General features: G+C 33.8%; 11 protein-coding genes, 1 long non-coding RNA gene and 2 pseudogenes across 15 annotated transcripts in view; 8 read left to right on the forward strand and 6 right to left on the reverse strand.

Annotated features, from left to right (window-relative positions):
* The window catches only part of LOC145638375 (aspartate--tRNA ligase, chloroplastic/mitochondrial-like), a 12120-nt gene extending 281 nt beyond the window's left edge, over positions 1-11839 (forward strand). Inside the window, exons 1-15 of the mRNA XM_081689342.1 lie at positions 1-184; positions 4412-4555; positions 4945-5054; positions 6030-6141; positions 6228-6299; positions 6788-6879; positions 7145-7265; positions 8075-8197; positions 8311-8506; positions 8605-8792; positions 8883-8954; positions 9964-10062; positions 10139-10219; positions 10995-11052; positions 11204-11839. The exon at positions 1-184 is cut by the window's left edge and continues 281 nt beyond it. Coding sequence (XP_081545468.1) covers positions 1-184; positions 4412-4555; positions 4945-5054; positions 6030-6141; positions 6228-6299; positions 6788-6879; positions 7145-7265; positions 8075-8197; positions 8311-8506; positions 8605-8792; positions 8883-8954; positions 9964-10062; positions 10139-10219; positions 10995-11052; positions 11204-11370 — 1819 coding nt within the window. The 3' untranslated portion in view covers positions 11371-11839. The remainder of the gene's footprint in view (positions 185-4411; positions 4556-4944; positions 5055-6029; positions 6142-6227; positions 6300-6787; positions 6880-7144; positions 7266-8074; positions 8198-8310; positions 8507-8604; positions 8793-8882; positions 8955-9963; positions 10063-10138; positions 10220-10994; positions 11053-11203) is intronic.
* Positions 11840-12042: 203 nt separating this feature from the next.
* LOC145639424 (ribose-phosphate pyrophosphokinase 1-like) lies at positions 12043-17324 on the reverse strand. Its single transcript, XM_081690665.1, has 9 exons — positions 17098-17324; positions 16809-17003; positions 15469-15717; positions 14852-14995; positions 14153-14320; positions 13480-13549; positions 13192-13273; positions 12812-12971; positions 12043-12460 (listed from the first exon to the last, which is right to left on the reverse strand). The coding sequence occupies exons 1-9, from the start codon at positions 17218-17220 to the stop codon at positions 12422-12424; spliced, it is 1230 nt and encodes a 409-aa protein (XP_081546791.1). The 5' UTR covers positions 17221-17324; the 3' UTR covers positions 12043-12421.
* A 780-nt stretch (positions 17325-18104) lies between these two features.
* Positions 18105-20478, reverse strand: LOC145639425 (uncharacterized). 2 transcript variants are annotated; one of them, XM_081690667.1, is made up of 4 exons: positions 20253-20478; positions 19758-19854; positions 18513-18567; positions 18105-18406 (listed from the first exon to the last, which is right to left on the reverse strand). In XM_081690667.1, exons 1-4 carry the CDS (start codon positions 20424-20426, stop codon positions 18208-18210), a joined length of 525 nt encoding a protein of 174 aa, XP_081546793.1. In that variant the 5' UTR covers positions 20427-20478; the 3' UTR covers positions 18105-18207. The 2 variants fall into 2 exon arrangements, with proteins under 2 accessions (XP_081546793.1, XP_081546792.1); XM_081690666.1 differs by having other exon boundaries at positions 18105-18412.
* A 2252-nt stretch (positions 20479-22730) lies between these two features.
* Positions 22731-29584, reverse strand: LOC145640627 (putative ABC transporter C family member 15; annotated as a pseudogene). The gene is made up of 9 exons (XR_014114960.1): positions 26469-29584; positions 26297-26383; positions 25585-26220; positions 25090-25254; positions 24686-25002; positions 24171-24390; positions 23446-23751; positions 23293-23356; positions 22731-23215 (listed from the first exon to the last, which is right to left on the reverse strand). The product of XR_014114960.1 is annotated as a putative ABC transporter C family member 15 (transcript).
* Positions 29585-34265: 4681 nt separating this feature from the next.
* LOC145639426 (putative ABC transporter C family member 15) lies at positions 34266-42524 on the reverse strand. The gene is made up of 11 exons (XM_081690668.1): positions 42207-42524; positions 38503-40856; positions 38323-38409; positions 37601-38239; positions 36996-37160; positions 36607-36901; positions 36157-36371; positions 35431-35736; positions 35278-35341; positions 34957-35196; positions 34266-34821 (listed from the first exon to the last, which is right to left on the reverse strand). The coding sequence occupies exons 1-11, from the start codon at positions 42229-42231 to the stop codon at positions 34694-34696; spliced, it is 4518 nt and encodes a 1505-aa protein (XP_081546794.1). The 5' UTR covers positions 42232-42524; the 3' UTR covers positions 34266-34693.
* On the forward strand, positions 37034-41962 carry LOC145639427 (uncharacterized). Of its 2 annotated transcripts, none has more exons than XR_014114882.1 (4): positions 37034-37171; positions 40030-40150; positions 40306-40674; positions 41751-41962. It is a non-coding gene; the product is annotated as an uncharacterized LOC145639427 (long non-coding RNA). The 2 variants fall into 2 exon arrangements; XR_014114883.1 differs by lacking the exon at positions 37034-37171 and adding an exon at positions 38352-38450.
* A 13082-nt stretch (positions 42525-55606) lies between the features above and the next one.
* LOC145638376 (DNA replication ATP-dependent helicase/nuclease JHS1-like) lies at positions 55607-69196 on the reverse strand. The gene is made up of 34 exons (XM_081689343.1): positions 68297-69196; positions 67727-67891; positions 67410-67643; positions 67260-67325; positions 66895-67104; positions 66708-66758; positions 66564-66625; positions 65872-66004; positions 65612-65722; positions 65408-65504; positions 65181-65263; positions 64812-64877; positions 64310-64465; positions 64144-64199; positions 64002-64059; positions 63804-63914; positions 63656-63712; positions 62353-62487; positions 62025-62264; positions 61240-61314; positions 60981-61102; positions 60820-60892; positions 60637-60741; positions 60349-60516; positions 59286-59355; positions 59054-59205; positions 58452-58529; positions 58281-58373; positions 58039-58176; positions 57906-57945; positions 57743-57816; positions 57461-57598; positions 56672-56791; positions 55607-56022 (listed from the first exon to the last, which is right to left on the reverse strand). The coding sequence occupies exons 1-34, from the start codon at positions 68864-68866 to the stop codon at positions 55864-55866; spliced, it is 4266 nt and encodes a 1421-aa protein (XP_081545469.1). The 5' UTR covers positions 68867-69196; the 3' UTR covers positions 55607-55863.
* Positions 69197-73330: 4134 nt separating this feature from the next.
* Positions 73331-79135, forward strand: LOC145638377 (very-long-chain aldehyde decarbonylase CER1-like). Its single transcript, XM_081689344.1, has 10 exons — positions 73331-73390; positions 75659-75879; positions 76114-76346; positions 76442-76664; positions 76889-77264; positions 77376-77483; positions 77641-77841; positions 77938-78039; positions 78217-78390; positions 78495-79135. Exons 1-10 carry the CDS (start codon positions 73331-73333, stop codon positions 78660-78662), a joined length of 1866 nt encoding a protein of 621 aa, XP_081545470.1. The 3' UTR covers positions 78663-79135.
* A 243-nt stretch (positions 79136-79378) lies between these two features.
* On the forward strand, positions 79379-80551 carry LOC145640628 (very-long-chain aldehyde decarbonylase CER1-like; annotated as a pseudogene).
* A 4650-nt stretch (positions 80552-85201) lies between these two features.
* LOC145638378 (very-long-chain aldehyde decarbonylase CER1-like) lies at positions 85202-90424 on the forward strand. Its single transcript, XM_081689345.1, has 10 exons — positions 85202-85340; positions 85964-86184; positions 86571-86803; positions 86959-87178; positions 87309-87684; positions 87842-87949; positions 88031-88231; positions 88307-88420; positions 89401-89574; positions 89914-90424. Exons 1-10 carry the CDS (start codon positions 85281-85283, stop codon positions 90076-90078), a joined length of 1872 nt encoding a protein of 623 aa, XP_081545471.1. The 5' UTR covers positions 85202-85280; the 3' UTR covers positions 90079-90424.
* Positions 90425-104913: 14489 nt separating this feature from the next.
* Positions 104914-110560, forward strand: LOC145638379 (very-long-chain aldehyde decarbonylase CER1-like). Its single transcript, XM_081689346.1, has 10 exons — positions 104914-105052; positions 106322-106542; positions 107961-108193; positions 108343-108562; positions 108662-109037; positions 109166-109273; positions 109378-109578; positions 109708-109809; positions 109932-110105; positions 110194-110560. Exons 1-10 carry the CDS (start codon positions 104993-104995, stop codon positions 110365-110367), a joined length of 1869 nt encoding a protein of 622 aa, XP_081545472.1. The 5' UTR covers positions 104914-104992; the 3' UTR covers positions 110368-110560.
* A 1178-nt stretch (positions 110561-111738) lies between these two features.
* Positions 111739-120039, forward strand: LOC145638380 (transcription initiation factor TFIID subunit 5-like). Its single transcript, XM_081689347.1, has 19 exons — positions 111739-112090; positions 113834-113915; positions 114500-114578; positions 114705-114802; positions 114910-114966; positions 115790-115877; positions 115999-116108; positions 116898-117005; positions 117093-117238; positions 117413-117523; positions 117632-117701; positions 117787-117826; positions 117932-118096; positions 118262-118338; positions 118521-118637; positions 118827-119092; positions 119202-119297; positions 119402-119474; positions 119580-120039. Exons 1-19 carry the CDS (start codon positions 111912-111914, stop codon positions 119631-119633), a joined length of 2016 nt encoding a protein of 671 aa, XP_081545473.1. The 5' UTR covers positions 111739-111911; the 3' UTR covers positions 119634-120039.
* Positions 120040-127230: 7191 nt separating this feature from the next.
* LOC145640629 (uncharacterized) lies at positions 127231-128109 on the reverse strand. Its single transcript, XM_081691873.1, has one exon. The coding sequence runs from the start codon at positions 128107-128109 to the stop codon at positions 127231-127233; it is 879 nt and encodes a 292-aa protein (XP_081547999.1).
* A 3242-nt stretch (positions 128110-131351) lies between these two features.
* Positions 131352-142639, forward strand: part of LOC145639429 (NAD-dependent malic enzyme, mitochondrial) — a 13247-nt gene continuing 1959 nt past the window's right edge. The window contains exons 1-14 of the mRNA XM_081690669.1: positions 131352-131664; positions 132742-132838; positions 133364-133482; positions 134240-134407; positions 134913-135041; positions 135677-135737; positions 136969-137072; positions 137501-137584; positions 138998-139104; positions 140172-140283; positions 140811-140924; positions 141350-141415; positions 142031-142103; positions 142205-142291. Of these exons, the coding sequence (XP_081546795.1) occupies positions 131494-131664; positions 132742-132838; positions 133364-133482; positions 134240-134407; positions 134913-135041; positions 135677-135737; positions 136969-137072; positions 137501-137584; positions 138998-139104; positions 140172-140283; positions 140811-140924; positions 141350-141415; positions 142031-142103; positions 142205-142291 (1492 nt within the window). The 5' untranslated portion in view covers positions 131352-131493. The remainder of the gene's footprint in view (positions 131665-132741; positions 132839-133363; positions 133483-134239; positions 134408-134912; positions 135042-135676; positions 135738-136968; positions 137073-137500; positions 137585-138997; positions 139105-140171; positions 140284-140810; positions 140925-141349; positions 141416-142030; positions 142104-142204; positions 142292-142639) is intronic.

The following is a 142639-nucleotide window of genomic DNA, read 5'->3' on the forward strand; positions in this document are numbered from 1 at the left end:
ACCCGACCCGTTTCAACCATCAAAAGATACAAACTTGGAGTGGGTTAATCGGACTGCTTTATGTGGGCATTTGGGTGAGGATGATGTGGGTAAACGGGTCACTCTTTGTGGGTGGGTCGCTCTTCATCGGGTTCATGGTGGAGTCACTTTTGTTAATCTTAGAGATCATTCTGGCATTGTTCAGGTATAATTTATCAAATTTTTATATATTTAATTATAAATTTGGTATAATTATGTGATATTATATGATATGTTGATCATGTATATTACCTTGTTATACAAAGAATCATGTTCATTTTTGGAGTATATTTTGTTGTTGTGTTGTATAATTTTGTTGGGTGGTGTGAGGAGTGAATCCCATTTAAGAGAATTATGGTGAATTGCTCTAGTATGTAACTTTAATTGTTGACTGAATACTATGTCTTCACCAATTTGAAGTGTGATGCAAGAATTCTCACTTTGAAGGATTTTAATTACATTCTTGTGTTATTAATGCTCCTTATTTATCTCTTTTCAAAGAGTTATTTGTTCAGCTTAGGCAGTGGCGGATCTTGAAATCTTTTCTTTCGGGGGCCAATAATATCTAGCATAAGTATACGTCTAAAACAATAATAACAAGGAGTATAAGAATACTAAATATAATAAATATTACCAAACAATTAAAAAAAAATGCAAGTGTCACAATCTAATTATTTCTCATACAAATGTCACAATCTATTTCTTCAGCACACTATTAAAGTAAGGCTCGTCTTTCTTTTAATAATTTGAAATCATCAATTATTGACTTAGTACTAAATGACTTAGAAATCTTCCTTTCAATGGAAATAACTAAACTATCTGCCAAAAACTCATCCTCCATCTTGTTACGTAGTCTTGTTTTCATGATCTTCATTGCTGAAAATGCTCTTTCAGTGGTAGCTGTGGAGACAAGAAGGGTCAAAACTAGACGTATTAGTCTATCAAATAAAAAGTATACATTTGATTTTCCTGTTTGTGCCAAGTGTTCGCAAAATTCCTCCAAGGTAGAATGATGAGTCAAACTAGGCTCAGTTTTTGCTTCACAAAAAAAGTGTTGCAATTGATACCTCAAATTGTACCTTTCTTGCTCCGTAAAATCCTTGGGGTAAAACTTTTCTGCAATCAATCAAACCTTCTCAAGATCAAAATTTTTAAATCCGTCTTTGGGCTCTAACAAAGATGATAAAGTTAAGAGCTCTAAAGCGTCATCATTAAATCTGCGATTTAGCTCTTGTAATTGTTTGTCAATTGCACCTAAAAATATTTCAACTCGATAATTGTAACTCGATCTTGTTGATGACGAGCTCGACCCCTACGAGCTATATAAGGAGAATTCATATCAAGTATTAAAATATCATGTCGGTGACAAAATAATACCACCGACTCTAAAAAACTTTCCCATCCATTTTCTCTTATTTCCTGAATTAGTGCATGATTTGTAGACACTAATTTCACAGCACTGACAATATCTTGGGACTTTTGTTGTAACGCTTGACATAGAACATTAGCAATTCCCAAAATTTCTTCCATTAAACGGGCAATGAACACAAAATCAAAGGAAATCATTAGATCTAAAGCAGCATCAGCATCCCCACGTTGAGAAGAATTACAAGACTTATCATTCGAGATGTGTTCAAGTACTAACACTGTTGCATCAAACATTTTCATCAAGCTACGAATAGAGTAAAGATGTGAACCCCAACGTGTATCTCCAGCTCTTTTTAAAGTACTAGCCTGATTAGCTCCTCTACCACTGTCTATTTCACCAATAGATAATAGCCTTTTTATTTCATCAGATTTGATGGATTGCAATTGGTCAACACGTTTAGGAGATGAAACAATGACATTGATAATGAAAGTCAAATTTGAAAAAAACTGATGTATTACTCTAACATCTCTAGATGCGGCAACCAATGCTAATTGTAAACGATGAGCAAAACAATGGACATAATAAGCATATGGACAATCAGAAAGAAATAATGCTTGCAAACCATTCCATATCCTTGCCCTCGAATATTTTCAACAGATAAATTATGTCGAGCAAGAACTGAACACAATTCTCTTTTAAGTGTTGCTGCCGTGGTATCGGAAACTCGTATAAGGTCAAAAAATCGCTCCCTAATTGTTCCATATTTGTCAACAAACCTTAAAACAAGACCCATTTGCTCTCTTTTAGATTCATCTCGAGCCTCATCAACTATAATACAAAATTTAGAGTTACCAATTTCTTCTCTAATATAGTTGCGAACCTTATTTGAAATAATATGGAGAATCTCTTTTTGAATCGAGGGAGCAATATATTTGGCATTATAAGGAGCTTGTCGTATAGCTTTGGAAACATCTTTATTATATGCAGCCAACACCTTTCTGAATTCAAGATAGTTTCCTTGATTCTCAGAATTATTTGTTTCATTGTGACCTCTTAAAGGACAAGATTGTGTATAGTCAACAAGCGGAGGACATCGATAGAGGCCTTTAAACGCAATCGATTTTTCTTGATTTGCATTTCACTTTGTTTGTAAAAAACATTACGAATCTTTGCCTTTTGCTTTGGAAGAGTCCTGTATAATTGAACCGCATTTCGATGAGTTGTACATGGACTTTCTCCAATATGAGCAAGGAACCCACAACGTTTCCCGTCATTGACTTTTTTCCAATTTTTGAATCCGGTCAAAGTAAACGATTTTACCCGAGAATTTGGTGTTTCAGTAAACAGATAACAAGGTAGACAAAATGCAGCATCTTTAGAAGGTGAATATTCCAACCAATCTGGGAACTTAGCAAACCAAGTAGATTGAAATCGGCGACGATGCTTTGTAGGCCCTGAAAATGGATATTCTGCCAATTGAGGTTGATAAGGCCCCAATTTAATATAAGCACGTCTTATTTCATTTCGTTTTCCAATTGGATAAGCCCATATTGGAGGACGTAACCCTAGATCACGTTCTAAAGAATTAATATCCACATTGTCAATATCAATAATCGATGGACCTTCTTCATGATTATGTGTCCGGGTAGGGGTATCTTCATTCACTGGATTATTTTCGTCGGGTGTTGTGTCATTTTTTGGCTCTTTTCGTTTGAAAAAGGAGGTAATAGATTTTTGTTTGTTCATATTTGTTTACCTGAAATTAATTATATGTTAAATTTATTTTAGAAATGTCAACAATTACGTTTTAATTAATTATTTAATTCTAACAAGTAGCAACCAATCAAAGAAAACAATATGAAAGAAAACAAGAAACTAACTTTAAGCAATCAAGCTTACATTCATAAGCGACTAATTTGTTAATCATCAATGCATTACAATTCACAAATCACAAGTATAAATCAAAAGTTAAAAATAACTTATCAATCGATAAATATTAATAGAGAAATAAAGAACGACGTACCGAAGGCAAAACGTGCTCTATACTTTGAACTAAGTAATTAATTAACTTTGATAACGTCTTGTCACCTAAAATTATCAATTTGTTTATTAATGCTCAAATTAATCATTAGTACATAGTATAATAACATAAAAAAAATAATTAATTGCAAAAAGTAAAAAAAAATTAATTGAAAACAAAAACTTAAAAACAAAAAATTGAGAAAGTAGTCGAGTATATACCTGATATAGTGATATTGTAAATTTGTAATTTGTTCTTGGAATCTTGGAAGTTGTAATTGAATTGGAACAAAAAAGTAAATTGTTTAATGGAATATTTACTATGTAATACGGAGGAGTTAAAGGAGGGGAAAGACCAATGGTTTGTCAATTGTTGGGAATTGGGAATTGGGAAGGAATCTTCCTTTTCTTTGATTTAACTGCCGCCTAGAAGATAGAAAGCATCAGTTTTGTTTTTTTTTTTTTTTCTTTTTTTTTTTTAATTTTTAAATGGGCTTTAAAAAATTTTCTTCAAAAGTTATTAGGGGCCAGGCCCCGTTTCGCCCCTATTAAGGTCCGCCATTGAGCTTAGGCACGCCTAGTTGAAAGACAATGTTGGTTGTTTAGGCTCGGTTTTCGGTGTTTCAGCCCCTTGTTGGTGGACTTCTTGCCATTTTGGATTTATTGGTAGTTATCTAGAACATTGGTAGTAAGCCTTAGTTAACTTTGTAATAAGATATGTTGTGATAAGTTTTTTGTTGAATAATGAGTTTGACTGTGTGAGTCATCACACCAAAGCCCATCATCAATTAGTTTGGGGCTCAAATTGCACTGTTTACTATATGCTTTTGTTTGTGCAAGAAACTTTCTTTTAATTTTCAGCTGGTTTTTGTGCTTCAATGAACCAAGGAGGGATTAGGTTTTTTTTCTAAATTCGAGAATTGGTATGCATGCAAATTGATGCTGTTTTCCTTATTTTAAACGAGACTTATCTTGAAAGGAATGCTATTGATGCTTTTTGAGCAGATTACAACACTTCCCAATGATTTCCCTGAGGCACATTCTTTGGTGAACAACGTGAGGCTCGAATATGTGATTTCTGTTGAAGGAGTAGTGCGTTTAAGACCGGGCGAAGCTGCTAATAAAAAGATGAAAACTGGAATGGTGGAGGTATGTTTATGCTGTTTGTGACTTTGTTAATAAACTCGTGCCTGGAGCTGTGATCCTCTTAAAACGAATGGTGTAATGAAAATTGCAACCCTCGAAAAAAAAAAAAAAAATAAAACCCTCACTCCTCACTCGCCAGTTTGTGTGTTTCCTGAAAGGCTTTAACTTTGGTTAACATTTGAATGGGAATGACGTCTAGCAGATATTGGAACATTGTTGACTATGGAAAGTGATCAATGGGTACTTGTGCTCTCATATGTACACGTACAACACAATGCACTATTTTGGTTCTATTTACTTTTTATATTCTTGATTTGAATGTCACAAGTTGTTTATCTTGCCAACTTCAACATGCCAATTCATGTCCTCAATGGCACTATTGTTATTTGCAGGTTTCTGCAGAGCATGTCAAAGTTTTAAATTCTGTAAAGGCCAAATTGCCCTTTTTGGTTACTACTTCAGATGATGTGAAAGACTCTGTGAAGGAGGATATACGTTTAAGGTAGCTCTTTATGATTTGATATTACTTTGATAGGATATTGTGGTGGATGTAAAGGTCTTAATAGAGTCGTGATCTGTGATTTTACCAAGCTACTTTATTTTAGTTGGCTGTTTGCTTTGGCAATTTTAATGCCGGAGAAGTGAACATTGATTCTTGCTGAATGTCAATTTTGAATGTCTTCTTGCTTTTTTTATTTTTTATTTTTTATTATTTTTATATTCCTATGAGTTTACGGCTCATACCTATTTGGACCTTGTATTGCAAGGTTAAGTTTGTTATACCAAAACAGATACGAAGTATGTAGTTATATACCATAATGTAGTTGTGCTAGTGAAGGTGAAATTATTTATCGCTCATTGCACATTTCACTCCCCTTCTGTATGCATGACAATAATTAAATAATGTACAATTTGAATATGGTTATCTTGTTCAGAAATACTGGGCAGAGCCTGTGGAAATCGAATGCTGAGATGTTGTGAACCCAACGATGTGTCTGCTGTACAGGACCTACCCCAGTCATCCCATTCTCCTAACCAATAGGAAAAGTAAACCACAGATCACTGAAATTTGACTTAAAGATAGTGTTGGTATTGTAACCTCCTTAGGATATATGTCAAAGGAAGCTGCATGTGGTTTGATAGCAGTTTTTTCCAGGGTGCGTCAATAGAGGGAAAAAAAATAGGAAAGAGGGAAGAGATAATTATTATGGTCTCTAGGGTCCTCTGGTACTGAAGGATGATTAAAAAAAAATATTTTAATGAGTGATGTTGGATGGCTCAGATGTCTTTCTATTCAAGTATACAGATGTGTGGGATCCCTAGAAGTTATTTTAGGGTGGTATGAGCTCACTCGTGATTCAAGACATCCCTTGATTTTTGAAGATGAGAAATCCAGACATAATAATATTTAGCCTCTTCCTTTGTTTTCTGTTATAATCAAGATGATCAATTCACTGATATACTTATGTTTTTTTAGATACCGGTGCTTAGATTTGCGTCGACATCAAATGAATTCAAACATACTTTTGCGGCATAGAGTGATGAAACTCATACGAAGATACCTGGAAGATGCACTTGGCTTCGTGGAGGTTGCATGCTTGCTGTCATTATTCATATCATTGGCTGCATTTTGCATTGTTAATTATCACTGATGTTTACCTTATTTATCGGGCAGATTGAGACTCCAATGCTTTCTAGGTCTACCCCAGAGGGTGCTCGAGATTATTTAGTGCCTTCAAGAGTTCAGGTATTGGCCTGTTGTTTTTCTACTCTTTTTTTCACTTTTTTGTTATCAGATATATTCTCTTGGACTAGGTTTAAGACTATGATGTATTAACTACTTGTCAACTGTGACCTAGAACTGTTTGATAACATGCAATGTATTTGTAGAATTCTTGGCGCATCTGAAGTCAAAATTTGAGATGATGAGATCCTATGAATTTTTGTAACATTTCTCATTGTAGATGTTCTGCACCCCTTTATTATAATTTGGTATGTGATACATTGATAGGTAGCTTTGTCCTCCCCTACCCCCTCCCCCCCAAATCCCTCGAGTAACTTAGTAATATTAGTATGAACATGTGTATGCTCTTGCGATATGTCCAATGGGAGAATACAAAATTATCTGATATGAAAGTATTATATATATATATCTAGTTGAGCAATTTATATCCTGTCCTTCAGTTACACATTATATCTGGTACCGCTTATACTCACCCATATGCGTATATGAAGCCAGGAATGTTTTATGCCTTGCCTCAAAGTCCTCAGTTATTCAAGCAAATGCTAATGGTTTCAGGCTTTGACAGATATTATCAAGTAGCAAGGTAATACAGTTCTTGACTGCAGATCTTTACTTGTGTTGTTGTGATTGTGTTGAACAGTAGACTTTGTGTCTCTGGTTGATGTTTTTAACTGTTTCCATCTGTTACAAATTCTAGTCTTTTCCAAATTTTGCATATCCTTTCCTCCTAAATAAGTAAAAGAAACATATATTGCAAAGAGAGGACATACTGAACTTGAAAGTAGAATTTTACTGAATAAGACATAATTTGAACTAATTTAGGAGATTCTTTCTGGATTCTCTTGCAGATGCTTTCGGGATGAGGATCTGAGAGCTGACAGGCAGCCTGAGTTCACCCAACTAGATATGGAACTGGCATTTACTCCTTTGGAAGAGATGCTAAAGCTAAATGAAGATTTGATTAGGAAGGTCTGTATGTTGATAGAAAGATTAATAGTTCTAATGGCTAATATCTGAAGCAAGTATTAAGAAATTGAAGACGAAGTAATACAATTAATGTGCACAATTCCATGCTTTCATTGTAAATGAATTACAGTATCATCTTAATCTGTTCAAACCAATAAACTGCTCTCTCTCTCTTTCCTCACTTTCTACTAAACAGTCATAATGTCGTCTGCTCATGCTAAACTCTCATATCTTAGATTCGGAATGCTGTAATTGTCAAGTAGTTTAGGAGTTATTTTTAGGAATATAGGAAAATTGATTTGTGCTAGAAATGCTGGGTGTATTGTCTTTCAAACTCTCTGTTCATAGGCAGAGTGGAATATTTCATGTTCTCTTCATGTCTAATTTGGTTTATGCTCCAAATGTTTAACTCTCAAATTTTCTCAAGGTGCCATGTGGCAAGTACAAAGCTTGTAAAGTTGTAAATCTTCTTGAAATTGGAAGATGGTGCTTTTGCCTTTTGTTAACGTGTAGCATTTGTTTGCGCGAAACCTTTTTGCAATTGCATTTAAGATATTTCTTTGTTGCTTCTTTTGTTTTACTAGATTGCTTTAATTTTTTATTTCATTTGGGGGGTTGGGGGTGGAGGTGGGGGGTTTAGGGGAGATAGTGGATTTTGATCCCTTGGATGTGAATTATAGTAGGCCATGTCTTGCAAATTGTGCTCATAAACAATAATTGAAGATTTCATTTCTAATGTTTTATTATGATCTGATTGTTTCTTGAAGGTGAAAGCTTCCTAGGACATTTGACTGAGCTATTGTTGTCTTCAGGTTTTCCGGGAGATCCAAGGTATTGAGCTTCCCAACCCTTTCCCCAGGCTTACTTATGCTGAAGCAATGAACCGATATGGAACAGACAGACCAGATCTTCGTTTTGGTCTTGAGCTAAGAGATGTAAGATTTTCTTCTCCATTAGAATTATAGTGTTGGTCATCCACAGATATACCGTTCACTTTACTGTAAGTTAATTGCAACAATTGATTAAGTTGAAGTTTTTCTTAATGTAGGTCTCTGATGTATTTTCTGGGTCTACATTCAAAGTTTTCGAAGATGCATTGGCTAGTGGAGGTGTGATAAAGGCGTTATGTGTACCCGCAGCTGCAAGTGTTTATTCTAATACAGCACTGAAGAAGGGTGATATCTATAAGGAAGCATTCAAATCTGGGGCTAAAGGTTTGCCTTTCCTGAAGGTCACAAGTGATGGTATGTTCATGTATGTTTTTATCATTAGTTTACATATTAAAACGTTAAGGATTCAGAATATCTTCACTCTTCAGACTTAAATTTTTGTGGTTCTTCAGGGGAGCTTGAAGGAATTCCTGCTTTAGCGTCAAGTTTGAATCAACAAAATAAAGAAAAACTATTGAGCCTCTGCTCTGCTCAATCTGGTGACCTTATCTTGTTTGCTGTGGGTATGGAGAAGTCTGTGAACAAAACTCTTGATCGACTAAGGTTACATGTGGCACATGAACTGGGTATGGCTGACCATGTAAGTTTTGCGTGTTATTTTACTCGTTATGATTGAGTTTGTGACGTCCATCTATATCAGTTTGTCACTTGCCTTTTCTCTCCTCCTCAGTCCAAGCATTCAATTCTTTGGGTGACTGATTTCCCAATGTTTGAGTGGAACGATGATGAACAGAGGCTTGAGGTTTGTTGCAGTATCATATTTATCTCTCTTCTATTCTGCTCTTAATAATGACGGTCTTTCTTTGTAATGATACAAATTGCACTACGGTCATACACAATTACATACTTTTTTTTGACAAGTTCCTGATATTTTGGCGAGGGCTTCCATTCCATGTTCTTCATTTGGCATTTGATTAACTTTTTTCATTTCTGGCAGTTACATTTAAAAGCTTCAACAGTTGTCACATTGTTGATATGATCATTATACATTTAGTAAGAAGGTTCTTGGTATAGTTGCATTATTTTTGCAGAGTATTTCATAACTGCTATCCTGTGTCCTGGATTCTAGCTGTTTCCTGTAAAAAATTTATATTCATAATTGAACTGTATGGGTAATGCTAAACATTGGGAGGGTTATGGGGTATGTTCCCAAAGAATAATGAAGTGTGACAACTAGCATCAATTCAAGGGGTCCTGCACTCCTGCTGAGTGAAATTCCTACTATTCCATTATCATGGTTCACTCACTTACTCGCCACCTTTTTCCTTCTAATCTCTGTTGTAATTTAGAATTAAAAAAATAAATAAAAAATCATCATACCTAAGGACCTATTCACATTTACTGAGCTGACTGAACTGAATTGAACTGATTGGAGCTGAACTGAACTGAAGTGAACTGAAATGAACTGAAATGAACTGAAATGAATATTTTATGAGAGAGGGAAATTAGGAGCTGAATTGAACTGATTGGAGCTGAACTGAAGTGAACTGATTGGAGCTGAACTGAAATGAACTGAAATTAAATAAATGTGAATAAGCCCTAAGTTATCACAAAAAAAAGGGGGGGGGGGTATTCTTCTATCCAGTTTGAGTAAACTGGGTACAACTTCAATACCATTTCACTCTGGTAGCACCTTTGCTGTTGATTGTCTGGTATGAGAGGAGAGGAAAGAACCACCTACTATCTTCCTAGTCTTTTTGTGCTCCATGGTATTTCAGATGCATATGTTCTCATGAATGTACTGTTTGCAGGCTTTGCATCATCCATTTACTGCTCCAAACCCTGAAGACATGGAGGATTTATCCTCTGCCCGAGCTTTGGCATATGACATGGTTTACAATGGAGTAGAGGTGCACTTTCTATTCTATCAATACATACTTTCTGATATCTTTACCATTGATAGGATTTTTTTCTCCAATTTTTCAGATTGGTGGAGGAAGTTTAAGAATATACAAGCGGGAGGTGCAAGAAAAGGTTCTGGAAATTGTAGGCATCTCATCAGAACAAGTAAGCAGCATCGCTATTAAATTGGATTTAACTATCTTTAAAGGACATCCAGCGGTGAATCTATTTTTATTTTTTTCCCAATACTTTGTGGATGCTCCTTTTGTTCTGGGATTCGATCATGATAATAATATAAATAAATCTGTTTAAAAGACTTCCTTTAGGTTTTGATACTATTGTCACAGAAGCCTTTAGAAGTATATAATAGTTTCATCATCATTATCTTTCTGTTCTACAATGATAAGATTAATCCTTTAAAGTTGTTCCATTGTGAACTGTGCTTGTGGTCTGCTTCCTTTATAGAAATAGTTCTGCAACACCCATACTTATAATGTAAACTGGGAATAACATCACAAAATATAAATATGGAAGTATGTAACCAATTAGCAACTCTTCCTGGTTTACAAGGAGTGTTGTTATTATCAGATTCTTTCGAAAGGAAAGATTCGAAATCAACAATTGAAAAAGTACTTGAATGTGGTCAATTAAATTATGACTACACTATTCTGATGTTTCTAAGTCAGTAGATATTATATGGACAACTCAGCATGAATTTGTTTATATACCTAGTTTGTTGATACATCCAACTAAATCTTTATATACCTAGTTTTTCCTTTGTAAATGGGCTAGTCTCTTTTACTAGAAAAGGGAAAACATTTCACTTTTATTTGATTCCAAAATTCTGTATGCAAGTAAAATTTCTTCAGTAACAGTCATATTTTCTTGTGATTTAAAGTAATAATATCAAGGTCTGTATCAAATTTCTCATGATCCACAGGCTGAAGCAAAATTTGGCTATCTTTTGGAGGCTTTTGACATGGGCGCTCCTCCACATGGTGTGTATAATTTCCTTAAAATTATGTAGATTCAACTCTTGTTTTAACAGTACAAAGGCTAAATTCTGTGTTTTCCCTCCTATGAATGGTGTCTTGCTGGTTATTTGTTTTCTTCAAAGTACTTTATGAATATCTTGTTTTAAAAATGCAGGAGGCATAGCCTATGGCCTGGATAGGCTAGTGATGCTGTTGGCTGGAGCAAATTCTATCAGAGATGTGATAGCTTTTCCTAAGACCTCCACTGCTCAGTGTGCCCTTACGCGAGCGCCTTCTGAAGTAGATCCTCAGCAGCTCAAAGACCTTGTCATTTCAACATAGTGCTATAGTAACTAGTGCCCTGTTCAATTTTGTTCGTGATGAGAGAGCACATACATTTTATAGTATGCAAACCAATGCGGTAGCTGGATCTCGTATGGTGGTGCAATAGCAAATTCTTTACCAAGGTTTATACAATTATACCTGGTTATAGAGAGATAGAGAAAGTATCCTGGCCTAGAATTATTTTTCAAAAATTTTACTGTTTAATTTATTCTGTTTTATTTCTCTTTCCCCATTTCCTTTTGTGGCAGAGAAATGCTGGCCTTAAAACCAGTTTGGACAACAAGTATTTGTGATCAATCGGTGTTAGAAGAATATTTGAGGTCAAACGTACGGTGAAGGTTTTTCGAAATTTCAATATAATTTACTTGTATATGTTCAAAGATTTAGGTCGGGTTGTTAAGACTTTGCAGCAGTCATGTCGATTTTTTATGTACATTAACATTCAAGCATATTTTACTTTTTTTTTTAATAACCTAGAATGGCTGGTAAAGTTGGCATGTAATATTGGTTAAGTATTGTTGGTGTCATACACTCATACTAAATGATGCTAAAACACTCCACACTGTGACACACTAAGGTACTAGTCAGTCTTTAGAACTATACTGATACGCGGTACAATGCCACGACAATATGCAGCAAATTGAATTAAAACACATATACATTGCCTCATAATAAAAATAATTGCTTTAGTTGTACAAAATTCAAAGATATAATCTGTAGATACAAAACTCCAAGGAGCACCTGGAAGCGGGAAAAACGCAAACACAATACCAAGTACTAACCAAGCAATTGCCTTACAAATATACGTGTGGGTGAGCTCCCAAAAAAACAGGGAGATAAGGTAAATTCTATAAAGTTCCTGTTGACAATCTTACTAATTCTAGCATCACATGGATAATGAGTACTCACAAATCGTATTACAAACTTTACAACTGGACATGGAAGGGAGAGCACGAGAGAGGAGCCCTAAAATGCTTGATCAATACAGTAGGCATATGACATTAGCTTCGAGTTGCAAGATGATGAGAACTATTAATCCGAGAACACATTAATCAATCCCCAAGCTTGAGTAAGGTTCAAATCCAACCTGAAAACCAAGGCCAGTGAGCAAAGGCAGAGAATATCTTTTTCACAAACTATACCAAAATTAAACAAAAAATAGAAAAAATAAAAATAAAAATATAGAAAGATTGTTTTTTGTATTAATCATTGCAGCATGTACAGGCAACAGAAAAATTTACAAACAATTAGCAATCTTCATGGTGGATTCATAAATTGTCCAAGACAGTACATCAGTACCAGCCTTGAGGTATACTTAATACAAGACACCATAGAGATAGTTGATCACAAAAAAATAAGTGAATATATTGTGCTACTGCTGCTATAATGAGACATATACAACAATTTACACAGTAATTTACTGAAATATACTACTCACTGAACAGTCATCATGTACGCGCCAAATGGTCTCGCCCAAAAGGTTTGCAACTGACAATATCGTAAGCTGAGGGAAGTAATTTTTCTCCAAGACAGGAATTGTATTTGTGATTATTACTTCTTGAAACAAACCACTGGATAACCTCTCGATTGCAGGGGGGCTGCACACGTGGAATCAACAAAGATTTATAAGGCCTCAATCAAGAACTCAAAACCTGGATCGTTGGTCACCGGAGGCAGTACTCATTTCAAATAAAATAAAATATATAAATACATAAATACCACATATAAGTAACATAGATTAATCCATCAAAAACAAGTTGTAATTCCTGTCAAAGGTTTTACATATAAAGTAAATAAGCTATGTGCCAATGCATTTACCTGAAGACAGCATGTGTACTACATGCATAGACTTCCCTTGCTCCTTCTTGGTGCAAGAGGGCTGCTCCTTTGGAAATCGTACCTATAAGCACATCAAGAGGAAAATATCAATTCCAAACTCTAATGCAATATCTATCATTGACGTGGCAGAGATCTAAGAAAATTTGAGTAGGCGAGGTCAGTCTACATAAGACTCAATAAGAGAGTGCCAACAGAAAAACAAATAATGCAACATCTTCACTTACCAAGATCTAAGAAATTAGGATTACAAGAAACAGAAGAACTAACCAGCTGTGTCTATCATATCATCCACCATAACAGCCACTTTTCCCTTAACATCACCGATCAAATTCATTACCTGCAAATCTTTCAGAATATTACGAGGGGCAATAGTAGATGCATTATACAGAGTCAACAGAACTACAGAAGTAGAACGTGACTGCATTGTTACTATTCATTATTCCATTAAAGTAATTAAGCTACTACTCTCTCCGTTTTTAAATACTTGCTCCATTTCTCCATACGCGGAGTTTAAGGAGGAATTGGAGAAAGTAATAAAATATAGAAGTAGTGGGGTGGTTGAGAAAATAAAAAATTGTAAAAAGCGAAAGTAGTGGAAGAATGGGAGGAGAGAGAGTATTATGTTGGGTCCACTAAGTGTGAGAAATGAATTAAATATTGTAAAAGCTTTCCAAAAAAGGAAATGGAGCAAGTATTTAAAAACGGCCAGAAAAGGAAAGTGGAGCAAGTATTTAAAAACGGAGGGAGTAGTTATTATCATAACTCCAACTGCAAATTGATCACAGGCTTTCTAGTTGTACCAATAAAGCAAATCAATCAACTTAGCCCAAGACCAACAATATGGAAGTACTGAAATTTCCACCTCTTAATTCCCCTTTCACAAAAACAGATATTTTTTTCCCACGGTTCAGATGGAGAAATAATTGCCACAAAGATTTACCTCGGCAACATTGTGCCCATGGCGCCTCTTATCCACTATGGCAAGTGGTGCATCAGATAACTTCTTTGCAAAAGCACGAGCTCTGGCGACTCCACCAACATCTGGTGAAACGACAACTAAATCATCCGAGCATATGGTCTTGCTTGCCAGGTAATCAAGAATCACAGGCTGGTAGAGCACAAATAGAGAGGCAATTAGTGTTTATAATGTTTTCTTGACAAATTTTCTATTGGAATTGGTTTCTCCCTAATTTTTTAGAGCATTAAATCTGTGATTCATTCATTTATTGTAAATCTTATATCCCTACATCCTATTATTAACTTCCCAATGTCATTTAGGGCAACCCAACCACCCCCCTTCGCGCGCACACACACACATAGGGAAAAAAAATAAATAAAAACAACAACAGCACCTTTCCCTCTCTCAATTCCAATATAACTATTTTATCAAGATCCATTACAAAGTTTTTCATTCTACTTGTAACAAATTTTCTTAAGCTACATCGCCCTCGGGTGGAAAGTTAAAATTAAGATGAATTATTATCTTTCAAATAATTAATAAAGTAATTTGGTATCCGCCATTTTACTAAACAGCTGATCTCTAACAAACTATTAGACCAATTTACATACACCACACTTCACTCCTATAGCACAGAAAGGGAAAAAGAAGAAAATACTCAAAGATGCACACACATCTTACCTGACCATATACATGATCTACCGGTATATCAAAATAGCCCATTGACTGCCCAGAATGAAGATCACAAGCAAGAACTCGATTGGCACCTGCTTCTGTTATCAGGTTGGCGACAAGTTTGGCTGCTATTGATTCACGTCCTTGAGTCTGAATTAGAGAAATATAGAAATGTAATGTAATGCAAGCAGAAATAAAGAATTGTAGACATGTAATGTAATGCAACAGTATCATGGGAAGTCATTCTTGAACATCTAATAGCTTGGATTAGATCGAGGCTCAAGAAAGCAGTTTTTTCCTAAAAATGTTAATCATGTCAAATAGGACTGAAATTTGATGTATCATGATTAGCAGTACTTCGATAATAATCCAATAAGAACAAGAATTGTAGCATAGATCAGGAGCTCATTGTGAGAACAGTAATTTTGAGATGAGCAGGACATAGACCACAGTTACAAATATCTAATCTTAACATTACAGGGAAAAAATGGACCCTTCTTTTCTTTGTCAAATATATGAAATGATGATAAGAACTGCCCTTTTTTTCCAGAAGGTTAACTAGGTTTATGAACCTCTAAGTCCAATAAACAAGGATGTATTTCTAACCAGAGTAGGCAACTTACCTTTCGATCAGCTCTAGCATACCCAAAATAAGGTATAACTGCAGTGATATTCTTGGCTGATGCTCTTCGGCAAGCATCAATCATTATCAAAAGTTCCATAAGATTCTCATTAGCAGGTGGACATGTGGGTTGAACAAGAAAGACATCACAACCTCTGACACTCTCTTGCAACTGAACATAAATCTCACCATCAGCAAAACGTTTAATTTTTATTTTCCCAAGCTGGAGACCCATGTAACATGCAATTTCCTGTTGAGCACAACAGTCTGTCATCAAGATTTTGCTTCAAAATCATAAAATATGGAAACAAAATGATATATAGAAGGCAGCTAAGTACACATATATAAAACAAAAGGAAGAAAAGGGCATTCTGTTCATAACAGTGTAGGTTCTGTTAGACCTACTGAGACTAATTTGGTAAAGAAAAACACAAATCCTAGAATAGATCGGGAGAGGGGTTTATATGTATGCAGCCTAACCCTCGAGCAATCCTGACTAGTAGACTAGCCCTTTACTGTTAAGGGAATCAAAACATAAGTTTTTCTTGGAAACGAATACCTATATCATTCTCCTTGGTAGACCAGTGTAGATTAGTGTGTTTTGCTTTACATTACAAAATTTCATTAAACACATGTTAGCGTAATTTTTTGAATAACATCTTGACAAAGAACTTTCAGTCAACCAAAACAAAGCCAAATAATCCAAAGTTCTATAAAATATTTATTCATTATTAACCACATGTATCCTTAAATCAGATTTTCACCATACACAAGCCTGCTACCCTAGCCTTTAAACTCCCCAACTTGAACTAATGAGAGCGAAAATCTAAAACTAAAGCATACTCAATCCATTTGGTTATAAAGATTGGCACAGCTATATTCGATCCAACACACACTTACAAATCAAGAAATCAAACAAATTGACCCCCTCAATTGGAAGATCAAAATCTATAGACTTGATCAATAGCAATCGGTGAAAATCTAAGTTCGACTAAGCAATTATACTCGCTCAGTTCAACTTTATGAGTAACTTTTTGAATAAATGCTTTTAATCGTATCAACTACCATTAAACTATATAAGCTATGAATAATCAAACATTGATCCTAATCATCTTATAGACCACAGAAATTTTAATAGGAAAAGGGAGTATTACATACAATCAATCAACCAAAGCCTTAATCCCATAAGTGGGGAGTATTGCATACACAAACCAAATATTCATTCAACATCATTAGCAGTCTAATTTAAGAAAGAAACCCAAAACCAATTCATAAAACCCAAATATTAATTCAGCATCATCATTCTTGAATTAAGCTATAAGGGAAATGTAACCAAATTACCTGAGCAAGAGCAGGATTCGCGGTACCGGAGAAAATCCGAAGCCGGGTATCATTCCGATTGAAAGCACTGTCCAAATTGGTCGAAGCCAAAAAAGAAGGGTATGATTGCTGCTCCACTCCAGAAGTACGGGAATAGAGGGAAGAAGAGGGTTTTCCATTCTCCACCACTCTCAATTGCTCAGCCAAATCACATTTCTGCAAACAACAATCAAAACCCAGAAATTAAATTACAGATAAATTCAAGAAAGTACAAGAAATGATTCAAAAATGGAAAGAAAAGAAGAATTACAATGGGGTTTCGAGCTGGGAATTTGGGAGAAGATGAAGTGAAGAAGGGTATTGAAGGGGTTTGTGGGAGAGGGAGGAAAGAAGAGGAAGTTGTAGGACATGGGCACCTTAGTAAAGACGCCATTGTTGTGTTTAGAGAGAGAAAGAAGAGAGAGAGAGGAGAGAGGAGAGAGGAGAGAGGAGAGAGGAGTAGGGTTTAACGTGGGAAAAAATGAAGTAAATTTTTTTCGGATTGGGAGGTGTACTAAAAAAAATGGTAAGAGGCAAATCTTTGATTGTTATCCTAATTGAAATTATCCTAAAGTGGATAGAACAAAGTTGTTATCCTTGATTGGTTTAGGAGAGAAATTTCAATATTTTTGTCTTGATCAAATTGACAATTTTTATCGAGTGACAATTTTGTAATGAAAATAATTTTATAAGTGTGTTAGAGTCAAAAAAATTATTATTAATTTTCGCTCAATGGAAAGATATTCATTAAATGACGATGATATATTTAGGGTCAATTAACTCAATTTACAACATCAATGTTGATATATTCAAAGAGGTGTCCTATTTTCTTCCTGTTTCAAACTTTCAAAGTCTTTAAACCACTGCTTTCAAAAGGCAAATTAGGCAACAGATTTTTATGGTGAATCTTGGCATGAGTTATTTGTTCAATTCTTGTAAAAGTGTTCTCCTCTTTCATCCAAAAGGATGACCTTCGTAGTTCGTACTAAGATAACCTTGTAAGAAAATGTGGCTGTTGAGTATGAAAAAATGTCCCAGCCCAGAACCAACCAGGTTCTATTGATCATGTCCTCTTCCCAACAGTTGTACTTTCTCTTGAAGGTATAAGATCACAAAGGTTCGAGAACGACTTGCACAAGGTGCACAATTGCAATTGTTGTGTATAATGCTTAAATTACCCTCAGTATGTTTACAAGGACTGTTGGTGTCTATGGAGTAATGCTTAAATTACTCTGAATGAGAACAAAAAATACACAAGATGTATATATTGCTCTTAGATGACAAGCATTAAGAAAGTTTTTGATTTAAAACAATGTGCTCCGTATATATATGTACAGCTGAGATTACAACCCGAACAAATAGAGCGATTTACACTATATTACTATTCTGCTTCTGAGGGTGTTTTTGAAAAATGCAAATCTGCAGCAGTTAGATGCTCAGCGTTTCCATCAGTCTGATGCTTTGTAGGCTTCGGAGGGTGGTTGGATTCCCTTTTCAAGAAATGAAACCCCATAACATCCCTGTATTCTCCCGTTCCAAGGCAGCGAGAGCAGTATCCAAGCCCACTGCCACCACATGTCCTGCACCTAAAAATTGACACTCTTTGTTCTTCAAATCAATCATTGCAAGGAAAAGTCAAGGAGATGATCTGATCTACAGGAATGCGGGAAGAGTAAGATAACTCACCAATTTGGCCATTCCCCTTTTGGAAGCATGATTAAATCAGTGTAGTTTGTCCTGCCTGTACTTCAAACGAAAATTAGTTCATTAGCCAACAACCATTGTTCTGGCAATATACCTACAAAATAAATGAAGTAATGGCCTTAGCAGCTTTTATTAATGCTCATACCAAATTTTAGCCTCAATCCATCATACAAAATTGATACCCGGCATATTATCTCATTTAACAATAATCTCCAAGAAGCTTAATCTTCTAGCTAATTGACAACAAGTCTAAGCTACTGCTCAAAAATATAAGATAATATAATGATTCTTAAGGTGGAGTTCTATGGAGCAATTTGGGTTATCACAACAACGAATTGGAGTAGTTACTGAGATTTGTACCCAACTTAATAACCTAAGATCTAAAATTTTATCAATCACAATCACAAACATGTTGCTCAGATTGCTAGACCGACAGCAAATTGCCGCACAATGAGTTTTTTTTGGCTTTGTATTATTCACCTCACAAAATACATAATTGAAATTATCTAAGCTATAAATTTACTTGGGTAGCCTTGAAATGGACTAATTTTTTCTAGCTAACAAGAACAAAGTCTCATCACCTGAGATTTTTCTAAATATCAATAAGAATCAGTCTATTTCCTACCACGAAACAGCAAAAGAAGTAAAATCCGACTATTCTAAGCAGGCACTGTCTGTATAGACACAGCTCTATCAATGGCCCAGAAATTTCCTCCCAATATTACATATTCAGCAAAGTATGTCCAGCGCTACATATATATAATCAGGAAACATGACGTCCCATGGAGATATGGATCTGCTCCAGTGTGCTTACCACTTATCAATAACAGCAAGTGAGGCAAAAAGCTACTGAGTATAATTGCTTCTATATTGCTATTGAGTGATAGTTTATTCTGGTGTTTACCAAATAAGAATTCCCGTCAGCTGTTATAATAATCCGTGTTATAATCTTTCTATCTACATCAAGTAGCCCAAAATTTCTGTTACTCAGATTCTAGCTACTGACAGTGCTCAACAATTCAATGCTTATTCAGCACAAGATGATATCCTCTGATAAAGTGATATTATTGACTGAAACTCAGTGTTTTTTGCATCTTCTGACTTGTTCTCTATCTATAACAATCATAATAATGTACTACATCCATTCAAATATACTAGTAGTTGCAAATCAATGATTCAAACACTTTCAAAAGGAGCATGCTATAATCATGAGAGAAATCGCGGTACCTCTTCCATGACATTGATTACAATCAACTCTTCCACTTCCACCACAAACAACACACGCCGGCTCCGGTTTTCTTTTTTTCTCTATCCGAACATTCGACTGCGAAACAACAACAGGGGTTTTCTCTATTAATTCCATGACTAATATATCTATCTACAGCCAATTTACTAATTCAATTCATTCAATGTCAAAATCAAAATCAACAAGTATAGTCTAAGTTAGTCTCATCAATTGCATTAAAAAGAACATTTCAACTGGGTATATTAATATGGTACAATTTTCATTTACTTTTAATGGAAAAATCTAAGGGTCCAAAACCAAAACCCAGAAATTGAATATAAATTCTATTTAAGATTATTAATTAACAACATCATGTTGATTCAGAAAGTATTGCATGAAACAAGAAACTTCAAATCTAAAATCGAGTACTGAAAATTGCATAAAAATACAAACTGAATTGAACCCAGAAAACAGAAAGAGAGTGAAAAGCGGTAGACCTGGGTGCGGACGATGAGGGAAGGTTTGGGGATGGAAAGAAGATGGGAGGTTGCAGAGTTAGGTTGTGATTTTCGAGGAAGAAAATCGTCTGAGTTTCGAGATGTTGAACTTGAAGAAGAAGAAGCTGATAATGCTACAAGTGTTATTCTTGGCATTTGAAATGCACCCACCATTCTTTCTCACTCCACTCGTCAACTGCTATTGCTCATTTTGTTTTGTTTTTGGTTATAGTAGAGCCGTAAAGGGTTACTTGCACTCATATGGATGGTCGAGTCGGTTTCCGCATATTGCCCGGGCAAAGACGCCCTCTCGAGGCTGGAGTACTTCCCTGGTACCTCCGAACACTTACGTTTCGAAGGGACCCCCCAGACCCCACTCAAGCGCCAAATTTTAATCATAGTTTCCGCCCTCAATCCGCCGTCAGCTGTCGTGGGTTAGCCTTCCTCCATTAGTACTTCCACACCCAACTGACTCAGCCAAGAGAGAGCCCATGGCAACCATGCCCATGGTATGATTCCACAATCGCATCGGCCCAAAAGTATCTAGATTTTACGTCTATTGTCCAAGCAAAACTTAACTCACTTGTAAAAATTTTACCTTAAATTCTAGTGTTCTACAGTTTTGTGTTTCGAAAGCTAGAATACTGGGAGGGAGGGTTCCTCTAATCTCAACCTCACCATATTTTCAAGTATTTGACTCGCAAATATCAAATCATGAGGGTTGAAGTATGGTGAGTGGCGAGAAACTACAAACTTAACTAGGGCATTCTTGTCAAGGTCATAGATTTTACGATCCCATGTTCAAAAATTGTCTTAAAGGGTCACAATACATACAATTTATGGTACTCCGTAGTCTTTCTCACACCCTTGTGAAGAATTACATGAAAGTTTATTCAATTAGGCATAGGGAGAGTTGTGCGTTGCCACAACCGAATTAAAATTAGGTTTTCATACTGCTCTCTTATTTCAAAGTTAGGCTGATTCGACTTGTTTTTCGTGTAAAGGGAGTTAAGGAAAACTTTATTTTTCTTTCCTATTCTTTTTTGTGACACATTTTTTCTTTCCTATTCAAAAGTCAAATAAATCATATACTAAGGGGGTATTTGGCAAGTGGGAATTGAGGGTGGGATTGGGAATTTTAATCCCAATTGAAAAAATAAGCCTTGTTTGTTTGGTGGGAATGAGAATAAAAAAGGGTTTGAGAATGAGATTATTTAGGGGTGAATTCCCACCATTTTATTACCTAGGGAGGGTAGGTAAATAAATGGATGGGATTAAAATAGGGAGAAAATGACATTTTTGCCATTAATGAAAAGAATGAAATAATAATCTTAGTAAGGGTATTTTGGTAAAATTGTTATTTATTCCCTATATATTCCCACCCACTATCCGATTGACATATTTTCATGTATTCCCATCAAAAAATTCCCAATCTCATTCCCACCTTTTGATCCCCAAACTCCAATTCCCACGATCCAAACGCCTCGTAAACATGTTCCTTTCTCATTGCCATTTGCCATCACAACGACTCGTCTTCCTCTCTAAGTCACGACCCCAAACCCCAGAAGCCCGCTGGTTTTCTCAGTAAACTGAAGTGATGCTGAATTATTTGAAGGTAAAAGTTACCAATTTCGTTACAATTAAACAAATTCAATTCATACTTTCATGATTCCATTCATATAATTATTCTGAGTGCATTCCATTTTTCTTGTATTTTGTATGTCCACTGATGTTATCCAAATTATGACCCCTGCTTTTTCACTGAATTATCAGTTCTTCAATATAATTTTGGTTAATGGTTGCTGTATATATGTTCTCTGGTTTAAATTTGAATTACAGATTCATGAAAATGCATAAAAAGAGGTTTAGGAGGGCACTTAGCAGCTAATTGCTTCAGAGCATTGCCCCCATTAACCCCCTTCCCATATTTGGTGCTATTATAAGGGGTAGAGCCTATCTTAAATTTAGTTTGTTAGTTTCAATGTTAAGGAAGAAAACCCAGAATTTTCATGCTAATTGATGATTTCAATGTTTGCTAAAATGGCTCACTGTTTTAAATCTAAGATGCAACTTGCTTGATTATATACTATGCTAGTATTTTATGAAGTTTTTAACAGTGTGACCCTACATAGTTAAGTGACCGGAAAGTTGAGTCGAAAGCGTGAGCTCTTACAATAGGGGCTCTTAGAGTGTATCTTAGTACAAATTTGTAGGAATGCTATATAAGGGCTAGTAAGCACGGCTAGGGAGGTACTACATAGGATGATGCATAACTTTTCTTGCTGCCACCATACTATGGATGAACCCGTTAGTGCACATAGATGCAAGGATGGGGAAACTTGAGAGATTGTTGTATTGCATATTTGCATAATTGCCTTAGCAGTCTTGTTTTCCTTAGATTGCCCTTTGGTCTCGTTACCTTGCTAGATATGTCGCTAACTTTGTTGCCTAAAAATAATGGTGATTTACTTCATAGTTTCAACCTTCAAGTTTTGCTGAGTTGTTGAAAGTCTGTGATCTTGTAGAGTACTCCCTAACCAAGCGCGAGAAAAATGAATCTTCTCTCTCTAGGAGCTTTGATGGGGAATCATATTCTGCAATCCTTCCTGTTTTTGCCAAAACAAACTTTCTAATAATTATTTTGGTATTTTTTTAGCCTCAAAGAATTTCAAAAAATCTGATGTCAAAAAATAAATTTTTAAAAAAGGGGCCTTGAAAAATACCATCACTGAGGACGAGAACTAAATCACTATCAACAACTGTGTGTATTCTGTGAGCTATTGTGACAATTGTTTGTTCTCTGAATTCTTGGGTGATAATTTTCTGAATTACACCATCAGTAGCAGAATCGACTGATGCAGTTGCTTCGTCTAAAACCAAGACACTACTGTGCTTTAGTAGTGCCCTTCCTAAGCAGAACAATTGTCTCTGTCCAACACTCCAATTTTCACCATTTTCAACCACTGAATACAATAAATTCGATTTTTTTAGCAAAAACAATCTTTAACTCCTTTTTTCTGAAAAAGTTTGATTTATTCACCTGTGGATTCCAATCTTCCTTCCTTAGCCCGTACAAGGTCTCCTAGTTGGCATTTGTCTAGTGCCTAAGAATTGTAGAACGGGGTTTTACTGATTAATTTTCATATCTACCTATGAAAACAAAACAATAAAGCAATTTATTAAATTATATTACCTCCCATATATCATTGTCGGAATGCTGTTGGAGTGGGTCAAGGTTTATTCGAACTGTACCATGAAACATTGTTGGATCCTGCGGAATGATGCTGAGCCTTGATCTCAAGTCATGAAGACCTATCTTACAGATATCTACATCATCAATTATAATGCTCCCCTCCGTTGGCTCCACAATGCGGAACAAAGCTTGTATAAGTGTTGATTTTCCACTGCCTGTTCTTCCTACCACACCAGTCTTCTTCTTCCCTGGTAATGTACATGTTATGTTTTTCAGGACGGAGGGAAGATGTTCAGCATAACGTATCTGCAGCATCATGATATTGGGACTGATTATTATCACTTTATCAGAGTTATGAATTTTCTGCAAATTATTATTCATAATGATTTCACTAAACTGCTGTTGTTGCTCCTTATATCTCACAAATCTAGCATGGTTGCTTTTGACTTGGAGATTAACATTGAATATTAAGAGTGGGTAGAAACAAACAGAAGTATTCTACAGTGTTTGCTGAAAGCTAAAGATGGTGGGTAGAGAAAAAAAAAAGTAAGAGATAATGACTTGAGAAATAAATAGTACTCGTACTAAGAACAAGCAGGTAGAGAGAAAATGCCATAGATAGAAAGTGCAATGTGTATTCTGGGACATTCAAGTAGAAACCATACAAGTTTTTGTGGGGCAGAGGAAGTTGGACTTTTAGCTCAATTAAACCTGCAGCAGCTTACCTTTAAATTCTGGAAAGTGATTGTTCCAGTAGTTGGCCAGTTTTTTGGTGGTCTGCAATTGTCAATGATCAGGGGTGCTTCACTATTAAGCTCTGTGTACTGAAGAACCCTTTCCACTGAAATCATCTTATTTTCCACATTGCATATATTCCATATGAGTGAAGCTTGCATAACATTCAAATTTATTCCATATGTCACTGCCAGACCTGCAATGCCTGCAAAAAATTCCAAAACACATTAGCTTTTCTTAAATTATAATTTGGTGTACCTCATGTAGTTAGCTTTATGGGATGATGATATTTTCAACAATCAGTTAAAGTAGATCTTATTTGTCAATTCACAATTTCTAATTAGTTTGGTAAAGAGGAAGCACACAGGTAAGTTGAACGAGTTTCAGATCAATTTCTCAGGTAAAGTCTCCTAGAGGCTTTTCTAGTATGGTTTTTTTCCATGCATATAAAAAAGTCTTAATTACTAGACAATTCAAATTTTGTATTCATTCTAGATTTGCTTATCAGATTGATCAAGAATGCTTACTTGGATTTATAATTCCATCTGGAAGAGACACTAGCAGAACCAATGAAAATGCAAACACTAAATTAGATAATTGATTGAGTCTGAATGAAAGCCACTCCATTGCTGATACATTGTGAAACCATGCTCTTGAATATCCATCTACTAATATAAGGTTTGCATTGATAAATCGCTCCTTATGGTCAAATGCACGTATTGTTGCTGCCCCTGAAAGTGATTCTCCAAAATGATGTAGGATTGGTGACTTCTGTATTTCAGATAATCGTGCTAGTTCCCTTGCAGTTGGTATGTAGTATTGCTGCAAGAAATATCACTACATTCATGATTGTAATAATCTTCTTAAGATCATCTTTGTAAAAATTCTGTATTATTAAGCACTGCTTACCTTATACCATATGCAGATTGCTGTTACTGGAATGAAGATGAGAAAGACCTCCCATGCGACCTGTGACATGACTGCAATGGTGCCCAGAAGCTGGATCATTGAGAAAGCTGCCGAAAACAATCTTTGTGCCATTTCCAAGTCCAATACACTTTGGTCAGATGATGCCTGCATAAGAAAGTAAGTGTTAAATTTAACATATAATTGCGATTTTTCTTTTTGATATATTATTGCCCTTGATTTTTTTGAACATAAATCTCTTAGTTGAATTACATAACTCAGAAGGTGGAAATGGGTTAAGTAAATGCTTATTTAATTTAAAAAGGTGGAAATCTCTTAGTAAATGAACACAAGCAAAAGGTGATTAAGCATACCAAATTAGGAAATGGTGCAATAATATGCAAATTCCCAAAAAGGAAAATGGTGCACTTAAAAAAAATGCAGGAAGTGATTCTCAAATGATTTGAGTGCCTATTCAGTACGTTGACTAATTCTTACCCTATTCAGTATTCTTCCTGTTGGAGTTGAATCAAAAAATGACATTGGAGCTCGGAATACACTGCGTAGCATATTCTCAAAGAGTTTTTGTGCAGTAGAAAGGCCTGCGTATGCTGATACTGATGCCCGTACTAAGACAAAAAGCGAGCTTACAATAGAAAGAAGGGCATACACAAGTAAGACATAGTCCATTTCAGCTATTGGTGTAGCATCACCTGTAGTTGGACAAGCCCATGCCATCCAGTAATTACTTGCTATTTGCAACACTTGAAAAGATGACTGGGCTAAAAGTATCACCGGAATCAAAATACCATGTTTCACCGTGGTAAAATAAGCCCAATAAACTTCCTTCCCTATACTTCCTATCTTTCTTTCTTCATCCTGTATCAACCTCCCTTCCTTCTCTTTCATTTCTGGAGAAAGGTTATCCTCTTCTTCATCCCTTGTTTGAATTTGTTCAGCACTTGAATGTCCATCTTGTGGTAAAGGGCTTTGAGTTCTATCAAAAGCACCTTCAACAGTAAGAACAGATTCTAGAGCTTGACTATGAGCTCCAACCAGAACTTCAAACCCGATATTCTGTCTCAAGAGTTCCTTAAAACTTCCTGCTTCTGCAATTCTTCCATCTTGCATCACCTGTTCATAAGAAATTCCCTCATGAATTGGCATATCTAGCTGAGATAGTGCATAAAACATTGCTGTGATAGCGTACCAGAATGAGGTCTGCTGCTGGTAGAAATTCTACTTGGTGGGTGACATAAAAGATGGTCTTGTCTCTTAGAACCTCCATCAAACATTCCTGTTTATTGGGAATCAGAACACTTGTAAGAGAATGAAGTAATCACTATGTAAGACTCAAAGAGTTAAACAGTATATGTGCTTACCTGAAAAAGATGTGTGCCTGTATGTGCGTCCACTGCACTAAAAGGGTCGTCAAACAAATATATATCTGCATCCTGGTATACTGCACGAGCAATTTGTATCCTTTGTTTCTGGCCTCCGCTCATATTAATACCTCTTTCTCCGATATCTGTTAAGTCACCTTGTGGGAAAAGCTCAAAATCTTTTAATAAAGCACACGCTTTGATTGTTCTGTCATACTTGGCTGCATCATAATGATTCCCAAAGAGTATGTTCTCTTTAATATTTCCTGACAGTATCCACGGGGTTTGAGGAACATAAGCCTTAGAACCGCTAATCTTCACCGTCCCGGAAATCTTAGGAATTTCTCCAATTAAGCCAGATAGCAAACTGGATTTTCCTGATCCTACAGTTCCACATATTGCTACTTTCATTCCCCTTGTGACCTGCAAGTTTATTTTATCTAGGGTGGAAGTTCCTGAAGTAGGATCCCAGCTGAATTTCCCCCCTTCTAAGTCTATGGCGTAGGGTGTATTATCTTTTGAAACAAACTCGATTGCAGCTTGCTGAATTTCTTCTCCTTGGAGGTAAGAAGAAACCCTGTCTGCTGATACTTTAGCTTGTGCTACAACAATGAGCAAGTCTGGCAGACTATATATGGGATCTTGCAACATACGAAAGGTTGCCAATGCTGATAATACGCTACCTGCTGTGAGTGGAATTCCCATTAGAAGACAAGCTCCAAAAGTTATTATAGAAATAAAGGTAGGTGAACCCCAGAAAATGAAGGCTCCAACCGCCCCTAGTCGCAATGACTTCCATATACAAGAAGACTCTATGTTTCGTAAACTTTCTAGCTTATGAAGAAATTGATTGTCCCATGCTTGAAGTTTTATTGATTTTATGTTAAACAGGATTTCTGAAGTGGCTTTCATCCTAGCATCTTTAGCATCCATGATCTTTAACTGGTATTTTTTCTGTGTTTTTGTTAGAGGTATGTTGCAAGACATAACAACTAAAGTCGCTGCTAATCCTGCAAATGACCCCAACCCTAGACTTGTATGCAGAACATAGATGGCTAACGATACTTGTACTGGTAACATCCATATTGTGTTTACATGCCATGCAAAATCTGCGATTCTTTGTACGTCAACACTCATGTAGTTGATTATCTCTCCACTGGTGTGACTCTGTTTAGCTTGACATGACAAGACTAAGCCCTTTTGATATATCTGAGTTATCAAAGCATTTCTAAGTTGAAGCCCTAGTTGACGAGCTCCAAAGATCCATTGCCTTTGTGATATTGTCTCCACCACTTTGGCCCCTAGAAAGCCTAGAGCAAGGAGATAGCCAGTTTTTAGGCTGCTGTGTTTCTTGTCACTGAGGAAAACCACAAAATCGTTGATTAGGTATGGACCAACATATGAAGAAAAGGCACTTATTACCGCAAATAAGGCATTTACTGCTGCTCTTTTCCATGCTAATTGGAAAATTGCTTTATACACGGATGTGCTATTGGTGATTCCTTCTTCTTCTTTGGCTTGTTTTAGGTTTTCATTGAAGCAATGAGAGAGAAAAGCAGCAGAGTCTTTCACATCAACATCTGGGATCTCATCGTGCTCAAGTGGATTCTCTTTCCCGATGACAAACAATGGGTTGAGCCATGAGAAGGTAACAAGATCAAGAAGAGTTGCTTTGCTGTAAAGTGACTCGCGTTTTCCTTTAAATTTATATCCAGTTTCTCCATTGAGAAGGGGTTCTGTCAAATTGCTTCTTGCGTTGTCATGCGCTATTCTCATCTTCCCTTGAATGGAAATTACCAACAGGCTGACTGATGCAAAAAGGCCGAGAAAATCTGCATACTCTTGAATTCTAAGCTGACCATGATTGTATATTATAACATTGATATCAATGGCAATATGACAAGCTGAGATCAAGAAACTGCAAACCCACCAGAATCTTAGAATTCCGGGAAAAATGAGGTAATTCTTGATTAAATACCTGCACAATACAATTATTGCGATCATCCATGATATAACCTGCATAATTTCAGCTGAGAGAGTAGGAAGATGGTGACTGCACAGAGTCTTGTTTCCTTTTACCAACAAGATTAAAGAAGCCAAGTGCAAAACCAAGAGCAAAGTGGAAGAAACAATGCTAGCTTTCGAGCAAAGGCTTAATCTTGCATTATCAGGGTATGTTTCTGCATCCTTTTCTGTTTCCTTTGTAGTGTTCATGTGTACTGCATTTCCCTTTTTTCTGATGACGTATAACAGTAGAATCCCATAGAAACCCAGCAGCAAATATATGCTGATCTCTTCCCTCATGCAGGGAGACTTCAGCTGTTCCCATGCTGTTGGTTTCAAGAGCTTTAAATCTGCCATACGAAACAATATCAATTCGTTGATTATGCTTGAAAATTATAAACTGAAAACCAGTTTAAATGCCTTTGAGTTGGTAACTTTTTGCTCCCCTTGTTAATGTAGGACATTTTAGGCTGTGACACGAGTTCTTCAATGTTGAAAATGAGAAGGTCAATTGATTACTATATAGTATATACTGTCTATACCTACACATTAAGGTATTGGATTTGAATTTGTATTATGCCTTAATACTCCCTTCATTTCATATTATCGCATGCATGACTTAACATTTATTATTAGGCCTTATCAATCATTCAACTTGTCCATACACTATTGTAAGCCATATCCAGAACTAGTTGTTAATTAAGTTGTAGTTCACCTTATACACTATCAGACACACTATCAATGTGACAAATACTTGCAGAATGAGGGAATTATTTTATCATTCTTCTGATATCTTTTTTCAAAGTTTTGCCATGTTCCTATATGTAAGCTATTAACTACTGCGCAAGCAGTGGTCAAAGAGTTCATACAAGATAGTACTCCATAATAATGATGCAAAAGTTGCTTATTTGTATATGACTTGATAAGTGATAATAAACTTTACTGACGCCATTTTATACTTGTACATTGTAGAGCTACTGTCAGTAGGAAAACTTACCAACATTTTTAATGTGCCACTAGAATTAGTTTTGACAAGTATTGCTTTTGTTCCTCTTAGTTATGTTTGTTCCTTCTTTTCCATTTCATTTACCCAATTACTCCTAGATTACCATATAGAGATCATTTTTTCTTTATTTCAGGCTATCAAAAATACATGTATCCATTCGCATTAAGGTGTTTCAGGTGAAGGGAGTTACTCCATCAGATAGCGTGAATCCAATTATATGTAGAGCAGTACTCCCAACTTCAAACATTGTAGCTTGAGATGAAGTTTAACATTTTATATGGATATTAATAAAAATTGTTAACCATTATATACACATCATCATATGGTTTTTTTGGCCATAAGATCAATCGAGCACGATGTTCATGTTGATTCATTATCTATATATATTCAGTGTTTGGCTTCTTAATCAGTGCTTTAAAGCTTACTTAAAGACCCTTTACCATTTGAGGGAAAGCAGTAATTCTAAAGCAACTGTTCTACAATTATTTTGAACATAACTTGGTATAAAGTATTGTCTACATCTATAAACGTAACGGAGTATGAATTTTTTTTTTTTTTTCTATTATTAAACTGTGAAAAAACATTAAAACATGAACTTTTGGAGATGAAGGGAGCATACTTTAATACAAGCGTTTGGCCTTGCTGTAGTAAAATCATAAAAGGAAGCAATACAATGCATTTGGCAAAACAACTCAGTTTGATCACCACAAAATAACACAACTTAAAAGAGCAAGCAATATAATCAAAGAGAACTTACTTGCTGCAAGAAAAGAGTAGGGCATGATTATCCTCTAATTATCAGGCCTTTTTTCCTTTCTTTTTTTTTTTTTTTTTTTTTTTTTTTTTTTATAAAAATGTTTGATGAAAATGTTAGAATGAACTATAAATAGTTGTAAACTCCTAATTCAAAGGACTAGGGAGAAGCTCAAGAGCATAGTATTGTAAGCAATATATAGTGGAAATTGGAAAGAAAAAGAAAGAAATTTTATATGATCAAGTGGAATCCATGTGGTATATTTATTCAATAAATGGTGTGTGTTAGTGTGTAATTAACTATGACTCCATTGTTTGTTCGTTTCATTTAGAATCAATTCAAATGAAAATGTAATCAGGTATAATACTTTGAAGTCTCCTATAAGGTACTATAATTCAAATGAAAATGTTCGTTTCATCTTGATTTTGGGTTTCTAAAATTGCAATTTATATAATATGGTTTTATTACTCGTAAGTTGAATAATTATAATGTTTTATTGGTAAACATGAAGAGACCAAATGAAATAACAAATAAGCATTTGGAGATCATAGTAATAAAGATAAAATCATATACTTAGTCAACTTGTGTGATTACGTTAATATTCTTAGGTGATATTTTTTATGTTCTTTATTTATCATGCTAATATTCCTAGCTTTCTTTATTTTATCATGTTAATATTCTTAGGTAATTATGTTTTTTTTAATAGGGATTAAATTAGTTAATCAATATTCTTAATTAATATTTTGTTGCCTTCTATAAAAATAGAATCATATCAAGAATATGATTAGGTTGATAAAAGCATCGCTAATGTATAATTTTACCGATAGATTTTAGTGTTCATGAGTATTTTCCATCAGTATATACATTTATTCTATTAGTGTATACTTGTAATATTTTAATACAAAAATATTTTCCTTCATTCTAACTTTCATCACGATGGCGTTGTATTAAACTGTTAAATAATAATTAGTGCATAATTGACCAATTGTAGTCTTATTTTATTCAAATAAATGGTGTGTAATACACTAGTACGAGCACTACGTAATGGGTCATTAGAGAACAAAAACTGGGTTTTGGTGGAGTTCACATGATGTAAGTAACTGTTTGTGTTTGGGGTTATATTCTTTTGTGCTTGTGTGTTGGGGTTATATGAAAACAAAATTGAACATGATTTGGTTATAAAACTATCCTATATTAATTTAAAATATAACCACTTACATTTTTTTTTTTTTTGGTTTTATGTGTTTTCATTATTCTTATTAAAATTTATTTTAAAGTGCATTAGAGACCGTGTAAAATACAAGTGAGAATAATTACAGACGTATTTGGTTTATGTATATCAACAATACTCCGCTTTATGATTACTCAAGATTTTTTTAATGACATGTCAACAATAATTCTAGGAAAGGACATTGTTAACTTTAACATTGAGGTAATTTTCTTTTGTAATACTTTTTTTTTTCCTCCAACTCCATATGCTCTGTAGACAAATTCTTTTATTTTCACACTTGTTAATGCATAACTTTAATTAAGCACTAGGTTAGGCTTGTGCGATGCACGATTTTTTATAATTATTTTTTTATCTTATTTGTCTGTAATATGTAATCGTAGTACAAATAATTTAAGCGAGATATAATTAATTGATTAGTTAATTATAAGTGAAAACCCCAAATTCATACAATCTATATAAAACACATTGAGTAGGAGGAAAGATAATGTTTATACATAAATTAAAAAGCACACAATTAGGTACTCAATTCTTTAAAATTTCACCTTTTAGGTACTCAATTATTTTTACTTTGCTTTTGGGTACTGAGTTAAGAATTCAGGCCAAAAAAATTAAATCAGCCAAAGAATTGAGTACCTTGGGTTAAAGAATTTAGTACCCTTGGTTAAGTATGTGGGCCCCACCTGATTAAAAAATTAATATTTATTAAAAAAAATTGTATTAAATTAGACTAAGAAACTAGCCGTTGGTTTCTCTATTTAAAGAGGCATGAACCTGGCAGAAAATTCATCAAAAAATTTTCTTAGTGTAAACCTGCAGGCATTCGATTAAAAGAAACAGATGGGCAGTCCTCCATCCACAGCTGCTCCTCAATCAAATTGAGGGAAAGTTTTGCTTAGAATATCATCCACAGCTACCTTATTACAAGTTCTAGACTGAAAAGAAAAGCAACAAACATCAAACAAACTAGCCATGCTTAGAACATCAAACAGACAGCAGCAAGTTGATTAGATGAAGGCAATCCGAAGAGGCCTTCAATCTCCTAAGCCCAGCATCATACGCATATTTGAGGCCAAAAAACATGGCATGATCTTCTGCATTACAAGCACCAATTGAAGGGGCAAAAAAATCCAAAATTTATATCAAATTCACACATAAATGATGAGAAATTGAGCTTACCTTAAAAAAAATGGCGGCTTTTGGTGTCGTTTTCACCAGATTCGAGCACAAAGAAAGCTTCTGGCCTGGTGTCGTTGTTCTTCGACAGTGGAGTGCGCAGCAAATTTCCAGAAAAGGGAAAAGATTAACTCGCAAAAAGGGGAATAAAGAAATAGAAAGGGAAAAAAAATGGGTTGACCCGCGAATTTTTTAATCGGGTGGGGCCCACATACTTAACCAAGGGTACTAAATTCTTTAACCCAAGGTACTCAATTCTTTGGTTGATTTAATTTTTTTCACCTGAATTCTTAACTCAGTACCCAAAAGCAAAATAAAAATAATTGAGTACCTTAAAGGTGAAAATTTTAAGAATTGAGTACCTATTTGTGTGCTTAACTCCAATTTTTTTACTCCATTAGAAACTGTGCGGTCAATCAATTTAATATAAAAAAAATCTTTTAGAAAAAGGAATAATTAATTTACCATTTTCAAACTTTTATTTATCTTTCCTTAAAAAAAAACCTCTGTTTATCTTGAAAAAAAAATAATGATGTCACTAATAGTTTTGGCGGGAATTTTTTTTATGAGAGGTTGACACTTGTACAGTGATGATGTCCGCGGTCATTTCTTTAATTATATTTACAGATTACAGATTACAGATTACTCTGCATTAGCTTAGTGTTAATATTTTTACTTTGTAATAGTAAATATTAATATTTTGAAAATATAATTGCAGAAAAGGTAACAAGGTCTGACATGATTATGAATTATACTCCGCATTAACTTAGTGTAAAAATTAAAGTGTTTTATTTAAAAAATTAAAGTAACGTCATAGCAAGTTTGCACAGAGTAAAACCTTTACTTCAGCTTATTTTTGTTGAATTAAAAATATTTTTATTAAACTGAAGTTATTTTTGTTAAACTTAAATTATCTAAATTAAACTGAAATTATTGTTACTAAATTAAATTTAAATTATTTTTACGGATTTTTAATTGTGTTTCAAAAAAACAAACAAGTCAAATGAATCAAAACCTAATAGTAGTAATACTGTTCTACGAAATTCATTGCCATTTGCCAAACATAACATTTTGTCTCACATTGCCATTTGGCATCACAAATTCTCAAGAACTCATCTTCCTCCAAATTTCCCACATTGTTCAGACCAATTTTTTGAGGTAGGTTACTAATTCCTTTACAATTAACCAAATTCGTTTCTTACTTTCATGATTTCATTCATATAATTCTATAATTAGCATGCTGTAATCTTGTATTATGTCCACTTAAAGTAACTAATTTGACAATTATTATCCAAAATTACGATATCCCAGCTTTTTTTCCAATGAATTATTGCTATCAATTATATGTTTGGATTGATTTTGATGTATACATATGTTCTCTGAATTTTTAGTTTGATTATGTTTGTATAAATTAAAATTATTGTATAGGATGAGATTGGGAAGAGTACTGAGCAGCTAATGAGTTACAGTATTGTCCTTTGATCCCTCAGTCTCGGGTTCGAGTTTGGTAACCCCACTTCCCCCTCTTGCATTTGATGCTAATATAAGGAGGGAGAGCCCAAATCATAATTTATTTTGTTAATTTCAATGTTAAGCATATTTTTTCATACAAATTTGATTATTTCAATGTTTGCCAAAAATGGCTCATTGAGTCATTATTATCTAAGATGCAAGTTGCTTGATTAGTTGATTATATGCTATGGTAGTAATATAACCCTACATAGTTATTAGTTAAGTGACCGGAAGAGCTGAGTCGAAAGCGTGAGCTCTTACAATAAAGGCTCATATAGTGTATCTTAGTACAATTTTCTAGGAATGCTATATAAGGGTAGTTAAACACGGCGAGGGAGGCACATATGATGCATCACTTCTCTTGTTGCCGTCATAATATGGATGGACACGCTAGTGCCTAGAGATGCAAGGATGGAGAACCTTGAGAGATTGTTGTATTGCATGATCGTTATAGTAGTCTTGTTTTCCTTAGGTTGCTCTTTGGTTTAAACATCTTGCTAGATGTGTCGTCGTCTCCATTGCTTATGCTTATTTACTTCATGTTTTCAACCTTCAAGTTTTGCTGTGTTGTTGAAAGTCTGTGATCTTGTAGAGTACTCCCTAACCAAGCGTGAGAAAAATGAATCTTCTCTCTCTAGGAGCTTTGATGGTGAATCATATTCTGCAATCCTTCCTGTTTTTGCCAAAACAAACTTTCGTATTAATTATCTTGGTATTTTTAGCCTCAAAGAATTCAACATAGTCTGATGTCAAATAAATAGAAAAAAAAAATACTACGTATATAAAAGAAAGGGAACTTGAATAATACCATCATTGAGAACAAGGACTAGATCACTATCAACAACTGTGTGTATTCTGTGAGCTATTGTGACAATTGTTCGTTCTTGAAATTCCTGGTTAATAATCTTCTGAATTACTCCATCAGTAGCAGAATCGACTGATGCAGTTGCTTCATCTAAAACCAAGACACTACTGTGCTTTAGTAGTGCCCTTCCTAAGCAGAACAATTGTCTTTGTCCAACACTCCAATTTTCACCATTTTCAACCACTATATATCATATACAACAAGTTAGATTATCTAGTAAGAACAATCTTATTCCATATTTCTGAAAAAGTTTGATTTATTCACCTGTGGATTCCAATCTTCCTTCCTTGGCCCGTACAAGGTCTCCTAGTTGGCATTTGTCTAATGCCTAATAGTTGCAAAGCATTGTATTACTGATTTGTTTTCATTTATACCTAAGAAAAAAAAAATGGTAAAGCAATTGATTAAATTACTTACCTCCCATATATCATTGTCAGAATGCTGTTGGAGTGGATCAAGGTTTATTCGAACTGTACCATCAAACATTGTTGGATCCTGTGGAATGATGCTGAGCCTTGATCTCAAGTCATGAAGACCTATCTTGCAGATATCTACATCATCAATTATAATGCTCCCCTCCCTTGGTTCCACAATGCGGAATAGAGCTTGTATAAGTGTTGATTTTCCACTGCCTGTCCTTCCTACCACACCAATCTTCTTCTTTCCAGGTAATGTGCATGTTATGTTTTTCAGGACGGAGGGAAGATGTTCAGCATAGCGTATCTGCAGCATCATGAATTTGGGACTGACATTATTATCAGAGTAATTTGTTTTCTGCTTATTATTGTCATAAGAATTTCTGAACTGCAATAGTTGCTCCTTTTGTCTTACAAAGCTTGCATGATTGCTTTTGACTCACATATTAAGATTTGAGTATTGAAAATGGGGTAGAAACAAACAGAAGTATTTGAAAGTGTTGGCTTAAAGTTAGGGTGGGGAGAGAAAATAAAAAGTAAGATCAAGTGGATTGAGATATAAGTAGTACTCGCCTACTCATAGTAAGAAAAAGCAGATAGAGAGAAAATGCCATAGATGGAAAATGCAATGCGTATTTTGGGACATCCAATTTGAAACCATTTAAGTTTTGGTGGGGCAGAAGAAATTTAGAATTTCTGCTTCTTAATTAAACCTTCAGCAGCTTACCTGTAAATTCTGGAAAGTGATTGTTCCAGTAGTTGGCCAGTTGTTTGGTGGTCTGCAGTCGTCAATGATCATAGGTGCCTCACTATTAAGCTCTGTGTACTGAAGAACTCTTTCCACTGATATCATCTTATTTTCTGCATTGCATATATTCCATATGACTGAAGCTTGCAAAACATTCAAATTAATTCCATATGTCACTGCCAGACCTGCAATGCCTGCAAAAGATTCGAAAAACGTTAGGTTTCTTCAATAATAATTGCAATTCATCCTATTATTCCTATAGTAAGCTGTATAGGATGATAATATTTCCAACGAGCGATTGAAGTAGACCTTATTACTTATTAAACTTCTGATATGTTATATTGCCATGCATTTTAAACAGTCTTAGCCACTAGACAATACAAATATTTTATTCATTCTAGTTTTACTCATCAGATCTAGAGAGCTTACTTGGATTTATAATTCCATCTGGAAGAGATACTAACAGAACCAATGAAAATGCAAACACAAAGTTAGATAATTGATTGAGTCTGAATGAAAGCCACTCCATTGCTGATACATTGTGAAACCATGGTCTTGAAAATCCATCTACTAATACAAGATTTGCATTGATAAATCGATCCTTTTGGTCAAATGCACGTATTGTTGCTGCCCCTGAAAGTGATTCTCCAAAATGATGTAGGATGGGAGCCTTCTGTATTTCAGATAATCGTGCTAGCTCCCTTGCAGTTGGTATGTAGTATTGCTGCACGGAATATCATTATATTCACGATTGTAATATTTTTGTCTTATCATCTTTGCAATGATCCTTAAGTAGGTTTCAAGTACAATTTGCTTACCTTATACCATATGCAGATTGCTGTTACTGGAATGAAGATGAGAAAGACCTCCCATGCGACCTGTGACATGACTGCAATGGTGCCGAGAAGCTGGATCATTGAGAAAGCTGCCCAGCCCAATCTTTGTGCCATTTCCAAGTCCAATACACTTTGGTCAGATGATGCCTGTATATGTAGTAAGTGTTAAATTTAACATATGATTGCCTTTTTTTTTTTTTTTTTTAATATACAAATTCCCTTGATTGTTTTTATTATGTAAAAGCTGGAAAATTCTTTCCCTGAAACATAAATCCTTCTTACTTGCATTTCATACCACAAGGTGGAAATGGATCAAGTAAATTGCTTAATGCATTTATAATTTAGAAAGTCTTTAATGCAGACATGAGTACTCTGATTAATATTCTTGATCTGACCGATAAATTAACATAAATCTCAGATGATTTGAGTGCCTTCTGTATTTCTGTTTGACAAAAGTGGGAGGTATGTTTCTGTTATGTAGATAGGGTTCATCCTTAGATATGTTTATGAAATTATGAATTATATTTAGATGATTGTATTGCACATATAAAATTACTGCAATTTAAAGTATTTAGACTGACTCTTACCCGATTCAGTATTCTTCCAGTTGGAGTTGAATCAAAAAATGACATTGGAGCTCGTAATACACTGTGTAACATATTCTCAAAGAGTTTTTGTGCAGTAGAAAGGCCGGCGTATGCTAATACTGATGCCCTTACTAAGACACAAAATGAGCTTATGATAGAAAGAATGGCATATACAAGTAAGACATAGTCCATCTCAGCTACAGGTGCTGCATCACCTGAAGTTGGACAAGCCCATGCCATCCAGTAATTACTTGCTATTTGTAACACTTGAAATGATGACTGGGCTAAAACTATCACCGGAACCAAAATACCACGTTTCACTATGGTAAGATAAGCCCAATATACTTCCTTCCCTATACTTCCTTTCTCTCTTTCTTCATCTTGTATCAACCTCCCTTCCTTCTCTTTCATTTCAGGAGAAAGTTTTTCCTCTTCTTCATCCCTTGTTTGAATCTGTTCAGCACTTGGTTGGACATTTTGTGGTAAAGAACTTTTAGAAGTTCTACCAGAAGCACCTTCAACTTTAAGAACAGAATCTAGAGCTTGACTATGAGCTCCAACCAGAACTTCAAACCCAATATTCTGCTTCAAAAGTTCCTTAAAAGTCCCTGCTTCTGATATTTTTCCATCTTGCATAACCTGTTTATAAGAAGTTCCCTCATGAATTGATATATCTAGCTAGATAGTGCATAAAACATTGCTATGAATTTGTGATTACATACCAGAATGAGGTCTGCTGCTGGTAGAAATTCGACTTGGTGGGTCACATAAAAGATTGTCTTGTCACCGAGAACCTCCATCAGACATTCCTGTTTATTGGAAATCAGAACATTGTAAGAGAATGAACTATGTAAGACTCAGTTTAATTTGACATATATGTCTTACAAGTTACAAGTGCTTACTTGAAATAGTTGTGTGCCTGTATGTGCGTCAACTGCACTAAAAGGATCATCAAGCAGATATATATCTGCATCCTGGTATACTGCACGAGCAATTTGTATCCTTTGTTTCTGGCCTCCACTCATATTAATACCTCTTTCTCCAATCTCTGTTAAGTCACCTTGTGGGAAAAGTTCAAAATCTTTCAATAAAGCACATGCTTTAACTGTTCTATCATACTTTGCTGCATCATAAGAGCTCCCAAAGAGTATGTTCTCTTTAATATTTCCTGTCAGTATCCACGGGGTTTGAGGAACATAAGCTTTAGACCCGCTAATCTTCACAGTCCCGGAGATCTTAGGAATTTCTCCTATTAAGCCAGAAAGCAAACTGGATTTTCCTGATCCCACAGTTCCACATATTGCCACTTTCATTCCCCTTGTGACCTGCAAGTTTATTTTATCTAAGGTGGGAGTTCCTGAATTAGGATCCCAGCTGAATTTCCCCCCTTCTATGTCTATGGCATAGGGTGTCTTATCTTTTGAAACAAACTCGACTGCATCTTGCTGAATTTCTTCTCCTTGGAGGTAAGAAGAAACCCTATCAGCCGATACTTTAGCTTGTGCTACAACGTTGAGTAAGTCTGGCAGACTAAATATGGGATCCTGCAACATACGGAAGGTTGCTAACGCAGATAATACACTACCTGCTGTGAGCGGAATTCCCATTAGAAGACAAGCTCCAAATGTTATTATAGAAATAAAGGTAGGTGAGCCCCAGAAAATGAAGGCCCCAACAGCCCCTAGTCTCAGTGACTTCCATATCCAAGAAGACTCTATATTTCTTAAACTTTCTAACTTGTGTCGAAACTGATTGTCCCATGCTTGAAGTTTTATCGACTTCATGTTACGCAGGATTTCTGAGGTGGCTTTCATCCGAGCATCTTTAGCATCCATGATCTTTGACTGGTATTTTTTCTGCGTTCTTGTTAGAGGTATATTGCAAGACATAACAACTAAAGTGGCAGCTAATCCTGCAAGTGACCCCAAACCTAGACTCGTATGCAGAACATAGATTGCTAATGATATTTGTACCGGTAACATCCATAGTGTATTTACATACCATACAAAATCAGAGATTCTTTGAACATCTACACTCATGTAGTTCATTATCTCTCCACTGGTGTGACTCTGTCTTGCTTGACATGACAACATTAAGCCCTTTTGATATATCTGAGATATCATAGCAGCTCTGAGGCGGAGCCCTAATTGACGAGCCCCAAAGATCCATTGCCTTTGTGCAATTGTTTCAACCACTTTGGCCCCTAGAAATCCAAGAGCAAGGAGGTAGCCAGTTTTTAGGCTGCTGTGTTTCTTTTCACTGAGGAAAACCACAAAATCGTTGATTAGATACGGACCAACATATGAAGCAAATGCACTTATTACTGCAAACAAGGCATTTACAGCTGCTTTTTTCCATGCTAATCGGAAAATTGCCTTATACACTGATGTGCTATTCGTGATTCCTTCTTCCTCTTTGGCTTGTTTTAGGTTTTCATCGAAGCAATGAGAGAGAAAGGCAGCAGAGTCTTTCACATCAACCTCTGGGATCTCATCCTGCTCAAGTGGCTTCTTTTTTCCAATGACAAACAGTGGATTCAGCCATGAGAAGGTAACAAGATCCAGAAGAGTAGCTTTGCTGTAAAGTGACTCGACTTTTCCTTTAAATTTTTTTCCAGTTTCTCCATTGAGAAGTGGTTCAGTCAAATTGCTTCTTGCATTGTCATGCTCTATTTTCATCTTCCCTTGAATGGAAATTACCAACAGGCTGACTGATGCGAAAAAACCAAGAAAATCTGCATACTCTTGAATCCTAAGCTGCCCATGATTGTCCATTACAAAATTACAAGCAAGGGCAACATGACAAGCTGTGATCAAGAAGCTGCAAACCCACCAGAATCTTAGAATTCCGGGGAAAATGAGGTAATTCTTGGTTAAAGTCTTGCACAATACAATTATCGTGATTATCCATGATATAACCTGCAAAATTTCAGCTGCGAGAGCAGGAACATAGTGATCGCACGAAATCTTGTTTCCTTTTACCAGCAGGCATAAAGAAGTCAAGTGCACACTCAAAAGCAAACTGGAAGAAACAATGCTAACTTTCGAGCAAAGGCTTAATCTTGCATTATCAGGGTACATATCTGCATCTTTTTCTGTTGCTTTTGTAGTGAACATGTGTACTGCATATGCCATTTTTCTGATGAAGTATAGCAGTAGAATCCCATAGAACCCCAGCAGCAAAAATGTGCTGATCTCTTCCCACAAGCAGGGGGACTTTAGCTGTTCCCATGCTGTTGGTTTCAATAGCTTTATATCTGCCATACGAAACAAAAAACGATTCAATGATTATACTTGAAAAATATAGTTTAAGCTATATCAATAGACTGATCATGAGTTCTCAAATTGACTACTATATACAGAGCACATTATGGCATCGACTTTTTGTACAATGCCATAATACTCCCTCAATTCCATACTATATTTTTTTATTCAACCTTGTCTGTCATTTAACAAATTTGTACACTATTATTTGTTAATTTCGATGCCAATTTAATTGTATGGATGAAAATAGTTTCCAGGCCGAACATTAATCTGCAAGTCCTAACTCAACAACACTTTCAACCCCGATGAAACCACAAGCTTAGCATCTATTGTGTATAAGATGAATTTATCACCTCATCTCCAAGAAATTTTCTGTTTCAACTGTTAATTAAACAGGCAATATAGCCATAACTTTGTCACCAACAACAAAGCCTTGGAATGACTACCTCTGTCCAGAATTAGTAGTCGATATGGTTAGTAGTTCAGTTAACACTATCAACATGACAATTGATTGTAGATCGAAGGAATTGTAAGACATCTTTTTCGGAGTTTTGCCATGTTGAAAATTGTAAGATATAGCCTACGGCACAAGTAGTGATTAAAGTGTTCATAAAAGATAGTAATAAAGATGGCAAGATATGCTTTTTTGTATGCAACTTGATTACTGATAATAGAATAATCTGCTACTACTTTATATTGTCCTATTGTAGAGCCACTTTTAGTAGGAAAGCTTATCAATTTTTTATAGTGCGTCATAAATTATCAATTAATGTTGATAAAAAGTATTGCTTTTGTTCTTCTTAGTTATGTTTGTCCCTTCTTTTCCATAATATTTACCCGAAATACTCCTAGATTACTACAAAATGATCAACTTTTGTTTATTTCAGGCTACCAAAACATGTTACTTATTGCTGTTTTAGATGAATGATCTTACTCCATGACTCCCATCACATAGCGCGAAGTCAAGAATATGAAGAGCAATACTCCCAAGTTTCAACTTCTAACAATGTAGCAAGAGATGAAGTTTCAACCTAACTGTATATCCATCCATATACATATCATAATGCAGTTTTCAGGCCTTATTCATGGTCTTTATTTCTATTTTAGCTTCATAATCGGCGTGTTAAACCTTACTTAAAACCATTAAACACGAAACAAATAGCATTAACCCAGCTAAGGTAATGTAAAGTACAACAACGCAATCTTCGAGGGTGCTTAAATACAACCTCCCGGCCTTGCCATAACATAATCATAGGAAACAATATAACAATATAATGCATTTAGCAAAAACTACCAAAAACACAACATAAAAGAACAATCAACATAATTAAAGAGGAACTTACTTGCTACAAGAAAAGAATAGGGCATGATTATCCCCCTCCAATTTTCAGCCCTTTTTTTGTATGTTTGTTGAAAATACTTGTATGTGAAAAAATAGTCCTAATACAAAGGACTACAAAGAAGCTCAAAAGCATAGTATTGTAGGCAATATATAATAGTGGAGAAAAACAGAGAAATCTATCTGATCAAGTGGGACCCACATATCATATAATAAAGTAATTGATGGGTGTTAAACTGGTAATTGATAATTAGTGAGTAATCAACTTTTTGTTGGGTTTAATTAGAGAACCAAAACTGGGTTTTGAAGAAATTCACGTGATGCAAGTAAGGTTAAGATTGCAGGGGATTGATTCTTTTTTGGATTTTAGGGCATTTGTTTGTGTTTGTGGTTTAAAGAAAATCTAAAATGTTTATGAAATTATTATTATTATTATTATTATTATTATTATTATTATTATTATTATTATTATTATTATTATTATTATTATTATTATTATTTTTTCCCCTTCTTAGAGATTATAATTGAGAGAGAAAAGGTTAGAAATTGTGAATTTAGGGTAAGCCTCAACAACCCCTAGTATTTTGGCTGTGTTGTTGATTTTTTGGGGGTTTTGACGAGTTCTAAATGATGGGGCTTTAAAAAGAAGAGAAAATTACAAATTGCAATGGGATTATGTCAATTGTATAAAAGTGAAAGAAAAAAAAATGTATAAAAGTGTGAATAAATAATTAAGCCCTTGTTTGGTTCATGTGAGAAGTACTCCCTTTCCATGGAAATTTATATTTTTTCCATTATCATTTTCCTAGGAAATTCAACTCATTAAGGAGGAAGTTGGTAAGTAAATTCCCATAATTATTGGGGATTTGCATTTCCTTTATAATTGTTAAATCCCATGCTTATCTGATTTCCCTTCAATCAAACACAACTCCATATTAATACAGAGTACTCCGTACTTCCCAGGAAATTTTATTTCAAAGGAAATTGACTTCCAATCAAACAACATGAGAATATGCAAATGGTATTCCAACGGCCATAAAATTAGCGATTATATTGGCTTCCTAAAGTGGTGAGATATTGAAAAACCACTGAACCTTCTTTCTAAAAAAAAAAAGAAAAAAGAAATGGTTGAACCTTTAATGATCTAACACACGACAATATATGATTTTTTAATTTTCCTTGAGACAATTCACTACGTTTGAATTAAGGAGTATATTTGTGCTAACAACATAAAAATAGCTAGATTACCCCAATATCATTCAGGAATTTATTTTTTGCATCAAAATAAATTAATTAAGGAATTTATCTTCGAACTTTCAAACTTTTCCAAAGTTTTGGTCATAAATTTACTTGTTTTTCTAAATGCTCTAAGCATTTACCTTTAGCATGTATCACGACTTGCCCTCTTAAGCTCTTTAAAAAAAATCGAGGTTGTCCTTTTGGAATATCAAGAACCATTGATTTTTTAAAAGGTTAATGACTTGTAAAAAACTTGAACTTGCATTTTGGTTTGTTATCAAATTCGGGAAGTAGGGTATATTTTTAAGAGTTATGGCTTTACCATTATGGGTGTCTATTTAGATTGCGTGATACAAATTTTAACTATAAACCATTCTAATCACTTTATGTTCGCTAATTTTAGAAAAAAATAAACTACAATGTAAAGTAATAAAATAAGTTTAATTTACAACTTAAATAAATTTGAACAAATTATATGACTTCACATGTACCAGTAGTTATTTAAGTGAAAATTTAAAAAAAAAACGAAGGTGCATTATTTTCTAAAGCTGTCAAAAGTTGATCCGATCCGAAATACCGACTCAAATCCGAATATTAGCTAAACCATCTGAACCCGAAAAAATGGTGACCCAAACCCAACCTAACCCGACCTGAAACCAAACTTAGACCCGAGTTGACCCGAGTATGTGAGACTCAAACCCGAACATGAACTAACCTGGAGATGACCCGACCCGAATGTAACCCATAAATTATTGACCTGAACCGAACCCGACTTGAACCGAAATTGACCCAAACTGTTTTAACCCGTCAAAACCCGAATTTAACCCGACTTGTTACTAACCTGACCTGAATTCAACCCGACTCGTTCCTAACCCGACCCGAATTTAACCCAACCTGTTACAAACCCCACCCAAAATCAACCCGACTTGAAATTAACCTGACCCAAATTCAACCCGACTTGTTATTGACCCGACCCGAATTTTACCAGACCTATTGCTAACCTGACCCAAAAAATTAAACCCGATCTATTACTAACTCGACTCGAAATCAACATGACTTGTTATTGACCCGGCCTAAATTCAACCCAAATTGTTCCTGACCCGATTTCAAATCACCTTAAATGCAATTTAGACCACCTTATTATTGTTGATCAAATCATTTTGTTTAGGGAGACCAAGTCGGTCCAGGCCAGCAAAAGAAAGGAGCATCATCCTCAAATTTAAGAATTAAATATAGTAATATATTTGTTGTATAGTCAAAGGAGATAATTATCTTCCTAAATTATAGACTATAGACCATAGTTCCCTAGTATATTGTCACATATATTATAGTCAAAGGAAATAATTAGCTTGACAAAAATGATAATTATCTATTTATAGTTAGTTGAACCCGAATATGATCTGACTTGGAAATGACCCGACCTGATTGTAACCTGCAAATTATTGACTTGAACATAACCCGACTTGAATCCGAGAATGACCCAACTTGGAAATGACCCAACCTGATTATAACCCGCAAATTATTGATTTGAACTGAACCCGACTTGAACCCGAGACTAACCCGACTTGAAAATGACCCGATTGACCCGAGAATTACCCTAACCCGTTTTAACCCGTGAAAACCCGAATTAAACCCGACCTATTGTTCACCCAACCCGAATGTAACTCGACCCAAACCCGATAAGAAGCGTGACCCGACTTAAGCATGACCCAACCCAAACCCGACCCGCATAGTTTATGGAATTAATCCGAATTGACCCGACCCACTCTTACCGACCTAAACCCGACCCGTTTACCCGAATTAAAAGCTATACCCGAAACCTCCGAAATTTCTCAAAAAGTGTGGATATTAGCCTTTAATTTTGGAATTTTTTGACTTTTTTTCACCCAAAAATAAAAATTGCCAAAATGTTTACCATGGTCCCTAATACCCTCCGTGAGTCCAATTGGTTGGGTGGAACCATCCAATTTGTCTTTAAACGACCAGTTTACAACTTGGACCGGTTTCATTAATTCAAGCCTACCACGAACATTTATGATAACATATAATGATCATTTATGGTTCCAAACGGCATTATATGACCCCGAGATGTATCCCCTAAAATCTCAATGCTTTTTGATACCGGCCTCGAAACAATCGAAATTTCTCAAAAAGCGTGGATATTAGCCTTCAATTTTGGAATTTTTTTACTTTTTTTTCGCCCGGATATAAAAATTGCCGAAATGTTTACCATGGTCCCTAATATCCTCCGGGAGTTCAATTGGATGGGTGAAACCATCCAATTTGCCTTTAAACGACCAATTTATCGGTTTACAACTTGCATCGATTTCATTAATTCAAGCCTACCACGAACATTTATGACAACAAATAATAATCATATATGGTTCCAAACGACATTATATGACCCAGAGATGTATTCTCTAGAATTTCAAGACTTTTCGAATCCGGGTCCCGAAGACTCCAAATATTTTCAAAAAGCGTGGATAATAGCCTTCAATTTTTGAATTTTTTGACTTTTTTCGCCCGTATATAAAAATTGTCGAAATTTTTACCATGGTCTTCCATATCCTCCGGGGGTCCAATTGGGTGGGTGGAATCATCCAATTTGCCTTTAAACAACCAATTTACCGGTTTACATCTTGCACCGATTTAATTAACTCAAGCTTACCACGAACATTTATGACAACATATAATGATCATATATGGTTCCAAATGGCATAATATTACCCCGGGATTTATCCCCTAATATCTCAACCCTTTTCGACATCGCGCCTCGAAACCTTCAAAAATTTTCAAAAAGCGTAAATATTAGCCTTCAATTTTGGAATTTTTTGACTTTTTTTCGATCGTAAATAAAAATTGTCAAAAGGTTTACCCTGGTCCCTAATACCCTCCGTGAGTTCAATTGGCTGGGTGGAACCATCCAATTTGCCTTTAAACAACCAATTTACCGTTTTACAACTTGTACTGATTTCATTAACTCAAACCTAACTATGACAACATATAATGATCATATATGGTTCCAAACGACATTATATGATCCTGAGATGTATTCCCTAAAATCTCAAGTATTTTCGACACCGGGCCTCGAAACCTCCAAAATTTCTCAAAAAACGTGTACATTAGCCTTAAATTTTGGAATTTTTTGACTTTTTTTTCATTTGTAATTAAAAATTGTCGAAATATTTACCATGGTCCCTAATACTCTCCGGGAGTCCAATTAGGTGGATAGAACCATCCAATTTGCCTTTAAATGGCGAATTTACCAGTTTACAACTTGCACCGATTGCATTAACTCAAGCCTACCATGAACATTTATGACAACATATAATGATCATTTATGGTTTAAAACAGTATAATATGAGCCCGAGATGTATCCCCTATAATCTCAAAGCTTTTCAGCACCGGGTCCCGAAACCTCAAAAAATTCTCAAAAAGCGTGGATATTAGCCTTCAATTTTGGAATTTTTGACTTTTTTTTGCCGAATATAAAAATTACCGAATTGTTTACCATTATCCTTAATATCCTTCGATAGTCCAATTGGGTGGGTGGAACCATCCAATTTGCCTTTAAACGGCCAATTTACCGGTTAACGACTTGCACTGATTTCATTAACTCTAGCCTACCACGAACATTTATGACAAAAATAATGATCACATATGGTTCCAAACGACATTATATGACCCCGAGATGTATTCCCTAGAATTTCGAGACTTCTATACACCGGGCCTCGAAAACTCCCAAATTTCTCAAAAAGATGGATATTACGATCCGAGTAGCGTTCAATTTTTTAATTTTATGACTTTTTTTCGCCAGAAAATAAAAATTGCCGAAATGTTTATCATGATCTCTAATAGCCTCCGGGAGTCTAATTGGGTTGGTGGAACCATCCAATTTGACTTTAAAAGGCCAATTTACCGGTTTACAACTTGCACCGACTTCATTAACTCAAGTCTACCACGAACATTTATGACAACAAATAATTAGCATATATGGTTCCAAACGAAATTATATGACCCGGAGATGTATTCCCTAATATCTCAAATCTTTTTGACACTGGGCCCCGAAACCTTCGAAATTTCACAAAAAGCGTGGATATTAGGTTTGAATTTTCGAAATTTATGACTTTTTTCGCCCGGAAATAAAAATTGCCGAAATGTTTAACATAGTCCCTAATACCCTCCAGGAGTCCAATTGAGTGGGTGAAACCATCTAATTCGTCTTTAAACAGCCAGTTTACCGGTTTACAATTTGCACCGATTTTATTAACTCAAGCCTACCACGAACATTTAAGACAATATATAATGATCACATATGGTTCCAAACGACATTATATGACCCCGAGATGTATCTCCTAAAATCTCAAGGCTTTTTGACGCCGGGCCCCGAAACCTCCAAAATTTCTCAAAAAGCGTGGATATTAGCCTTTAATTTTGGAATTTTTAGACTTATTTTAGCCCAGAAATAAAAATTGCCGAAATGTTTACCGTGGTCCCTAATACCCTCCGAGAGTCCAATTCGATGGGTTGAACTGTACAATTTGCCTTTAAACGACCAATTTACGAGTTTACAACTTGCACCGATTTCATTAACTCAAGCTTACCACTAACACTTATGACAACAAATAATGATCATATATGGTTCCAAATAACATTATATGGCCCCGAGATGTATTCCCTAAAATTTCAATACTTTTCAACACCGGGTCCCGAAACCTCCAAAATTACTTAAAAATGGTGAATATTAGACTTCAATTTTGGAATTTTTTTTACTTTTTTTCCGCCCGAAAATAAAAATTGCCGAAATGTTTACCATGGTCCCTAATACCCTCCGGGAATCCAATTAGGTGGGTTGAACCATCCAATTTGCCTTAAACGAACAACCAATTTACCGATTTATAACTTGCACTGATTTCATTAACTCAAGCCTACCACGAACATTCATGACAAGATATAATGATCATATATGGTTCCAAACGACATTAATGCATTATATGACCCTGAGATTTATCCCCTAGAATTATCTTCCTAAATTATAGACTATAATTCCCTAGTATATTTCCATATATATTATAGTTAAAGGAAATAATTAGCTTGATAAAAATGATAGTTATCTATTTATAGTTAGTTGAACCCGAATATGACCTGACTTGGAAATGACCCGACCTGATTGTAACCTGCAAATTATTGACTTGAACATAATCCGACTTGAATCCGAGAATGACCCGACTTGGAAATGATCCAACCTGATTATAACCCGCAAATTATTGACTTGAACCGAACCCGACTTGAACCTGAGACTGACTCGACTTGAAAATGACCCGACCTGATTATAACACCCAAATTATTGACTTGAACCAAACCCGACTCAAACCCAAGAATGACCCGACCTGATTCTAACCCGCAAATTATTGAATTGAACCGAACCCGACTCGAACCCGAGAATTACCCTAACCCGTTTTAACCCGTGAAAACCCGAATTAAACCCGACCTATTGTTCACCTGACCCGAATGTAACCCGACCTATTATTAACCCGACCTAAACCTGACCCAAACCCGATAAGAAGTATGACCCGACTCAAGCATGACCCAACCCAAACCCGACCCGCATAGGTTATGGAATTAATCCTAATTGACTCGACCCGAGTTAACCCGACTCACTCTTACTTGACCAAAACCCGACCTGTTTACCCGAATTGACAACTCTATTATTTTCCGCAATAAAATCCACCAAAGTAAAACGATCCCCCTATTCCCTAAATGGACCATATACCAAAAAGAAAGAAAAATGGAGGAAAAAAGAAAGTGAGCAATTTGATTTTGTTAGTTTAGAATGCAAGCAAAAGTCCCTTTCAAGTTTTGAGGCTTTCCAGGCCATTAAACAAAGATCTTGCCAAAGTTGAAGTGATCCCATATGGCATTTGCCCACCCATTTCAGTAAGGTGTTTCCCACTCTAGGGATAGCAACATACATCATACATACTAGTGGTGTCAACATTCAATATATATCATAATAATGCTTGATTGTTTTTTTTTTTCTTCTTTCAATTGTTACAATATGCTTGGAGTATGTTTGCTCCACACAAATAAAGTGATAACACACCTATGATTCTACATTCGAGCCTATTTTTAAGGCTTTTTCCGATTATGTTTTAGAAGTATTATGTCAACCGCTTAGATTTTCTCTCTTTGTTTGTAGACGTAACTAACATATTGTAATTAAACCACGAAAATCTGTTTGTTTTGATTTGATGTCCATAAATCTTTCTTGTATTTATTAAACCACCAATATAAGGAAAATCTTTCCATTTAATAAATAATTTACATGATATTGTTCACTAATAAGTTCAAATTAAAAGACAAAAAATTGCTAGCCAAACTATTAGCTTTATAAGCGGCTATGAACAAAAGTACCCTTATAAAATGGTATAGATTATCATCAACTTATAAGCGGCTATGTTGGTAAAGTTGTCAATAAAGTTAGTGGCTCTACTAGAGTGTAAGTTGCGGATCGAGTGTCCTTTTGTTGTTGAGGCTATTGTATTTGTAAAGTGTTTTGTCGATCATTTTATTAATAATTGATTACCTAAAAGAAAATTTTAGTGGCCGATAAATATATAATAATTAGATGGACTTGCGCCACAGCTATTATTAATAAAAAGTGAAATAACGATAAGAATTAAAATATATACAAACGTAAAATAGATTTCATCTTAAAACTAATTGGTAACAAAATAACCTATTTAAATAGGCGGTTTTATCCTATCTTATGTTCCTAATTATTCTTCCTTGGGTCTCGAGTGTTCTTAATTATGAAAGCAAATGATTACTCTTTTTAATTTCCAGTTTCTTACTCTGTTGATGAATTTGTTATTTTTGTCTTTTGTTCTTGTAAAAGTCATGCACATTAGTGGTACTCTATTTTTTCAATTCACTATTTTGGGTGAAAATGTTGATTGGATATAATTAAATATGAAGTATATTCAGTGGCGGATCTTGACTGAAAACATTAGAGGGGCCGGAATTTAAATATTTAACCTCTTCCTCAGAAGTATCACTATGTCCAAAAAATTTATAAGTAAATATAGGTTATTTTAGTTTATCAACTAATTAATTACAATAATTTACGGGGAGCCAGGCCCCGATGGCAGGTCCCCCTCTGAGTATATCATTGATCAATGTCTCGCATTTGACATAAATGTTAATCAAAATAGAGCACTTAAAAAAATAAAGTAAAAATGGAGTTTTATTTAAGCATGTTAAATAGGCTAGGTTAGGTTGATATGAACCTGAATTAAAAAGTTTGACGAACTAAATGGATTAACTCCAAGTTGAGATTTCTAATATTAGCCTAACTCTTTTATGTTTCAGGTCGGGTTTGAGTATCTCATTATTTAAGCATGTTGAAAATTACAACCAATTTCGTTTGTTTTGAGTTAAATTCAAGTTATATTATTGAGTCTAGTTAGGCTTTTTTTGAAAGTGGAAAACCTAAATTGTTCGAGTTAAGAACCAGCCATAACCATTATCTCGTCATATACATGTCGTAAAGATTCCATTGTACATTCAAGGTGAATCTTGAGATGATTTGGTAAAAAACCTAAGGCAACTAGCTACTACTTTTAATAATGGTCATTTACGCTTTTGGGAAAATCATATTGGAGCGGCTTTCCAATTGAACAAAAAGTAGCACTAAAACTTACCCTTGCTAGCTTCAAGTTTATAGTGGAAATCTAATGTAAGGAGCACGAACACCCGAGTATATAAAAGAATTTGGTTGACAATGAAATATCAATAATGCTTTTCTTTATAAATGGGCAAGACATTGCTAACTTTTTTTAGTGTTTGGCAAAGTAAAGTAAAGGGAAACATTAGGTATTAATCTTAATTTTGAGGTACTTTTCTTATTGTTACAAAGCTACTAAAATTAGCTTTAGTAATTGTAAAAACTAAACATGTACGGCCATTTTCATGCTGATTAATGCATATTTTCGGCTATATAAATCTTTAATAATTGTTATTAAATATAATAAATTGATACAGTTTAAATGTTTCATCTCTACAAAAATGGAATTAAATTATAACGAGGTTTTTTTTTGTTACTGTAGTATTTATATGTAGACTTAATAATTATAAGGAAGGTGTTTTAATATTTCAAAAAAAAAAAAAGGAAGGTGTTTTAAGATTAAAAATAAGGTTAAACACTCAAAATCACGATAATGATAGGACCACATACAAAAAGCTAAGGATTTGATTATTGATTCTTAAAATTGATAGCAAGAGTTTTTATGATCACCACATGTTTTAATTTGGTTGATTAGTATGATTACATATAAAATCGAAATTGTTTTGATTTTGACAACAATTTGTTGGTGACATGCATTTCAAGAAATAATTGCCCTTTTATTTTGTTGATTGTTCCATTGATACAATTACTTTCAAGCTTTTTGTCCCACTTATATATCGTTTTCTATGGCATGACGACCATCTTTTTAATCATTAAGTACTAGTCTTTGAAATAAATAGATCATTCATTACTATATAATAGAAATAATTAATTAGGACTAGATAGTTATTGATTGAGATTACACATCTTTTACTTGTTTGTTCTTTGTGATAAGAATCATTGTCATTTTTAGTAAGCTAGTTTATCGAGGCTACATAACTAGAGGGGAAAAATTACCCAATAACAAAAATGGACACAAAAAAACTGGCAAAGGCTACATAAAACTATACTAGAGGTCTACAAATTACTCAATAATAATAATAATAATAATAATAATAATAATAGACACGAAAAATTGGACATGGTGGTGTGAAAAAAAATTGTTGTGTAAGATAATATTTGTATGGCATCCTTTTTTGTTTTCAGTTTCATTTTTTTTTTAAAACTAAAAACCAAAAACAGGAAATAAGAAAAAGATGTTTCCACTTTTCTGTTATCAGTTTTCAATATTATTATGATTTTAATAAGTTTGAATAATTTTTGACTCATTATGTGACATATATTATATGGTTTTAAAAAACAAAAAACCAAAAAACAGAAAACCACAGTGATGCCAAACGAACACGACTAGTAAGTATATATATATATTACGAAGTATAACAATGTATTATAGTAGTAGTTATAGTATAATATGTTGAACTTTCTAAGACGCCCTAGATGAACAGGTGAAACAAAAAATGTTAAGAAAAGAAGAAGTATATATATAAGTAATGAACATCTTTTTAAGATATTTGATTAACCATTAGTAAAAGGAGACTAGAACAAGAATCAAGCACATCTTTACTAATGAGAGTGATGATGATCATGTGATCTCGCTCCGCCAAGCGCATTAAATGTAGAGTAACAAAACGTTACTAAGTACTTAAGGGTTGCCATACACTTCGAGAGTTCAAGCTAAGAGACATAAAAGAATGTTAATCCAAAAAAAAAATTAAAAAAAAAAAATAAAAAAAATAAAATAAAATTGTATGGAGTACTATACCTATTTACAAGTTTGAAGTCATACTAATTTTTTGTGTGGATCAAAGTCGTTCTCCATTAGAATATAAAGTATAATTTGTCAGCATTGGCAAATCATACATACATGATATAGAATTATTACACTATCAATATGACTATAACTCGACTCGTGATGATAGAAAGGATCCGAGTAATTTCTATAAGAAATTCTATCTTAATTAGTGAACCATTTTGATGTAACTTATTATGTGATGGGTAGGGACATGAGGGACTCCTATTTTTAACATTTTCTGCCATAACGTCAACATTTTTTGCTTGGTGCTCAAGGACAACTCTAAAAGTGACAAGCTAATCTTTCAATGACATCCCCTCACTTTCATAGTAGCATGCGATGTATACATCTAGGCCTGTCAATTGCATGTTGGAAAATTGTATCATCAACTTACGTACACTATTTATGTCATTTTCATATGACAATAATATGCCAAAAAAAAAAAAAAAAGTTCATCTTATAAGTTGTGATTAATACTTGTATTATGAATTACCTTTGTGACCAATAGATGAAGTTCAATGGAAACTTCTCAACCTCTAGACTTGTTACCAAAAGGTGTGAGGAGTTGTTATATTGGACCATGTATAGCATTATATTATATAATTAATGACTTTTCATTGATTTTATTTAGAATTGATTTACTGGTAATTGGTAATTTAAGAATGGTTATTACGTTAATAAGAGAGAGTTTAATTTACAAAACTTAGGAATTATATCACAATATATATATGAAGATAGATTGTGCAACTATAAATTGAGTCATAGATGTTTTGGTAATCAGAGATAGATTAATCAATCAATCATTTCAAGCCTTATTCCCATAAAGTGGAAATTTGATATCATGTTATTATATTAGTACCATCAATCAATAACAATCAACAATCGAAATCGACAACAAAGGCACATATGCAAAGACTATAGACTATAGACATTACACGCACTGTTTGTCTATTGTATGTCCATGCATAGTGGTTGGAAGAGGACTTGTCAAGCATGCCTAAGTAAGATACCAAACGGTCCAAAACAGCTCCCACAATGCTTATCGCTTAAAGTCATAAATTGATCGTCTCCAAACAAAAAAAAAAAAAAAATAACACAAAGATTGATCTCAGAAAATACAGCTAACTATGACTCAATCCAACGTTTTTAAGACTAATTTTCAAAATTCCACGTTGATTGGATGAAAGGTGTCAGTCTTAGTCAGCAAGATCAACTATCAAGTCAATTGCTAATCAACTGTTAAGTAAACTTAAGCTAATGGTGTTTTATACTCTATCACTCCCCCTCACATGAAAGGCCCTTTGGGCTTGAAATGTGGATGCAACACAGGCCCACCCATACCTGGTGCGAATTAATTCCACTTTGAAGGAGGGGCGGATAAGATTTGAACTCGTGACCTTTGTGTCACGCTGGCTCCGATACCATGTTAGAAGACCATCTCAGCCAAAAACTTAAACTGATGGTTGAGGCCCAGGAATATGTTTTATACTCTATCATAAACATCTCAAGGCTAATTATATACTCTCTTCATTTCTTCAAAAAACATATGCGAGGTATATTGTATATACATACGAGTACATGAGATATTGTTTGTTACGTCTCATGGAATAGGTAGTTTTTAAACACTATGCAAGAATTTCAACCATTCGGGAGCCCTGCCAACAAGTACTCTGCAGCAATATAATTAGATTAATTGATTAAAGTATTGAATAGTGGTGTTTGATTCTTGTGGTGTTTGATTGATTATAGTAATAATGTAAAAAAAACAAGTAAAAAGGACAAAGACATAAACTTATTTTTTTTGGACAGAATACTAACATAAAATTGGAATAAACCAAAGGCATCAAAATGTAATTCCAAGAGTGGGTAGTAAAAGGGAACTTTGGTTTTCCATATTCCCAAGAAGAATCCACTATCTTACTGCACTCTCTTGGATCTCATCCCATATTATTAAATCAAAGAGGAATGTAATAATGTATAGGTCGGATGAACAAGACATGCTAACTTTGCAGCAATCTTTATGTAAAATCAAATTTAATAGTATGCATAAATCAATGAAGATGACATTTTTAATACAAGTAGGTAAATTGTTCATAGTAGTCCAGGTCTCCAGGATTATAGTCGTGTACATGTGTATTTTCTAATGAGGAATAAATAATTGAAGTTTATGCAATGGTAAAAGATTAATGATGTTCCGTTAAGTTATGTCGTTACTTACTAGAGGTTTAGGCCATGTGTCGTTCCAGCTTTATCAGATACCTTTATAGAGACAAGCTCGAAGTATGACTACATTAAGGATGAGTAACTTGTAAACACAAGTCACTTACTCTGATTGAGCATCACTCAGAACCTCAGAAGTTTACCACTGTTATGTTTGTACATAAAATGTGAGCCATTTGAGTATGGGGGATCTTAAAATGAGGTGAAACACAATGACATTTGAATGATTAGATCTTAAACTAGCAATGTTTAAAAAAGCTACTGTCATTTCTGAAATCTGGCATCTTGATCTTTTGATTTTTGTCACCATGAAGTTTAAGATCCTGAAAAAAAGGATTATGTTGCAGCAGATTTTGTTCTTCCTGTCTTTATGAAGTTTACTTTGGTAAAAATGCAAACGAAGTTTAAAGTAGGAAGTTCATAGCCAAAAAAAAATGCATTTTCTTATATTTCCCTTCCAAAAATTAACAGTTGTGTTTCAACTTGACTGTCATTTCCTAATTACTATACAAATTTTTTTTGTTACAAAACACCGCTCCTCTTCCCAATTCCTTATATGATACAAAATCTGGGACTGGAGGGTCTCTATACAGAATTCCAAAATTCATATAAAAAAATTGGAAATTTCAATAACCTGTCAAAATTGATACATGCATGATTGCGTGTGTGCTTAAATATGTACACTCATCTAATGTGAGAGCATCGCTTCAACTCTGTCTTGGGCTCGAAATCCTTCCTGGTGATACAAAAAATCCCTGACTGTTCCTCAACTTTCTCAATGAGAAGCTTTAGAAGTGGAACTGTTGAAAGAGTTTTGCACGAACCCACCATTATTAGCTTCTTCTGCACAAACACAAACATTGATAATTTCAGGATATGAGTTCTATGAATATGATGGCACATCACGAGCTTGAAGGTAGACAGGGAGGCTGGCATTGCCAAAGGCTTAGGTTTTGAAGTCTGTATGAACCAGAAACCCCTGTATAATGTAGTATAAGCACAAAATTGTGTTGAAATCAGATATTTGACCATGTACTTGAGGTTAAAGTCCAGGTAAGATAAGTTCACCTGCCAAATGCCTACGCAATATCTTTCACTGTTAAGTGTATTTTCTAACATTGTTTACCTGCATATCAGGGTACATTTTAATGTAGTTTAGAGCATTTATGACGGCCTTTGCATCTATCTTGATTCTTTAATGGGCAGTGCTACTCCCTTAGGTTGTATTGGTGTTTTCGATGCAATAGCTAGTCACTTGGATGCCCAAGGAATAAGTTTCGTTATCTTCTACTGATCTCATTATGTCCATTTAAAAACAAACTACTGTTATTCACTCACTTAATGGCAGTACCCTCGTTAGATACTGGTGAACAAAACAAGAGTGATATAAATGTATAATTACCAGATATTCAATGGATGTTTCTCAACAATCTCAGATGAAATCAACAGGTCATACAACAGGATATCAAGGATTAGACCACAGAAGACAAACCTTAGCACGTGTCAAAGCCACGTTGATTCTATGCCAATCATCAAGTAGTGTAGATGAGCAGTTCCTTGGATTTTGAGATGACCGAACAAAGGACAATATTATGCAATCCTTATCTCTTCCCTAACAAACGAATAAGAAAGTATAAGAAATCAAATTTTAATGTGGCTTACTAATAGCTAATCATTAAACTCCTTGATGAAATTGACAAGCCAGAATAATTCAAGAAGCTGCCAATCAACTGATAAAATACATTAAAATAACGGTTAACAGCCTTGCAAGTTTTCATTAAGTATTGTTCATGCAACAAATCTTAGAATGAACAAAAGCACTTTAGTAATAAGTTTTAAAGAAGGCCTAGACTGGAGCAGCAACCCAAGAACACGATAAAGTCCTTTTCTTAAACAGAAATTCATCTATATGATTAAAAGTTCTTATGAACTGCGGACATATAGGAGAAGAACATGCAACTCAAACTTGACTACTTGCGTTAAAGACAGGTGCAAGTTTAAGTGTTGGACTGAGCTATTTTTAAGTATAACTGTGATTTTGGTTCAAATACTTGAGGTTCAATAAAAAATCTGAGTAACAAGGCCTAAGATGAGACTTCTTCAACTTCATAACTATCTATTACACATAATTGATGGCTGTTGCTTCATCTTCTGCTACTTGGCGATGCACATTCAATTATTCTTTGCCCAAACTCAAAAAAAGTAAGCAACTTAAGACAATTGAAGGCATTTCAATAAGTCATAATTATATAGATATCCAAAAGCATATAGGATTTGTAACCTGGTATTTGTCAATTGTGTGGACCTCAACAGCTTCCATATTTAGAACATGACGGATTAGAGTTGCTTGGGAGTTGTAAGGTGTAATGATCCCAATTTCCTCCTTTTCAACTCCACGATTAGTTAATACCTCTGTGATCTATAATAAATACTTGAAAATTAGAAAATTAAGAATCCCTAACTTGCAAAAACGGAAATTTGCCGCTGAAGACAGCCAGACAACTAACAAAATTTTGATTGTTTAACAAATGATTGGGTAGGAAGATACCCTAAAACTCCTTACCTCTGCTACAAGATAAGCTTCAATTGGGTTATTTACAGTCTTCTTATCCTTTGTCTCCAAAGCAGGTAAAATATCTATCAAATGAAAGCTCATTTTGTAAGATATAGGACACATCATCAGTATAAAACTGAAACTAGAATATATATTCAGCAGAGTAGCAGACCTGTGTTAATAAATATTACTGGTTTGTCTGCATCTAAAACCTGTTATTATCAGCAAAAGCCGCAATTGCAGTGAGAATGTTAATGATTAATAATAATATGTAGATAACCCACAAAAATATTACAAATCAATACCTCTTTCAACCATGGGGACATGGGACCTTTATTTGATAACTTAAGCTTTGCATTTTCCACATCTGGAGAACCACAACGCAGTTTTTCGCCATATATAAGGGCATTTGACAGTTTCATGACACCTGCACACATACGATACTATACACGGGAACATGTACAAATTCAGTATTGTTGGTGATACACTGATACGTCAGGAATCTACAGACATGTGAGCACATTTCACTCAAAATTCAAAGATTGACCTGACTTTGCAATGCTGATATTGCTTGAGGATGTCCTTCTGATAGCCTACGAAACAAACTTACTGACATTCCATTTTCTCGAGCCTCTGCACTCTATAAACATTCAAAGTAATTCAGGCCTTCTGACAGGGAAAACTGAAACAGCTGAATTGAGAGTCAAATAGTGCATACCTTCACTAATGGTGGCAACTGATAATGATCCCCAACAAGGACAAACTTGGATGAAAACATCAATGGCCCTAATGATACCTAATATCATAAAAAAGTTAGTGAAAACAGCTTTTGTTCTGCATTACCAGTTTATTTTACTCAAAATGCAACCCAAGGACAGAGATCCTCTTCTTTCCATGATTAAAAATTCCAGAAAACTCTAAGTGGCAATTTATGCATAGAAATGTGCTAATCTACCCTGAGCCTCAGCAAGGCATCAAAAGCAGTTGATTTTACGAATTTTAACCTTCAGTTTCCTATTCCCTACCCCCTTTGGCCCTTTCCCACTAAAGAGGGAAAAAAAAAAAAAAAAAAAAAAAAAAAAAAAAAAAAAAAAAACCTCCCATACTGCCTTCTTCTGCATACTTCATATTAAATATGAAATTTATAATAAAGGTAACATTTGATTTATATTCTCATAAACAGCAGCATAAGTATCATGGTTTAGAGTTTTGGTTCAAAGTAGAATTTATATAACATATTAATAAAAAATACTTAATAAAAATCAATTTAGTCTTCTTTAAGAGCAAGCTATGATACATGGTAAAACCAGCAGCACATACCGGCAAGCTAGTCTGTCCAGCTTCATCGATTATGCAGACATCAAATTTTTTATTTGCAAGCAAGGGACTGGTTATTCCTAAACAGGTAACCGCAACAACTTTGACTCGATCCAGCTTCAATTTGATTTCATCCACACTGTGAATGTCCATGTCTGTCAGAAAATAGATTCAGAAATTATCCTCCTGAAATTGAAGTCATCTTTACAAAATAATTTAGGACTAAAGCAAAAACCTGACAGACAATGCCCTTGAACTTCTTTGTGCACAGCTTCACTTCGCCCAATACGTAAAAAGTCTATTTCCTGATAAATCCACCTTCAGTTAGGGTTAAAAAATAATTTTTAAAAAAATAAAAAATAAACTGCGGAGTATACTAGAAGCATGGCCACATAATGGAGACTTTTTAATATGGAGCTGTACTTCCAGTAATAGCTGATTTTGATTGTACATAAAAGATAAGTGCTTAAGGTGATCATATAACTAGTAAAGACCATATAACTAGTTACATTATGAATATGCTATGTATCAGACAAGACCCAGCAAAAACAAGCAATAAACTGCTGCAGAATTTATAGGAGTTCAAACAGTGTGACTCATGAGATCCCGCATTATACCACAGAAAATATCTTCAGAGACCTTGATGACATCAAAATCCAACCAAAGTTGATAAGCAAGATGTGCAAGAACCAAGCCATTCCTAAACAATTTGAGCTTGGTTCATCTCATATATATTATAGCTGCGTATATAATGACATCTAGCTCGAAATCCATGTGGGTCACCTATATAAAGGTTTTGTGTATGATTTAAAGGATCCTTATACTGGGAAAAGGCTTAAATTCAATCCAACATATGCCAAGCTTAATTTTTGTGGCTCAAACTGTGATCATAACTCAAGACTTAAAAGGACAAAACTTCATATCTGATCCAAAACTCTGCCAAAGTGCCAATATGTAAATTCATAATAACAAGAAATGACGGGGGAAACAAAAAATATCTACAGCTTAAATGGAGTTTTCTCAATAGCTGGACATACATAACAAGGTGAAAACGTGAAATTATCATTAAGTTCAAGACCCAAGGGCAACTCCCTCATTATGATACAGAAGAAATGTGATGCAACCTTTAAAATGGAACATAGTCCAGCTCCCAAATATACACACACACACACACACACACTAGCATAATCCAATATGATTTAGTGAATACACACACAATGCACACAGAAGCACGAAACTGAGGCAAATAATTCCACTCTTTCCCTTCCCTTACAAGATGTAGTTACAACAGAAATAACCTGAGCTTTGAGTTTGATAAGCAAATTATCAACAGCTGAATTAGTGTATGATGTAAGCAAAATAGATGATCCTCTCATCAACAAAGCCTTGACAGCATATACCATAGTGGATGTTTTTCCAGTCCCAGGCATTCCCAGAATAAGAGCGTAATCTTTTGCTGTAAGTATCTGCATAAGAAACTAGGTTAATTACACTTACCAGAGAACACCAACCAGAAGCACATTTAATAGTCCAGTATGCCGGAAAACAAAGAAGGGGGGAGGGGGGGTCATAAAATAAAGTTTTACCTTGATGATTGCTCTGCGTTGATCAGCATTTAAATTTTTCTCAGACCAAATGTAGGATATAGCAGGATCTTGGCTAAGTATAGACCCACTGTCAAATCTAGGAGCCTAGGGACCAGCATTTTAGAATTAAAACATAGAATATCTATATCAAACTGAAAAGCTGTAAATGGAAGTAAGACCTACCTCAAGATCCACAATTAGCTTCCTCAAACGATCACTTTGTGCACTGAACAGAAAAAGCTGTACCAGATTGAACCTTAAGGGAAAAAGAAGCACACATTTAGTGTAATTGTACAACCAGGTTTTTAACACAGCTTAAGAATGCGTCAGCATTTCAGAGTCACCTCATGGTAGCAAAGGATGTAGCAAACTCATCTTTCTCTATCCGCCAGACCTCCTGACAAAGATCCTGTGACATTGAAGATATAGTACTTCTTGGAAGCCGCAAGCGCTTAGAACATGAAACCTAATTTTAAAGTGAAGAAAACAAATGAGTACATTTAACATGGGGCACAATAAGAAACATTTAGACCATGCCTCATAACAAAATAATAATAGAAATTATGAAAAACAGGAGATAAAATATGCAGAGTCAGTCCTTACTGAAACACAAGAGCGACTGATATCTGTGATAATACCACTTGCAACAGCAAGATTGTTGGACTCAGTGCTCAAAATCTGTACAAGGATACAAAGTAATATTAGTTAACAAGCAACTACTGGAGAAATATAAGTGATGATTTGTGTCTAAAAAAGGTCAGACTATGCAAGCTCTGCAGAAAAGGGTAAGAATTCAAACAGGACAGTACTTTCTGTGGTCCTTGACAAATTATCTTCCCTTCTCTTATAAATAGCCAAGCAAAACAAGGTGCAGAGATTAAAATGCAGATCCCACTAATATAAGAAATAACTTGAGATTGAATTATGTAGTCACAGAAGACAAGAATTGTATCATACAGCTAAACAATATACACTTTGCTTGGTATAGGAAGAGCCATTAAACCAGACAAGTGAGGAGAAAAAAAATTCACAGATTGATCAATGGTGAGAAATTTAGCAATCTGGCTTAAACCAGGCTTTAACACATTACTACTTTCAACAGATGCAATGATAAACTTTTCCAGACTCATTTGCTATGGAGTTAAAATGAATTTAACTTATAGTAAGCTAGGTACTCCCTCGGTCCTGTCCCTAAATCTTCAGTACACTTTGGAAATGGAAAATTCTAGGAAATGCATATATTGAATTGTATCAACCCCATGGATATTTTTTATGTGGATGATTCCAGAGCAAGTTCAGCCATATTTTTTAAATATTAACTATGTTTTGGGGCAGCAAAATTTTGTTAATTCTTATCTTTGTGAAATAATACAAATGAAGGGACATACCACACGATCACCACTACGGAGACTGGAATGTAAGTCATTCTCTGCCAAATTAGAATCTTGGTTATCTTTCCTATTAGAAAAGAGATTATCCTTGTGCACAAATCGATAAACAAAGCGTTCATCTTTGGTACATGTTCGTAGATGAAGCTCATCAGAGGCATCAAGAACAATCGAAGACAGGCAGCTAGAGAAGTTTTCACTCTTCGAGTCATATGATCTTCCTCTCTCAAATTTGGGAAGCTGAAAAATATAAAAATCACATAAATTAATTCTGGAATTATAAATAGTGACTCACCAACTAATAATACTATGGATAAGCAACACATACCTGCAACTCTTTAGCTTCTAGGTCAATTAACCGATCCCATTGTTTGAAGAAAACTTTGTGAGTGGTTGTTAAATGATCAGTAAGTGACTCAAAAAGTTCTCCCAACCCACTGCTCTCAGCACTTCCACCATGCACCTAAGGCATCCAGCATTAGAGTTAGCATAGATGTTGCTGACAGGTTTGGATGTTATATCTGCAAAGGTGACTTATTTACTTTGTAAAGCTAAATGAACCAAACATTACCTTCCAAATAAATATATAGACTCCTATAATCAGACTAAATTCTAGAGGCAATGAGACAAAAATCCAAACATTACATTGGGTTCCATCTAGCATATCTAATCTCTTAGCGACTCAGATTCTTTGCTTGGCCTTGTTTTTACTCAGATTACCCAAACGAGTACCAGATACTTTGACATGATTCTGACCTTAAGAAACTTTGATATAAGTTACAAACTAAAGAAGGATAATGTTCCAACACCTGTATACCATACAAAAGATACATACTTGTACCATGGTCCATATAAAAGATATAGCCCCAGGAAAAATAAATAAATAAATAAATCAACAAGTGGATAATGAAAGCAGTGATACACTAATTTATACTTCGTAGATAACAAGGATTGACAGAGAGAAAAGAATTGTGCAGAAAGTATATGTAACCCTGGATACATGGTTTACATACTTTACTATTATAACTCTACAAGTTCTGAAAAATGAGATCATTGTGATATTGCTTCATATATGTATGTTCAACATTTTAATAATGTCAATAGCATCAAATGTATGCACAATAAGTGACTTGATCTTAGTGTCTGACAAGAGTATCTTACAAGAAAGACAGCAAGGAGTAAATAAATGCTAATTAGACAAGGTTTTCCTGATTCAGAATAGCTTGGCTTCAAAGATACTAAATCTGTATCTAATGTCAATAGTCAAAACCTGCATGTGAAATGACTAAAAATAAAAGGCATTGAAAACATAATCACCATATAGTAATTTCTACTCAGATTGGAAGAAAGAACGTGAAACAGCTCTATGTTGAGCAAAATCAAAACTCGATCATCAGGAGCTAAGAGGTCACAATCGTATCTAAACACCCAAGTGAACAAAGTATTGACCACAGAAAACTAAATACTCAAAAAATTTGTCCATAAGTAATATCTGAGAACACTCCACTCCAGTATGTATATTTAACACACAAAAATAATTTCCGGAGGTTTAAGTGAAGAAATGATGAAGTCATCAAATACAATTGATTAAGGAATTAATTGTCTACAGGCTGAAAAGGTCAGAAATTTACCTTGTGATAGATGGAACAAGCATTGAGGTGGCGACAATTTCTACACATGTTTGGACTCTACAAGATTAAAATTCAAAGTAATGGATTACCAAATTAAGGAAAGTCAAATGAACTAGCAAAGTTCTTTCCACAGTAGTAGCTGCAATACCTGGAGCATTGGTGGCAGTTGTTGCACCTTCGAAGCCTTAATGATGCTATGTGCTAGTTCATTGCGACGCATGATTAGTCCAATCAAGTCTGATCTCCGAACATTGGCTCCCTTTGCAAAATTTAAAGCATTTGCAAATTAGATTGTAAATACTACGTATAGAATTTATATTTACTGAAAGAAATTTCCAAAGCTTACCAATGTCTGATCAGTCGACAGGTAATATAGAAGACCAGAATCAATCTTCTGCATATATCTTACAAATACAGGATATATCAGCATATTTATTCTCACGTACCAAAACTCTTTTTAAACAAATAAAGAAAAGCAAAATACCCACCTCTCGGACAAGAGAAGAGTGTATAGAATTAGCTGTGCAGAGTGTTCTGTCAGGGACTGTAAAAAATCATTCAGCCAAGAAAAAAATAAATAAATAAAGGAAATACATTTTGATTGAAATTAGTTTTAAATCTCCAAGAATTATAATTCGTCAGAAGGTAACTTGCCTGGCCACTAGTTGCTTTACCAGTTTTAAACTCCAGGGGTATTATCTTTTCATTAGTTTTTCTGGGATTTGAGAGAATTTGTACTCGGAGGGAAGCATCAATCACTCCTTTCAAGCCATATTTTGGTGCCCATGCCATTTCCTCAATATCAACTACCTGCTCACAAAATATTAAGTTTCTAAAGTAAGGATCAATATACAGCATGTATCATATCAGGTGCATTGTAAATCTGCAAATATCAGAACTCGAGCATCAAGATTATAAAAAAGAAAAAAATAATAATAACTGCAATGGCGCATGTTCCATAGTTGATTCAACAGTTGTAAAGAAAATAAACACCTGCCAGTCTGCCACAAACTGATCAAGCAATTTTGACAACATATTCTACTGACGACAGCTTAAAAAATAAATTTACCCAGGTTTCATAACTACACAGGTTGCAGAGAAGATGTAAAGTAGAAAACTGATGAAACAGTGAGAACATTCAACAAAGATGTCTTACATCACATATGATCATCCTTATCGGTCCATCATTGGGTCCAAAATCAACTGCAGGTGCACCGGATATCTGCAACACAGCAACAATTTTAAAACTAGATCAGGGATTTTCTGCCAAACACCAAAACAGATATTCAAATAAACATGGACCATACAAGGTCTGAGCACAGTGGCAAGATGAAAACAACTCCAGATTTTTTTTTCAGCACGAGCTCATTACACATGGAGAACCCTATATATTCCGAAAGCAGCTGATGCATTTTGAGATAGCATTACAAAAAAGGATTTCTGACTACAGTTTACAGATTAGGAACTTCCCCAAGAGTTAAAGAGCTAACAATTCAATATTCTTAGTGATGGGGGAATGCTCAACCTGTGAATCTCTAAAGAGTGCTATCCAATTGCATATCCTTGGAATTGCATCATTTAAGGTTTCGCGCATATCTTTTTCATGTACTGCAAGTCCACCCAATAGATTGTATTATTAAGTATGAGCAAAAGCTATGAAATATACTCTTCAAGATGTTCAAAATGAAGAAAAATATGGTCAATGCTTTGAAAAAAGAGTAGGGAGGGACCTCAAAATTTTAAAGATCTCACCTCCACATGCATACAAGCCTTCGATATTCTTTTGAAGAACAATCTTTGCAAATTCCTGAAGCGATTCTATTGTGGGACTCTCCATCAGAAGCCCAGCCTAAAAATTGCAGAGTTTCCTTGAATCACAAGTGCATAAAGAACCTACTCCTAAATTTTGCTTAGTATAGAAAGACTAAACACAGAAACTGATATTAGGAGCAAGACCTGAAAGATTTGATGCAGCAAGGTGCCAGTTAATGCTGCAGTTGAAGATTCACCACATTTTAACCTCTCATCCAAAACTGCTCGCCTAGGACAGCTGAAACTACCCGCAACCTAAAAGAAAGTCAGTTACTTTACAGCTAATATAAAATCCTTTTCAAAGAATATATTGAATAAATATAAAGCTTGAGACTACTATTCAAACCAAAGAGAAGTTTGGCCCAAGATAATGCATGGGTTTGAAATAAAAAGAAGAAAATTACCCGAGTTCCTGAAAGTAGTAGATTTGGATGAATTACGAGAAGATTATTGTCATGATTTACGTTGCAATTCCCCTGGTTATCAAATTCTCCAACAACTCTTATGGAGTCTCCAGGCTCAATCACACTGTAGAACCTGCATAAGTAACAACAAAATAACATCTAACTATTTTAGGCACAATACTTGCATTTTTTTCCATCTTATAGGATCAAGAATTCAACTATTTAACTATATATCATCATCGAATCGCTAATGGCCACATACAGTAGCTCTGTGCTGACTTGGATAAGTGCAAAGGATATCAATTATAGAGTGATCAGTACATTGGAGACAAAAGGAAATTCAAGTCACAAACAATCACACAATATCAGCAACTGATACACGGCTTTGAATCTTCAGATGGACATATATAAGTCAACCTTTGTCAACTACAAATGTCAACTTATAGCAGAGAAATAAATTGATCAATAAAAATTCAGAAGAACATAAGTAAGAATATCAGTTGGCACTAACATATGTATAAATAATAAACTACAAAGAAAGGTGGAATCAGATTTTAATTACATACAACTTAATGGCAAGTATCAACTCGTCACTTCGTCAGGCATCAGACAGATACAAACATGATTAAAAATAAGGCAAGCGACTAAATGTCTGCAGAGTTGTAACCCAAAGGCGAAAATTATTTGCTTACCAGTCATCCCACAGATTTACACATTGTTCTTCCCCACTTCGCTCATTAAGCACACGAAGAACCTAAAGAAAGAACATTGATTGTGATGTATTACAGTTTGATATTTAGTAGAAAACATAAAAGCATATTAAATCATGAAAATACCTTCAGTGAACACTGAGCTCCTTCTGACGTAGTAGCACGTTTCTCATTGACCTACCAAAAACAAACAATGCAAAAGACCAACTAAATTCTCAAACAATGGCTTTAATGGAAACAACAAAGATAGGGGAAGGGTGAAGAAATGCAGTTCCCTTAATACTTAATAGAGCACTTGATGTTAGACTCATACCTCTAAAACAAGAAAATATGGATCAGAAGTTTGCAAATTAGCCTCCTCTTGTGCTTTTATTGCCACTTTATTCACAGTAAAATTATCCTTTGCAGGTCTCTCATCACTAATTTTATTGCAAACACCGGAAGCTTGTACTTGGTGTTCAACCAAAACTGACCCTTCAACTGAAATTGCATTCTCTACTTGATCTAGAAGTTCAAGAAGGGCCTGAAAAAAGCCATGTATAGATAATCCTGAGTTTGTCTAACTATACTTTTCAATAAATTATGCAAATTTCTCCAAGACCACGTGCATTTCTACATCAGATAAAAAAAAAAAGAACCATAATTTTAGGCACAATAGATATACTTCAAGAAAATCACCTTTTTGTGATGCCTTAGTCCCGCCCATTCTCTTAAACTGTCTTTATTTGCAGCATTTTCATTTGGCTGCGCTAGAAATATGAACCATCATAAAGATAGTCTCATGAAAAACATTCAGGGTAAACATAAATGCCATGGAAAGCTTGTTACCTTATCATGTCGATATGACAAGGAAGGCGGAGTTCTAAAAGGGCTCTGAGAACAAATAGCATCTGAATTATTCAAATCTGCCGCATTGCCATGTTGGCCATTCATGTTTGTAGCATGACCATTACTTGCCTTGTTACACACAGTAACATTTGATACAGAGGTTGATTTTCCAAGTGTCTCACTTCTAGGCATGACATGTTCTTCATAAACCTTTCCCTCCTTAGAGTGCCGATTCTGAAATTTCCAACTTTAAATGCATTGACTAATGTTTAAAAAATGGATGAGAGGGTGTTAACTATTAAAATCAATATTCTTACATCATTATCAGACAATTGCTGGAAGGAGCAAGAATTGAGCCTTGAAGCCTCAGCTAAAGCTTTCACCACATCAGGAGCAAGCTTAGAAATGGCTTGAAGGCGCTCATTCACAGGGGAAATCTTCCATGTTACCTCCTCCCTATCATCCTGACTTTGCTTTATTAACTACAACATCAATACACCACCCCATATCAATTGAATTCTAGAATCTACAACTTTTCATAGGACTCTCAACAACAAAAAAATTACAACTTCCGTTCCAAAAGTACATTTTATTCAAGGTACCACCGCCATACTAAGGAGTGCTTAGTTGTTACTACAATGGTAATTTGGTATACAAAGAGAAAATTCTGGCAATCCCCTCACGAAAATCATTTCGACTTGATCATGATTCTTTGCTTCAAGTTGCAAATCATTGAAGCTAATTAAGTAGGAGAGGAACACCAGCATGTCTAAGGGCATTTTGACAAACAAAACTAGATAATTTACAACAACATTACAATTATCAGACATCAAATTATGAAGTAACCTCAAATTAGTATGCTGCAATAATTAACAAATGAAAATTACCATTCCAGGAGAAAACTTGAAACGTTTTCTGGGCATTGACTTTGCAACTTCCGGGGAAACCTCGAAAACATCATCCGAATTAGTCAAATCCACCAACAAATGTTCAGGCGGAGTATTATCAGATCCCGATTTCGACCCATTTTTAGGGTTTTGATCATCAACAGAAGACAACCCCGCATTCTTAGAAACCCTAATTTTCTTAGAAACTTCATTTCCACCCCTTTTCAATTCCAACCCATTTCTAGGGTTTTGATCAGAAGCAGCTAAACCCACTTCCTTTACATCCTTCTGAACCTTAATTTGCTGTACAACCCCATTTTTACTTCCCCCAATTGAACCCGAATTCGACCGATTTCCAATCTTCGATCCATTGGGTTGTTCCGAAATCCGGAAATTAGAACTGGGTTTAGGATTTTGAGGGGATTCAGTAGATTTATTCTTACTAGGGTTTTGAGAAAGACGGCCAAAAAAGTGCTGGATACCATACTTAGCAGGCTGAGAGTTAGTGTTTTGAGTGGTTTTTTTGGATGCTGAAGAAGATGAAGCGTTTGATTTCTTCCTTGGTGGCATGCTTCTATGTTTCTCTCTCTAAAAACCTCTGTTTCTCTCTCTAAGGTCGTCTATGGCGGTCAGAAGAACTCAACAGTGAATACCAGTTTAGCTACTGAGGAGAGAGAAAATGGTTTGCGCGGGATGCTTGGTGTTTATTTACTGTTTTGATTTTTCCGTTTTCCCGCTTCTTTTTTTTTTTTTTTTTTTCTTTTTTTGCAGTGATACATTGAAGACGATTGACTGATTGAGCAATGAGGATTATGAAAAAACCTAGGTCGTAATTGTCATTCTCTCCAAGCTCCTTTAGTAAGGAGTTATTGATTGTTTTTAAAAATTATTTCATGTAATGTTATAGAGTGATGGATAGCTCAAGTGGTTAGAGCTTCCCTCCCGATTCTTGGAGATCTTGGGATATATTAACTTGTCAAGTATATGGTGATAGAAATTACTAATTAAAAGTTGAGAAAATTTTATTAGAGTACACCTTTTACATATTGATTATTTCTATTTTTTATTGACTGGTACTCCGTATCTTGTTTGGATTCCAATCATTAATCATTGCTTTTAGCTTTTGATTATCTTGTGCAAAGCACGTATGAGTACCATTGTTAAAAGGCACGTTTTTCACCTTTTCTTCTTTCCAATTACCATTTCCATGATCGGCTGATCTCACCACCATTCTATTACCAGGCCACTCAATCACCATCCTAACATTATGCATAAAATCAAATTTGATTTTTAAGACTAAGTTTAATTTCAATTTCCTTATATAAACAATGAGTGAGGTGGAATCAAGGAAAAAGGAGAGGGGGTGTAGGTCTATATGTTAGGTCGAGTGAGGAGAAATAATAAGGAAGATTGCGAAAGAAGCAGTGTAGGACTCTAGGTAGTTAAGGGAGTAAAAGCAATAGAGGACAATGCAAGAGGGTTATGGTTGACGATGTAATGGTTCACTTTAAATTAGGAAGGAGGGCGAAGATTGAAGAGGGGGTCATGAGCAAAGAGATAAGAAATTTAAGTGGGTGGTGGCGGGAGTAGTGGTTGCGACTTGTGGTTAAATGGTGGATCCGAGGGTTTGGTATGGTGGTAATCAAAAGTTAATTTAACTGGAAATATAAAAAGTTATTTGGAATTAGGATTTTAATTTGGATTGGAGAATTGTCATGAAGTATATTAATCAAGAATATAAAAACTTGTTACTATGTAGATGTTTAGACTTTTACACTACAAGAAAAATCTCTTTTCATAACGATTATTTCGTAGCGATTGTATATTCGCTACAATATGCAAATGTGTTTGTGAAATAACTAAGGATATCGTATCATTTTTACAATCGCCATGGTTTTCCCATATAAAATCGATACAGAAAACATAATAATACATATCCACAATTTTTTTACACATTTATATAATTTTGAGAAATCGTATCATTTACAATCGCCACTTAATCCTAAAAATTGATACGAAAAGCCTTTTCAACACTAAATATATAAAAATTGTTTGACAAATAATACATAAAATATGTCATAGCTTATTGGTGAAACATTTAATATATGAGTTTGAGGTTGCATGTTCGAATCTTGTAAAGATCATACGCATGTTTTTTTTGTAAAGAAAATGAGTTAAACATTTATAGCGATTGTAATCGCTACAATAATCACCACGATTGGATGGAGTTTTTCGTATCGATTATTAAGGCCAACCCCAGCGATATTGAAAACCATTATTAAAGGCTAAGGCAACGGGGGATATTGTATCGAATGACCATTCGTTGGGAAAACTTTTTGTTGCAATTACAATTGATACTAAAGGTTAAAATAATCGCTACGAAAAGGTTATTTTCTTGTAGTGTTAATCCAAAGCAATTAGCATTTACACATATTGATTATTGAGTAATAAAGATGACAACTTCCTTTTTCTTCCTTTTCATGTGAGATTGACAAATATTTTCACATAATAAAACTCCATTATTGAAGACTATATAATTAAGACAAGAATATTATATTATAATAGAAACATTAAATAAAGTCCCTAAATAAAAAAGAAATATAAATAAAGACCACAAATAATACTCCCTCCGTCCCAAAAAGAACGACCCATTTGGCCAAAACTTTGTCGGGCGTCCCCCAGTTGCTCTTCTTGAGAAACAAGAAGTGTTTCTCTAGTGGCAGTTGTGTAATATTTGTGCTTTGGGAATTGTAAACAAATATTATTCTCTGTTGGCTGTAATAAACACTGAAGTTGCTGATGTGGGCATTGGGAAGACGGATTTAACTCGTAGCAAAAACTTTCGTCAGTTCTGTTTTTCCAACAACACCACGATCGGCAGCCTAACAATACAATTATGCTATTCTTCTTCTTCCTCCGTTTCTCAAATCAAGCTCCATTAATGGAGCTCGAACTTTCATCTTCACCCATCCCCCACCACACCGCCATTTTCGATGGCAAAGCCGCCGAATTAAACGAAAAACCTAATATAAAGGGGAGAAAAAAAAAAGGCAAGATCAACCCTGAAGGGTAAGGGTGTCATCTTCCTCCATTGAAGTAGCCTTTGAGCTTTTGAAACTCCATTGAAGAGAAGGATGAAAGTTGAGAGAAGGGGGTAACTACGGGAACAGTGACATAACGTTTTCAAGGATATTGGTTTCTTCCGTCAAATTATTGAGTTAACACCTGTCTATTCTAGAGTTTGCAAATAGTCGGTCATACCTTACCTGCTCATGGGAAATTCCCAATTCACCCTCATGAGAAACACTTCTTGTTTCTCAAGAAGAGCAACTTGGGTTTTCCCAACTTTGTCCCAAAAAGAATGACCCATTTGCATTAAAACACCACCAATTTGCAACAATATTTGTGCAAAATTAGCTTCCCCATATAAAAATTTGATTTTCCATGTTATTTTATTACTTTCTCTCTCTATTTTTTTACAAACCCCATGTAAATCTTTCCAATATACTTTTACTTCTTTTTACTTAACTTCCTTAATACCCGCGTAATCAACCCAAATGGGTCGTTCTTTTTGGGACGGAGGGAGTACTTATTAACCTACCAATTCAAGTAACTGCCTTATTTTTGTCATTTATATACCTTTTTTTATTCCATAATACTCTAATCCGTTGATATATTTACGTATATACTCACAACTCATCAACACAATGCCGTTGCAAATCCAAATTAAATTCAAATTCATTCCATATGGAATAGATAAAATATCTTACATTCTAGCAATGCAATTTTATTCCCCTTTTTTCATGCAAGAATTTAAACCCTAATTAATAGGACCATTTAAGATTTAATGGCTGAACTACCTTTTTTTGTTGCTGATGTTTGTCACATTATACTACACATAAAAATGGTGCCGTTGTGAATCTTGTGATGCCTAATGTCATACATTCCGAATTATTTGTTATTTTTACATGGCGCAACTAATTAATCACTTCAAATCAGTTAAACATTTATATTTCTAGTTCTTAATTAAGATAATTTTTTTTATATATAATTAAAACTTCTAAAATCCCTTATGGTTGGGGATTATATAAGACGAGATCGATGTGATACATATACATACAACTGTGGTACATACATATTTTTAAAACTTCTACCACTATATTATACTTACTTTTCTTTAATTAAACATCTAAACCTCCTAGTGTTTTTATAGTGAAATAATGATGAATCCTTGATTATAGCCTTATATTTTTCGACGGTGAGAGTACTAGAGTAAAATATAAAAATATCATGACAACCTGTGTATCACCGTAGAGGTATGATCGAGTTTTTAGAGTGTGTACGCTTTAAATATTTAATCCTTTGCAACTAGGTTAATGATTTTATATTATTTCTAAAAAGCATACACGTACTTCGAAAAAAATAACTTTTTGCATATACGTGTGGGCTTATCTTTCACAACATTCATCATATTATAATTAGTCGGTCAGTTTAGGGTCAGGTCATCATCATCACATACCTCATAACATGTCCTAGTAATATCATTGCTTCCAAATTCCATACTCCCATCAAATATCAAATTGTACAAAAGTCAATTAAGAGGGTTGTATGAGTCTAGTCACAAGTACATGGGTTGTTGAGAAGAATTAATTGGCCTGAAAATAGAATTTGTTTAATTATCTGAATTTAGGTAAAAAAACTCCACCTTAGCAGGTTGCAATTCCTAGCTAGTTCATCAAAACCATGCACATATTTGGTGTTGCCCATTGAATGTGCTGAAGATGACGGGTAAGTGAATCCGTGTACCTCTACCCAATGAATAACCGACACGTCGAAATTCTAACAGTTGAGTACGTTTTAACTTTTAAACATATATTGTGTATGATTATTATTACACATATAGTTTAATAAGTTTTGTTTATATATATATATATGTTGTCTAACTGTGCATAAATATAGACGCAATTTGTGGTATTTGAGGACGGGTTTGTTGTGCTATTTTGTTACAAAAAAAGTTGTAAGCTAAGCGAAAGAATGGCGTCTACTCCTGGTATTCTAACACATTGGCCATGGGAGCCTCTTGGAAACTTTAAGGTTCTTCTATCCTTCTCTCTTAGCTTCTCTTTCGCCATTTTTCGATCTATGATATGATGCATGGATCTTTAGCTTGCTTTGTATGTTAGTTATAATATAAGTGCGTTGCTATGGTATGTAGTTCATGTATAGTAAGCATATATGTTTGGTGTAAAAGAAAGTACGCGTTCCTTTTTAGCTAGCTAGCTAGGGCTCTTGACTACGATCTGCCTCGAGTCCTCGACTGACCCTTTCTCATTTGATAGTTCGATCAACTTTAAATCTTCTGTTGTTAGGGACTAGGGTTAGTGCTAAATACTCACCTAATTGAGCCTTAATTAGTTTGATAGTACTATTGTATTGCATGGATTTGCATGAGTATCAATAATACGTCTTTTGATCTTTGAATAATACTTTTTTGTAAAATTTTGTTGGATAATTTACCACCTTAGCTTGTTTGTTGTAATTAAGGTGGTGAAGCCGTGAAGTAGATCAATAAAAATGGCCATCTCTTTTGTGCGTGTTTTTTTATTTTTTTTATTTATTATTATTATTATTATTTTTAATTAAAAAAAAAAAAAAAAGATCATTTTTTTCGTTGGAATTTATTCATCGTATGCATGTGATAATTTTATTTTCAAATTAAAAGTTGATAAGTTAGAAACTAATTAATATTAGATGTATAAGTAGTAATTGTTGTGGAGTAATTGTTGTACATGAAGCTAAAATCAACCTACTCTTGGATTTAGGATTTCTTCTATCTCATCACAATTTTAGCTTGATTTTTTTTAATTACTTGATTAAAATAATTTATGCAAAGTTCAATTTTTCCATGTAATTTGGCTTAGAGAAACTCCAAAACTGTCAACCTCAGGCGCAGCATGATCGATTTATCGATGATCATTACAATTTTATGCCTTCTTACTTTGATAAAAGCTGTAATAATCCTTGCTTAGTTGCTTAATTACATTATTAATTAGGTCACTCCATATTATATACTGAGTAATATGTACTGTGAAGGAAATAACTAACAATGGACATGTAATTGTACAAATATGAAATGGACGTGATTTTCTTCTATATTAACCTTTGTATTAGTTCCCATCACATGAAATGGAGTAATGGACATATAATTATCGATAATTAAATCAGAAATTCAACCCATTTCTCTCTTCACTACGTTCTTATTCATTTGATTTACTCTTATCAACTCACAAATTAATCTAATTAATTTAGCTTCCTTAAGCAAAATAAGATAGGTTTTTTTTTTAGGAATTTATTTTTAAAAATAAAGATCGATTTGCAGTTTTGATTGGTCGAAAGGAAGGGTGTTGTACCACATAGCTTGTACAATTGTTGTAGGTGATTTTTTATTTGCGTAAATGAGGATTAATATTGGCCCTTTAATATTTTCAGAGCCAACGAACAGTTACAGTGCATGTGCATAGTATGACCAATACAACATGAATAACAAGCCTAATTAATAAAGGAAATTAATTACTAGTTCTAAAAATGGAAATGTTAGCATAGTCTAACTTAGGTCATCTGCATATGCTGCAGGACTAAATTCGGATGTATTAATTCCCATTAAAGATGTTTCAAACTGACTCGTACTTTCTATAAATACACAATTATACTCCGTACTTCATATACTAATAAAAAAATGAAAAATAAAAGAAATTAGATCGAGTGGTATATGAGTAGTCAAGTATTGGCAATTTGGCATAATTGATTTCTTCACAACCAATAATTCAACTTGGTAAACTAGTAATAATAGATCATATATAGGTCAAGTTATTATACTATTTTGGTGAATACAGTTGCTAGTAATTTTTAAACACCGAAATTTCTATTTTTTTTTTAAAAATACAAATTGCGTTAAAGGCACACCCACTCAATATTTTGATTGCTTATGTTGCATATCATGTGTAGAATAAATGCGTTTGTTGTTTCTTTATCAAAGTAACATGTTAACTACGTAATACATAAGTAGAAATAAAAAAAATCGCAAAAAATTACATGTGAGACATGTAAATTATTGATGTAACATATTAATATTAAATGTGACATGCAAAAAATTAAATTACCCGTGAGACATGTAAATTATTGATGTAACATGTTAATATTAATGTGACATGCAAAAAATTACTCGTGAGACATGTAAATTATTGATGTAACATGTTAATATTAATGTGACATAAATTTTCAGTTTTAGATTGTGTGTTACACTAATTAATAAGTTAATAACAACTAATTTGTTCATTTTTTTTTAATGTTGTTTGGGTGCAGTATGTTTTAGTAGCACCATTTGCAGTCCACAGCTTATACTTGTTTGCTGTTGGAGCTGAGGATTGGAATCTTACCTATCTATTGACATTCCCATTTATGCTATGGAGGATGATTCACAACCAACTATGGATCAGTTATTCTCGGTATCGAACCGCCAAAGGCAACAACCTCATTGTTGATAGGAGTATCGATTTTGAGCAAGTTGATCGGGAAAGAAATTGGTATATACACATCCTAACCCTTGTCAATTAATTTTGTCTTCGTGTCTAATTATTAGCTAGTATGCAACAAATATATTCTACTAGCACATTTTGAAGAAATTAAAATACTAGTAGCACATTTTGAAGAAATTAAAATACTAGCTAGTATTTTAATTTCTTCAAAATGTGCTAGTAGAATATGTAAGGGCTTGTTCGTTATGATTTTAAAATAACGTGGATATTCTATATATGTAGGGATGATCAGATACTGCTTATGGGTATCTTATTCTATGCCGTCCATTGGGGAGTAGACGTTGTAGCTAAGATCCCCTTCTGGAGAGCCGATGGATTGCTATTGACATTCCTGATTCACATTGGTCCTGTGGAGTTTCTCTACTACTGGTTCCATCGCGCTCTTCACCATCACTACCTCTACTCGCGTTACCACTCTCATCACCATTCTTCTATTGTGACCGAGCCAATAACTTGTAAGTCGTCACTACTTGGAGCATGTACTAGTACATATTTGTGACATTTTTTGTTTTTTTCATTTTTTGTGTTCATTGATGATTGTTGTGTGCAGCGGTGATTCATCCATTTGGTGAGCATATTGTATACTTCATTCTGTTTGCCATACCAATGGTAATAACTGCTCTAATTACTCGAACGGGCTCTATAGTTTCCGTGTCCATCTATGTCACATACATTGACTTGATGAACAACATGGGTCACTGTAATTTCGAGGTCATTCCTAAATGGGCGTTCACCGTATTTCCTCCACTCAAGTATCTCATGTACACTCCTTCGTAAGTCGATCTTCCTCGACTCTAATACTAATACTAATAATAATTATAAGAATTCAGTACGCCTTATACATTTTTCATTTTAGTTGTCACATTACTAGTTTAAATTGCACTATTAATGTGACAAGTTAACAATTATTTACGTGTCATATTTTTTTTTATCAACGGCCTCACTTTTTTTTTATTGATTGCATCATTTTGATCATAGTTTTTTCCTGTAATTACAGGTTTCATTCTCTGCATCACACTCAATTTAGGACAAATTACTCACTCTTCATGCCATTCTATGACTACATCTATGGAACTATGGACAAGTCGACGGATACTCTGTACGAAACTTCTCTTAAGAAGCCAGAGGATGTGCCAGAAGCTGTTCATCTTACTCATCTCACAACACCAGAATCAGTCTACCAACTTAGGCTAGGATTTGCTGGTCTTGCCTCGAACCCCCTAACATCCAAATGGTATCTATGGCTCATGTGGCCTGTTACATTATGGTCCATGATATCGACATGGATATATGATCGTACATTCATCATCGAAAGAAATACCTTTAAGAAGATCAAGGCACAATCATGGGTTGTACCTCGATACAGGATACATGTAAGTAGTTTTATGCATACATAAAAATAAATTGTTAGGCCTAACAAAGTTATCATTTTTTGTTAAATAAAGAAAAAAAGGCTGAAATTGGTTGCATTTGTTGGGATGTAGTATCGATTACAATGGCAGCGAGAGGCTATTAACAAGTTGATCGAAGAAGCCATACTCGAGGCAGAGGAAAAAGGGATCAAAGTAATGAGCTTAGGACTTTTGAATCAGGCAAGTTAACTTATGATGATTCTTTTATCTTCTGTTATGTTAAACCAATGTGTATACTTTTTCTGTATTATAAAAATATTCCTTTGTTGCAATTAATATTTAACGCAGGAAGTATATATACAGCTAAGTACTTGTCTTTTGATCACTGTTATTTCAGGGGGAGCATTTCAATAGAAACGGCGAAATCTACTTGGAAAGGCACCCTAAGCTCAAAGTGAAAGTGATAGATGGTAGTAGTTTAGCTGTCGCGGTTGTGCTTAATAGTATCCCAGTGGGAACTTCTCGAGTTCTGTTTAGAGGTCGCCTCTCAAAGGTTGCTTATTCAATTGTCTCCGCGCTTTGTCACAAGGGCATCCAGGTGACTACATACACTGATCTTACATGATAAATTCCAGTGCAAATCAGCAAATGTATCATATTATTGTATAACCTATGCTTTTCATTTCATACTCAGGTTACTACCATAAAAAAGACTGAATATGAAAAACTTAAAAAGTCTCTGACTACTGAAGATAGCAATAATCTAGCCCTTTCAGAAAAAGGCTACAATCAGAAGGTAGTTACTTTAGCTTATTCAGTAGCATATTAGATTGATATAGCGAAAACAACAACTTCTAAAGATAAATTAGCTAGCCAATTGACATGGTTAAAAGCTATTGTAATGGGCTTAAGGGGTTGAATTCTGTTTTTTCTTATTAAAGGACAAAGGGAGTAATTTTTCTGTTGAATGTAGGTATGGTTAGTAGAAGAAGATTTGACAGAAATCGAGCAGTCTAAGGCGTCGAAGGGAACTATAATAATTCCCTTCTCTCAATTCCCTCCCAAGAAAACAAGGAAAGACTGCTTCTATCTCAATACACCATCATTAGTTGCTCCTAAGTCTTTTGGAAACTTGCATGCTTGTGAGGTTTGTACAATATTTCCAAATCTCCTTTAATTGAATTTGACATATTAATTGAAGTCCATTTACTCAAATTTAATTAGTCCATATATATTTACTTGTGTAAGCAGAATTGGCTGCCAAGAAGGGTGATTAGCGCATGGCGTGTGGCCGGGATAGTACATGCCCTAGAAGGATGGAATGTACATGAATGTGGTGATAGGGTCTTCGACGTTGACAAAATATGGGAAGCTTCCCTTCAACATGGATTTCGCCCTTCCGGCTTGATCCCTGCTTAGTTGGTTTAGTTGTGATGAAATGCTACTAGTGTTTTATGCATATGAATTTTTATTAAGATGAACAAGCTCAGGAGGTCCATTTCCTATTTTCCTGTCTTTCAGAACTTGTCAAGGTTTGATATGTATTTATGTTGTGAGTTGTGATGAATTTTAATTAAGATCTTTGCTAGGGTAATTTAATTTCTCTATGGTTGATTGTAGTAAGTAGTAATTAAGACGGATTTATGTTCCATAGTTGTGTTGGTGATGTGTGTAATCAACTTGGAAAATCGTCTATTTGTAAGGCTCTATTTGGTTGGACGAAAAATGTGTTTTTTTTAGAGAATAAAATTATTTATGATTAATTTTTTGTTTTGTTTTGTTTGTTTTGACGTTGAATTTAGATGTACAAAACCAACGTTCCAATCTGATATTGGTATATCATGGAACACGTGTTTTATTTAGAATAGAATGCAATTCATGATTAATTGTTTTGAAATTTAGACAAAACAAAACGAAAAACATGGACATGGAGGGAAGGGTCAAGGGGATGGCCCAAATTATTGTGATAGAAAGATCAAATACGGAGTAGTAAGGATAGAGACAAAAAAAATGTTGTTTGTGGGTAAATTGAAGTATGTTTTAGTTGCAACAGGGGTAATTCACAGCATATACTTGTACATTGTAAAATCAGAGGAGAGAAGCCTCTTTTACCTTTACTTCTTCCCATTTATGCTATGGAGGATGCTTCACAATCAGATATGGATCAGTTTGTCGCGCTATGGATTAGTAGGTCTATGATCGATATTGAGAGATTAGTCATATTTTTTCGCGGCATTTAGAGACTAATGTTATTGTACATGGTACTAGCTTAGTCTGGTCACCTGATGATATCAATTGATTTTTAGACTTGTAAATGTTGTAATTGATCTTTCCAATTTCTGTTCTAATAACTTGCTACTATAGTCAATTTCCATCATTTAATTTGTTTATTTCATTGATTTATTTCAGCGATTATTCATCCATTTGCTAAACACATATCATATATGGTTCTCTTTTCCTTGCCATTGTTAGCATCATTATACACTCAAACTCAATCTATAGCTAATGTGACAATTTATATTACTTACGTCGACTTGATGAACAATATGGATCATTGCAACTTCGAGGTGAGTCCAAAATGGGTGTTTACTATATTTCCTCCACTCAATTAAGTATCTCATGTACACTCCGTCGTAAGTATTTCTCAACTCTATCGACTTGATGAACGTTACACCACGGGGCCTAAGACTTTCATAGAAATTCCGTAACTCTGTACTAATTTTGTTTGTTTGGTTCGTTACAGGTTTCATTCTCTGCATCACACCCAGTTTAGGACAAATTACTCACTTTTCATGCCATTCGACGACTACATCTATGGAACTACCTGAAGAAGCCGGAAGATGTTCGAATGTGGTAAACCCAACCCTGAATTCCAAATGGTAAACGTCATGGCTCATGTGGCATGTCACCTTGTGTTCCTTAGTCATGACATGGGTGTGTGGAAAAACTTTCGTTGTCGAAAGAAATACCTTTCAAGAACTCAAGCTAAGGCACAATCATGGATTGTTCTGCGCTACAAGAAACGTGTAAGTTATAGTATTACTTATTTGCAAAAGCAACAAGAGGCTATCGATAAGTTAATCGAAGGAGCCATAGTCGAGGCAGATAACAGAGGAGTCAAACTAGTGAGCCTTGGAGTCTTCAATCAGGCAAGTCTTGTTTCGATCACGACTTTCGTTTTAACCAATTCAATGTATCGATGAGGAGCCTTGGAGTCTTCATCTCGATCTTCAGGGCTGGGGGAGCAATTAAACAGGAGCGGCGAAATCTATTTGGAAAGGCTATCGATTTTTGATTTAATCATTTGAGTAAATCCATCCGTTAGCTACTATCTCTAACTAATTTAACTAACCTTTAATTTATTTGTATGTATCAGAATTGGTTGCCAAGAAGGGTGATGAGTGTATCGCGACTCGCGAGTAGCCGGAATAGTGCAGGCCTTGGAAGGGTGGAACTTCAACGAATGTGGTGATAAGACCTTCGACATAGACAAAGTTTGGGAAGCTTCCCTTCGACATGGATTTCGCCCATTCTTGATGACACTTTCCTAATAAATTAATTAAATAAATAAATTGTATTTTAATCATTTATGCATGCCTACTCATATTAGTTAATTATATTTAATTTGCTCTTATGTAAGTATGACGATCTCTACTTAGCTAGCTAGCTATGGGATCTAATTGTTGTTTAAAATCTATACATAAACTATAAATGAAGAAATAACAACAAATCTGTTGTATGCACATTGGGATCGGATACTCCGTAACTTATTGTCTACTTTTGTTTTAAGATTATTGAGTAGTGTACATTATTATGTATCATATCGATTGTATGCATCTTTCAATATTATATCAAGACAATACTGAATAAAACAAAGATATTGTTGAGCCCAGGAACAACCTACATGTGAGCATTCTCTTGTCCCACACTAAAACACTAAAGGGAGAGTGTAGTGGTAATGGAATCCCACATTGAAAGAATTCAAGAGTTACCACCACAATATAAGGCTAAGGGGCTACTTCCCTCATTGCCATATACTTCGTAGTTTTTAGGTGGAGCCTCCTTGGTCTTGTAAAGTGGTGGATTTGCACTTTTCTACGACAGGGTGTGGCCCAAGGATTCTTATCAGACTTCACCTGGTCTATCATGGGTTTTTTTTTTCGATCTATATTTTGTGGGCTAGACTCTTGAAAACCGACTTTGATACATACATCAAAGTGGTATAGTTTCTATGTTATGTACGTATAAAGTAGACATGTAGTTATATATAGATACAAGTATTAGACAACAATATATATAGTACTAGTATCTAGTCCGTATCTATTAACCCATAGATATTTAAAAGGGGCTGAACCGGCCCCTTGACAGGCCAGCAAAAGTCTGTCATTAGGCTTAGAGGTATAGTACTAGTACACCCCACTTTGAATTGAAGAGACGAAATGTGTCCCTAACAATTCATTTTCGTGGGGTTTATGATAGTAAATCTTCAACTTGAAGAATATAGCGACGTAGTCCTCAAAGTATGTGTGTCTAATTTGCAACATGCATGTTTGATTAGCTCATAATGTCCTCGCTAATTCGGGAAACAGAAATTATTACTGGATTTGGAAATTCGATATTTTCCTCCTCTCTTTCCCTAAACAATACTTTTTTTTTTTGTTCATGCCATCTTCTACCAAAGGCGCATTATTTGTTTTAACCCTAAATAATTGCCTACTTAATTACAATTTAAGGCAATATGGTATTATAGGTTGGTTAAACAATGGTTCGATTGACTTAAAATCAATATTTGATATTTATATCATTGCGACCCCATGACAATCCAAACATAATTGTACTTACACCTAAAATCTTGGCTCAACCCCTTTTTAATAAAAGACACTTAAAGGACTATAACCAAATTCCAAAAATCATCATATCATTGAAGATGACAATCTCGTAGTTATCAACACAGTAAAAGGTCTTGAACCCCCAACAAAAATTAAAACTTGTCATTATCAATAGATCAATAGAGGCAATTAAATTTAGAAGACCTTATCCATCGTCTTCTATGTACATATATAGATCATGTAATAGCCAACTACTCGTGACTCGTCGATTATTTATTTATAGTGATCAAATGCATCGGGTAATTCATTCAAGAGAAGGGCCTCCTCATGTAAATATTTTTTTCTTATCTATCATTTAAGGGGTTATAGATATTAATACATGTACAAGTGCAACATAAAGTCTAAGAAAATGGCCGGTGAGCATTAGGTCCCAATCAAATAGTTACCTTTTATGAATTTATGTCACTATTTATTCTAATTATTATTGCCTTTTATATGTATCACCTAATTATCTACGTGGGGTTACATGCATGGCCAGCTATGAAGACAATAAATTATCATGCAGTACTACGTACTAATCAATAACTTTAATGTATGGCTATTTACTTAATGCAAACAAAAAATATACACTTTCGGTTAAAACTTTATTTGCTTATGTACTCCGTAGTAAATAAACATTTACCAACATATATCAGAGATCTAAATGTACGTAATTTGTTAGTCGAGCCAAAAATTTAGACTTAGCTTTGGCTCATTAAGTCATTTAATCATCGATAAGACAAGCTAAAATATATACTTCGTATATATGTTTGTAATTTGTTTCATACTCGTTCAAAAATAAAAAGCTCAAACTTCAATTCCATTCTTCAGTCTTCATTATGATTTTTTGCTACTATCACTAGCATGACGGTATTGTATGTACATTACATTGTACATGCTTGATCTGAACTCGATCTAACCCAAACTTGAGTTATATATTGAATGAAATCATTGATTACGGAAGTACTACAAATATCTAACAAGCTCATCTCTTAACAAAAATTTTTAGGTACGGCCAAATATAGGTGATAATAATCTGAATCATATTATACATATGCTCTGCTAGTTTCATGTACATGTCTAAATAACCCAATTAAGAGTCAATTAGCTGTTTGTTTACAGTTTGTGCTTTATTTCAAGTATAATAACATGTAGTAATTTCTTAATTTGTGGTAGTTATAACAAATAAATATCGTACAAGTAGACATATACATGATATACAAGTGTACAATACCTAGTGCCTACCACTATGCTGTGGTCCAAAATACACGTGGATAGCAATTACAGCATCATGTATTAATATTTTACCTGTTTTTATTAAATTTTTGCTTCGAAGATATCCTTATTATCATTTATTTTCGATCATTAAAGTTATAATTATACTCAATTACTATCGATACAACAAATATCGGTTCTAGATATCAAATCTAAGTATAATAGTTGGAAGGAATTGAGAGACTTTCCATGTGGGATATTTATATCTTTTTAAAGAAAAAGACAAAGGTTTGTTTAAGAGTTTAATTTGGTTGCGGATATAGGTCAACAAGGAAACAAAAGTGTTCCCTCCGTTTGTTTTTGTTTGAGATATTTATAACAAATCAAAACAATTATTATAATTAAAACATATTTTTGTGACATCTCATTAAATTTGTGTTTATAAATATGTAATTTTTTTGTAATATATAGTTTGAGATATTTGTATTATTATAATGTTGTATTGATAATCATGCAAAAAGCCAAAAAAAAATCAAATAGAATAGTATAACTAGAATATAGTGAAAGAGTCTTTCAAAAAAAAAAAAAAAAGGAATATAGTGAAAGAGGGTAACATGTGAAAAAGACTTACTTTAACAAACGAAATAACAATCGTTAAAACAAAAAAGAAAAGTAAGAGTAGTCCAAAAGTTCTTGCAATAAACCTAGAATCTAAGGTTCAAAATCGAATTGAAAATCGATTAGAATGAATGGATGATTGGAATCACAGCACATATAGTTTTATGTAGTGAGGATCGGACCCAAAAAAATTTCCAACAGTGTGCCTTTGGTTCAGGTTTGTCATTAGATATCTTGGGATTTTTTTATCAGTACTAAAGTATCTTTTAATGTGATATCATCCTATACTCAGCATAAAAGCCAATTATGTTATTAAAAAAAATGTAACATATTCAAGTTAAATATTTTACAAGGAAACTGAGTATAATAAATGCATAACTTAAAGGTGTTAAAACTTAACTAATACCTACTCGTTAAAAATTTTACAGTAGTCATTTGAAATATGACTACCATAATGTTTTCATGATTATAAAGTTTATAATTGATATATTTTTTTCTAGGTAATTAATTATTTTACTTAATTTTAGGTATAAAATAGAATTATCAACATTTTTTTGATTTTATGTAATTTTTATTTTTATTTTATAGTTTCTCGAAAAAAAAATTATTATATATTGGATTAAAATTTTCAATAAATATGTATGCATAATAGATATAATAAGACCAATTGTGACCATTTTATAAGGTGAAAAAAAATAAACCAATCATATTGTATACTATTAAAATAATATGGTAGTCATTTTCAAACGACTACTGTAAAATCATCCACCTACTCGTATTGTTTGATGAAACCGAGTCATTAGCCTAAATGGGAATTTTAATTTTGACTTCACTTGATTTTTACATATTTTTTCTTATATGAACTTATTAAACATTATTAAAACTTGTTTTAGCTGTAATGTGAACTTGGATATGTAACCCTCATAAAAACTTATCTTTTCGTGAATTAAATTCATTATAACTAAACCGACCTCATAACTACTTAAATAAATGAAAATAAGGCAAGCAATCAAATAGACTCTTACCGTCTTTCTAAAAAAAATAGAATATACTTTTACCGCCGAATTTTCTAATAATGAAATTATTTTGAAAGACGAAAAATATCAAAGCGGAATTTCTCATTTAGTACGGTACGATCAAAATTTTGCTCACCCTTACCTGCCCAATTTACTCACATCAAGACTAAAGGCCAATAACTTTGCCTATCTCTATATATAGCTAGTGCTCTTGTACGTGCTAGTATCATCTATACATCGTGCCTTATTATCATTATTTATAACGACTAATATTGTCGTCTAAAGTAATAAAGTGTGTATTTTATTGAGAGAAAAATAGTATGGCTTATACTCCTGGTTTTCTTACGCACTGGCCGTGGGAGCCTCTTGGCAACTTCAAGGTTTCTCTCTTTAACTAGTTTCGATCTCCCTCCATTATTCTAATTGTAAATTAAATACTTGATTAATTGCATTAATATGGCATATATATTTTGTATCACTTGTATATACTACCTCCGTTACAGGTTATGTGCAACGATTTGACATCAAGCAGAGAGGGAAAATGTCTAATCGTTGCACATAATCTGTAACGGATGTAGTACATGTCTATTGCTAGCTAGGGTTATCTTGCATGAATTTGCATGCTACTGTTGAAACAATAATAATGTCATTATGAAAAAATTATTTGTTGCTTGCTTGTATATATATATTGTTTATGTTTATGTTATCGAGTCTTGTATTGTCAATTTGTCGATGGAGGTAATCCCTAGAGAGAATTTTTGTTCTCTTCATTAACATAAAGTTGTACCTAATATGACATGTTTATCTTTGTGACGCAGAGAGTATATCTATTTAATTTGGGTGAAAATGACCCCTCTCCTAGTCTTAAGATTCATTTTTTTCTTGTGCATTAACAAATGATAAGTATCTTTTTGGAATGTAGTCTAATTTAACCTTAGCCAGATTAATTATGTTGTTGCTTAATTGGTTACTAACACATAATGTTGTTTTTTGTGTGATGAAGTATATATTAGTGGTACCGGGTGTGATTCACAGCATATACTTGTATGTAGTAAAATCAGAGAATAGAAGCCTTTTTTACCTTATCATCTTCCCATTTATGCTATGGAGGATGCTTCACAATCAGATATGGATCAGTTTGTCACGCTATCGAACAGCTAAAGGCAAGAACCTTATTATCGATAGGAGCCTCGACTTTGAACAAGTAGACAGGGAAAGAAATTGGTACGTAACATTAACAACCTTAATTAACTCGATCACCATGCTATTTATTCTTGAGTTTGCCTATGGCCGGGCTAGCTTAGTTCCATTCATCGAAATATTTCAAAAAATTGAAATTAATCTCTTATGGTACAAGAATGATATTTACTAAAAAAAACTTAGTAGGGTTAAATGGTTACGTTGCAACTATCCTAATCAGCTAGGCCACATACATTTCAATCAATTTCCGAAATTGAGTTCTTATAACATTAGATTAAATAAGATTAAACAAACAAAATAAAACGATTTGTACAAATTTAAGGTTGTAAATAGGCCAGTAGACAGTATTATATAACACTTTCCTACATTAATTAGCTAATCTTGAATGATGAAATCGTTCAATTTATCAGGGATGACCAAATTCTGCTAAATTGGATCATATTTTACGTAGTATTTTGGATTTGGGATGCGGTAAAGCAACCGCCTTTCTGGAGAATGGATGGCCTAATTCAAATGTTCTTACTTCATACTGGTCCTGTGGAATTCCTCTACTACTGGCTACACCGAGCATTGCACCATCACTTCCTCTACTCGCGCTACCACTCCCATCACCATTCCTCCGTAGTGACTGAGCCCATTACATGTAAGTTCGTTACATATGCAAATATACTATGACTCAAATAATAATTATCATGCTAAATATAATGTGCCATTTCTCTATTGATGTTATATATGTATGTTGCATCTATATATATATGATACCTTTTAATTTCGATTTTATTTTATTTGTTTTTGCAGCGGTCATTCATCCCTTTGCTGAGCACGTAGCATACTTCACTCTTTTTTCCATACCATTGCTAACGGCATCATTCACTCGAACTCACTCGATGGTTGCCGCGGGTGTCTATATAACTTACATCGATGTCATGAACAACTTGGGTCATTGCAACTTCGAGATCATTCCTAAATCGGTGTTTACCATATTTCCTCCTCTCAAATATCTCATGTACACTCCCTCGTAAGTACGGTGTATATCTCAACTCTATCGATATAGCTTCTCGATGAGTAGTCTATCTAATCTTAAACATTGCTTAATTTCACTTAAATCTTCATTTCGAGACCTAATTTTATGATGCTTATTGCAATAGGTATCACTCTTTGCATCACACCCATTTCAAGACGAATTACTCTCTTTTTATGCCATTTTATGACTACCTCTACGGAACAATGGACGAGTCCACGGATTCTGTTTACGAAACGTCTCTAAATAAGCCGGAAGATGTTCCTAATGTTGTCCACCTTACACACCTAACAACACTGCAGTCAGTTTACCAATTAGGGCTAGGATTTGCCTCCGTTGCATCAAGGCCTCTTAACTCAAATTGGTACTTGTGGCTCATGTGGCCTGTCACATTGTGGTCCTTATTCGTCACATGGGTCCATGGCCGGACATTTATCGTTGAAAGAAACACCTTCCAAGACCTTAAGTCACAGTCCTGGGCTGTACCGCGGTACAAAAAACAAGTAAGTTGTTAGGAACAGAAAAATTTCTCTGTTCACCTCAACCATCAGCTTAAGCTTTTGGTTGAGCTGATCCTTTAACAATTTATTTTTATTTTTATTTTTATTTTTTATGTTTTATTTTTTATTTTTTAACTAACATATTTAGTGTATGTATTAGTATCAATTACAATGGCAACGAGAAGCAATAAACAATTTGATCGAAGAAGCCATACTAGAAGCCGATAATAAGGGAATCAAAGTAGTGAGCCTTGGACTCTTAAACCAGGTAAGTCATGATTATTATCTAAAACATTAAATCAATTTGATCTTTGAGATCGAGCTAGTTTTAACTTCCCCATTTCTTCAGGGAGAGTTCTTAAATAATAACGGAGAACTATACTTGGAAAGGCACCCTAAGCTTAAAGTGAAAGTGGTAGACGGTAGTAGCTTAGCTGTCGCGGTTGTGCTTAATAGCATACCTAAGGGAACTTCCAAGGTTCTCTTTAGAGGTAGCCTCTCTAAGGTTGCTTATTACATTGTATCCGCGCTATGTGACAAGGGCATCCAGGTAATTTTCCGATCATACCGGCTTGTTTAGGATCTTCATAGCTTTATTTCTTCAATTCTTACATGTTATATTCAGGTAGCCACCATAAGGAAGGATGAACATGAGAAGCTTAAGGCGAAATTTGAGCTACTAAATGAAGATAGCACCAATTTGATCTTTTCATCATCAAAGAGTTGCAATAATTATAAGGTAGATTTTGGCTCTTAGATTTTATTTTATACTTCGTATATACTTTGTAAATCTGTCACATATCAATATTGCAAATTTACTATATGAAGAGTTTTATGCTTTCCAAAACAAAACTATAACCATTATTGACATCATCATAATTAATAATTAAAGAGGATTCCAAAAAATGTCTCACGTTGTTGGTTTTCCTAGAGTATAAATCATAAGATGATAAAAAAAATATATATGTTTATGAATATTAGAAATCCAAATGTTAAAAATTTATGAATTGTAGAAAGAATTAATTTGCTAAAAGCTATCACTAGACAGATCATGGAGTTGAGGGATGGTTTGTTCCTACAATCCTACATCTCCCTCAGGAGTGACCTGGGTTCGATCCTCACCCCACCCGTCATGTGATAGGAGGGCAACTAACCCTCATAAGATGGGGTTAGCTAAGTATTAGTTTTAATAGTCTTTTATTAGAAAAGACAGTTAGATCGAGGACCAACTCAACGAAAAACATAAGCTAATGGTTGAAGTTTAAAAATATGTAACTGACTTAAATTAGGCCAAAAATATATTGAAAATTAAAGAAAATTACATACTCGTATATGTTTTGTATTTTGTAACTTTGTACTCATTTATTCTTCTTGTAGTTTCTTTCCCTTATGATCTACCCTTGCCGGTTTAATGACATGTCCATTATAAACCCGCAATTAACCAGCAACCGACTTAGATCCGACCCATTTTGACCCTTTTAAAAATGACCCTCTTACAACCCGACCTACTAATAACACCGACACTAACTCAACCCTTTCAAAAACCAGGTCCATCCGATCCAGCTTAGCCTATTACATCATAAGATTAATTAGTTGTGAATTCTTGTGATATATTGACATGACCAAACATTCATAACTGACGTTAACTTGACAACACCCTTAATTGTGAAAGAGTAATTCTAATTGGAAGAATGTATTAATTGCACCTTTTTTATACAGGTATGGTTAGTTGGAGAAGATTTGACGAAAAATGAGCAATCTATTGCATCGAAAGGAACATTATTTATTCCTTTCTCGCAATTTCCACCCAACAAAACTAGGAAGGATTGTTTCTATTTGACCGCACCAGCTATGTTGGCTCCCAAATCTTTTGGTAACTTGCATTCTTGTGAGGTTCGTTGCACAAAACACAAATTCTATTGCGATTATTTATTTAATCATTTAAGTACATCCATTTGTTATTATGTACAAGTATACTTTTTCTAGAGGTAGTCACAGTAATCAATTTGATAAACAAAATTTGTTTATCAAATGGTAAAATAGTAAATAAAACAACATTTAAGTCCAGTCATCATAGCATTTTCGTAGATATATTAACAATAGAGGGATCCATATTTAATACGAAATGGTTGATTTATTTACAAGTTTATTACCATTTGATGTTAAATTGATTAACTGGTATTTTCTGCTTTTTCTAACCAAAATAAACCTTTTCTTTTTTTGGTACATCAGAATTGGTTGCCAAGAAGGGTGATGAGTGCGTCGCGAATAGCCGGAATAGTACATGCTTTAGAAGGGTGGAACACTAGCGAATGTGGTGATAAAATTTTTGACCTAGACAAAGTTTGGGAAGCATCGCTTCGACATGGATTTCGACCTTTCCTTAGTCGTAATTAAGTTAGTTAAGCTCGTACAACGTTAAACGGTTCTTCCATTCGTTTTTGTTGCAACGTTTTTTTTTGTTTTTTTTTTTGGAAAGTTTTAAAATACTACGACAATATGTATTTGCAACATTACTAGTGCATTCCTCAAGTTACAATTAAACGTGAATAGAGGATACTAAACAATAGACTTTATGGCAGGCCATTTGCCTAGCTATAAGATATGTTTCTCATTTTTCTTTGAATCCAATGTTCGTGGCATACTATCAAATAATTTGTAAAATGTTGGTTATACACGAATTATATTACTTTGCTTTTATTATTAACATATCTAGTCAAAAAGAAGAAAGGAAAAAAAAAACCCTAGACATCTCTTCTCTATCTAATTTTTCTCTCTAGGGTTCCCCCCAAAAAAAAAAAAAAAAAAAAAAAAAAAAAAAAAAGTGTTTCATAGGCCTAAATTTTGGATATTTCCGACCCTTTTCCTTGAGAGTGTTTATATTTTTGTTATCAAATTTATTTAATCTACACTCTTAACTCTTTGAACGTAGTAAGTACCCGACCCCTATAGTGGGTTTGAGTGTAGTAAGTGCCCCTATAGTGGATTTTATTCCAGTTTTGTTTTTGTTTTTTTTTTAGTTTAATATAGTACAAGTTGTTTCATGGTAAAGATTTATGCAGGATTGAAAAAGAGGTTAATCCTTCATTTACAATCCGATGAATCAGAAGAAAAAAATTCTTTACGTCTACATCAAATCAATAGATCCCCTCTTCGAAGAAGGTTGTAAATCAAAGGTTGTAAATCAAAGCGATATGAAAGAGCATATGAAGATTGTATGATTTGCAACAACGATCGTAGCTTTGCTGAAAGGATGTTTTTATTTTATTATATCGTCCTGTATTTAGTTGATATAAATCTCTTTGTAGATGTCGTATAAATTTTTAATTTATGAATCAATCTTTATTAACAAAATATATTAACATATCTATTCATGTGTAGTGTAATGGTAAATATATAAAGAAAATAGGGAATAATAAGAGACCCTTCTCACGAGGGGAACTCCTAATACTTAAATAATACTAGTAATCAATGTATATTTGCATGCCATGATTATTCATTTTAAACTCCACAACTTTATCTATTAGGCCTTGTTTAATTAGTTCACCTTATTTTTACTTATTTCAGAAAAAATAAGTTCATATCAGAAAAAATAAGTTCAGATCAGATCTTCGTTTTATGTGCAGTTTTTTATCGCTAAATTTCTTTAGTTTCGTAATGAATTTTTTTTTTTTAATGAAAATCACTTATTAATAAAATACACATTACTACGAATCTAACAAGACTCCACTTGATACATTTTTTCCGTATAGATTATCGTATATTTAAGGTTAAAGTTTGGTCAAATTTGACATTCAAATCAGACCAGATTAGATCAAACCAGACCAGATTAAATCAGATCAGATCAGTTCAGTTAAACAAAAATAAGGTGAATCAAATAAGCCCTTAATATGATGTTATTTTAAAACAGTCATTGAAAATTTTATTTTATACAAAAAAAATTAAAAAAAAAAATATGCATCACACATGATTAATTTAGTGCTTCATAGAAATAATCTCCATCAATTGATTCTTAAATTGGACTATTCCCACACTTTCATCCCCCCTAACTTAGCCCACAAACGCAAATCTAGACTTCATGAATCATGACTTGAGTAGTTGGGTGTTATGCTACATTGCCAACATTGGTGTACCCTAGCTATATCTGATAGTTTAACAATGTACTGTATCAAAGTAGGCCATAGCCCGGCCCGCAGGCTAATAGAAAATTGGGTGTCTTACGCAAATACTTGGCTGAGGTCGCGCTCAGTCATTAATCAATAATTCAATAATTATACTTCCTCCGTTCTTTTATTATTGCACCACTTGCCTTTTAAGAAAGTTTCACAAATATTGCACCATTTCCTCTTTAGGAAAAAAATTATTTGTGTTCACACTACAAATACTCAACATACCCTTGCTTTTTCAATCTTACTTTTTAGTCTATCAATATGTCACATGGGCAATTTTGTATTTTTACAACCCCTATGGTGCAATAATAAAAAAACGGAGGAAGTATAATAAAAGACACACCAGCAATGACACGTGTCATCTCCTGGTGTGTCCTTATTATTTATTTTTTTTTAAAACAAATTATATTTAAGTAACAAATCTTTACATATATATTATAATAACTACTTATAGAGTATAATAGAAGATTTGATGTATGATGTATCCTTCCAAAAAAACGTAATAACAAAATATAAACTTAAGCAAAAAAAAAAAAAAAAAAAAAAAAAAAAAAAAAAAAAAAAAAAAAAACTTAACATAATTTGTGAAATTTGAAGGTTTTTTTTGGGAAAATATATAATCTTAACATAATTTGTGAAATATGAAGCTTTTTGTATTTTGGAAGGTATATATTAATTATGTATTATGTTTATTAGAAGATCATTTTTTTTTGTTTGAGGAAACAACAAGATCATGTATATATTTTTTTTTCTTGAATTTATTTATTTTAAAAATTATGTAATAGAAGCTACAAATTTTTACAATGAAATGCAAATATCAAATCAACAAATGATATTTTTGTTATTTTCTTGGATAATTTATGATCTAAATTTTAATAAATTTATAATCTATAATTAACTATGGACACTTCAATAATACTGCCAAGTTCGACACATGTTGATTATTCTTAGTGTTTTATTTTATTTTATTTATTCAGCATTCAATTGATATGATAAAAAAAAATAACATATTAAAATTACAATGTTATTTTGAATAATAGAAATTACCGTGCATGGCACGGGATCTAACCTAGTTGTTGGTTGAGTTCGCGCCCAACAAATGAAAATCTATTATAAAATTAAATAAATATTTACTAGAAAAAAAATAAACATTTATTTTTAAACATTGCATTATATAAAAATGAACATTTATAATATAAGAGTAAAATAAAAAGACTATGAAACTGAAAAAAATTGTACATTTAATATTATATAACTGAAATTTCAGTTGTAAATTAAAATAAACCTATGATGTTATTGTTTATTCATCAACATTTTTTAAAGTTTCAATTAAATACTTTGATTTGTTCAATTCTCTTGAATGGATATCATGCAATTGAGCTATATGATTTAATACCAATTAAATAAATCAACAATATGTGTTTTAATTATGAACAAAATACTTATGTCTAACATTATTAATGCTAATGTTCATTGAACATCCTTTATTATAAAAATGAACATTTTATACAACTGAACAAATTAAACACAAAAATTTGTATTTTGTATTAATTAAAAAATAAATTGAACATTTATTTTTTAATAAGAAAGAACATCATATCATACAACATGAAAATGAACATTCGATTATTGAAAAATACAAAATTACTGTAAAATAGGTTCAGATATAAAATGTTCATTTTTATTACACTAAATGTTCAATTTTGGCGGCGACCTCAGTCCTCAGCTAGTGTTGGCTGAGGTTGTAATACCCCATATTTTTATGTATTTTTATAAAGTATTTAAGTATTAATAAAATGTATTGTCAAGGGCTCAAGTATTTTAATTAAATATTCTAAAGGGTTAAAGTATTTTAAATATAAAGTTTTATAAAAGTAAAATATGTTTTGGGCCAAACATTTATTAATTATTGGGCAATGTAAATTATTCCTACATACTCTTATTGGAATAACCCATTCTAAAACCTATAACTTAAGCCCTATCCCATAACTCAAGCCCACATTTTTATAAGCCCAAATTTAACCCTACACTCTCTACTCTATAAATACCCCATGAATCCCCAAAAATTTCCCACACAAAAAGGTTAGTCTTATTTTCTCTCTCCTTTGTTTTATTAATTTGTGTAATTATAATTATTGATTTATGAGTTTTGATTTTATTGTTTGAAATTAATTTAATTAGTATCAAATTGTATTTTGATGATTGAATTTTATAATTTTCAGATTTTGTAAATTTTATAACCTAGGGTTTTTAATTATTGAAAATCATGATTTTAGGGTTTATATGAATAATTGATTTAGGGCTTTTATAGTAATGATGTTTTGAAATTTTGGTGATTATAACTACTTATTAGTTTAACTTAATTCCAGATTTATTTTGAACACGCAAATTCATGTTTTAATAATTAGATTTCCGTTCGTTAATATTAATCTCGTTTTAATCCCGATCAGGTTCTAAACTCCTCCGATTTTGATTAAAAAAAGTAGTGTGTTCGAGTGGAAACAACGTTTTAAGAAAGACTCACTACCTTTGGTAGTGAGCACTACCCTCTCGTGGCCAAATTCAGCCTCTGAATACGATTTTCGAGCAGTTTTTGATTTTTAACGAAGTTTTTTTTTATGCTTTAAATTTTATCTTTGAGTTTAAAAGGGGTAAGAGATAATTTAATGTTCCTATGGATAATTTAAGTATAAAGATGTATTTTGATGAAGTTTTAAAGGATTTTTGATTAGTTTAAAATGTTGGAATTTTATTTAAAGTAGTATAATTGTGATTTTTAATAAAAGGGTGTGATTATCCATTAAAATGGAGTTTAATTAGGGGTTTTGAAATAATTTTCAGATTATTATAAGTTATTTAAAGTGAGTTTAAGTTGCTGGAAATTGTGTATACAAGGGTAATTAATATAGTATTAATGTCCCTTTATGTAGGAGACTTGGTTCGGGAATTGTTGTAGTGTAATCGGCTACTTTAAGGGCTTATTTGAGGTACGTTCGCGTACTTAGCATATTTTGATGATGTAGAATCATGCTAGGTTTAATTTCAATCAATTACAAGTAGTATCATGCTAAGGTTTATGTATTGAGTTGTGAATTATTGGTGTTGGTGATTGAATTGTGAAGCATGAATTATTTGTGATGGTTTATGGATTGGAAAATTATATTTTGGCATGATTATATGGACTACATATTTATTTATGGCATGATAGAGAGCATGTTTAATTAAACTAATTGTTTAATTATGTTTGGAATATTGAAAAGGAATTTTATTATGGTTCATATAATTTTTATTGATGCTTTAAGCATGAGGAAGGAGCTATATAAGTGTCTATGTACACGAGGAATAAATTGTATGTTGGTGCCTTTGTGCACTTAAGGTGTTTTTAACACCGAAGGATAGGATTTTTGGCGCTTTATGCGTTTAAGGTGTCTTTGACACTGAGGTAGAATTAAAAAGGGTTCAACATTAAATATTATGTGGTCACTAAATATTCAAGAATTAAATTGGTATGTTTGTTGATTGAATAATTATTGATGATTGAATAGTTATGCTTTGAGAGTCATCACCAAGTCTAATAATATGTAAATAACGTAAAGTGAAAGAGATTACGCACCAAAACTCTTGGAACGTATATACCTTGAGTATGAACATATGGGGGGAGTTATGTGACTTTACATTTGATCATAACTTCTAACGGAGTACAGGACGCTGTATATTCCTTTTTATTATTATGCACTGGAATTCCGCCACCTATGTGTGGCACAGGTTTGTTGCTGGCACGGTTAGCTCCCGTGTCAGTTAACCCCAATTTATTGGGATAGGTATAATTGGAAACCCGTTCGATGCGTAATCAACGCTAAATGAATTATTTAGTGTCTAGTTAAAGTGTCTTGTTGATTGTTGTGTGTGCTTGTAAACAAGTGCAATGAGGTAAGTGTGTGTGATGATAGGAGAATGCATGTTAGTGTGTTTAATTACGCTTATGTACTCAGCTTTGCTGATTGTGTGTGTTGTTTGTGTCTGGCCATGTCTTTATCTTGGCCCTACGATGATCCATTTTAATGGAGAGTAGTGGGGGCAAGTAGAGATACACTTTTCAGGTATTGAAGCATGTTCATGACGGGGTATGAGTGAAGAGAGAATCATGCTAGCTTCCATTAGAATATGATGTGTTTTATGCATTAAATATTTTATTATATTACTTTATGGACTAACACAAAAGTTTGGTTGTTTCGGTTTTGAATAAGGGCCTTAAATGGTTCCAAGTTGTAGTGGATTTTATTTGACTTTGGTTTTGTTGATTTTCAACTTTACTTTCGTTGGTTTGGTTTTTAAATTGTGTTATTTAAATAGTTTTGGTTTTCAAGTCTTCCGCTGTGTATCTTTGATAGTTGCCTTAGTCGTTTTCACGGTGGCGGTAACGTATTAGATATTCCTAAAACGTATTTTTAAAAAGAGTAAAGTGTGTATTTAAAGGAAAGGAATTTCTAGGGTGTTACAGAGGTCGACCTCATCCATTAACTGTTGCCCGAGTCCAGTCAATTCTGACTGGTCCATTGTTATGAAAATTAATATTTAATATAACAAAAATAAACATTTTCTTGTTGTAGGATATTTATTCTTACGAAATTAAATGTTCATTTTCATGCTATCAGATGTTCATTATTATTTTAATATATATTAATGTTCAGAATTTTAACAACATATGTTCGTAATTATACTTTTTTACTTAATATCTTAAAGTATTCCTACTTTCCCATTTCCTAAAACAATAAGTCCAACAACACCCACACAATCCGTTAAATTAAATCTGAAAAAACCCTACCAATTTATTTGTCATCGTCCCTCCAATCTCACCACCATTTTCTCTCTCCAAATCTTCAAATTCATCCTAAAATGGCGACAGCACTACGAGCTACATCCTTCGCCATATCACGAGCAGTCACCTCCATAACTCCGTCAATGATGGGTGGAACTCGGTAGTTGTCGTCGTCGACGTGGTGGGGTCACGTGGATTCGGCACCTAAAGACCCTATTCTTGGTGCCACTAAAGTTTTCTTGGTCGAATCTTCTCCTAACAAAGTCAATGTTTATTTGATAAGAATAAACATTATACTGAATGAAAGTAAACATTTATTTTCTAAGACTGAACATCATATTTCATGAAAATGAACATATATTTATTGAGAAATACAAATTTATTATAAAATATGTTTAGTTATAAAATGTTCGTTTTTGTTATAGTAAATGTTCATTTCTGAACGAAGGACCATGAATATGTACCTGGTCTCGAGACCAGCCTTCATCAACTGGTACTGGACTACTTGAGAAGTTACTCAGTCAAGGGTTACTCGAGGGCTTACGTTAGAAGATTACTCGAAGAGTTATTTGATTAGGAGTAACTTGAGTAACCTCGGGCATACGGTGTAACCAGGCCAACCACTATTACTGTATTAGTGAAAATAACGAAAAGTTATAACATGACGTCACTAAGCCGATACCTCTCACATCTTTAGCCAGCCTAGCTCTGCAGATCGTCACTTGAGAGTAGATGGGGGGAGGTAAGAGAATCCCCCTACTCCCATGCATTTTGTAGTTAGTGGGGCTCGAACTCGTGACCTCAAAGTCACAAGGTGAGTTTCCCACTAACCCCACCAAGCTTTTGCTGGATAGATAAGATCATAACATAGATAGAGACCCTCTTTATTGTAGTGTACTTTATGGTATTGTATTGTACTCCGTATTGCACTGTTTATATGGTATATACGTAGTAAGTTTTACCGAGAACAACTTCTAAGCTTAGCTTTGCCATCCAATTTACAATTAACTGAGTAGTATAATAATGTAAGGCCATTAAACATCATGTCACATTGTTGGCTTGCTGGCTGCTCCCACCCGCCGAGTAGTGATAGACCACTACCAGGTATGGGCTCGTTGGGCCCATACCAGGGGCAGAAATGTAATTTCATGTAAAACTTACCCATGTTATAAAAATGCAGTCTCTCTCCTCCCAGTAACAATATATAAATTATGAATAACAGTATAAAAATCAAGAATAACAGTATACAAACCAATAATAACAGTATAGAAATTAATAATAACTGAGCACGTACCGACAAAAAACTACCGGCGTCAATTTCGACCGAACTCAGCGATTTCTAGCATAGAACTCACCGTTTTTAATGGCTAGAGCCATAAGTTTGTGTCTCTTGTTTTTGGGTTATGTTTTTTGGGTGGTTTCCGGTGATTTTTAATGGAGGTAGTTGCATGTTTTTGGATTTTGACCAAGGTAGTAGCCGGTGGGGTGGGTTTCTTGTTGTCGGAGGTGAAGGTGCGGTGGGCGGAGGTTTGGCCGGCAATGGGAGCTATCCATGGAGGTGGGGAAGAGAGTTTAAGGAAGGAAGAAGATGAAGAGGAAAGGGAAAAAAAAAGGAAAAAGAAAAAAAAATGTGGTATTGGATAGTATTACCCATACAATGGTAGTGGGTAATACTTACTCCCCACCCGCCCACCCCTCTGACCTTAGTAAATATGACTACTCCCTTCATCCTACAATATAGATTATGTTTTTTTTTTTCAATTTTTAGACACTAAAATATCTAAAATACCCATATTAATATTTCTCTTAGCTCATTCCATTATCCAATACGAAGTATATCCTTTAGTCACTTTTTTTAAAAAAAAAAAAAAAAAAAAAAAATTATCCATGTATTTATTAATGAGCTGTGCCCATTTAATTCCCCAGATAAATAAAAATTTGTTTATCGCGGGTATAATCGTCGTTTCAAGTATCAGTGGAGGGGTACATGCGTCTTTTTATATACAAGTTGAGGTGTACATATATAATTTTCTCATTAAACAGTAAATGCAAGTTGCAAACACTAATTGGACAGCTCACCAAAAGTACTGAATAAATAACTTCGCTTTTTAATATATTTACAGAAATGTCATCATATTAAAAAAAAATTGTTTATCTGGTCGATAAACTTGTATTTGCCGATTATTAATTGTACTCTCACTCACTCACTTTTCTTGTACTTTTTTTTAATGAATTTTTTGTATTTTCTCCTTCCATTTCACAATTTCCATGAAACTTCACAAACGTGAATTATATTATGGGACAGATATAGTAATATTCTGACAATCTCTTATTGCATAAGGGATGATTGAGTGACGATTCATGGTATGCTCGTATCTTAATTGGATCTCTAATACTAATGAATATCGATATGAGTATTTGTGGTTATTTGAGTGACATTTTTTTTTGGTGTTCTACCCGGTTCACCCTTTGGGCTAATCCGGATTTGGGGATCAGTTCTGGGTGGTTAGGTATCAGTCTCCTCCCGATTGTTGTTGCGGGGGATCGAACATGAGTCCTCCCTACCAAGTGTAGTCCCAATCACCACTACAACAACAACCAATTGGTTATTTGAGTGGCATTTTCTATGTCGTTAAACAAGCATATTCAAATTAGATTGAATAAATCATGATTCGCAAAATATCATTCAACGATAGGGAATATTTTCACTAAAACTATTAGTACCTCCATTACATATTTTTTTGCAACTTTGGAATATTTATATCTCACAAATAATATACGGAGTACCAAAGTTGCAAAAAATATAAAATAGATCAATTATCATTATGTATAACATCAAAACTTTTGCAAGCAACCCAATGATGTTATTTCTAACAATATTTAAATTAAATAGATTCTCTGTTTCATTTATTACTATGATGAATACTATCTGATTTAAACAAACAAATCACGTTCAAAAATTAGTCCAATTGAAACCTAGCCGTGAAAATGAATTGATTACTGCAACATGTATGTAGGGCAGGCCCATATGTTTAACAGTATAATCGTTTGAACATATATCTCTCATTGCCTTTCATAGTTTCACCCCTTTTCAAAGTTTGGTCCCCCTTTTCTTAAAAAAAAAAAAAACAAAAGAAAAAAATCGATGTATATATGTAGAGACCTGCTTGCAATTTTAAAAAAATATATAGCAGTTTTCAATCATTGGAGAGGAAAAAATTAAACTTACTTGCAAGTAGATGTAGCTCGAACAAATAGGGTTGCTTGAAAAAATATATCCACTCTCTAAATGACGCGTGACAGCTTAGTAATTATTTTTCTATTTCTTTTAAAAAATATTGACCATGCAAGCTACATAATATTGTAGCTACCTGTAGGTTTGGGCAACTTGTAGCATAAAATTGATGTTGTTTGAAAATCATGGCAAGCTACATTATCTTGTAGCCGAAGTTGCTCTAATTACGCTAAGATCATCACAATGTTCGTATAAAAAGAACTTGCTTGCAATTTATAAATAGTTGAATCTACATGTTCACTATTGTGGAGCTACAAAGGGTGTAGTTAAGGTCAAACCTTGTAGCTCTATATATCCACCCAATACACTTATATTGATTTATTGAATATTTTTTTATGTATTTTTATTATTATTATTATTATTATTATTATTATTATTACTCCACCTGATGCCCCAATTACAAAAATAAGTAGCTAACCACATTGTGGAGAGATTGTAACTTAGATGTTTTAGTGTAGCTAAGAAATAATGATGTGGTAGTTGCTATCTACAAACACATGTAGCTACACATGTAGCTAGCCACTGTGAATGCTCTAGCTAGTTCTTTGATTCACCTATCATGTTTAATTCTGCAATAAAAGGAAGATAAAAGATAGTAGTTATAACCACCCTAAAGCTCTTTTTAAAAAAATATTCTCACTTTTCTATTTAAGTTTGTTTGATAAAGTAAGTTTCTCGCTTTATAAGAAATATTTTGAATACACTCGGTAATAAAAAAGACAAAAATAAATTCGACCAACCTTAAAATTTTAGATTTTTTTATTTATTTATTTTTATTATTTTTTTTTTGACTACACAATAAATTTAGAATTGAATGGTATATTTCATCAAAATGGGCGATAAATAATGTTAATATCATGAAGTAGTTTATATCGTAATCGCAAGACCCCTCAAAAGTCACAAGTCTCACAACCCCCACATTCATGATGATCCCATGTACTACAAAAGGTGGATTATAAGTGTATGGTAATGATGCATTAGTACATAATTTAATTTCAAAACATAATGAAATGATTGAAAAGTATGTATACCTTAATTTAAAGAGAGCCTAACGTATATTATGCTATTAGAGGAAAAAAGGAATAGCAGCAAATTATATTAGTGGGGGCCTATGATTGTGAAATTTAGAATTAAAGCACTACAACAATAAATACATATAACCAAATTTGTCACGAATTATTAAAGAATCGTAAATTCCTAGGCGAGAGATCGATGAGCCTTAGCCCTTAGCCAATTGATAAAGCATGGAGATATTTTGATGTTTACTACTCGTAACAATTAACAAGATCTGATCTACAGTAAAAACTAATATACGAATTAAAGAAGTATTCATACATATAGAGTACGACGTGATATGATGATGTGTTAGCTTATTATGATGACCTAAAACTGCAACATAATCTACTGCACGATAATATTTCTAGTAAGCAGTAAATAGGCTAGCCAAGAACTTATTAGGTCAAAACTCGTAAGTACATGAACAGGGTAAAATCAAGCTACTTAAGTAATTGAGTCGATATTGAACACCTATATATCTTGCTTGCTTGAAGTACTGGTTGTTTACATTTGTTCATGTTCAGTTGCATGTAAACTCCTTATCATTCATTCATACCTCATTGGAATTGAAAATCAAACTCAAAAAGAAGCTCAATCTAGGCTTTTTTTTTTTTTTTTTTTTTTTTTCTTTATAATATTGTCCTAGCTAGCATCACTAATTACTTAAAGAATACGTTATAAATTAACATTCACATTACTCTAAAACATAAAAGAAATGTACAAAACAAAAGCACTTACAAAACAAAAATCAAAACAAAAAAATGGCTAGCTAGGCCACCCCTTTTAATTTATCAAACTTGATTGAAGCTCAGTTCGAGTTCGAGCTCAAAAAAATAATGAGTAAATGGTCTAGGCCAGGCCACAAGTTGAATCAAATGAAAGAGAAATCTAAGCCAAGATTAACAACATTTAAAAGTTGTGCAACTTAAATTACAACAAGCATTTACTTCTGATCCCTTAAATTTAGACATAACAACGAGCGAGCCTATAAATGAATATCATGTAAATTCAATTTAAGCTTACAAACGATTGCATTCAATCGATTTTGACCTTACAAAAATTTCCTTAATGAAATTGATTTATCTATTGTATTTTAAAAAAAAATACCCCTCTGTCTCAAAACATATGACACAATCTACATTATTGCAGACATATTAATGTACTAGTTTGACTTTATTTATATATATAATTACATATTAATGAAAATTATATTACGAAACTTTATATTAATACCTATCTAACAACATATTTTATGATAAAATATAGCCCTTTTTATTATGGTAGTAAAAAATTATGATCAAGGCTAATACAAAAATAATAGTAAAAAAGAAGTCTCATGTGTTTTGGGACGGAGAGAGTAATTAATTAAAATATTCAATAAAGTCAATCCTAAACCTTAAACAATGCATTCAATTTTCCAAAGTACGTATTTATGTACAAACCCTAGTTAAATTTTTATGACGCAGTGTACTATCTCTAGTTGGTAATCTAATCCGTTACTCAGCTACTTGCATATATAGTTGCATAATCTGTCTTGTTCTTTTGAGCTTCTGGGCAGAGCAGAGCAGAGTAAAGCAAATTTCAGCAGAGCAGAGCAGAGCAAGCAGATTGAAGCAGAGCAGGGCAGGGCAGAGCAGAGCAGATTGAAGCAACTATTTTTAAGTACTATTTTTAAGCAGAGCAGGGCAGAGCAAAACAAATTTCAGCAGAGCAGAGCAGATTTAAGCAGAGCAGAGCAAAGCAACTCTAAAGAACGGGGCCTGAAACAGCTTAGAGTTGTTCGTGAGTTATTATTAAATGGTATCGCAATTGAATTGTGTACTTATCATTCAATTGAATTAAGAGGCTAAGCTGCTATCTACTAGGCTGCTGGTTGTTTGTAGTTGCTTACCATTAATACGCCGGTACTTTTTATCGGTCGATACCTTTTTTATAGGTAATAACTAATAAGGTAAAAATGTATGATAATATATATAGTCATACATATACCAAGTACAATTGTGATGTAGTGGTCCACAATAATAAAAGTTCTAGCTATATTAAACACTACTCGTACTATTAATTTTTTTTGGTTTTTGATATCTCACCTTGGCCGTTAATTTGTTCACAATATGAAATAAAGTACACTTTTCGTGTCTTTTTATCATCCGTATAAAAGTAATGAATAAAGTTAAAATGAATAAATAAATAAATAAATAACACATAGATGTAAGAATAATATTATAGATAAACTAAATGATGAATGATAATGAGTGGAAATAATTAAATACTGTCAGATATTTAAATGAGAGACAACGAGACCAAACAATATAAGGTAATAAAAAAGAATTACTTTATATATAGAATTAAGAATTTAATTAAGAGTAGATGGAAAGGAAAAACATAAATAGACAAAAAATAAGTTAAATAAATCATAATATAATCTAAAAGTATGATGAGTAACATGCATGTATTATAAAATCAATTTTACATATAACTTTGACTGTAATAATTTGAAAAATCTCATCATTATAATATCAAAATATTACTCATAATTTTGTACTCCTATAGATTAGATTAAAAACAATTTATCTTTAAAAAAAAAATAAAAAATTACAAACAATTTACATCAATTATTTAAAAATGAAGAAGTTCATTCATTTCTAGTCTTTTTTCAAAACAGAAATATCAAAAAATTATTATTATTATTATTGTTAATATGTATGGCATAGGAACGTAAATTAAAGTCTAATCTAAGACATAAGCCAAAACCTACGTGTCAGTTTGTCACACGATCTGCGGCACCGTTAGTCATTCGACTGATTTAGGTTGTTGTAACCCTTGTATAGGTCTCGGGCATTAAAGTTAACGCGCACTTCGTATTAATAAACCTACATAAGTACATAATTTGAAAATAATGTTGATTGATAAAGTTTCTGGTCACTTTTATAGTTGCAAGTTAAGGTTTCGTCTTTCACACTTGTCCACTGGTAAAAATTATAATACAATATTAATATATTATGCTTCAATTTTGAGATATTACTTGTGAGATATTCCGTATAAAATATTTCAAAATTGCACATTACATCTACCGGAGGTTATATATCGCGCGCATGTATAATTTGAAATATTATGCAAAATAAATATACAAGGAAAATGTTATACATAGCCCTTAGGGCTACATATAAGCATTTTAAAAATTGTAAAAAGTTAAGAAATCATCAAAATATAAACACTAATAACACTGATTTACACGTGTTTTTGTCATGAATTTCTAATTTTATACAATTTTCAAGAGTATATTTAATGCTTATATATAGCCCTTAGGGCTACATATAACATTACCCAATATACAATGAGATAAATATAACAAAATCCAAAAAAAAAAATTTATGTAAATCTGGTTCACAATAAAATTATTACGGACTTTTATGCTATATTGAACATAATAACTCTAATTTTAATATGGTGACCTTTATTATTATTATTTGTGAACTTGAAGTATAAATGTGTCGGCCAACGTTATGTTGAACATAATGACTCTAATTTTATTATTAATCTTTATTATTCATATTGATCAATATATTAAAACTTTCATTTAAAAAAAAAAAAAAAAAAAAAAACTCTTATGATCAATATGAATAATAATACGGAGTAATTTTTTTAAATTAATAAAACAATCATAGCGTCCCTAATTAATAAGTATTAGTGATTGACAATAAATTATTGTGGAGCAGGTCTATTTAAGAACTCGTAACAAAATCTCACAAAAATATATTTTGTTGTATGTATTATTCGCCAGAGATGCTCAAATAGAGAAGTACGTGAATAGTCAATTTTCAAACGTTGTCATGAAAAGTAACCGGAGGACCCATATGTATTAGGCAAATCCATGGCTTATATATATAGTGCTCTTGCGTTACCAAGTTTTATAGTTTCTTAAGTATTTTTTCTTATTATATAAGAGAGAAAGATACATAGATAGAGAGAATTATGGCGTATACTCCTGGTTTTCTTACACACTGGCCATGGGAGCCTCTTGGTAGCTTCAAGGTTTCTCTCTCATTTCTTTTTTTCTTTTTCTTTTTCTTTTTTTTTTGGGTTATATTTGCATGAGCTAATTACTGACACACTGATTTTTTCATTCTTATTATAAGTTATACGTTTGAGAGTGAGGGATAGCTTAAGTTATTAGAGCTTCCCTCCCGATTCCAAGACATCCTAGGATTGATTCCCACCCTCGTCCTTGTGGCTCTCTAAACACCAAAAAAAAAAAAAAAAAAATAAAAATAAATTTAAGTTATACGTATAAGATGTACTATACTACTATGTGATACGAGTAGTACTGCATTGGTGGTGTTGTACAAGTTTCAATTATGATACAAAGTAATTTTTACATGTTTTTTCATTCTTATTTCAGAAAGAAAAACTTGAATTATTGATTTTATTTTTTTATTTATTTATTTTTTTTTTTTTTGAGGTTGTGATGATTAATGAAGATCAAGTAACATTGTCATGTAGTATGTGTTACTGTATTAAACTAGCAATAATATCATTATATATTATATAATATCTTCGTTTTGTGAATATCATTTATATTTGAAGGTGAAAACTATATATTGGGTTTTCCTTGATTTAATTTTCATGGAACCTTTTTTTTTTTTTTTTTTTTTTTTTTAAAAAAAAAAAAATTTTTAAAAATAAAATGAATGTTTCAACTAATATACTATACAATTGTTTTCATTAAAATAGTGAAAAATATATGGATCCACTAACAGTGAATTGTGTTCAGTCAAATAAATGTATGTAGTAGCTAGTACTTCTGATAATTAATTAAGTGTACCTCCGTCATTTATCATGTCTACTATTTTTTGGGAAAAAAAGGTAAGTAGAATCTCTTCAATTCAGTCTCCATTCAATTTAATTAATGGTCTATTTTGTTCATTTTATTTTTACTTATTTCAAGTTTAATAAGTTTAGATAAATTATGATAAATTCGGATAATTTCAGTTCAAGAAAAATAAGTTTTGATAAGTTCAATTCAGGAAAAATAAGTTCTAATAAGGGCTGTCTAAGTTCAAATTACAACTAAAATAAGTTTTAATAAGTTCAGATAAGTGAAAATCAGGTGTGTCTTCGAAATAAGGGTAATTTTGAAAGGAAAATACGTGAGATCTTAGAGTCAGGGGGCTAATGTTCCTCGATCAAGAAGGCAAATTAAATTAAAACGTTCTTATAATTTGAGTCATGAATAAGTAAATTTTTGTATCTAATTTTGGTGCTCACAAAATGGTGCATGCAATTTTCTTTGTATGGCAAAAGTATATTGTAGTGGCACCCTTTGTGGTACACAGCATATACTTATATGTAGTAGGAGCTGAAGAAAGAGATCTAGCGTACCTTGCTATACTTCCATTCATGCTATGGAGGATGCTTCACAACCAAATTTGGATCACTATTTCGCGCCATCGAACGGCCAAAGGCAACAACCTAATTCTTGATAAAAGCCTCGAGTTCGAACAAGTTGACAGGGAAAGGAATTGGTACGTATAGTACATACATACATATATTTCTAATTATGTTGAATAATACCCTTTTAAGTGTGTAAAAAGTTCGTTGTTAGTAGTTGTTATGGGAGTTAAATTAAATCTAATCTATTATGACGGGTGCATACATACACGAGTGGTTCTTTATTTGTTTATCTTATTTGTCTTTTTGCGTTCAATTTTTATCAAAAATATAGTGTATATGTGTCATACCAATGACTTAAATGTATGTATGCGCTCTTAAGAGTAGTTATTAATACGGCAAAATTATACAAGTATGTTTGTTCATTCTTAAAAGGAAGACAAAATGGTCCACAAATTGTGATGGGCTAATGGGCAAAAGGGTGTGTATACCTCGTGATGGTGAACATGATCTTGCCACTCTTTGACAGCCTTGAAGATAATCTTCTTGAATATGACGTGCACCGTTAATATTTTGACGCATTTTATAAACTAATTTAATTTTAGTTAAACATGCACAAAATTGTAATTTCTAAGATCAACTAATGATCAATATTGTACATTAAATAGGTAGGTATTAAAGCAAATACAAAACATTAAATACGGAGATTTCTTAAAGGACTTAAATCGTTAGACTAAACAAAAAAGTGGAAAAAAAAGGTCATAGCTTAACTTTCTTAAATTAAAGAAGAGCTTCTAAAATAGCCGACCAGTTAGATAAAAGTATCCATTGAGATTTATGACTAGTTGACTACCGATCATTTAAATTTATATTTGACAGAGATAGCGAATAATATAATATTAGTTAGTTGCATTGGGGATTAACCTTATAACCTTAAGGTTACTAGGTCGAATCTCTTAAGTCTAATTTGCGGTACTTAGAGGTGAGAACCCTATAACCTTTTTCCTTACTCTTAAGTGTCTAACTTGTAAATAATAGATTAAAAAATACCGAGAGATTTGAAGTCTAGTCAGGGCCGAGCATCAACCGAATTGAATATATACTACACTGGTTGACAACTTGACATTCAACTCTTGATTTTGTCTACAATGCTTTAATTTGAAACTTTATTGGCTTGAGCTGGACTGTGAAATAGACAACACAAGCAAGCGTACCCATTTATATTTTTTGGGTGATGAATTGATCACATGAGATAATTTTGAAGAAAGGGAAGAGTGACCAATATATAGGAAAATAATTCAGTAGCAAAAAAGAAAAAAAAAAAAAAATCAAATTATTAGTTGGTGACTCATAAGACCTGGGAACAAATCTCGTGTACATTTTTATGTCCTTTGTCCCAACCCGAAAAAAACATGTTAAGACTAATAAAAATTCTTATTATTGCATATAATACTCGAAATTTTAATGTGTACTAGTAGATTTCTTGATACAATCATAACATCAATTGCCATAATGAAAAATAAAATTAATTGTTGTTTGTTGAATAATATAGGGATGATCAGATACTGTTGAATGGGATCTTGTTTTATGTTGGCTATTTGGCGCTAAAAACTGCAAAAAACTTACCCCTTTGGAGAACTGATGGTCTAATTCATATGTTCCTAATTCATGCTGGTCCTGTTGAGTTTCTCTATTACTGGTTCCATCGCGCTCTCCACCATCACTACCTCTACTCGCGCTACCACTCCCATCACCATACTTCCATTGTCACCGAGCCCATTACTTGTAAGTCTTTTTATAACATTATTATTTACTGTGAGTAGAAAATATCTAATCGTTGCAAATAATATGAAACAGAGGCAGTATAATTAATGTTGTACATTATTATTTGTAACGAACTCATTCTATTTTTCATTGTTGATTGTTGTATGCAGCGGTGATTCATCCATTTGCTGAGCATATAGTATACTTCATTCTCTTTGCCATTCCAATTCTATCGACAATATTAACTCGAGCATCCTCTATAGTTTCCATAACCATCTATGCTACTTACATTGACTTAATGAACAATATGGGTCATTGCAACTTCGAGGTTGTTCCTAAATGGTTGTTTACCATATTTCCTCCCCTCAAGTACCTCATGTACACTCCCTCGTAAGTATCTCTTATATCTTTCGTCGTAAAATCAGTAAAAACTTTGAGGTTGTACCTAGATGGATGCTTATTATATGTCTGGTTTTGGTGTGGTAACAGGTTTCACTCTCTGCATCATACTCAATTTAGGACAAACTACTCACTTTTCATGCCATTTTATGACTATATCTATGGAACTATGGACAAGTCTACGGATACTTTATACGAAACTTCTCTTAAGAAGCAGGATGATGTTCCTGATGTTGTTCATCTTACTCATCTGACAACACCACAGTCTGTTTACCAAATTAGATTAGGATTTGCTGGTCTTGCCTCGAATCCTCTGACCTCGACTTGGTATCTCTGGCTCATGTGGCCTCTTACACTATGGTCTATGATCTTGACATGGATATATGGCCAAACATTCATCGTCGAAAGAAATACCTTTAAGAAGGTTAAGGCACAGTCATGGGCTGTACCGCGGTACAGGATACATGTAAGTTTATCACCATTTTACAGGATACATGTCAGTTTTGAAGTTTATAACTCCCTACAAAATTATGTTTATTTTCGTATGTTGAAAACAAAAAGAAATTGATTTTGCCTATCTTTGTTGGTTTGTAGTATCTTTTACAATGGCAACGAGCAGCTATTAACAACTTGATCGAAGAAGCCATACTAGAGGCAGAGGAGAAGGGGATCAAAGTAGTGAGCCTCGGACTTTTAAATCAGGCAAGCGAACAAGATTCAATCGTTCATTTATCTTCTAGTCCTGTAAGTGTTACATAACTAGATAAGCTAGCTAACCTCAATCCGTGTGATTGGTGTTCCTTCAGGGGGACAATTTTAACAAAAATGGTGAAATTTACTTGGAAAGGCATCCTAAGCTCAAAGTGAAAGTGGTTGATGGTAGCAGCTTAGCTGTCGCGATAGTCCTTAACAACATTCCAACAGGAACTACTCATGTTCTGTTTAGGGGTAGGCTCACTAAGGTTGCTTACTCCATTGTCTCCGCGCTGTGCCACAAGGGCATCCAGGTAACAATCTCATAACATTGGGACCCTAATCAACCTAGCAAGTAGCAATTTCGGACCAATACATAAATGATTTCACCTTGATAAGGTTACTTTGTGACATTAAACTAATGCCTTTAATGTATCATTTAGGTTGTTACCGTAAGACAGGCTGAATATGAGAAGCTAAAAAAGACAATGACAAAAGAAGATGGCGCGAATCTGTCTCTTTCAGCAAAAGGCTGCAATGAGAAGGTAATAGAAGAGGGGAAAAAAAAAAACCACCATCAAATAAATTTTAACTTCATGATTTTAAGGACTAATAGTACAAAATATGTATGATGGTCTTGGAGATGAAGTATTCTTATTTGATGTAGGTATGGTTAGTAGGAGACGATTTGTCAGAAATCGAGCAGTCTATAGCATCGAAGGGAACTATAATGATTCCTTACTCTCAATTCCCTCCCAAGAAAACAAGGAAAGACTGCTTCTACTTAAACACTCCATCGATGGTGGCACCTACGTCTTTTGGAAATTTGCATTGTTGTGAGGTTTGTTCTGTTTACCAATTCATTGTGACATATCCTAAGTTAAGTCCTTATTACTAAAAACTGATCCTGTTTTTGCTTGTGTGAGCAGAACTGGCTGCCAAGAAGGGTGATTAGCGCGTGGCGTGTGGCCGGAATTGTACATGCCTTAGAAGGATGGAATGTAAACGAATGTGGTGATGAGCTCTTCGACGTAGACAAAATCTGGAAAGCTTCCCTAGAACATGGATTTCGCCCTTCCCCTGAACCCTGCTTGGTTAAGTAGTGAAAGTATTCTATAATGTTATAAGAATATGATTACTAAATGAATAAGCTAGCTGATGAAGTTATATTTTACTCGTATATTTGTCCTTCAACTTGCCAATATGTGCTACTTCAATGCTGTTGTGACTTGAAATTCTGATCCAGTTTAATTGGATTATCTGGATTTGGTTTATATATACAAATACATTTTTTTTAATGTTGATTGTACAATTTGGTCTTTGATGGTTGTGAATCAACTTAACTTGTGAATATGCTAGGAAAAACTTTTTTTTTTTCTAATAATAAAGATTGATTCATAAATAAAAAGACATTTTTTCACATCTACAAAGAGATTTATATCTAATTAATACAAATTGAATCAAACAAAAATATTCTTTCAATAAAACTATGATCGTTATTGCATATACTTATGGCAAGAAAAGAGACGGTTCCCGCTTGTTAGAGAGATTATTTCTATTTCGGGTCTGTTCTCATTGTCTGAACTCAGCTGAGCTGAACTGAACTGAACTGAGCTGAATTGAACTGAACTGAACCTGAACTGAATATTTTATAAGAGAAGGAAATTAGAAGCTGAACTGAACTGAACTGAATTTCAACGCAAGAGAACAAACCCTTCTAGTTGTTTTGAAAATGTTACGCTTTGTCATATGTATAAATAGTGTACTTAACTCTTAACCTTGTTGAGTTCTCGACAAGAGTTTGGATTGGGGTTGTCCAAGTGTGGTGAAAGAATTGGTTGCTTCCGAACTTTGTGTTGGCATATCGGCTAGTAAAACTGTTAATAATAGAGAATATATTATCTAACTTGCAATTGTAGACAAACTATTTTCTTGTTTTATATATTATTTTCCCTTATTTCCCCTTATTTCCCCTAATTTGATATTGTCCTATAAAAAAGACAAAAAAATAATATACTTGTTACGATTTGCTCTTGCAATGTGATTTACAATATTTTAAATCACTCCCTTATTTGGCTACCAAGAATATGTTGTATTGAGCTCATGTCGATAAAAAACGAATAGTATGCACACACGACACACCCGTTCATGTGTCAACCATGCCGTGTCATGCCAAGGGTTGAGTTATGGACGAGGCCTAGCCAACCCCCAACCCACTATATCAAAACGAGACATTAAATGTGTCAAAAACTGATTTGAAATAAACTTTATTTAGATTTCAACTTATATGAACAAAATAATTTAAAATAACTCAACTTTAACATAGACTTAACTCGATTAGACTTGACCTCACGAAACCCGACCCAGATATCCGAATTAAACACCCTCAGAAAAGCGAAAGCGAGTAACAACAATCTAGTCTAGATCTAAAAAACCACAAAGTCTAACACAGTTGACAGTCCAAGCCCAAAACCCTTTATATTTGATCATCTTCTTCCCTCTTTCACCCCTCAACTTCATACTTTCGCTCCTTCTACTACTGGAAAATTTCGCAATTCATCATCTTCAACTTGAATCTGCAATTGATTTTCCAGTCAATCGATCAATCTTAAGAGAAATCCAGGAAGCATAAATCTCCGCTGTAACAATGGACGTAGAATTGATAGATAAAAGAGTGTTGGAGTATTTGCAGAAGAAAGGTTTCAAGCAAACTGAAATCGCTTTTCAAGAAGAACAACAACAACAACAGCAACAATCGAAGAATTCTTCGTCGAATTCTCATACTGACCCAGATGTCGCTAAGCTCATCCTCACCTTTACTTCCGAGTACTTTCTCTCTCCTCTAAATTACAGTTTTTTTGGTATTACTTTTTCTAATTTCTGTTTATTTGAGTTTAATTTTGTTTGTTTTGGTGATTTTGGGGTTTGGGAATTTGGGTTTTAATTGATGTGCAGTTTGCGCTTGATTTTAGGTTTAGGGTATATTTAGAATTTTTGTAATTTGAATTCTTGTGAATTTTTGTTACATTGTTAGTGTGTAAGTTAAAAGTTTTCTTCTATGGGTTGAAGATAATGGTAAAGGTAAATGTTTGTTAGAGCGAGTTGGTTATTATGATAAATGTACATACTACATTACTGCCTTCATTGGGGATGAATAATCTTTTTTGATGAACACTGGAGAATGTGGAGATGATGTATTTTGGTTTATGTAGCTGACCCCGTCCTTTTCGAATTAAGGATTTGATAATGTTGTTGAAATGATGGTGTTAAGGGCAGGGAATCATATAGCCTTTTTTTATCTTGCGATGAAAAAGGGGGTTTTTGATTGATCCTTGATCCAACATGGGATATTTTTTCACTACTTTTAGGATAGATTGTCATTGGCTCCATTGAAATTTAGTTTTAAGAATTGCTTCCTGCAAAGGATTGTAGAACTAGACAAACGAGACATGTTTAAATTAAGGGTAATGCAAGTGAGAAAACGAAGGTAAGTAATGGCGATGATTAATGGGATTAAGTGTTGGTAATAGCAATAAGTTAGTGTTAGTATAAAAGGTGGGAAGGATGATACTCTCACGGTCTTTTGACCCAACCATGTTACAAACAATAAGGGACAGAAGGATGAATTACCCTCATAATAGGAGTTTGAAAAGGGTACTTGATGCTCTAGCAAAGATGATAACAAGCTTAAGCATTGAGTTGAGTGGCATGTTGCCAATAGCTGATGCTCTAGCAAAAATAGTAGTGAAAAGTTGCTTCTCAATGATATTAAGGCCCCCCACCCTGGCCTTGCCATTTTTAGTTTTGTAGAGTCAAATTATGCATTAACAATAAAGGACGAGCAATGCGACAGGCAATATTCCCATTCTCTGCCCTGATGTTGCTAGGATATAAACATCTTTCCAAGTCTTAGGATGAGATGAACTATTGGAGAATCACAGTGGCAAAACAAAGTGATGCTAAAATTAGTATATTGTGGATTATCTGAGTGGTTTTAAATTGTGTATGCAACTTGTCTTCCACCATTGGACACATGGCATTTGACATGTCAAAGATATAAAATGAAACTAGCATAAATTATCTATTTGATATGTCACGATAAATAATTCACATATCTAAGTTTGAATCCTTGGGGCGAAATGAAACTTGTTTGCAGATGGAATATACTCACACCCAATCCTCCATGCCTCTCTGTTAGAGATGGTCAGGATCCGAAATTTTGTCTTGTGGTAGTGGATGGCTCTATATTGACAACTGTTTTAACATTTAAAAACCTTTTTTCAGCCAAGTGTCCCTTTCTTCTTATCATTTTCTTTCCTATAGGATGAATGTTCTTTAGAAAATTTTTAGCCTCATTTTGGTTGTATCAGCTGTGAGTTACTCCGTACATAGATTACGCCAATCTTGGAATCCATGTGAAATTTAAATGATGTTACATGTCATATGATGAGCATAAAATTGCTGCTGTCTTTCTTCCAATATATTTACATTCAAATGATTTTTTTTTATTCAGTAAAAAAGAAAGTGACTTCACATGTAATATGTATGCTTGGTTTTTGTGGTTGTCAGGTCAGAGAGCCTTCCTGCACAATATCATGATGGGTACAGTAAGCTTAGATCATGGGCTCACAATTCCTTAGATTTATACAAGGTGATTCTTGCGTGGTTTTACTTTGCTTGAAATTTTTGCAATTCATCTGGATTGATAAAATTACCTGTGCATTATATTTATGACATTTGCTTTAGATATTTTCTGCTGTTGTACTTTTAGAGGTGGGAAATGTTGTAGCCCATCTAATAGCAAGATGGGGTTCCACAATGTAGTTTTAATGTAGGTAGTATCCTTCCAAGATTGGGTCTTTTCCTTCTTTTTTTTTTTTGGGGGTGTGTGTGGGGGTGTGGGTGGGGGGGGGGGGGGGGGGGGGATGTTGAGAGGATTTGAAATTTAGCGAGTTGGGTGGTTTCCTGCTTGTATGTCAATAACTTCTTATTTGAGGTGGATACATGCAGATATTGCTACCCCTTCAACTTGAACTTTAACCTAGTAATTTCCCTTGTACTTGCTTCAAGTAGCAGACTAGCTGTTTGGAGTTTTTAAAGTTGAACTCTCTGAGGTGTCTTTTTTCATTATATTCCTCTCTCCCTACCCCCCCCCCCCCCCCTGTAAGATACTTCTTGAATAGATGTTATGTAAAGAGAAGGCTTACTTTTGTCCTTTGTTCTTTTTCTGGGCAGCATGAATTGCTTCGAGTACTTTATCCAGTATTTATACATTGTTTCATGGATCTTGTTGCAAGGGGCCATCTACAAGAAGGTGAGATGTCAAATTGTCAACTAATCTTCAGAATTTTTTGAGTTGCTCAGTGCTTCTTATTTGAAGAATTCCCAAATGGTGCCTAATTTTTGGGTGATTTTTTCTATTTATGTTTTTATTCTACAGCCCGTAATTTCTTCATTACCTTCCGCGAAGATCATGAAACTATGCATCAAAGAGATCTGCAGAAGCTCGAAGGAGTTCTGTCACCCTCTCATTTGGAGGTTAACTGCTGTTTAACTTTAAATCTTTCAAACTAAACATTCAGTTTTGGAACTTTTCTATGTTTATGATATTTTTCTCTTTTTTTTGCCTTTGATTTTCTGTTCAGGAGATGGAGTTTGCCCACACTTTAAGGCAGAGCAAAGTAAACATCAAGATCTGTCAGGTTCTTTTTTGACTTCTTCAAAGGAAAAATTACTTCCGTAGGTTTTCTCTGTGTTACCAGTAAGCAGCTCATAGATGTTTCTTGCATAGGAGGATCACCATGCTACCCCTCCCTCCTTGCATGATTTATGTAGGCATTAATTTATAGCTACGTAGTGCAATAGTTTTGAAGTTAATCACGTAGTAGAAAGAAATACGTTGTTTGCTCCTGCCCTTGTTTTTAAAGTTCTCCAGTAGACTGTTTGCGTCTACCTGATTTTTAGTAAAATAAGTTATTTTTTTTAACTTAAATTAATTTAAACTGATATTAAATTATTTTTGTTGAACATAAATTTATATTTATTGAAAATAAATCGTTTTTGCTGAACTTACTTACTTTTACTACGAGTAATTATTTTCACTGATTTGCTATTGTATTTGTACTATGACCTTACTAATTTTTATGTATTACTAATTAAAAGTTATTTTTACAGGACTTTACCTTTTTTTTTTTTTTTGGCTGAACTTAACTTATATCTACTGAAAATGAATTTTTTTTTTTTGCTGAACTTGTCTTTACTGAACTTAAATTATTTTACTTAATACTATTATAGTATTATATTAAGGTGATGAGAACTGAGCCTTTAAGGGAACATGAACTCGAGCCAGCTAAATCATGTCTGGCCAGCTGCCACCCATGTTTTAAATTATGAATAGCATTTTTTATATATATATATATTTTTTTCCCATTTACACTTAATTAACATTATGATTAACCATTCCTCCTACATGGCCAATTACTTTGGATAAATTGGTTGAATATTAGTTTCTAAATTTTCCTGCAGTACTCGTACGAGCTTCTCCTCCAGTATCTTCATAACACTCGGTCTATTACAATGCTTGGAGTTATAAATGAGCATATCAACTTCCAAGGTGCAACTTGATTCTGTTTTTACTTCCTTTTATTTTATATATATATATATATATATATATATATATTTCCCTTTCTACACATTTGATGACATACCTGGGGCATTTGCGTGATGATTCACAGTTTGCCCTGGTCAGCCCGGTTCAATATCAGATGACGCTGACGCGGTGACTCTGGTTGATGGTGGCCAAGATGCTGCAAATTTAATAAATCAAAAAGAAATCCAGTGGGGGGTAAGATATTAAGTTCATTGTCTCACACAGTTCATAATTTTATGATGCTAAAGTTATGAACACCAGTCTATTCTCTACTAGTTTCCTCAAGTAGAAAGCTACTAATGGTAGTTTTTTTTTTTTTTTTTTTTTTTTTTTTTTTTTTGACAAAGGTTACTAATGGTAGTTATTACACTCTAACTGCTTTTTATATACTTTCAACCTGAGTAAAGTTGAAATACCAATTAAGACATTCGTGTTGGAACAAGCCAAACTGGGAAGGACTTTATACAAATGCTAGTCTACCCCCCCCCCCCCCCCTTCCCCTTCCTCTCTCACTCCATTATTGGGCAAATTTTAGTTTAGTGTAATCGTCCTTGGAAAATGTCATGATGCTTTTCTATTATATTCGTTTTTGTGATGTGACCAAAACTAATCAGAAAATCAAATTTATTTATTTATTTTTTAAAATAAAGATTTAGAGTACATAGTCAGTGTAGTGGATTGTGTTTTCATTTAACAGTTGTACCTATTTACTCCATTTAGTAATGGTCCAAGAATCCCCTAGATTTTTGCTTGAGCCTAAGATTTGTCGTTTATTTTTGAGTTGTAACATTTTGAGACCTCCAATGTTGACAATTGATAGGTACCGAAATCTTAAGTCTTGTGTGATGATTGATCTACACGAAACATCTTTGTATTTGTATATAGTTTGGCTGTTTGCGATGGCCTATTGACTTGTGGAAACTCCAACACTGTCCTAGTGTCCTATATTCAGCATAATTATGGAGTGTTTTTTCTTTTGCTTAGATGCTGGAAGATTCGATTGAAGACCGCTTGGAGAAGGGTGGAGGTTTGCTCTTAGACTCTGAAAAGGTAGATGCGGAAAACAAGGAAGGGGAGAATGAAGAAAATAAGGTAGTGGTGCTGCTTCCCCTGCATCCTCTTCTTGCCATCTATGTATGCTTATATCTGGTACTGATAGATCTCTGTGGTTATGTATAGAAAAAATCTGCTGATGGAGGAAAGCAAGGTGCATCAGTAAAAAAGTCCAAAAAAGATAAAGTTGGAGGCACTGGAAAAACTGCTCGTCCAGAAGCCAACACTCCTATGGCACCAAGAGTCAAACCAGAGCTTCCTTTGCCTGCAATGTATGCCTCATACATTCTCATTCATTAATAACTATCTAGCTTTGGCAATTGGTCCATAATTGTAAACTACAGAGTTAAATGTGTGATCTTCTGAAGAGAGAAGAAGATGAGAGATAGTTAAAAGTTAAAACCCCTGATTCTTGTTATTAACAAAAGTTTCATACATTGCTGTAGACCAATTGAAGTTGAACACTCTATCCTGGAAGACCTTCGTAATCGTGTGCAGTTGAGTAGTGTGGCCCTGCCATCTGTAAGCTTCTACACATTTATGAATACACACAATAGGTAACTTGTTCGACCTTATGCCCTTGCTAAATTCGTTTTTTCTATCTCTGATTTCCTGCTGGCAACTAGCTTCTGACTAGCTTTGCATTATTTTATTTGTTTTTTTAGTTTAAACTGTGCATCAATTTCACATGATGGATCCTTGGTTGCTGGTGGATTTTCCGACTCTTCTTTAAAGGTCTAATGATTTATCCCTAGATATTCTCCCTTGATATTGTATAAAGCTGATCAGTTATGCTAATATGAAGAGTTTACTTATATAGGTCTGGGACATGTCACAACTTGGGCAACAAACGAGCACTTGTGAGTAAATTGCAGAATACCTCCTTTGTTCCTGCTTTCTTTGTTCTCGGATAATATCATCATTCTTGATTATAAATTTGGTTTCATTCCGTTTTCTGGTTAAAGCTACTCTACAGGGTGAAAAAGATGCAGCTGGAAATGAACAAATGCTTGGTACAAATGGTGTTAAAAGACCCTATACTTTGTTTCAGGGTCATTCTGGGCCTGTTTATTCTGCTTCGTTTAGCCCCCTTGGGGATTTTATACTTTCTTCTTCAGCAGATTCAACTGGTGCGTTCCTAATAATATCTTGCAATCTTGCATTTGTCTTTGTGACATTCTTCTTTTTTTTTTTTTTTTTTTTATAATTTTTTTTTAATTTTTTTTTTTTTTATGTTACGGATTTAATGTTGCTCTTGCCCACATCTCTCTTATTCTTAAATTAATGAACTGCAGTGCGGCTTTGGAGCACAAAACTAAATGCGAATCTTGTTTGCTACAAGGGTCATAATTATCCTGTATGGGATGTGCAGGTAAAACTATATACTGTTGACTATTGGTTTTATAATTTCATGAGCTTTAGCTTCTGTACTATCCTCTTTTTTTTTTTTTCCTCATTGTATATCTTTGCTCTTGCTCCATATTACTGGTCATCTCTCAGGCTTCATTTATAAGCTCTGATTACCCCTTGACCAAAGTTTTTTTGTTCATGCAGTTCAGCCCCTATGGTCACTATTTTGCTAGCTGTTCTCATGATAGAACGGCAAGGGTCTGGACCATGGACAGAATACAGCCTCTAAGAATCATGGCTGGGCATTTATCAGATGTTGATGTAAGTTTTTGTCTCCCCTTCTCTTCGGGTTGCATTGTGCCCTTTCACAGCCTCCTCTTTATTTGATCTTCGGCGTATTATGTGTCACATGTTCAAGTCTTGTAGTATTCCCATATTTCAATATGCTTATATCCCATGATCAACCGTTCTTGTCTCGTGAAATTGATGTTGCATTTACTTTGCCTGCAGTGTGTCCGGTGGCATGTAAACTGTAATTACATAGCTACTGGATCTAGTGATAAAACAGTTCGATTATGGGACATTCAGAGTGGGGAGTGTGTCAGGATATTTATTGGTCACAGGAGTATGATATTGTCCTTGGCAATGTCACCTGATGGTCGGTATATGGCATCTGGTGATGAAGACGGTGCTATCATGATGTGGGATCTTGCTAGTGGACGTTGCATTACCCCTTTGGTGGGTCACACATCATGTGTATGGTCACTTGCTTTCAGGCAAGTACTCTTCTCTCTCTTGAGCCGTGCACATTTACACGACTTTTTCTTAATTGTATAAACCTTTATCTATTTTTGGCTCAAGTTCTCCTCATGTATGATGCATCAGTGGTGAAGGCTCACTTCTTGCCTCCGGATCAGCTGACTGCACAGTTAAACTGTGGGATATCAATGCAAGCACAAAGACATTGAGATCTGAGGAAAAGTAAGCTCATATGAAACTAGCAAAGATATAATTTTTTAAATTTTGGAATTAAATAAAAGGGGGGGGATTATACCATTTCTTACATTATCTATCTTCACACGCAGAACTGGAAGTTCAAACAGACTTCGGTCGTTGAGGACTCTTCCTACCAAATCAACACCAGTTTACTCTCTGATGGTAATGTTGCAACTCTTGCAAGTTTTATCATCTATCTTAAGAAAATTTAGAAACGTGATTTAATCAACCCTAATATCTCTGATTATGCGCTTTTCTTTGCTGCAGTTTTCAAGAAGGAATCTGCTATTTGGTGCTGGGGTTCTTTCTAAACGTTCATGATTAAATTAGCAGATAATTGTAAGCAGTAGATGTAAGCAGATAAGGTGAGACGCCCTTTTGATCATTCAATTTGTTATACTAGTAGTTTATATAGACACATAGATTAGACGTAGCTGTTAGGAACTGCTTTAGTTGGGTATTCAAGGTGGATTAGAAGTGGTAGTGTTTTTTTTTTTACTGTAATGCTTCTATTCAGTAGCTGCTGATTCTTTTATCATGAAAAGACATGATTTTGTCATACTACGTATATTGTTATTGTAAAAAATGTACTTTTACCTAACTGTATCAGGTTTTGTTATTATAGCCATGAGTAAACGTTATACTGCGTATATACAAGTATTTCCCAAAGTAATGTTAAGTTGAGGACTTGAGGATATATGACAAAATCATGGGTTGTACACTGTTATTATATGTTAAGTAATGTTACTATTCTAAAACTTGTAATTTCTTATTGACTACATTTAACATTTTTCTTCTATATTTGATAAGGTAGATTAAAATTTTTGATGAGGTTGTATTGAGGAAGGACGGTGGCGAAATTTTGCTGGAAAGATAGAACAGGGAAGGGGTTGGGAAGGGTTTTTTTTTTTTTTGAACTATGGAGTGTAAAATTCTTTGTAATAGTGAGATTGTTGGGGCAATTATGTCAATGGTGCCTGCATACGTTTTAGCTTTACATAGCTCAGTAGTTGGCAACTTTGCTAGCCACAAGTTTGGAATTTTTTTTTTTCTTACCAATAATATGGGTTAAATTTAGTCAGTTATCCTAATTTTTTATACTAATCCGTAGAGTAATGTATGTAATAAGCAGTTGCTTAAAACACACACTCATTAATTGACCAAAAATTTTATTAGTTGCACACAATTAATATTAGATATTTTAGTGACTTGTAGTCCACAATCTGAAGATGGCACTGCTTTGGGCTGGTATGAGATAAGACATAGCCTAGCTTGTTAAAAGCACAGCACGGGGCATTAGTCAAGCTTAGCCACACTATTGATCAGCCATGAGTATTTAGCCTTGCAATGTGGGTGGGTTTTTGGGGTTAGCTCACTTGCAGGACCGCGACCCTTTGTCCTTACCATTGTAGCTCATTTGCCGCCCTGATCTTTTAGAGAAGCACGGTAAGGCAAGGCATGCTACTGCTAATTAAGTGAAAATTGGCCTAGGCATGTAAGCACGGCTATGTACGTTGGGCACATGGGTTCAACTATGCTTGAGCCAGGCCTAAAGCTAGGTGTGCTGTTGAGCTTCTCACGAGTCGCGACACAATTTAAAGTCATCTTTAAATCAGTAGTTTGGCATCTTGATTAGCCATGCCAAACTTCTGCCTTGCTGTATGGCTTAGCTGCTCACTTTTATTTAAGCATTGTTTTTAGATGACAAATAATACTTTGTACTATTGTTAAGATGGGTTCAACTATACTTAATGCTCTTGCTACAGGACGTAAATCAACCACGTACATATTCAAATTCTAATTAATGATTGATTGTTGCATTATTGGCATTTGGCATCCTGTTAATATAACCGTTAAGATTCATCAACTTAGTCAAATCATATAAATAATGAAAAATCATATGATTAAGGTCCACTAATCATGTGGCCGATGTATGCCTAGTAGTCTAGTACTATGTCACATACTCCCTCATTTTATTACTCATTTCTCTTTACACTTCAATAAATTAATTTTGGCCATTAATCATTTTTCAAGTAAAAAAATTGTCCAAGTTGACATTTAAAACGTACCTACACAATTATAGCTAGATTTCATATGTAAATAATATTCCCATCGTATACTTAACAAAAGATTTATCTACGTAGAACTGTAGAAGTGTTTTTTTTTCTTTTCTTTTCTTTTTTTGGTTAATTAAGGAGAGAGTCTTATCAAGATATAAATTCTCTCATTGGTCAATCTAGCCTAGGTTAACATGTAAGGCTCTTTGGGAGCCGAAGTGGGAGTGGGAGAGGTAAGGAAATCTCCACCCTAAAGTACTCTAATAGAGTATAATCTTGCAACCTTACTTCAAAGGGATGTGTATCGATAGTGTTAAAGTAAGTCGTGAGTGAAAATATTACGGAAGGAGTAATACAACAGAGTCATTTTCTACGTAAGGAGTAGTCTTCACTGTTTATAAGGTTTTCCCATATTTGGTGCTTGCATAAATTGATGTAGGGAATAATGCAATCCCTCATCAACTCTGCTAGTCTATTGTGGTGTTATTAAAACTGTTTTTCTGAAATAAGATAAAACGGCTAATTTACTAAACCTTTTTTTAACACTGTTCTCTCCTCATTACATATAGAAAATCAAATGACACTTGACAATCCCAAATCTTCCTATCACGCCACTTGTCTTTTAATAAACTATTAATTCATCATTGTAAAATTAGTAAATTAATATATGAAGCTGAATGTATGTACTCACCAAATTAAGTCATAATGTGTGACATCCTTATATCAATAGGACAATAGATATTTAACATCCCAGCAAAAAGCCTTCTTAAAAATAATTTCTAAGTTTTGTCTTTTTTGTTAAGAAGATTATATCAATAATTATTGACATTAATATGATTGCAAAAGTTTAATTAGGTGATGATGATAAGATTATAGTAGTACTACTCGTACTACTTAATGTAACATTTCGGCGGTCTCCGGATGAGATTAAAAATACCATTAATGTATTATTGTATTATACGTTTATACAATACACATTTATTAAAATAAAATTAAAAACTATGGAGCAAATTAATTTTAAAACAATCGATTAAAACAAATGTTGATGAAGACAAAGTCACAAAAGGCCAACATTTAATTAATAAACCAATATAATATTGACAATTGGCAATAATATTAATAGATTTTATAATTATATAGTTCCAAAGTTTCAAACCGTGTACAATATATTGTCACACCCGCAAATCAAAACAAAATAAAATAAAAGTTAAACTCATTAAAAAAACATGTAACACATACGAGATTGTAATTAGATTCAATCAATTGTACACATTATTGGCTACCACATGATTAATGAAAGAATAATTGTATAATTGTCCACTTTCTGCTGATCATTAAAGGGGCTTTCAATATAAATTAACAAAAGAAAAACTTGGGGAAAAAATTGAAAAAAATGGAGAGAGAAAAATAAAATAAAAGAAGTGGTACTGAACTTAGGAAAGCATTGAAAGAAGAAAGGTGGGATTAATGAGCTCAACCCACCTACCTGACAATAGCATTTACATACTGTGCTGCCTTGCATTTCACAATGTGAAAGGAGAAAACAAGTGTTTTGATGAATTTATGATGACAACTTAGGCCTTGTTTTTTTTAGATACTCTTCTCTCTTTAAACCTGCTCTGCTTGTTTAGCTAGAAGCTTGAAAGAATAGGGTCTTATTAGTGATCCACTGCTAACGTTACAAATTATTAAAAATGGTTTTGTGGATGTCAATTATTTTAGTTGGTCTGTTGGTTAAAAGTTTTTAGTGGTGGACTAGTGACATTAAAGATCCGAATTCCTTGTATGTAATGTATTAGTCTTTATGGTTCTCTTAACAAAAAAAAAAAAATTAAACATATACACTCTAATTTGCATTGAAAATTTGGTTTCAAATAAAATTTAAAAAAACTAGCATTGAAAAATTTAGTTTATCCGCTGAATAAGCGCTTAGTTACACTTATGCATATTATCATATAAGCACAGTACCTTTGCTATCTAAAGTCAAAATAAAGATTACCTCTTCACTTATCCTATTGTTCTCCTTATGTTATGTTGTTCAAAAATAATAATAATAATAAAAAAAAATAATAAAAAAAAAAATTCTTACATAAATAAAAACCTCCTTTACCCTCCTATTTCTTTTATGCACTACCATGCCTCCAATTTGCTTGAAATAGTGTATGGAGTAATTGTTCCAATGGTAGTATTTATAATCGGCATAAGAACATTAAAATTAGTAAATTAATAGATCTGTACTCCATATCTTTCATTTCAACAATGCTAAAGAGTACAATCGAATGTCAATTCATCATATCAAACATAGTAAGTTCATTTACACTCGATTTACATACTAATCGAGTATATCATAGATTCTAGTTAACAAAACATCTTTGATTCTTTTCCATTTCTAAATATTTAACCTTTCAAACACACACACACAAAAAAAAAAAAAAAAAAAAAAACTCACATGTGGTATTAACAAATTCAAAAACTTTAAATCATTACAATTAAAGTAAGATTTGAAGAACAAAAAATGGAGGGTGGAACGCGGGAAGTACTGTACAATAGGGTTTAGAAAGTCATAGATAAAGATGATAAATCCTACTAATAAGCAAACTTATAATAAGTGAGTTTGTGAGTGGGTATTACCTATAACGCAATTCTTTTTGCTTCTCTTTAAATATTCATTCCATCTTATTGGTGGGAAATTATATAATGTGGGTCCTACTCATTTTCTACCATTAAAATTCCTCATGTCATGTTTGGTGTTCTATCTATTAATTTCATCATAAATACTATTATGATGTCATGCCACTATTATATGTGGGTGAGGTGACCTTGGGGGTATTGAGGGAACACAATCAATTCTAAAATGGATGTGCAATGATCTTTAGGATTATCCAAAGGAATGTTGTCAAATTCATATCTACTATCTATTATTTGTTCTTAAATTAGGTTCTACGGAGTATTATTTTGAGTTTATGGGTATAGCAGAGCATATTTCAGCAAAGAAGAGTTTTCAACCATAGCAGAACAACTCAAAAGAATAGGGCCTAAATTGTTTACCAAATACAATTCTTGATTTAACAAATTGCTTGTATTATAGACAATTTAATTATAATTGTTTCACTCGAGTTTCTTTTGTTCCATGGTAGATTCAAGCTTCTTCAACGAACAACTTTGTGTTTATTATTAAGTATAAAAATTAGTCATTTGTCTACATAAAAATTTGTATTGTTCATATTACTATACTGCTCTTGTAAATAAAATAAACTTATTTCATTTATTACGTAGTATTATTTTTTTATATGCTTCATGCAAAGGAGTTAACTTGACCAAAGAAATCAAAGGGGGGAAGTAATATTTAGTAAAGTCCTAAGCTAATTAAGTCTTAGGAAGTGCTTCAAATATATTATACTAGTAGTCTAATATTCTCCATTTTTCAACTTGCATGTGAATTCACCCTTTTTTTCTACTCCTTCCAAAGTATATGTAAGCAAGCAACACCATTATACAATCAAACAACGTTTAGCCTATTGGAAAGATTTTCTTACCACTTGGGAGCTATTTCGGTTGGGACGGATTTCTCTTACATTTCACCAATTCACCCTCACTCTTAAGGAGCTCTACTTGTTAATCCAAGCTAGGTCGACATAACTTCCGTGTTGATATGGCATTTTTCTTGCCAAAGTTTAAAAGAGTTCTCGCTTTACCACATACATCTATATTTTATTATTACAAGTATTGAAAAAAAAAAAAAAAAAAAATTGTCAAACAAGTGAGATACTTGTATTAGTTGTGATGCAAGTCATGCAACCCTCAATTAGTGAATTAACCCTTCAAAAATAAGAAATAATCAGGTAAATTACTTAAAATTTAATTTAATTACTTAAAAATTAAATTATGTGGGCTAATTAATAGATTTACTACTCTATAGTTCTTACAAGTAATATGGATTACTCCACCCAACAAGTATTTTACTACGTATTTTATTTTCTCATAATTTTGATTTAAATTTATGCAATTTTTTATTTTTTATTTTTTTTTTAGAAATGCAAATAAAGTTGATGTAAAAATAAAAAAAAAACAAATGATTTTATATTTGGTGTTTTAAATTAGGAGTAGCTTATTTCCAGCGCTGACCCGGCCTTGCAATGGGTGTTGGCAGGATCTAGTTGTACAACTATGACGACTCATAAATTTTAAAGTCAAACAAATTGCCACGTAACTCTTCTCTCCTCCATTAGGTAAATTATGATCTCAGTCAAAATACGTTTGATTACATAATTTAATCATTATAATAATTCCAATCAAAGTGAGCTTTCTTTTTTGAAAGCTACTTTTTATTGTTATTCTATTTAACTTTCATTATCTCTCTATTTCACTATTACAGGATAAAGCTATGTAAGGTCATACTTGTAACTAGTTGTAAGCTTGTAACTCATAAAATATGAAAGTTTCGAAAATAACAGAAAAGGGCAGCTTAGGTTAGTAGATTGTGACATAATTAACCCAATGTTTTAATGAAGGTTCGTAGTAGCATAGGAACAAAGGCAATGGTGAATTGGTGACGATGTAAAGATGTTTTGAGACGACAATTATGAGGACTTTTACTGCATAACCCATTAAACCTTAGTAACCCGTATCTTGCTACGTCCTTGATTACACATAGGTCAAAAAAATAATAATAACCTTAGCTTGGTTGTTGTGTCATGTACAAGGTATAACTGAATGTACATGGTTTGAATAATTGTTTTCATCCGTCTTTTTTATTAGGAAAAAGGTAGAAGATTTTCCTCATAACATTTCTAAACTTTTTAAACCGTACATACTAACTTAAGATTGGAATATAGTTGAAACTATGCCAAAAAAAGGGAGATTATAGGGAAAAAAGTGTAGTAGATATAAACTTATTATATTTGGTTCTACGTTTAAAATACAATTATTAAGATTTGTAAGTTAGTTGAATTCCATAAGTTAGTTAACATTGAAGAATTCAACCTCCAATTAGGAGTTGACAGCCAAGAGTAAATTAAAGCTAGAAAACTTAATTACAAATTTACAAACAATGTAATGAGAAACAAGTCAACTTCAACCACTCGTATATGCTTGCCATACACTTCAAATTAAGAGGGAAACAATTTAAAATACAGGTGAAATTAAAATGAATGTAACTTAATGCTTGTCAAACACTTCTATGGAGTAATTAATAATCGCAATGAATTACAAATATACTAGCCCAATACAAGTAAAAATCCGATTTCAGGTTAATTACCTCGAATCGAAATTAGAGACAATAGAGTTAATGAGATGAGTGCGTATATTATGGTGTTATGTATGTACATTATCCACACTCAAGTGACGTTTTGCACAATATTAGAGCATAATTAATACGAAAGTAACATTTAAAAGTGTTTGTTTTAAGTTGGCTAAAACATACAGAGTACTTTCGTAAGAAATTGAACTCCCTTAAATACTTGAAACTTCTCGAGAACAGCTAGACAAGTAAGACAATCAAACAAATTGGTACACTTACAGAAGATTCAACAAATTGACACTTCTTTTGGAGAATATTAAACCAAACGACCAAATAACTAAAAATGTCAAGTAAAAACACTGTATTACTTGTAATATTTGTCACTCTCTAATATTCCAACGGCAAAATATCACTCTTCTGAAAGAAAAACTTCAATGTACATGGCAAAATGTGTCACAATTTTTTGGTATCAACATTTTAAATTTTTAATCATACTAAAAAAAAATTAAAAAAAAAAAAAAACTACAAAGGGTAGTATCGTACTTTACTATGATCGTCAACATCATGATCATCATTAATCCATCCAATTGAGTGGTTGAGTATGTAGGGAACACAGTCAAAGTCAACGTTTCCGATTTAACCTTCCAAAATCAGCAAGCTTCCTAGATCGATTCGCACAAAACGACGCCGCTTCAGACAAGTGCGGTTTATCATTAATATTTCCACCACTTTTACTATTACAACTGCCACCGTTACTTTTCCCGGTCACCGGAACCCTAATTTCACCGGAAAATCCCGTCTCGGCTCCCCAATGATACCGACTCGCCGGCGAAGCTCTCACCAATGGACTCAAACAAAACGCAAAACTCGCAACATTGTTAGCCATCAACCTCGCCGGACTCGCCTTGACTCGGCCCGGACTCGGCCGAGTCGTCGTCGTCGACTCTCTTTCTCTCTCCTCCAACTCATTCCACTCGTTTTGCGGCGACATTCCTCGGTTACTGCACCGAGTTAACTCACCGGGTTCAACCACCGAGTTCGACGATGAACTCACAACACTCGATTTAGATCGGAATAACTTCGAGATAAGACCGAATTTCCCCCCGCTTTTCTTCTTCTGAAAACTAGGGTTTGCTTGTGGAGTACTGTAAAACCGTTGAATTATCGGCTTCTTGTTGATGTCCGCAACGGCGGCGGCGGAAGCAGTGACGGCGGCGGTGGTGGTAGTTTGATCGGATTTACGCCGGGAAATATACGGCGAAACAGACCTAGGAAAAATCAACGGCGGCGGTTGCGACGGCGGAGCTTGTTGCTGCTTCTGATGAAGGTAAATTGAGGAGAGAGATTGAGAATGATGATTAGAATTAGGGTTAGGATGATCGGAAATCAATGATTTAGGTTGAGATTGAGCTTCAACAACAGCTTCAAGACGAAGGCGAAGACAAGAAGCGCAAACGCCGACGCTACTACTGAAATCCGATACGTGCTTCTTGCACCTCATCTGACTGATTAATTTTCTCTCTCCTCAATTTCTCTTTCTCTCTCTCTTTCTCCTCAATTTTCAGCGCTTTTAAAGCGTCGAAAATATATTGACATTTCCCTAATTTGATTATTCAGTTTTCTGGGTTGAATATTTCTGGGTAAGAAGATCTGGATGATGGTGAAATATAAAGAAAGAAAGAGAAGAAGGAGAAGATTCAAGGTTGTCTTCTTCTGAAAATGTGGGGGTGTTATTATAAAGTTTCAGGGGAGTTTTTATATGATTTTATAATATATAGTTTAATTTTTGTACTACTGATAGTAGAAGTAGTAGTTGGGGTTATTATTGATATAGTTACTCCATTAGAAAATAGAAAATGTATTTTTTATTTATGTTTTGTCAGATTAATAAATTTTATTTAGTGCTATTGTTGTTAAATGAGGTGAAGTTTGGGTTGGATTGGGTTGCTTTTTTGGAGAGAGAAAATGTTAGGTTTGTTTTGGGTTTGACTTGCCCACTTTTTTGTGTCAAGTGTAATTTTACTTCTTCTACTATTGACTCCAAATAGTGTTGCTTAACTTTTGGAGGAGTTTAGGACCAAAGTAATTATTGCTTAAAAGATGAGATCTTGTGGTTTGTATTGTAAAGTGTTTTTAATGTGTCTAAATGCATTGTGTTTTATTTGTGATTGTGACCTAATTGCCATTAGTGGGAATGTTTGTTTTTTAAGAACTACGGTTATTACTTTATAAGCGATAATAGGTTCCTTTGTTTGTGGCAGAAAACTGGCGTTTTAAAGATAAATAAGATTGTACAAATTGGAAAGAAGTATAATGGGGTGAAAAGCAATCTTTTATTGTGATTTTGGTGTATATAGACAGCTTTGTAGCAACTATAGTGGGAGATGGTTTATGTGATTTGTTTCCTTTTCTATAATCATTTAATAGTAGATTTGGATTCACACTCACTAATTATTTGACTAGCTAAAGATACTTTTGGATAGAGATAATAATTTGGGTGTTGTTTTTACTTTATCTACCCTTTATGATTTTGAATCGATTATACATTGAAATAAATCCTTTTTGCTATGTAGGATATCTCATACGACATCAAAAATGTTAACTCCAAGTCGAAATATAGAATCACATGTTTGGTTTATGTGTTTAGGTCGATTCACGACTGGAACTATTTATTCACATTGGGTCAGTATGGATCGTCATACATTGGATCAACTTTTGGCTGCTTCCATCAAATGATTAGGTAATTTTTCTCTGTGATAGATTTTATCATTAAGTGAATAGGTTATCTTACATGAGAATTGAGAACGATACTTGATGTTGATTCAATGGTGTAAGAGAAAATGTAAAATATTGAAATGAAGGGCAATGAGTGCTACTTGTTTTGAACTACTATGGTTTTGTTGGTAAATTTGGATTCCCAACTTTCTTATTGTAAGAAAAATGGATGTTTATGTAAATAGATGTGATTAAGGGTATGTTCTCTTACGTTGAAATTCAATTCAGTTCAGTTCATTTCAGCTCAGCTCCTAATTTCCTTCTCTTATAAAATATTCATTTAAGTTCAGTTCAGTTCAGTTCAGCTCAATTCAGTTCAGTTCAGTTCAGTTTAGTTCAGCTGAGTTCAGTCAATGAGAACAGACCCTAACTTTGATGTTGTTTTAATTATATTACCTTTAGATATGCTTAGTTTGATTATTAACGGGAAGTGAGTCCACTTTATTGAGTAAGCGTGTAAAAGAATTATCTCAACATAATGGGCATAAAGTGCTATTTTGTTTGAGCTAAATGACTTATCTATCATGTTTGTTTCTTGAAGTCAAGTCGTGCTAAGAGAAATACTTAACTCAAATGGCATTGAAAGCTACTCTGTTTGAGCTAATCGATTTAGATATCATGTTTGTTTCTTGAAGCAACCTTCTTTAAGTGATTATAATGACGGAACTTTCAAATCTAATGTTTAGTTTACAGGTTGATGCTAATTTTCCAATTATCATTCAACAAAGTGATTAATTTCTTATGGTGATGATCTAATTGATTTTCCAAACGACATTGGAGGAATTGATGTCAATTACAAAGGCATATGAAAAACATACTACCTCCATTTCATATTATTTACAACTTTATAAAGTACAAGGACTTCTAGGCAAAATTTGGTTGTGAGTGTAAGATTGAGAGAGAAAATTATGGATGCATGTGATAAGGAGAGAGATGTGGAGAAATGTGCAAATAACGTGTAGCATTTATTTTTGACAAAAGTTGCAAATAATGGCCATGTTTGGTAATTGGCTTTTTGGTTAGCTTTTGGCTTTTTTAGGTGGTCAAACAACCAAAAAATGTGTTTGGTAATTGGCTTTTTAGTCAGCGAAAAAGCTGGCTTTTAAGCCAAAATGAAAAAGCTGCTTTGAGTAGCTTTTTTTGTTGGCTTGTTGGCCCACAAATTATCTAATAAACAGCCAACAACCAACAACAAGATAGATAATATATAAGGACCAAATGGGTAATTTAGCGGTTTTTTTTTTTTTGGTGTACCACTTGTTAATCCTTTGGACTAATTTGGATTTGGAAATCTATTCTGGATGGTTAGATTTCAGTAGTAATTTATGTTGATATATTTCCTCCGTTTCATATTGGCCTTGTTTGGCAAATGGTTGTTGGCGGTTGGTTGTTGGCTGGTTCACTTGGCTTAGCTTTTTTTGTTGACTTGTTGACCCACAAATTATCTAATAAACAGCCATCAACCAACAATTAATTTACCAAACACTTTTATAAATAGTCAGCTTAAACAACCAATTTTAAAAGCCATTATAAACAGCCAAACATTCCAGCTGGTCAAACAAGCTAAGCCAAGTGAACCAGCCAACAACCAACCGCCAACAACCATTTGCCAAACAAGGCCAATATGAAACGGAGGAAATATATCAACATAAATCACTACTGAAATCTAACCATCCAGAATAGATTTCCAAATCCAAATTAGTCCAAAGGATTAACAAGTGGTACACCCAAAAAAAAAACCCGCTAAATTACCCAATTGGTCCTTATACATTACCTATCTTGGCAATCTACAATTACCCAATTGGTCTATCACTAGGAAGAGTAAGAATATTGTAATACGATTGGGCCATTAAGCCCAATCCACAATCTTAATTTCTTATACTTCTATCCATTTCAGTAGGGTCCACCTTCCCAAAAATAAAGAACCTTGTCTGACTTACACTTAAACAATCACACCATTATTTTGTTCCCAAACAATTAGGAAAGATTCTCACCAATCTCACAAAATTCTCTTCCCCAGTAGAAGCTGCAGCAACAGTGAAGAAACTTCGCCATTGAAATTCATCTCAAATTTCTGCTGATTTTTCTCTGAAGAAATTGAAGTTTAAAGATGTCGTTGATTTGTAATCGAAGCAGATTAACATCGTCTTTGATCAAACGATTGAAGTATCAAATTGCGATTGTTTCGAATCATCGATCGTTCACTACTTCTGAAGGTCATCGTCCTGCTATTGTTAATAAACGTAGCCTTGATATTCTTCATGATCCTTGGTTTAACAAGGTCTATTTTTCTCTCTTCGTTTTTCTTCGCGATTTTTAGGATTTTAGTTTTTGATTGATTAATGTTTGTGAAATTTGATTGATCAAATTAGGTTTTGAAGTTTGATTAGTTTGGATTTTGTGATTTTTAGCTGATTTATTGAAGTTTTTATGTGAATTTCATATTTTTAAATGCTGGTTATGATAGACAAAAACTGTTTGAATTACTTGTGATGTTGATGTGTTTGTTTAAATGAGGAGTAAAATTAGGGAAATTCCGAGGATTTGGAATGGTTTAGTCCGGGAGATACATTCGAAAAATGTATTTAGCTGCAAAATAAGGTTAATTTAGTGTTTTAGATGGTGGAGATGTAGTATTGGTGAAATGAAATTGGTTGATATAGGAAATGCAACAAGTTTATATGATTTTGTGATGTTTAGTTACATTATTTTCGATACGGTTTATGATGATCACGAACTTTTTCCATCTCAGGATTAAGGAAATTTAAGGTTTAGTTTATATCCAAACTAGTCTGAAGCTTTCTAATGCATTAGTTCTTATCTGAACTTGTTTTTGAGAAACTTCAAGCTGAATATAACAAAGCATTAGTACTGCATTGAATGTCGATAAGAAGTGAAAAATGGGTGATATTGATAAATTTTACCTTAGATGTTGTGATTAAATGAGGAAAGAAGGGTTATATGACCTACATCATGAAAAAAGAATAAAGTAAAAGTTATACGTCTTAATGTCTTATGTTTTGAAATAGAGAGGAGCATGTACATTTTTTTTTGAACAAAATCAATTCACTTGCATGTACATATATTAGCAATAGTGAATAGTATGATCTTGAGGAACTACATAACTTAGTACTATTATGTGATTATATCATGGTGAAATACACGACTGACATGAGATGTCAAAGACTATATGGACTTGTTCTTTTGACAAGATATAAACATGTAATTACTCGATTCATATCTGCTTGTGAACTTTCTTGCTGTTACTTTTTCATTTTTCAAATCTGCCGCACATTTTTCCTGTGATTCTTCAGTAATGGCTAAAATTGAGTTTTTGATATGACTGTTTGAATAGTAGGGCACCGCATTTTCCATGACAGAACGTGATAGGCTTGATCTTCGTGGACTTCTTCCACCAAATGTTATGACTACTGAGCAGCAAATTAACCGATTTAGTTAGTCTCTATCTCTCTATTATTTTTCATTTCAATGTTTGTGTCTCTTTCTATTATAGCCGAATGCTTATAGCTTTTCACTGTGCTTTGATGTTCCTGACTTCCTGTCATTTACATGGTATGGTAATTTGGTGATCTTTCATTCCATTGTCATAGCTAATGAGAATGCAGTCTCTGGAAAGTGCAAAATGTAGTTTGCATGTTTTAATGATGTGAAGTTTTTGCTAGTTAAGAGAAATATGTAAAATTGGGTAGAATTATGAATCGAACCGTATAGCCATACATGAATCCTAAGATTCTAAGAACTGAATCATGATTTTAAGTACACTGTTTGCATCCCACTCAAACTGGAAATTAGTTATAAGCCTTATTTCTCATGTTTACTTCTTCAAGATACCAACAAATTGGCTTACATCCTATGTACTATCCAAAACATTTTGCATCAATTTGCTTCTGGGTACTGCTTGCCGTGGATGCCTTTTTGTGCTTGAAAAATGCTTGTTATTAATTACTGCCACCAAACAGTGGCTGACCTAAGGAGACTTGAAAAGCAAACAAAGGATGGACCATCTGATCCCAATGCTTTAGCAAAATGGAGAATACTCAACCGGCTGCATGACAGAAATGAGACAATGTACTATAAAGTGAGTGAGTACCCTTGTATATGTTGTTGTATTTCCATGCATTTAATGATTCAAGACTTGCAAGTTTCCCATAAAAAACATTGATGCATTTTATAGTTTTTTGGGGCTGCCCAACTTTGTCTTGAGAGCTATGAACTGATGAAATTGAATTCATTTAATTTGAATTTTTAGTAGATTTGACTTTGTCCTGGTCATTTAAATAACCCAGTTATGATCAGATCCAACACTATTGTTGAAACTTGAATCATCCACTCCAGCTGACCTCTTTTGAGCTGAAATAATTTTCCTAGAAATCATTAAATTACTTAAATACGGAGCATTAATGCCTCAATGTGTTATGTACATCTTCAACCTTCAGCGAAACCACATAGTCCTGTAGATTGTGGACAGTAGTGATTAGTGTGCTGATCAAATGTAATCAACTAATTAATTCCTTGTTGGGCTTCCTCCGTAATTTCAATTCTTAAATATACCACTTCATATAGTTTGGCCTATGTTGAATGATTCAATTAAGAAAACTTTGGGCCCTCAACTTCGTTGATAACTTTAGTAAAGACTGAAACTGTTATTTAAGAACTTAATCAAAGAGGTGATCTCATGTAAAATTTTGCATATTAGGGTATAGCTTGTTCAAGTTGACACCTGAATACTTGATTTCTGAGAAGCATGCCAAACTAAACCTACTAATTTATGCTGTATCTGGTTGATGCCTAGAAATGTTTAGATGTTCTGACAGTATGTTTAATGGTTTATTCAGGTTTTAATTGCAAATATTGCAGAATATGCTCCTATTGTGTACACTCCTACAGTTGGTCTTGTATGCCAGAATTACAGCGGGTTGTATCGAAGGCCACGAGGAATGTACTTTAGCGCTGATGATCGTGGAGAGATGATGTCAATGGTATACAATTGGCCTGCTGACCAGGTATTTCCTCATGACAAAATGATTCTAAATGCAAGATTCGTTCTTTAAAAGTTTTAGCTAGTTCAATTATTTTGTGTGATAATGATACTATTCAGACCCTTAAGAGAAACTTCTCCAGTACAGTGAACTTTCCCCCCCCCCCCCCCACTTTAGGATCAACTCTAACTAATGTTTGATTTGCCTTATTTTATGTTTTCATGCACCAGTTTCTTGCTTAATCTGTAAAATTTGAACTCTTACTACTATAAGAAAATCAGAAAACAGATTTAGAACCAAATTGCTGTCATTAACAGCTTACCGAATACAGCTAGAATGTATTCTGTTTCAAATCACCTTATATATGTCAAAACGCACTTGTAAAACTCTGCATAATATGAATATTTTTATATTTGGCACCAAAGTTAAGCTGGAAGTAGGGTCCTTTTTCTTTTAATGTTCCAAATCACTTGTTTTTCCCACCTTTGTTCTCCTAGATTTATGCTGATATACTTTTCTGGTTTTGCAGGTCGATATGATAGTTGTGACTGATGGTAGTAGAATTTTGGGGCTTGGAGATTTAGGGATTCAGGGCATTGGTATTGCAATTGGAAAACTAGATTTATATGTTGCTGCTGCCGGGATAAACCCACAAAGAGTAATTACTTGACTTTTGAGTCATGTCAGTTTCTTTGTGTCTATAATTTAGCTTCTGAATCTGGCTTACAAATCAAAAATCAAATTTCTCACTAATTTTTTCCTCATATCCTAATGTCTAATATGTTCCTTAACCTCAACTATTTCAACATTATAATTGTATTTAGTTTCTCTTTAGGTTCATGCCTCACGCTGCTAGCGGGGCTTTTCTTGTCATGTCCCTTTCTGATGTAGTTCGTGATTGGAATTCTTTTTCCCCTTGTTATTGCTTGAATATGACTCCTGATCCCTTTTTGTGATGATTCTTTCTATCTAGTAGAAATTTTTAGGTGAGATAATCTGTAAAAATCAGCACTTCCATACTTTCACGTGTCATACTCATTAGATGCATTATCAGGTGAGACTTACTATAGACTATAGATGATTCTAAACGTATAGCTGAGCAAGATTTCACTTTAAAGTGATTCAAAACTTTTCTTGAATGCTTTTTTAAAAATATTGGTCTCCTCATGGGTTGGTCGGCATCTTATTCAAATGGTCAAACCTTCTCTGAAAAAAATGTGCGAAAGGTTTTCAATTTTTTAAATTTGAGTGTGTAGATTGATTTTTCCTTAATGATCTTTTTTTGGTGGGCAGGTGTTGCCAGTGATGATTGATGTTGGAACCAATAATGAGAAGCTCCTTAAGGACCCTCTATGTAAGAAAATAAATCCTGTCATGGATAGGGGTTTGGTAATTTAGTTTATCAGCCTGAGTTCATTTGGGATGTTGTCTTTTGCTCGTAAACATTCTTATCATGTTCCTGTCTTTTCACATCTTATGTATGTTTTTACATGGTGTACTGAGTGTAGCCTATGTTTCTTCATGTGAATGCTTTCGCAGTCAACTTTAGAAAGGGTGGGCTCTTGCTTCTTTGGTGAATTTTGTTAGATCTCATGCCACTCACCAATATTTTCTGCCTCATGAACATGCTATGATCTTCAAATAATTTCTTTTAGAATGAGTGTGATGGGATTGGCTTTCCTTTTCGAAAATTTTAGTTTTATATATTTCATAAAATAACCACTGTACTTTTCACTAGGTTTTTTCTTAAAGTGGGGTTTAGGCCTTAAGGAGGTCTTATGCTTGCTGCTTTTGTAAAAGAATGTAGAGAGGTTAGTTCTACTGGTATTTGTTTATGTTTGACACAATTGCTTTTAAAGACAAACCAAGGGTGTATCTACCAACCATATGCAAAGGAAATGATGAAGTTATAAATCTCACATCTTTTGTTCCCAAGTGATCTAATTTAGCAAGTCTGTGAAGACTTACTGCTTTCCAAAATTAGTGAAATTTGTCACTGCTGATTATCTTTACAGTGAGTTTTTTTTTTTTCCTTCTCTTGGTGTAATGGTGTGTATAGATAGCTACCTCACCATCGGATGAAATTGAAAATTCCACATGCAAACATTAATTCAGCATCCTTCATTTTATCATGTAGTATTGTTGTTGTAATAGTAGACTAGTAGTACAAATATACTTTATTGTTTTTATTTATAATACCACTTTTTTTGCTGCTGCCGTTATCAAGTATTCTATGTACTTGTAAGATTACAGTAGTTAATTCTAGCTTTACTAATAAACATGTTTTCATCTCTAAACGGATTTTTTTACAGTAAATAATTCTAGTTTCTCTAAAGGGATTTAATTTTAATAGAATTTTTAATTAATTAATTTATTTTTCCTGTGCAACAACCCTCTTACTGGAGTTTATTGGTTCAGGTAAGGTTGCATACATCCAAACCTTCTTAGACCCTACCAACACCATTTACTTATTAATTTTATTTGAAGGCTGTTTTTTCTGTGTACTTATCAAAGTGTGTGATAGCGTATAAGAGATGTGAATGTCAGAAGTTTAATGATCTATGCTTCTTAATTCTTATTGGCAGATTTGGGATTGCAAGAAAACCGTCTTGATGGAGAAGATTATCTTGCAGTCATAGATGAATTTATGGAGGCGGTTTATACGCGCTGGCCGAATGTTATTGTGCAGGTCAGTTTCTTTATGCTATGAAGCTGCTGCAAAGCATGGAAAACTCTTGGCGCATAGCGCCTCTGTATATTTTCAGCAATAGGCCATGAAAAAAAAAGTACCATTTCATAGGTAAATAGTATGTTTTGGTGGTATAAATATTTTGCTAATAGTACAAATAAGTATGTAAACAGTACATCAAAATATTATACCACTGTGAGATATAATAGTACTACTAAGACATAATGGTAGAATATACATGCATAATAGTACACAAAACTGTACCACTGTAACCATAAAAAGTACCATTTTGAATGTCAAATGACTATTTTACCCTCCTATTTGCAAAGAAAAAATATAGGCACTATGTGCCAAGATGCACTCGCAAAGCATTGGGAATTCTGTTATTTTTCTGTGGCATTTTCACCACCATTTTCTCTCTTGTGCAGTTTGAAGATTTCCAAACCAAATGGGCTTTCAAGCTGTTACAGCGGTACAGACATAATTACAGAATGTTCAATGATGATGTACAGGTATAAGTATGTTATTATGCTGGCTGCGTCTTCAGCTCTTCACCTTAGAATTTTGCGTGATGGTTAATTGTTTAGAACCCAAAAGGCTCAGTTTGTAACCCTCTTGTTTTCTGTGTCTGATATCCACTATAGTACCACAATATTGGTTATATATATTTATTTATTTAGTTTTTCCAGGGAGGGGAGGTGGGGACGACAACTTGAGATAGCATCAGGCTCTTGTTAAGCATACTTCCTTGGCTTTGTAAAAAAAAAAACCTGGTTAAAAGAGTTTCTATGTGCACATGCGATTGCTAAGGAGCCCTTGTCTTGAAGTTTTGGTCAGCCTTAACAGTTTGTTTGGATAAAGAAAGGGGAAGGAAAAGAAGGGGAGGGAGGGAAAGGGAGGGGAGGGAAGAATGGTGAGTTTTCCTTCCAAATCTCTCCATTGTTTGAGGGATCAATTTCCTACAATTTAATCATTCCATTTCTCTCCCCTCCAATTCCCTCCCTTCCTCATTTGCTATCCAAATGAAAGATACTCCATCTCTCCATTTCTCTTCCCTTCCTTTCCCTCCATTTCCTTCAATCCAAACACACCATTAGTTTTTTCTAGTCATAGCATCTTGACGTATAAAAGTGCTCTTTGTTTGGCTCTCTGGAAAGAGTTTTTTGATTGAGCAATCAAATCGATGGTGGCTCAACTTTAGGATGCTCATGTTCTATGTTACAAGTTACGACATGAGCAATTAATTACGTAAGGCTGGGTCTGTATTTTACATATTGACTGAAATATATGACACTTTCCTCTTCTTCCACTCAGTATATATCACCATTTACCTTATATAAGTCAGTTAATAGTTTTAATTTTCAGTGTTAGTCTAGATCGTCACAAGGTTGGTTTTATATGTTATTTTCAAAATGTGTTTTTCCTGTCCATCACCTTTTTTTTTTTTTTTTTTTTTTTTTTTTTTTTTTTTTATGCTACTACAATCAAGGGCTTATGTAAAGTATGGAGTCATCCATAAAGGAGATTTGAATACGTTTTGTAAGCAGATGCTAATGTTAAATTAGTTTCAAACATTTAAATATTATAGATAAATTCATTTTACATAATTTTAGCTATAAATTAGATGGACTCGAATAAATAGATTCTTATTAGGCTTAAGTATCTTTTGATAAACTAGATTGTCATTGTTTGTGCTGTTGAAGTTACTTTAGTCTTAAAAATTAGAATAGATACCAAATTACCAGATTAACAAATTGGGACTTTGATAATTGATTATCTTATTGCATGGCCTTTACCAAAATATATTTAATGCTTGGCTATTACTGCCAGCCATCTCTTTTTTCAGAAGTGCTTGCTTTATTGTCTTTTGTTTGAAAACCAAGAACAGCAAGTAACATGTTTGATTCTCTTTCTATTGAAAACAGGGGACCGCTGGTGTTGCAATTGCTGGGCTTCTGGGAGCCGTAAGGGCTCAAGGAAGGCCAATGATTGACTTTCCTAAACAAAAGATTGTTGTTGCCGGAGCTGGAAGGTTCTCTTGTCTTGCCTTTTCTCTGGACTTGGTGTAGATTCCTTTTAACTTAGCTTGTAGATATTTCTAAATGAAAATTAAAAAAAAATACATATCTACTGCCTAATGATTGAAAATTTATGTTTTAAATTCTCAATTCCTCACTTAACTTTGCCCTGTAATATCTGCTGAATTTATGTCTCGCATGTTTAATATATTAATCTGCTGAATTTTAAGTCAAGTATTAACTCTTTTACGTCTTTTTCTCAAAAAAAAAAAAAAAAAAAAAAAAAAAACAAACAAACAACTCTTTTAAGTCTTAAGGAAATAGGTTTGTGGGGTGGGCGTGGGGCTATTGTAACAGTAGCTATGGGCCTGTGGACTTAAGAGAAATGCTATAAACTGCACGTTGTCATCTTTTACTCTTGTTATTGGTGTCCTTTGTATTGTATATTTGGTTTTCTTTTTTATATATCTATTTTCCCAATTTTTTTGGTTTGTTTATACCTGTGGTGGGTAGGTTGGGTCTTGGGTGGGGTGGTGCGTGGTGGGGAATTGGGGGAAGGAGGGGATTACCTGCAAAGTTGTTGGATGTATCTTGGGCTCTGAGGATCTTGTTTGTAGAAGAGTGGAGTATGGCTGTCTCAAAGAGTTCTCATGAACAAATTTCAATAGTATCTCATGTAGTGTTTGGTTTGAATTATTAGAAAAGGCTAGGGAAGAAGATTAGGGAGTTTAGAGCTCATGATACCAAGCAGGAAGTGGAATGTTGGCTTGAATTCTGAAACATGTCCTAAATGAGAAGTCAGAGATCTTATCTAGAGGGAATATTTCGAAATGAATAAGGAAATAAATGGGTGTTTCCTCTTTTCTTGTCCTGGCCCTGCTATGCTTTAGAATCTTGTAGTTCTTGTTCTTCATCTCCTATATCTGAGTGAAACTCTAATTTTTGAGCTTGTTTGAGTTGTTTTTGTCTGCTTTGGCAGCTAAGATTATATTAATGGCGTGCAGAAAATAAACTCATGATTCCTGCTCACATTTGGAATTTTGTCTAGCAACTAACATTTTGGTTTTGTTGATTCTGACAGTGCAGGTGTAGGTGTTCTTAATGCTGCCAGAAAAACAATGGCTAGGATGTTGGGGAATAATGAGTCTGCCTATGAAAGTGCAAGGAGCCAATTCTGGGTGGTTGATGCCAAGGTGTGTAATTAATTAAGCTTTTGTCTGACATTTTACTGCATTCCTTGGGCACTTCGTGCAGATTCAAGCAATTCAACGCCTTTGACTTGTTGATGAACAAATATTTTTTGTTATTAGTAGAATAACAGAATAAGCTATCTAGAAAGAAAGACGTGTATTAGCTAGGATGTCTAGACTCTAGATGAACTGTGGCTTTAAAGGAGTTTTTACTGCCGAATTTTCAGACTTCAGAAGGACTGGATCCTTTGATTTGTTTTGGATTACCTGTATTCTGTTATCTCTACCCCTATAATTTTTTTAGAAAAATGATAAGTTTTTAATTTCCTGCCCATGAGTGAGAAGGTAATGTATATTTGCCTTTATTTTTTCTGGAACTTTATATTTGTATATTAGTTTTCCTGCCTTGGTGATAATCAGGAGCGTTTGTCACTGAGTTATGGACTACTTTCGATTGGGAGCTTTAGATTTAACTTAATAACAGAAACCGTGTAGTTGATCATGCTAGGCTGCTCTATTGTGCATACCAGGGACTGATAACTGAGGAGCGAGAAGATATAGATCCAGAGGTCCGCCCTTTTGCTTGGAAGGCTAATGAAATTAATCGCCAAGGGTTGAAGGAAGGGGCAAGCCTGGCGGAAGTGGTTAGTGAACTTCTGCCGCACTGCTTACAACTTACATGTTACAGAGTGTGCAATTTGTTTACACAAATATGCAACTCTTGCAATTTTGTACTTTTTATTGATCCTGTTATATTAATCCCACTTTGCTTACTTAGTCTCATTAATCCAAAAGCATAATAGAATCATAAAGTTGGGCTCTATCTGATTCAGATGACTTATTTCTTGAGCCAAAAATTTAATCCTTGAAAGTTATACTACAATAATTATTTTTTTTCTCTATAGCTTACTTAATTTATTGTATTTTCTTGCAAAAAAGTTATTATTTTTTATTATAAGTTTAGATCTTGTGAAGTTGTGAGGGCATATGCTCTTTGAACTTACCAAAAGTGTTGGACTTTTGGCTGCGTGATTTTGATGCATTTACATTTTGATCATACGTGAAACAGGTTCGGCAGGTTAAACCTGATGTACTTCTTGGACTATCTGCGGTTGGGGGTCTATTCTCAAGAGAGGTATGAACTGATCAAGTGATCTCCTTTTGCTTTTCTGCCAAGAATACTGTTTCCTCTCTCCTCTCCTTTTCTAATCGCTCTGAGTTAAAAAAGTCCAGCACCATTTACGGATGCAATGAATTAGATCTGATATGATAATTAATTACATGCTGGTCTTGGCTCAAGACTTCAAGAGCATCCAGATAATAGATAATGACCATCTGATAAGCCAGCAATATCAATTCATTAATGATTGAATATGACTATTAATTCATTAAGTCTTTCACAAAATACATTTCTACCCATAATAAAATCAGTATTTTAAAAGTCTTTGAATACAAGCTTTCCAATAGTAAGTTGTATATTTGTCGTTAAATATAAATTTCGCATTGTATGTTTTCGTTATGAAATGATTGGTCAATTTGTGTATGAGGTGGTGCTTTTTTTTTTTTTCCTTTTCATTTTTTTAATATAGCGTGATTGGTTCATTCTTCTAGTTGCTGCGGGAATTTTCCAATATTCTCTCCTGAAAAAAGATTCTTTTTCTGTTTTAGAAAAATGATTATATTGTGTTAAGCTGTGAACTTTTGCACACTTTCTGGTTGAAAGTTAACCCATTTCTTAATTGTGGTTTAGGTCTTGGAAGCATTTAAAGGCTCAACATCAACAAAGCCTGCAATCTTTGCTATGTCAAACCCTACAAAAAATGGTATGCTTGTACTTCTGGTGATATTCAGCTCTTCTTCAGCTTATTTATTTATTTTTTATTTTTATTTTTTTTATTAAATATATATATTTTCCTAATGACAGCTGAATGCACCCCTGAAGAAGCTTTCTCTATAGTTGGTGACCACATCATATATGCAAGTGGAAGCCCATTCCAAAATGTTGATCTTGGTACGCATTCATTCTAATTAATGTGCTCAATTTTTTTGAAAAAAAGATAAATGCACAGTGATGTTAGTGTAATGTGGAAGAAAATAAGAACTGTTGCACAAAGGGAAATGCAATGGACAATTGAGGTCCTTTGGGGCTTCGTATAGGTCCGGTAACTTTTAGATAACTCACGTTAATCCCAGAATTAATATATTCTTCTTTAACTTTTTTCTCCGAATCCATGAAGTACACTTAAGTGTTCATACTATGCTAGAATATGGCTATGTAACCTTTACCAACCCTACCCTCCCCGCTCCCTCCCCCGAGTCCCCCCCACTGTGCTTTATATACTAAATCCTTTATTTTTTT

This window comes from Chenopodium album, chromosome 7, assembly GCF_948465745.1.
Source record: "Chenopodium album chromosome 7, dcCheAlbu1.1, whole genome shotgun sequence".
NCBI lineage: Eukaryota > Viridiplantae > Streptophyta > Magnoliopsida > Caryophyllales > Amaranthaceae > Chenopodium > Chenopodium album.

Bases quoted from the DNA above. Each gene is read 5' to 3' on its own strand.
- LOC145639425 (XM_081690666.1), bottom strand. From the start codon at position 20,426: ATGGTGGGTGCATTTCAAATGCCAAGAATAACACTTGTAGCATTATCA. The intron at 19,855-20,252 runs GTCTACCGCTTT...GTTGTTTCGCAG, and splicing joins CCCTCATCGTCCGCACCCAG to TCGAATGTTCGGATAGAGAA. The intron at 18,413-18,512 runs GTGAGTTATCTT...GTCAATTTTTAG, and splicing joins AAAGGGGAATGGCCAAATTG to GTGCAGGACATGTGGTGGCA.
- LOC145638380 (XM_081689347.1), top strand. From the start codon at position 111,912: ATGGACGTAGAATTGATAGATAAAAGAGTGTTGGAGTATTTGCAGAAG. The intron at 114,967-115,789 runs GTTCTTTTTTGA...ATTTTCCTGCAG, and splicing joins TAAACATCAAGATCTGTCAG to TACTCGTACGAGCTTCTCCT. The intron at 119,475-119,579 runs GTAATGTTGCAA...TCTTTGCTGCAG, and splicing joins CACCAGTTTACTCTCTGATG to TTTTCAAGAAGGAATCTGCT.
- LOC145639426 (XM_081690668.1), bottom strand. From the start codon at position 42,231: ATGCCCTATTCTTTTCTTGTAGCAA. The intron at 38,240-38,322 runs GTATGTAATCAC...TCTTATAAACAG, and splicing joins CAGCAGCAGACCTCATTCTG to GTTATGCAAGATGGAAAAAT. The intron at 36,902-36,995 runs GTAAGCAAATTG...TATTCCGTGCAG, and splicing joins CAATCTGCATATGGTATAAG to CAATACTACATACCAACTGC.
- LOC145638379 (XM_081689346.1), top strand. From the start codon at position 104,993: ATGGCGTATACTCCTGGTTTTCTTACACACTGGCCATGGGAGCCTCTT. The intron at 106,543-107,960 runs GTACGTATAGTA...TGAATAATATAG, and splicing joins GTTGACAGGGAAAGGAATTG to GGATGATCAGATACTGTTGA. The intron at 109,274-109,377 runs GCAAGCGAACAA...GTGTTCCTTCAG, and splicing joins GCCTCGGACTTTTAAATCAG to GGGGACAATTTTAACAAAAA.
- LOC145638376 (XM_081689343.1), bottom strand. From the start codon at position 68,866: ATGCCACCAAGGAAGAAATCAAACGCTTCATCTTCTTCAGCATCCAAA. The intron at 61,103-61,239 runs GTAAGGACTGAC...CTTTAAAATTAG, and splicing joins TCAGTCGCTCTTGTGTTTCA to GTTTCATGTTCTAAGCGCTT. The intron at 59,356-60,348 runs GTTATTTCTGTT...TGGATTTATCAG, and splicing joins TTATCAAACTCAAAGCTCAG to GAAATAGACTTTTTACGTAT.
- LOC145639424 (XM_081690665.1), bottom strand. From the start codon at position 17,220: ATGGCGTCTTTACTAAGGTGCCCATGTCCTACAACTTCCTCTTCTTTC. The intron at 17,004-17,097 runs GTAATTCTTCTT...TGTTGTTTGCAG, and splicing joins TCCCAGCTCGAAACCCCATT to AAATGTGATTTGGCTGAGCA. The intron at 14,321-14,851 runs GTAAGATGTGTG...GTGCTCTACCAG, and splicing joins TAGATCATGTATATGGTCAG to CCTGTGATTCTTGATTACCT.
- LOC145638377 (XM_081689344.1), top strand. From the start codon at position 73,331: ATGGCGTCTACTCCTGGTATTCTAACACATTGGCCATGGGAGCCTCTT. The intron at 75,880-76,113 runs GTATATACACAT...CTATATATGTAG, and splicing joins GTTGATCGGGAAAGAAATTG to GGATGATCAGATACTGCTTA. The intron at 78,040-78,216 runs GTAGTTACTTTA...TGTTGAATGTAG, and splicing joins AAAAAGGCTACAATCAGAAG to GTATGGTTAGTAGAAGAAGA.
- LOC145638378 (XM_081689345.1), top strand. From the start codon at position 85,281: ATGGCTTATACTCCTGGTTTTCTTACGCACTGGCCGTGGGAGCCTCTT. The intron at 86,185-86,570 runs GTACGTAACATT...TCAATTTATCAG, and splicing joins GTAGACAGGGAAAGAAATTG to GGATGACCAAATTCTGCTAA. The intron at 88,421-89,400 runs GTAGATTTTGGC...TTTTTTATACAG, and splicing joins AGAGTTGCAATAATTATAAG to GTATGGTTAGTTGGAGAAGA.
- LOC145640629 (XM_081691873.1), bottom strand. From the start codon at position 128,109: ATGAGGTGCAAGAAGCACGTATCGGATTTCAGTAGTAGCGTCGGCGTT.